The sequence below is a fragment of the Jaculus jaculus genome, chromosome 6, assembly GCF_020740685.1.
Source record: "Jaculus jaculus isolate mJacJac1 chromosome 6, mJacJac1.mat.Y.cur, whole genome shotgun sequence".
Taxonomy (NCBI): domain Eukaryota; kingdom Metazoa; phylum Chordata; class Mammalia; order Rodentia; family Dipodidae; genus Jaculus; species Jaculus jaculus.
In genome coordinates this window covers 66,708,314-66,852,492 of record NC_059107.1, presented here as the reverse complement: position 1 = coordinate 66,852,492, position 144,179 = coordinate 66,708,314, and the positions used below count along the sequence as shown (strand labels likewise).

General features: G+C 43.2%; 2 protein-coding genes across 16 annotated transcripts; one reads left to right on the top strand and one right to left on the bottom strand.

Annotated features, from left to right (window-relative positions):
- Positions 1-5,173: 5,173 nt before the first annotated feature.
- On the bottom strand, positions 5,174-6,757 carry LOC123461398 (calcineurin subunit B type 1-like). Its single transcript, XM_045151416.1, has one exon. The coding sequence runs from the start codon at positions 6,701-6,703 to the stop codon at positions 6,191-6,193; it is 513 nt and encodes a 170-aa protein (XP_045007351.1). The 5' UTR covers positions 6,704-6,757; the 3' UTR covers positions 5,174-6,190.
- A 49,542-nt stretch (positions 6,758-56,299) lies between these two features.
- Tnk2 (tyrosine kinase non receptor 2) lies at positions 56,300-107,732 on the top strand. Of its 15 annotated transcripts, none has more exons than XM_045151855.1 (18): positions 56,300-56,746; positions 56,875-56,925; positions 59,485-59,518; positions 85,440-85,620; positions 88,570-88,640; positions 90,404-90,625; positions 91,684-91,836; positions 92,278-92,555; positions 93,830-93,956; positions 94,311-94,457; positions 94,542-94,636; positions 100,240-100,434; positions 102,514-102,605; positions 103,142-103,186; positions 103,867-105,215; positions 105,307-105,402; positions 105,540-105,667; positions 106,909-107,732. In XM_045151855.1, exons 4-18 carry the CDS (start codon positions 85,458-85,460, stop codon positions 106,913-106,915), a joined length of 3,168 nt encoding a protein of 1,055 aa, XP_045007790.1. In that variant the 5' UTR covers positions 56,300-56,746; positions 56,875-56,925; positions 59,485-59,518; positions 85,440-85,457; the 3' UTR covers positions 106,916-107,732. The 15 variants fall into 15 exon arrangements, with proteins under 15 accessions (XP_045007790.1, XP_045007785.1, XP_045007789.1 ...); XM_045151850.1 differs by lacking the exon at positions 59,485-59,518 and adding an exon at positions 59,282-59,316; XM_045151854.1 differs by lacking the exon at positions 59,485-59,518.
- The last annotated feature ends 36,447 nt before the right edge of the window (positions 107,733-144,179 follow it).

The window sequence follows — 144,179 nt, the reverse complement described above, 5'->3', positions numbered from 1 at the left end:
CTAAAGAATTATAGGAACTAGGCCCAGGCAAAGTCAGTCAAAGTTGGATGTTCAAGCTAGGAAAAAAAAAAAAAAAGATATGCATCCTAGATGAGGAAAACTCTTCTCAGCATGTACCCTTCCTGCCCATAGCCCTATTGCACCTACTTCCTATCCCTATCAAAACTTTTGTGCATCCAAGTTCCTCAAAATGACTTTCTCCAGAGAGGGTAGGGGGACAAAAGCTTCTCTCATCTTCTCAGGGTGTTGGTCTTTGAGTAAACCCAATTATCCACCACATCAGTGCTTGTCTCTTGAGTATTTGTTCTCAAGTAGGGAGTAGGTGGACTTGAGTCTGATGAAAAGGGATGACTTTTCTGCCCTGACATTGCCCAGCATTGGGATCAAAGACAATGACCAAGGGATAGTAGGATAACCAGAAAGGAGATGAGTTCCAGATACGTAGACAGGACCTAATCTGGGTAAATTTGGGTCCTGGAGGCTTGCTCTGTGAAAAGAGTAAGTGGAGAGCTGGCTTAGTGGTAAATGCACTTGCCTACAAAGCAAAGGACCTGGGTTCAGTTCCCCAGGACCCATATAATCTAGATGCACAAAGTGACACATGCATCTGGAATTTGCATCAGCTCTCTCTCTCTCTCTCTCTCTCTCTCTCTCAAATAGATAAATACACATAAAAACTCAAAAATAAAAATAAAAAAAGTGTGGGGCTGGAGAGATAGCTTAGAGGTTAAGGCACTTGCCTGTGAAGGTTTGGTTCCTCAGGACCCATGTAAAGCCAGATGCACATGGTGACACTTGCATCTAAGTTTTGTTTTCAGTGGCTGAGGGCCCTGGCATGCCAATTCTTTCTCTATCTGCTTCTTTTTCTTTATCTCTCTCAAAGAAAAAAGTGAAAATAAAGTTTTGTTTTGTTTTTTTAAAGAAAAAGTAGGATCTGGGCATGGTGGTGCATGCCTTTAATCCCAGCACTTGGGAGGCAGAAGTAGGAGGATCATCATGGGTTCAAGGCCACCTTGAGAATACAGAGTGAAGTCCAGGTGAGCCTGAACTACAGTGAAACCCTACCTCAAAAAAAAAAAAAAAAAAAAAAGAGTAAGGAAGTGTCCAGAACTGAAACAATTCACACCCTCCAAGGCTCAGGGTCCACTGTGGAAGAGTGGCGGAAAGAATGTAAGAGCCAAAGGAAAGGTACCTCTCCTTACATAAAACTGTCCAGGCAGAAATTGGCCTCGATATCCAAGACCTCGCAGTGCCTGGAACTACCTACACAAGACCCTCATAATAGGAGAAAAAGATGATGACATAAAATTAAAAGACAGACTAATGGAGAGAAGGAGGGGATATGATGAACAGCAGAGTTATGAAGGGAAAAGTGGGGGAGGGGAGGGAAATACCATGGTTTGTTGTCTGTTGGTATAGAAGTTGTCAATAAAAAAATATATTTGGGGCTGGAGAGATGGCTTAGTGGTTAAGCGCATGCCTGTGAAGCCTATGGACCCCGGTTCGAGGCTCGGTTCCCCAGGCCCCACGTTAGCCAGATGCACAAGCGGGCGCACGCGTCTGGAGTTCGTTTGCAGAGGCTGGAAGCCCTGGCGCGCCCATTCTCTCTCTCTCCCTCTATCTGTCTTTCTCTCTGTGTCTGTTGCTCTCAAATAAATAAATAAATAAAAAATGAACAAAAATTTTAAAAAATGTTTAAAAAATATATTTGCTGAATCATTTGGTAATTGTAAAAAAAAAATAGCGAATCTTTCCCATGGAGCCATGCTAGTGGATACATTCTACCTCAACTAGGGTCTTTCTTCTTATTGCCTGGCCTCAGGAGTTCAGGTTTGGTGAAAGGAAATAGGGCAAATTTCTCCCCACCCTCCCTCATACAACATACATCAGTCATGACAATTGCTGAGATTCATAGAGCCTAATGATGGGCATAGCCTTGTACTTTGCTTTTATTCTCATGCAACCCCCAAGGCAATGACATATATATTATTGTGCAGTCAGGTTCACATTGCTGGCATTCACCTGACCAAGAGCAGCTTGTGGTAGAAAAGGTTTATTTTGGCTTACAGACTAGAGGGGAAGCTCTATGGTATCAGGGGAAAATGATGGCATGAGCAGAGGGTGGACTTTACCTTCTGGGCAACATCAGGTGGACAACAGCAACAGTAGGGTATGCCAAACACTGGAAGGAGGAAGCTGGCTATAATACCCATAAGCCCTCCCCCAACAATACACTGCCTCCAAGAGGCAAATGACTATCAACTGGAGACCTAGCATTTAGAACGCCTAAATTTATGAGGGACTCTTAAGCCATCCCAATTTTCATCCCAATTTTAAAATGATTCATGCCTTTTTTCAGGATCACACCACTGGCAGTAGTAAAGCCAATAATTAATCCAATTTTCTGCCTTTTATAGTCTGTTCTTCAAACCACTAAGGCACAATGATGCAATGTGAGCCCAGAAGCTCTGCTATAGGAAGCATCAGGACTTACTAGATTTTAGTGATCAACACATGTAAATCACTTATATGGGCAAATTTTCCTGCCTGTAAATCAAGCTCCAAATCAAAAAGAGCAAGAGGTCAGCATAGCTCCATCCTGCAAAGTCCTGCTGGGTGATTCTCCTAGGAATGCCCAGATTCCCATCCCCCATCTTTCCTCTAGTTTCCCCTCAAGAGCTAGATTCATGCCTCTTACAAATCCCTAGTGCATGGTTACCTAGAGGCTCAGACCTGAAGTTTTCCACTTCCTTCATCTATCTTGCCCTGTTCTGCAACAGCTCTTTGATTGTCCTCACTAGGGTATCTAGCACTGCACAGGGAGATGCCTCTGAGGTTGTCTATATCCACTTTGTCCTGTGACTCTAGTACTAGTGGCTGAGAGACACCAAGGAAGACTGCTCTGCCACTAGGAAGCTGATAGCATAATGGAGTAAATGGGCCCTAGTATAAAAGCAGAAGGCTCCAGAGATTCAGCATGTGTTTGATCCAATCTCATTCCAGATCTGTAACTTTTTTTTTTTTTTTTTTTTTGAGGTAGTGTCTCACTCTACCTCAGGCTGACCTGGAATGCACTACGTAGTCTCATGGTGGCCTTGAACTCACAGTGATCCTCCTACCTCTGCCTCCTGAGTGCTGGGATTAAAGGCATGTACCACCATGCCCAGCTCAAGCCTGTAGCTTTTTTAAAAAAACTAATTAATTTTAATTAATTTATTTGACAGAGAAAAAAGGAGAGAGAGAGAGAGAATGGGTGTGCCAGGGCCTCCAGCCACTGCAAATGAACTCCAGACGTGTGTGCTCCTTTGTGCATCTGGCTAATGTGGGTCCTGGGAAATCAAACCTGGATCCTTTGGCTTGTAACTTTATTTATTTATTTATTTATTTATTTATTTATTTGAGAGTGACAGACACAGGGAGAAAGACAGATAGAGGGAGAGAGAGAGAATGGGCGCGCCAGGGCTTCCAGCCACTGCAAATGAACTCCAGACGCGTGCGCCCCCTTGTGCATCTGGCTAACGTGGGACCTGGGGAACCGAGCCTCAAACCGGGGTCCTTAGGCTTCACAGGCAAGGGCTTAACCGCTAAGCCATCTCTCCAGCCCATCTCTCCAGCCCGGCTTGTAACTTTTAAGAGAGCTGCCCACAGCAGAGTGACTCTGCAGAGAGGCTTGTTAGGTCTAGCTCTGAATAGAGTGCTGACCTGCTCAGCAATGGTTTTGGTGGTTGAGACAGTTGCTTAGCAGGGTAAGCAAGAAGGCAAGGCAGAGGTGGTGGGCAGCCTGGCTCACACTTGCAAGCAGATGCCAGGCCAACAGTGGACAATGTTGTGGAATGATTACACTGAAGGCTTTTTTTTTTTCTTTACTAGCTTGCTTATTAAAATAGAGCAAAGTGGGCTGGAGAGAGGGCATAGCAGTTAAGCGCTTGCCTGTGATGCCTAAGGACCCCGGTTCGAGGCTTGGTTCCCCAGGTCCCACGTTAGCCAGACACACAAGGGGGCGCACACGTCTGGAGTTCGTTTGCAGAGGCTGGAAGCCCTGGCGCGCCCATTCTCTCTCTCCCCCTCTATCTGTCTTTCTCTCTGTGTCTGTCGCTCTCAAATAAATACATAAAAAAAAAAATTAAAAAAAAATAGAGCAAAGGTTTTTTTTTCAAGCAAGTTTCAAATATTTTATTTTCTTATTCATACAGTATGAAGTTTTCTAAAGATAACACATGATGTGTATCATGCAGAAGAAAATCTACACATTCAACATAAACAACCCTTCCCCTGAACCCCCCCCCAAACTAAAAAAAAAATCCTACTCCCCAGTAAGGATATAATTTTTGCACTACTTTCTATAACGCCAGCCAAGATATGCACAAGCAAGAGAAATAGAAAGCGTTTGCTATAACCTTTGTTACAAATAATTATGTACAAAAAATTCACAAAAGACTAGTTCCCTCTTGAAGCGAAGCACATGGCAGTTGACACTGGAGCAAATCAAATCGCTGGCCGGGGTTGTAAGCCACGTACTGATCCAGAGGAAGAAAGTTACATGTAGTGGAGATTTTCATTTTGAACATTAACATTTCCAAAGTTTGGCAACATCATCTTTTAAAATTATGCAAATTATGTAAACAAGAGGTACATTTTTAAATTGATCTACATGCAAAACTCCATGTCATGCAAGGACACCAAGCACCGGGATTTTTCTCTCACAGACAGAGCCCATGATGTGCAGCACTCAGCTGAAGGAACAGCAACGACAGACAGGTATGCTCATTTAATACTCATTCACCTTGATTTAACCTGCCTGTTACCACTCATGATTATGAAACCAGGTTTTATGGAAAAACTATGTAAGGAAGACTTCTATCATCATATAAAACTAACCAGAATCTTTCTTCCAGCCAACAGTACCTTTGCAGAAAGGGAAGGGATAACATCAAGTGGTATAACATGACATATTTTTATATCACACTAATTAAGTCATCATCCATTAACAATAATGTAGGCAAAAAATATGTACTCTATGCCTTGCGACAAAGAAATTGAAGTATAAATTGGATAAAATTTGCTTTTCCATGGCATATAGGTTAACAAGATTTTCCCCATTTAAATTACAAGCATAGGTGCTTAAATATCTGCACATTAAATATCACAAGGTTTTTTAGATTACCTACAGGTCTTTTAAAACACAGAGGGATTCATGTTCACAAACAGTTTAGTAGCAAAATATTTGCCCATGTATAATGAAACATATTTTTTTAAGCCATTACATGATTACTTTGGGTTCATTAATACATGAAAAAATTATCACTATCTCAGATAGCTTCTGGCCTTAATATATAAAATCACAAGTGGAGTATTACATGTGCTCAGGGACATCTAGTCAAGTAACGGCTCCTTGCTACAAAGTATGTGCGGACACCATCTACATTTGATCTCAGCCAAAAGGCCGAGAAGTGATGCAGATGCCGTCTGAACGCAAGAGCTTGCTTGCAGCGGCACCGAACTGGGCTCTCCAAGCAGACGGGGCGAGCAAGCTGCTCAGCAGTAAGACACTGTCCCTGCAAGTGATCCATGTATAAATAACGCTACAGACTCTGAGCACACAAATGTAGTTAAGGTAGGTAACAGAACATTAGTTTGCTTTGTCAATCCCTCAACGGAGAAAGCACGGGAAAAAGACAATAGCTGGCTAAATACCCAGTTCAAATTGTATAATCTTCTATCTACATAGAAACTGTGTGAAGTAAAAGGATGGTTTATGTTTCTGCTTGGCACTTTTGTACTCTAACATTTTGTTTGTTTCTGAATCAAGTATATTAAATTAAAGCCAACTTACTAACGATATAGAAAGCTACATATATCTATATATAAATATTTACATATGTATATATAGATACTTTGTTATAAAAGATGAAGAAAAATAAATTAAAAAGCCAACCCCTTCCCTTTCTCCACCAGTGATGGATGCTCTTGTCATGCTGCTATCCTTCAGACTGTAAAGTGCTACACAGAGTTATTGAGAGAGTAAGAGTTCAATAACACTTAGTTGGCTTCATGAGGCTCATGTTGGAAAATGTGGCTTCACAGAGAAAAATACTTCCATTAAATACACAGAGAGCATTGCTGGACGTCTTGAGCAGATCTTCAGAGATGGAGAAGAAAGCAAAAGTGTTGGGTAAAACTCTTCAAAGAGTCACACATCTACCACCATCTTTTTGTGGATATCTAGGCCACCTACAACAGCACAAAATTCTTCAAACGATATTCTTCCATCCCCATCTTTATCTGCATTTATTATGGTTTTGTCTACAATTTGCTGTAACTGTGTATCTTTCAGATTGTTCCCCACCATCATCTTCAACACCTGGAAGAGCTCCCCGTTGGAAATGTAGCCATCTTTATCCATGCCGTAGATGCGGAAAGCGAACCTCAGCTTCTGATCCTTATCGCCTTTGACACTGAACTGGGACACTCCCTCAATGAATTCTTTAAAGTCGACTTCTCCGTTCCCATCTGTGTCGAATATGTCTATCACTCGCTGAACTAAAGGATTCTGTTGTAACTCGGGCAGAGACATGAACTCTTCCACACTCAACGAACCAGAATTGTCCAAATCAAGCTTCTTAAATCTCTTCCCTAGCCTTTTAATTTCATCCGCATCAAAGTGCGAGCACATCTCCAAAGGGTAACTTGCCTCATTTCCCATTTTGCCGGGCGGTGCGTGCGGCGGCTCGCCTGCGCGGCCGAGGGTCGACCGTGTCGGGAGGCTCGGCGGTGGTCGCGGGGCGCCCTCCGAGGGCTGCGCGCGGGCGGCGCGGGCTGCGTGACCGGGCGCCGAGGCGGAGGCGGAGGCGTCCGGCAAGGGGAGCAGCAATTACGGCCGAGATTCAGGCAGCGAGCGCGGGAGGAGAGGAGAGGGATAGAGCAAAGTTTTTAAAAAAACTACTGGTACAACTTAGTTGGTAGGGGAAGGTGAATTGAATTCAGTGAATATTGATTGGCTTAAAAAAATGGAGGCTGAGCCAGATCTGGTGGTGCACACCTTTAAACCCAGTCCTTGGGAGGCAGAGGTAGGAGGATCATTGTGAGTTTGAGGCCACCCTGAGACTATGTAGTGAATTCCAGGTCAGCCTGGGCTAGAGAGACCCTACCTTGAAAGAAAAAAAAGGAAGGGGTCAGTTGTGGTGCAATAGTAGCATGTCTGCTATGGGGGAAACCAACCACCCTCTAATTTGACTGGAGGCCTGCTCCATAGGAGGGAATACATCCCTGATACTGAAAACCTACAGGGTAGTTATGAGCCCTAGGAGTGCCTGGTACTACCTACACAAGACCATCATGACAGGAGGAAAAGATCAGTACATCAAAATAAAAGGCTGAAGGGTAGGGCATATGATGTGGAGTGGAGTTTCAAAGGGGAAAGTGGGGGAAGGGAGGGAATTACCATTGGATATATTTTACAATTATGGAAGTTGTCAATAAAAAATGAATAATAAAAAAAATGGAGGCTGGAGTGATGGCTCAGTGGTTAAATGCACTTGCTTGCTTGCAAAGCCTGCTAACCCAGTTTTGATTTCCCAGTACTCACATAAAGTCAGACACAAAAAGTGACATATGTGTCAGGAGTTCTTTGCAGTGGCAAGAGACTCTAATGTGCCATTCTCTTCTCCTCCTTCAAATAAATATGTTTTGTTTGTTTTTTAAGGTAGGGTCTCACTCTAGTCCAAGCTTACCTGAAATTCACTCTGTAATCCCAGGCTGGCCTCCAACTCACATCAATCCTCCTCCCAAATATGCCACCACACACAGCTAAATAAATTTTTAAAAAACTTTTTTATTGAAAGCTTCTATAATTATAGAAATTACCCATGATAACTCCCTCACCACCCCACTTTCTTCCTCATAACTCTTTAATTTTGATGTCATCCTCTTTTCCCACTATGATGAAATCTTGTGTAGGTAGTGCCAGGCACTGTGAGGTCATGGATAACCAGGCCATTTTGTGTCTGGAAGAGTGCATTGTAAGGAGTCCTACCCTTCCTTTGGCTCCTACATTCTTTGCTCCACCTCTTCCACAAAGGACCCTGAGCCTTGGAAGGTGTGATAGAGATGTCATCCCAGTGGTTACCACCATCTAAAAACAGAAGCTTCTCTAACCAAAAGTGAGAGTAGCATTAACATATGGATATAAACATCAAGAAAAGTGCTTACAGAGCAGTTTGGCAGGCATAACATATTTATTTAGCTAGACAACACCAGGCATTACTCTCCTAGAGCTCATGATCTCCCCTGTCATAGGCTTTTTTTTTTTCTTCTTGGTTTTTTTTTTGGTTTGTTTGTTTTTTGTTTTTTCGAGGTAGGGTCTCACTCTGGCTCAGGCTGACCTGGAATTCACTATGTAGTCTCAGGGTGGCCTCGAACTCACGGCGATCCTCCTACCTCTGCCTCCCGAGTGCTGGGATTAAAGGCGTGTGCCACCACGCCCGGCTCTTCTTGGTTTTTTAAGGTAGGGTCTCACTCTATTCCAGGCTGACCTGGAATTCACTCTGTATTATCAGGATGGCCTTAAACTCATGGCAGTCCTCCTACCTCTGCCTCCCAAGTGCTGGTATTAAAGTTGTGCACCACCATGCCAGCTTTGCCATAGGCTTTGACTAGACTTGTACTACTAGGCATGTACTCCCTCCTGTGGAGTGAACCTCAATTAGAGTGGATTGTTTCCTTCATAACAGACATGTCACTATTGCATCTGTTGTCACATTTAGCTTGGCTGACTAGTCTTAAGGTTTGCAATATCCACTGCTGTTCACCACCATTGATGACTTCTTTCTCTCATAGGGCTGCATGCAACATAGCTTTTTCCAGCTGTCTGCTAATACACAGGGAGGAGGTTTTCAGCTCAACTCCAGCTTGATTTCTCAGTGACCTGCAGCTCAAAAATGTGGAGTCTTCAGCAATAGGGTTTACCATCTAGTTCTGGTGGGAAACCAAGAGACTTGGCAATGGCATGTAATGTTTTGGTGGCATCAAGGACCTCCCTGGCCAACAAGTCACTGGAAAGTATCCCATCTCTGGCACTGAAAGTTTTCTAGTACCCATGCCTGGTAACAATCTATGACTTCTGGATGTACCATTATCCAAAGAAGTAGGTTTCTATGTTGCTTATTCATACATCTTAAATTTTGATTAACCCTTCTCCCACCCTTCCTTCACTCAACCCCTTCCCCTGACCTCAATTAGGCCATTGCACTCCCAGTAATCTGTTCAATTACTTACATATATACAATACCCTTCCCCTAAATCCTCCCTTCTCTTCCCTCCCTTATAGCACCTTTCTAGCTGGCTAGTCTCTTCTACATACTTTTATTCCAACTGACAGACAAATCTAAACATTTGTAGTTATGAAGCACATATATGAGAGAACATGTGATGTTTGGCTTTCTGGGCCCAGGTTACCTCACTTAGTATAATCCTTTCCAGATCCATCCATTTCCCTGCAAATTTCATAATTTCCTTTTTCTTTACCAGTGAATAGAACTCCATTGTGTAAATGTACCACATTTGCATTACCCATGCATCAGATGAAGAACATGTAGGCTGGTTTCCTTTCCTAGTTTTGTGAATAGAGATGCAATAAGCATGGATGAGCAAGTGTCTCTAAAGTAGTGAGGAGAGTCCTTAGGTTATATGCCAATGAGTGGTACAGTTGTGTCATATGGTAAATCTATTTTCAGCTGTCTCAAGAACCTTCACAGTGATTTCCACAGTTTACATTCCCACCAATAGTGTGGAGGTGCTCCTCTTTTCTCACATTCTTGCTAACACTTATTGTCATTTGCTTTCTTCATTATAGACATTCTGACAGGAGTGAGGTGAAATTTCAAAGTAGTTTTAATTTTCATTTTCCTGATGGGTAAAGACGTGGAACATGTTTTTAGATGTTTTTAGTCCATTTGTATTTCTTCTTTTGAGAATTTTCTGTTTAGCTTCATAGTTCATCTTTTTTTTTAATTAGGTTGTTTGATTTCTTATCATTTAGGTTTTGGATGGTTTTTTGTTTTTGTTTTTGTTTTTTTGGGTTTTCAAGGTAGGGTCTCACTCTAGTCCAGGCTGACCTGGAATGGAATTCACTATGTAGTCTCAGGGTGGCCTTGAGCTTATGGTGATCCTCCTACCTCTGCCTCCCAAGTGCTGGGATTAAAGGCTTGTGCCACCACACCTGGCCTTTAAAAAAAAAAAAAAAAAAAAAAAAAATTTTTTTTAACTTTTTATTTTTATTTATTTATTTGAGAGAGAGAGAGAGAAAGAGGCAGAGAGAGAATGGGTGTGACAGGGCCTCCAGCCACTACAAATGAACTCTGGATGCATGCGCCTTGGCTTATATGGGCCCTGGGGAATCAAACCGAGGTCCTTTGGCTTTGCAGGGAAAAGCCTTAACCACTAAGCCATTCTCCACCCTGTTTTTGAGTTTTTTATATATCATGGATATTAGTCTTTCGTTATATGCATAGCTGGCCAAGATTTTCTCCCATTCTGTAGGTTGCCTCTTAGCTGTACTCACAGTGTCCTTTGCTGAACAAAACCTTCTTAATTTCATGAGGTCCCAGTGGTTGATTAGTTATTTGGGATTATATTCAGAAAGTCACTACCTAGATCTATATGATGAAGTGTTTTTCCTACTTTTTCTGCTAGCAGTTTCAGAGTTTCAGGTCTGATATCAAGGTCTTTGATATTTTTGGATTTGATTCTTGTGCATGGAGAGAGAGATTAAGATCTATTTTCATCCTTTTATATATAGATATGCAGTTTTCCAAGCACCATTTGTTAAAGAGGCTCTATTTTCTCCAATAAATATTATTTTTGTCAAAAACCAGATGGCTGTAGCTGCCTGGGTTTACATCTGGGTCCTCTAACCTGTTCCATTGATCTATATGTCTGTTTTTGTATAAGTACCATGCTGTTTTTGTTACTATGGCTCTGTTAATATATCATAAAATCAGGTATGGTGATACTGCCAGCCTTATTTTTGTTGCTCAGAATTGTTTTGACAATTTGAGGTAGTACTTCCAAATGAATTTTAGGATTTTTTTCCTATTTTGATGAAGAATGCCATTGCAATTTTGATGGGTATTTCATTAAATGTATAGATTAATTTTGGTAAGATTGACATTTTCACAGTATTGATTCTTCCAATACAAGAACATAGGATGCCTTTCTATTTTTTACTGTCTTCTGAAAATTCTCTCTTGAGTGTTTTAAAGTTTTCATCTTTTAAAGTAATCTTTTTTTTTATTTTTATTTATTTATTTGAGAGCGACAGACACAGAGAGAAAGACAGATAGAGGAAGAGAGAGAGAGAATGGGTGCGCCAGGGCTTCCAGCCTCTGCAAACGAACTCTAGACGCGTGCGCCCCCTTGTGCATCTGGCTAACGTGGGACCTAGGGAACCAAGCCTCGAACCGGGGTCCTTAGGCTTCACAGGCAAGTGCTTAACCGCTAAGCCATCTCTCCAGCCCTAAAGTTTTCATCTTTTACTTCCTTATTGAACCAGCTACCAGCACAAGGATGAAGGAGATCAACACAGAGAACAATCAACTTCTACCAAATCAGATATCCAGAGACACAGAGGCTTCCAAGACCTCATCACTGAAGCAGACCTAAATGAACCCAACATGGCTCAGGGAAATTTGTAGAAAAGGGGGTGGAAAGATTGTCAGAACCACATGTTGGGTCATGATACACAGAAACATTTCCTCCTACCCATAACTGATGGCTAACCCCACAATGCATGATCCATATACACCAATAAGGAGGGGCCAGGTGGAGGGGGGAGGACAGGGAGGAGGCCAACAATGGTACCAACTTGACTGTATTCACTGAGTATAAAACTAATTTTAAAAAAAAGCATATGGACTCTTTTAGTATGTACGAATTTGCAAAAATATACAAGTATATAATTCCTTCATTTATATGCCCAAGAGTGACACAACTAAATTTTAAGTAAGAATGAAATTATAAATCATGATATTTGTGTATAAGAAATAGAGATGTTATGTTATAGCCATGTCTACTATGCTTAAATAAACATTAAATCTATTGTTGAAAAAAAAAGTAAAAGAAAATATCCTTGATTAGTCAGATACCTGTGTGGGTACCAATTACTCTAGAACATTGGAAACAGAACCACAGAGCATGAAATTATTTCTCTCAGATGAGGATCATTGTTTGAGCATGAGGCTGTACCCTAAAGCAGGGAATATATCTTTTTTTTTTTTTTTTTTTTGGTTTTGGTTTTTCGAGGTAGGGTTTCACTCTGGCCCAGGCTAACCTGGAATTAACTATGTAGTCTCAGGGAAAGAGAAAACACTATTTGACAACCAATGACTTTACTTAAATTTGGATAGCAATTGATCTTATGTATAATAGATTGTTTTATTACCATAAAGCAATTTTAGGTTTTACCCATGACTTAAAACTGATAAAGCTTAGGCAAGCCATCTCAACATATCATAACAGGATGATAAAAATGGTAGTGACTGACATTAAATCACTTAAACCTAAGTGATTAAGCCTAGTGATGACCATTTGATAGAATTACTATAAATAAAACAAGAGCTACCATGAAAATCACATTGTCTTTAGATATGAGTAACTCATCTTTGGAAACTAAACACACATGAACCTTTATCTTAAGACTCACTTTCTCCAGTTAAAACTTGACAAACAGAGGAACCTAATGTATTTTACTGAGAGCCTTCAATTCAGATTAATAACCCTTAAACCATGAACAAATTGATGTCATGAACTATTGGACTCAGTTTCTCTATTGGTTAAAACCTTGGCAGTTTAGATTTTATTTATTTTAGATTTTATCCAATTAAATGTTTGAGAGAGTGATCACTTACTTGATGCCTTTCTATCATATGCTTTTACCCTGATGCTTGTCTTACATAAGACCAAATACCTTAACTCAGTTTACCCACTTGACCTGTTGTCTAATGAGAAATTTTATCTGACAGTAGTGATTTCAATTGTTCAAAAGAGAAGAACTCTAAATGAAACCAAAGTTAGTTATATGTTGTTTGGCATTCCCTTTTCCTTGTCAGATACAATTTGCCATTTTGTCTCTGGACAGGGTCTGTGAGACATATAGCTTAAACTTGCTTGGGATCTGAGATAAAGGAGGCAACATCCCTTTTTCCAGAGTCCACATTGCCATAAATTTAAATATGCACCTAACATGGGGGCGCCCAATTTCATCAAACAAGCACCATTGAAATTAAGGTCACAGATAACACCAAACACAGTTGTAGTGGGTGACTTCAACACCCCACTCTCATGAATTGCCAGGTCCTCCTGGCAAAACAAACAAACAAAAAAAAAAAAACCAGATGCATCTGGATTAAATGAGGTGATAAAAGAAATGGACCTAACAGATACATACAAGACATTTCATCCAAATGCTGCAGAATACACATTCTTTCCAGCAGCACGTGGAACATTTTCCAAAATAGCCCATATATTAGTATGCAAAACAAATCTTAACAAATACATGAAAACTGAAATAATTCCTTAGCCACATCAGTAAGGCTAGAGACACACATAAAAAGGATGCAGATTGGAAATTAAGAGATCAAGCTATCATTATTTGCAGATGACATGATTCTATACATAAAGGACCTTAAAGACTCTATCAGCAAACTGTTAGAGCTGATAAACAACCATAGCCATATAGCAGGATACAAAATAAACACACAGAAATTAGAAGCTTTCCTATATGCTAACAACAAACACACAGAGGATGAAATCAGAGAATCACTCCCATTTGCAATTGCATTAAAAAAAAAAAAAACCTTTGGCCAGGTGTGGTGGCGCACGCCTTTAATCCTAGCACTCAGGAGGCAGAGGTAAGAGGATAACCGTGAATTCAGGGTCACCCTGAGACTACATAGTGAGTTCCAGGTCAGCCTGGGCTAGAGTGAGACTCTACCTTGAAAAAACAAAAAACAAACAAACAAAAAGTACTTTGGAATAAACCTAACCAAAGATGGAAAGAATCTCTACAAAGAAAACTGTAAAACACTCAAGTGAGAAAATGCAGAAGACACTAGGAAATGGAAAGTTATCCCTTGTTCTTGTACTGGAAGAACCAATATTGTGAAAATGGCAATCTTATCAAAAGCATTCTACACATTTAATGCAATACCTGTCAAAATTCCAATGGCGGGCTGGAGAGATGGCTTAGCGGTTAAGTGCTTGCCTGTGAAGCCTAAGGACCCCGGTTCGAGGCTCGGTTCCCCAGGTCCCACGTTAGCCAGATGCACAAGGGGGCGCACGCATCTGGAGTTCGTTTGCAGAGGCTGGAAGCCCTGGCGCGCCCATTCCCTCTCTCTCCCTCTATCTGTCTTTCTCTCTATGTCTGTCGCTCTCAAATAAATAAATAAATAATGAACAAAAAAAAAATAAAAAAAAAAATTCCAATGGCATTCTTCATGAAAATAGAAAAATAAAACCACAATCCAAAAATTCATTTGGAAGCACAAAAAACCTCAAACATCTAAAACAATTTTGAGCAACAAAAATAAGGCTGCTGGTATCACCATCCACAATTTTAAGCTATACTACAGAGCCATAGCAATAAAAATAGCATGGTACTATCACAAAAACAGACATTAAGATTAGTGGAACAGAATGGAAGACCCAGATGTAAGTCCACATAGCTATAGCCACCTGATTTTCAGCAAACATGCCAAAAATACTCACTGGAGAAAAGACAGCCTCTTCAGCAAACGGTGCTGGAAAAACTAGATATGTATCTGTAGAATAAAAATAGATTCTTGAATGGAATTTCAAAGGGGAAAGTGTGGGGGGTGAGGAGGGATGGAATTACCATGGGATTTTTTTTTTTATAATCATGGAAAATGCAAATAAAAATTTAAAAAATTAAAAAAAAATAGATTCTCATCTCTCTCCATGGACAAGGTTAAGTCCAAATGGATCAAGGACCTTAGTATCAGACCTGAAACTCTGAAACTGCTAGAGGACAAAGTAGAGGAAACCCTTCAACATATTGGTATCAGCACAGACTTTCTGAATATAACCCCAATTGCTCAGAAAGTAAAACCACAGGTCAACCACTAGGACCTCAGGAAATTACACAGCTTTTGTAAGCCAAAGGACACTATGAATAGAGCAAAGAGGCAACCTACAGAATGGGAAAAAAATCTTTGCCAGCTATACATCTGATAGAGGATTAATATCTAGGATATACAAAGAACTCAAAAAATAAATTATAAGAAATCAAACAACTTAATTAAAAAATGGGCAATGGAACTAAATAGAGAGTTCTTAAAAGAAGAAATACAGATGGCATATAAAGATCTAAAAAAAAGTTCTACATTCATAGTCATCAGGGAAATGCAGATTAAAACTGTTGAGATTCCAACTCACTCCTCTTAGATTGGCTACCATCATGAAAACAAATGACCATAAATGTTGGCAAGGATGTGGAAAAAGAGGAAGCCTTCTACACTGTTGGTGGGAATGTAATCTGGTTCAGCCATTATGGAAATCAGTGTGGAAGTTCCTGAGACAGCTAAAAATAGATTTACCATATGGCCCAGCTATACTACTCCTAGGCATATATCCTAAGGACTCATCTCACTACCTTAAAGATACTTGCTCAACCATGTTGATTGCTCCTCAATTCACAATAGCTAGGAAATGGAACCAGCCTAGATGTCCCTCAGTTGATGATTGGATAATGAAGATATGGCACATTTATACAATGGAGTTCTACTTGGAGGTAAAGAAAAATGAAGTTATGAAATGAGCAGGAAAATTGATGGATCTGGAAAGTATTATATTTAGTGAGGTAACCAAGGCCCAGAAAGCCAAATGTCACATGTTCTCTCTCATATGTAGATCCTAGCTACAAGTGATTGGACTTCTATATGAGTAGGAATAAAACTCAATAGCAGAGTCCAGTAAACCAGAAAGGAGATATAAAGGGAATAGAAAGGGATGGAGGAGTATTTAATAGAATGTTACTCTATATATGTAAGTAGAAGAACAGATTAATGGGGTGAAAATGCCTAAGCGAGGTCAGGGGAAGAGATTGAGTAAAGGAAAGGTGGAGGGAGGACTAATCAAAATCTAAGATACCAGGTGGGATGGCACAGGCCTTTAATCCCAGCACTCAGGAGGCAGAGGTAGGAGGATTGCCATGAGTTCAAGGCCACCCTGAGACTCCATAATGAATTCCAGGTCATCCTTGGCTAGAGTGAGACCCTGCCCCGGCCAGCAGGGAGTTGAACAAGGACTCGAAGAGAAGTTAACCTGAATGGGGGGAGGCAAACAGGCACAAGAAGGAGACCAAGCTAGGTATTTGTCAAGGTCTCGAAGTTTATTTTTACACATAGGTTTTTATAGGGTTGTAGGGGGAAGGAGTCATAATCAGGCCAGAGATCACAGGGTTACTGGCTAAATGCAATTTCTTTGTTTCTTCATCAATTACTGGCAGCACCAGGAGAGGCTATCACCCAGGTGTAACAGCTCCTTCATTTCTGGTAATAGATCATTAGATGAGGAAATAGAAACTTAACTTGCTATACGGTGGTTTCTGTCAACATGGCCAAGGTTTGGTTCATAGCTCCCAACATCTCTTCCCTTCTTTTATACAAAAAGAGGGGGAGGCCTGCTTTGCAGCGGTGGGCATTAACCAACTGGGGGAGTAGGGACCCAACTCCTCCCATGGGATGTCTTTTTCCCACAATCTTTAGCCCTTGGTACCTTTTGGGGAAGGAAGGCAGGGCCTATGTGGCCAGAGAGTGAAGCACAGCCTTAGTGATAACAGTTATGGAACCAACCTCCATGTAAGTCAGGTTTTTCTCTCAGGAAATTCAGAAGCAGTCAGAAAGGGACCTTCCCTTGTGGTGCTTTGCCTCGCACCCATGTTGGTGCCCATATCACACTCACTTTATTGTGTGCTGATATGCATAGATCTGAATCCTATGCAGCTCCCGTAGGAGAGGTAGCTATTTGGCCATGATAGGTAGACCACAGCAATAGCAGAGGTGCAGAGGACAGCAGTATAGTAAATGAGTACAGTGTATATAGTATAGTAAATGAGTACAGAATGTAAGATCAAGGGAGAGTGACAGCTGCAGATGGTAGGTCTTCAGTGGCAACGCCTCGATCCGCCAGCTCCAGTCTGTGATAATGAATCTACAAAAGCTGCATCTTAGTAGCATTAATCTGTTGACATATAAAAGACATGATTTTATTTATAATAACAGGTCCGATTGTGAGTAGGAGGATTAAAATAAGTAGAGGTACTATTACTGATGGCAACCAGGAGAAGAAGAGGGAATTGGTCCAAAATTGAGAGGAAAGACCATATCGAGAATGCAACTCTCAACTAAGTTTTTGCAAATTTTTTATGTTTTCCTCAATGATTCTGGATTCATTGACATAAAAACAGCACTCCTCTTGGAGAGCCATACATGTTCCTCCTTTTTCTGCTGTAAGGAGGTCAAGAGCACGTCGATTCTGTAGGGTGACCTTGGCTAAGGAGGTATCTGTCTCTGGAGGGATTCAAGACTATTAGTGGTGGAATCAATCATCTGTTGTAGTTTTTCAGAAAATTCGCTGTCAGAATATAAGGAGTGGTCTTATAGTAAGACTGATTAAAGGAAAGGCTGAGGGTAGAGGAGGCATTTAGGGGAGTTGCAGCAAGAATTGGACGTGAAAGGGAGGCACAAAGCAAGCAAGGAGAGGCATATACCTGGGAGGCATTAAGTAGATTGACAGCATATTGAAGATATATTGGCCAAGAGTCCCATTTAACCTTGTCATGATTTTGGAGGACAGAGTGGAGATTTTGTTCATTTTCTAAAATTATTTGATTTACTTGATCCTTGGAGTCTGCAGGGACTAATTGTCTGGATATATATTTTTTTTCCATAGGGTAGGAGGACCAGCCATCATTATAGAGTTTGCCTGCGACTCCCTTTTCCCAGTGCTCATGCCAAGGGTCAGAGATAACAAGGATGAACTCTTTTCCTTGGGGGCAGAGAATACCCTTTTTACTATAGACTTTATGCATTCTGCAGCTCCAATATCTACAACCTCCATAGGTGGATCCATAATCTAAACAACTGCCCTTATTGTCATAAGAAAAGCAGGTGTAAGAACTATATGTAGCAGTAATTGTTTGGGGAGTGATTTTAAAGGTGAGGGCTTACCAGCATCCTGTAAGAGGGCAGTGCCCTGAACCAATAAGGGTGGTGGAATCCTGTTTGATGCGGCCTCCTTTACTTGAAATTCCCATTGAAAGATGGTAGCAGTAGTTAAGGGGACGATGGGCAACAAGGAGCAGAGGAGCAGTAGATGTCGGGGGTCGACTGTTTTCATCTTGAGTACTGGAAACCTGGAAGAGGAAGTTGCCTCAGGAACAGGGTGTTCGCGGGCTTGTTTTACTGAGAATTTATAGGTTCATTGACTTGTTTAACTAAACGCTCTGTAGCCATCTTGCGGCATCATTTTGAGTATCGAACACACAAACTGACCCACGGCCCCAAATGAGGACAGGGTCTGGGCAATTCCATTTTAAAGTTAAAGGATCTTTCCACATGGCTTTGGCGAAGGAATTTTTTGTGTTTGTGTGTCAAAAGCAATCAGGAGCTGACTTTCCTTGAGCATCAAGGGTTAAAGAGTTTAAGACAAGCCGGGCGTGGTGGTGCACGCCTTTAATCCCAGCACTCGGGAGGCAGAGGTAGGAGGATTGCCATGAGTTCAAGGCCACCCTGAGATGACAGAGTTAATTCCAGGTCAGCCTGGACCAGAGTGAGACCCTACCTGGAAAAACCAAAAAAAAAAAAAAAAAGAGTTTAAGACAAACAAAGCATAATGAAGATTTGGGGGGGGGAGCCTTTTATGGGATATAAATCCCCCATTTTTAACTTTTGGAGGGTATGTTTAATAGTTTGATGGGCTCGCTCAACAATTCCTTGACCCTGGGGATTGTATGGTATGCCTGTAATATGTTTAATTTGTAATTGATGACAGAAAATTTGGAATTTTTTCCCAGTATATCCAGGACCATTATCAGTTTTAATAATTTGGGGCTTTCCCATAACACCAAGGCAATTGAGCACATGAGCAATGACATTTTTTGAAGCTTCTCCAGCATGGAGGCTGGCAAAAATGAATCCACTAATGGTATCCACAGTAACATGGAGGTACTTAAGATTACCAAATAGGGAACATGTGTTACATCCATTTGCCAGATCTCATTGGGAATTAAACCTCTAGGATTTATCCCTAAGTGGGGAATGGGTAGGAGGGTGACACAGCTTGTGCATTGTTTGACTATCTGGCGAGCTTGTTCCCTAGTGATTTTAAAAAGAAGACACAAGGTTTGAGCGTCAAGGTGATGTACAGAGTGAGCTGCTTTGGCCTGGGCCACAGGAGAAAGTCCCCTCGTGCCAGGATGGCCTTTGCAAGCATTTTCCAATCATTCACTGAAAGCCAACTATCACTAAGGGCCTCTAGTAGGGTCATGGTAAAGGGAGCAGTAGGTCCATTAGAGGAAACAGTACTTTTTAATTCCTTGATATGTTTAAATTTTAAATGGTGATACTGCTGGGGCTTAATAACAATACTTTTGTTCCTGTCTGGCTCACTATCATCATCTTAATCAGTGGATTGTTTAGAGTGCTTATCTCCTTCAGCCTTCCTCCCTTGAATCTGTTTTTGCCCTGCTCGACTCAAGTGGTGAACCGGTTAAAGAATTTGCTCCTGGACATAAAGGGTGGAGAAAGGAAGGGAGGAGGATACTTAATAGGTTGATATTGTATATATGTAATTACAATGATTGTAATGGGGAGGTAATATGATAGAGAATGGAATTTCAAACGGGAAAGTGTGGGGGTGGAGAGGGAGGGGATTACCATGGGATATATTTTATAATCATGGAAAATGTTAATAAAAAAAAAAAAAAAAGAATTTGCTCCTGGGCTGGAGAGATGGCTTAGTGGTTAAGCGCTTGCCTGTGAAGCCTAAGGACCCCTCTTCGAGGCTCGGTTCCCCAGGTCCCACATTAGCCAGATGCACAAGGGGCGCACACATCTGGAGTTCGTTTGCAGAGGCTGGAGGCCCTGGCGCACCCATTCTCTCTCTCTCCCTCTATCTGTCTTTCTCTCTGTGTCTGTCGCTCTCAAATAAATAAATAAAAAATTTTTTAAAAATTTGCTCCTGCTTTCACTTGGGCGTGTGTTATTGGAAATGCATGAACAGTCTTAGGTTGTTTGATTTTAGCTTTGATGTGCTGTGCAGGAGAGGGAGAGCAGATTTCTAGGTCTAAATCATAGAGTTGTTTAAGTAAGGTGGCCTTTTCTTTTTTAACTGCAAGGAGAGTTTTTAGTGATTGGGCTTCCCGGGAAAGTTGGTGGGTTGCCTGTCGAGTCACTGCTTCTAAATCACAATCAAGAGTTGCAGAGGCACAGAAGTGACGTGACTTAGGCATGTGAAGATAAGGTGGAGGGTCTGCTATAGAGGCTGTGGGAGGTGGCCAGTCAGGGTTGTGATATCTGGTAGCCTCACCCCCTAGCTCTGATTCCTCACCTAGAGAAAGAGGGGTATTAGGGGGAGACGTAACTGCAGATTTGGAGAGAATAGGATAAATGGATTTAAGGGCAGGTGGGTCATCCTTGGGCATAGGAATAATGACAGAGGGGCACTGCGAAGGGGGATCATTTGTCTTGCCTAGTGCCTTTGCCTGGGAGCCACTGCTGTGGTGCCTGCCTGGAGGGCGGAGGGGAGGGGTACTGCTGCAGCAGCAGTAGCCATTCCGGGATCCTGATGGCTGGAAATTAGTTCATGAATGGGAGGGGTTTGGGTAGGTTTAAGGTTATTTTTAAGAAATAATTCTCCATCCCTAGCAACTTTTGAAACACTCGGTTGACACTGGTGAACTTGAAGTACGTCATTTATTAAATTCCAATATGAGAAGATTAGAACTGGGACTTTTTCAGGGCCAAAAGTCCTATAATAATCTTTTAAACAATCTCCCACTGTCCCCCATCTTTTTTCATCAGTGGTACCTTCCTGGGGAAACCATGGACATAAATCCTCTAAGAAGAGGAAAAAAACGAACACGATCTTTTTTTCTTAACTTTTGCTCCATGAGTCTTGAGGGAGTCTTTAAGTCCCGGGATAAGAAGTTTCTGCTTACTTAGGGTCTGTCCCATGATAGAAAAGGAAAGAGGAGAAATGGCAAGACCAAAGGGCAACGTTCCCAGTCAGAGAACCGGCACGGGGGATTCCCCAGTGAGCTTGGTGCAAGCATAACTGAAATTTTAAGAACTGGCAGCTGCTCTAAGAGCATTTACTGCTGTTGCATACCCAGTTTTGTTGATAGGAAGAGAGGCTAGCTAGGAGGTCTTCGCCAATGCCCGGATGGGCTGTCAAGACTCACACAGGGAGCTAGGGACCTTCAGCTAACGCCAGAGGGTAGCCCTGGCCAAGAGGCTTCAGTTGCCCTGTCGCTATGTTGCAATTCCACATGATGGCTCCAACTTATTTTGGCTACTACATGTGGTTATTAATGACTCAGAGAGACTATGTATCTGATGAGCAAAACAGATTAGTTAAAAGGGTGCAGAACATATCTGGTTAGCAAAGCAGATCTGGTTAGAGGATAACACAATAGTGTGAAATCATTTTGGTTAATATTTAAACTCAGTTGTCAGGTGACAGTATAAGCTATATTTGGAATATAGAAAGCATACACATTCTACCTTTTAAGTATCTGTCAGTTATAGTATAAGCAGAACATTTTAGTAGCCCTGAAAACAGGTTATCAATTATTTTATCAATAACTTTAAGGCAATTGATTTAATCTAGAAACGGTATACCAGCAAAAAGACATGACAGTATAAAAACTTGGCATCTGTGTTTGAAAACAACTTTGGCTAGTCTGTATACCATGCAAGTACCAATTGCCCTCCAAACTGGAAGCAGAACAGCAATTTAAGATTATTTTTCCAGGGCAGGAAACATGTCTTAAGTATCAATATCTTTATAAGCAATGAACTTAAGATACAAGAAATGAAACAATTAAGTGAACCCTTGACTGAGACTGATATATACACAGCTCAAGAATAAAATAAAGCCTGGTCATTGTTGAGTTAAGCAAGCCTGATTTTAACATACATTAGAGACAATTTGACAGGCACAAAGTAATTTTTTAAGTAAATATCTTTTACCATTGAACTATTTTAAAGCTTAACTAAAGAATTATTTATGACTGTTACATGAGGCTTAGACAAACTATATTAACTTTGGTTGTATGCAGTGGATTTTCCCAAGATATGGGGAGTTTTTTGGTTTTCCTAAGAACAAAACCATAAAAAGTCACTTTCTATAAGACTTAGATTATAATCTCAGTGTTAATCATCCAGCAAAATCAGCATGAACAGGACAAGAACCATCTTAAATGGCCTGGATATCCATGACCTCACAGTGCCTGACACTACCTACACAAGATCATCATAACAGAAGGAAAAGATCATGACATCAAAATGAAAGAGAGATTGATTGAGAGGAGGAAGGGATATGATGGAGAGTGGAGTTTCAAAGGGGAAAGTAGGGGGGAAAGAGGGAATTACCATGGGATATTGTTTATAATCATGGAAGTTGTTAATAAAAACATTGAAAAAATAAATAAAAATAAAAAATAAAAAACTAGAGGGTTTTAGTCAGGCATTGTGATGCATGCTGTTTGATAGCCAAACATCATGGACTTTGTACAAAGCAAATTACAATATTCTGATATCAGGAAAAGTCTGATGCTAACAAAAATGGGAGTTCACATATTTAAGGCATATGAGGCTACAGAGAAATAAACTATGAACAAAAGATCTGCTAACAGAATTCAAAGTAAACAAGAAATATATATTATGTAGTAATACTTTTGGCTTAAATATGAAGACAAAAATTTTTTAAATTTTTAAAGCTTAACAGAATTAGAATATTATATACATATATATGATTTAGCACTTTGTAAGTCAGTTTCTGAAATTAATTCAGCTATATCTAACATACCCAAAGAATACAGGAACTGGACTAAATTGCCATGATCTAATGAAAAAAAGGGGACAAATCTCATGGAACAGAGAGGGAATGGGCATGTTAGGGCCACTAGCACTGCAAACAACTTCCAAATGTATGTTCCACTATATGCCTCTGGCTTTGCAAATAAGCGCCTTTAATTGCTGAACCAAAAGAAATATTTTTTTAAAAAAATTTTATTTATTTATTTGAGAGCGACAGACACAGAGAGAAAGACAGATAGAGGGAGAGAGAGAGAATGGGTGTGCCAGGGCTTCCAGCCTCTGCAAACGAACTCCAGACGCGTGCGCCCCCTTGTGCATCTGGCTAACGTGGGACCTGGGGAACCAAGCCTCGAACCAGGGTCCTTAGGCTTCACAGGCAAGCGCTTAACTGCTAAGCCATCTCTCCAGCCCAAAAAGAAATATTTTTAATCTCCTCCAATTCAATTTTATAGAACTATGTTGAATTCCAAACATACACAAATTTTCATAACACAATCTATATTAACCAACTCTATAGTTCTGCCTGTGGTACTTTGGTAAACTTGTTCAGTAATGATGTAAGTTAAATTTAAAGTATTAAGACTCATTGTTGGAGGAATTGAGAAATTTCATCTTAAATCACCATATAACTTTGTTTAGAATTTCTTTTTGTTCACTATGAAGTAGTTTTTTTAAGTGTGTGACAGATAAATGCTGTTTAATGATTCCAAATGTGGTCTATTTACTTTATAAAATAGGAGAAAAAAGAGTAAATTTCTCTGTGAGTACTTTTTTTTATTTTTTTTTAAATTTTTATTAACATTTTCCAAGATTATAAAATATATCCCATGGTAATTCCCTCCCTCCCCACCCCCACACTTTCCCACTTGAAATTCCATTCTCCATCATATTACCTCCACATTACAATCATTGTAATTACATATATACAATATCAACCTATTAAGTATCCTCTTCCCTTCCTTTCTCTACCCTTTATGTCTCCTTTTTAACTTACTGGCCTCTGCTACTAAGTATTTTCATTCTCACGCAGAAGCCCAGTCATCTGTAGCTAGGATCCACATATGAGAGAGAACATGTGGCACTTGGCTTTCTGGGCCTGGGTTACCTCACTTAGTATAATTCTTTCCAGGTCCATCCATTTTTCTGCAAATTTCATAACTTCATTTTTCTTTACCGCTGAGTAGAACTCCATTGTATAAATGTGCCACATCTTCATTATCCACTCATCTGTTGAGGGACATCTAGGCTGGTTCCATTTCCCAGCTATTATAAATTGAGCAGCAATAAACATGGTTGAGCATGTACTTCTAAGGATATGAGATGAGTCCTTTGGATATATGCCTAGGAGTGCTATAGCTGGGTCATATGGTAGATCAATCTTTAGCTGTTTTAGGAACCTCCACACTGTTTTCCACAATGGCCGGACCAGATTGCATTCCCACCAGCAGTGTAGAAGGGTTCCTCTTTTTCCACATCCTCGCCAACATTTATGATCATTTGTTTTCATGATGGTGGCCAATCTGACAGGAGTGAGATGGAATCTCAATGTAGTTTTAATCTGCATTTCCCTGATGACTAGTGACGTAGAACATTTTTTTAGATGCTTATATGCCATTCGTATTTCTTCCTTTAAGAATGCTCTATTTAGCTCCACAGCCCATTTTTTGATTGGCTTGTTTGATTCCTTATTATTTAACTTTTTGAGTTCTTTGTATATCCTAGATATTAATCCTCTATCAGATATATAGCTGGCAAAGATTTTTTCCCAATCTGTAGGTTGCCTCTTTGCTTTTTTCACTGTGTCTTTTGCAGTGCAAAATCTTTGTAATTTCATGAGGTCCCAGTGATTAATCTGTGGTTTTATTGCCTGAGCAATGGGGGTTGTATTCAGAAAGTCTTTGCCAAGACCAATATGTTAAAGGGTTTCCCCTACTTTTTCCTCTAGCAGTTTCAGAGTTTCAGGTCTGATGTTAAGGTCTTTAATCCATTTGGACTTAATTCTTGTGCATGGCGAGAGAGAAGAATCTATTTTCATCCTTCTGCAGATATATATCCAGTTTTCCCAACAACATTTGCTGAAGAGGCTGTCTCTTCTCCAATGAGTATTTTTGGCATTTTTATCGAATATCAGGTGGCTATAGCTACTTGGGCTTACAGCTGGGTCCTCTATTCTGTTCCACTGATCTACATGTCTGTTTTTGTGCCAGTACCATGCTGTTTTTGTTACTATGGCTCTGTAGTACAGGTTAAAATCAGGTATGGTGATACCACCAGCTTAATTTTTGTTGCTCAGTATTATTTTAGATATTCGAGTTTTTTTGTGATTCCAAATGAATTTTTGGATTGTTTCTTCTATTTCCATGAAGAAAGCCTTTGGAATTTTGATAGGGATTGCATTAAATGTGTAGAGTGCTTTAGGTAAGATTGCCATTTTCACAATATTGATTCTTCCAATCCAGGAACAAGGGATGTTTCTCCACTTTCTAGTGTCTTCTGCAATTTCTCGCTTGAGTGTTTTAAAGTTCTCATTGTAGAGATTCTTTACTTCCTTGGTTAGGTTTATTCCAAGGTACTTTATTTATTTAATTTTTGGATGCAATTATAAATGGAGTGATTCTTTTTGTTTTTGTTGTTAGCATATATGAAGGCTACTGATTTCTGTGTATTCATTTTGTATCCTGCTACATGGCTGTAGGTTTTGATCAGCTCTAACAGTTTGCTAGTAGAGTCTTTAGGGTCCTTTATGTATAGAATCATGTCATCTGCATCTTTTATGTGTGTCTCTTGCCTTATTGCTATGGCTAAGACTCCCAAAACTATATTAAATAAAAGCGGGGACAGTGGACACCCTGTCTTGTTCCTGATTTTAGTGGAAAAGCTTCCAGTTTTTCCCCATTTATTAATATGTTGGCTGTAGGCTTGTCATAAATAGCCTTTATTATATTGAGATATGTTCCTTCTATTCCCAGTCTCTGTAGGACTTTTATCATGAAGGGATGTTGGATTTTGTCAAATGCTTTCTCTGCATCTAATGAGATGATCATGTGATTTTTGTCCTTCAACCCGTTTATGTAATGTATTACATTTATAGATTTGCGTATGTTGAACCATCCCTGCATCTCTGGGATAAAGCCTACTTGGTCAGGGTGAATGATCTTTTTGATATATTCTTGTATTCTGTTTGCCAATATTTTGTTGAGAATTTTTGCATATATGTTCATGAGTGAGATTGGTCTGTAATTTTTTTTTTTTTTTTTTGTTCTATCTTTGCCTGGTTTTGGTATCAGGGTGATGCTGGCCTCATAGAAGGAGTTTGGTAGAATTCCTTCTTTTGTGAGTTTTTTTTTTTAAGCAGGATTTTTGATATAATAACCTCAGGAGAGAATTAAATATTAATGGGTCAATTTTAACCTTAAGATTTAGTTAAAAGGTTGACAGATAGAGAAACTTAGCTAACTTGCTTGGGTACTCTAAATTCTGTCTTTCATAATGATTATCATGACCAGATTAACATCAATAAGTCTAAGTTTTAAGTTTGCAGCCTGAGTACCATAGTAACCTGCTACCAGCCAGGGCCTTCCTTTGTTAGTCTGATGTAAGTCCTAAGCTAATAGTCATTTTATATCTCAAGAAGTCTGCAATCTGATCATGTACTTTGTCTTTAACCTTCCATTTAAGCTTACTCATACTTTCAACTATATATTTTACTCCTACCTTCACCTACATACTTTTACTCTGCAATCTATATAACCATTCTGTAAAAATGTTTTTCAATTTACATTTAACATCCAACATTTAAAGTGTCCTCTCCAGTTCATCTTCTTTAGTCAGGTCATCTTATAACTACCAACAAAACCTTTTATTGTCCTTACCATAATACTCTTAATATGACCATTTGAGTTTTTTTTTTTTTCTCAAAAGGCCTTTGAAAATAACTTCTTTATAAAATAGTAGATCAGAATTGACTCATACTATTTACCCAGAATAAACATATAGACTTTATCATTTATTGATTTAGGAACTTTTTTTTTAATGTTATTTATTTATTTATTTATTTGAGAGAGACAGACACACAGAGAGAAAGACAGATAAAGGGAGAGAGAGAGAGAATGGGCGCGCCAGGGCTTCCAGCCTCTGCAAACGAACTCCAGACGCGTGCGCCCCCTTGTGCATCTGGCTAATGTGGGACCTGGGGAACCAAGCCTCGAACCGGGGTCCTTAGGCTTCACAGGCAAGCGCTTAACCGCTAAGCCATCTCTCCAGCCCTGGGAACTTTTTTTTATAGCTTTCTTGAAACATATTTTTACAAATATGAAAATAGATTTTAACATTATTAGAAATTACAGCTTTTTTTTTTACAAATACAGTATCGAGTACTTCTAAGTTTAAGCACAAATTTTGAGGCTGTTGTTTGTTAGTAGCTTCATAGAAGCATAGAAAGATAAAGTAAACAAAAATAGACATCCTTGGAGATGCCAAGGCTTTCCTCACTACTAACCATTAGGCATTTTATAATGATTTGTTAGATAAAAAAGAATATCAACAACAGTTTGAGGAAGGGAGGGAATGTCATCCCAATTACTCCAATGAACACCCCCAATTCTAAGAGCCACTGCACAGCACCCCCCCCACACACACACACTTAAAATGCAATGGAGACCAGGGGATACTATATGGGTTGAGAAGTGGTCTCTCCCTTCTTCCAAGTTACACCAACTCCACCTACTTATTGATCAACAGTTGGAGGCCAGACATATCCATCCCTCCTCTAGTCCCTGCAACTCTCCTGTCTTTGTCATAAAAAAAAAAAGAAGTCTAATGGGTCCTGGAGATTTTTACATGATTTAAGGAAGATCAATGAACGCATGATCCCCTTCGGAACCCCCCAGAGAGGACTCCCATGGATCCCAGCTATTCCCAATATATACCATATTACTATCATTGACATTAAAGATTACTTCTTCTCGGGCTGGAGAGATGGCTTGGCGGTTGGGCGCTTGCCTGTGAAGCCTAAGGACCCCGGTTCGAGGCTTGGTTCCCCAGGTCCCATGTTATCCAGATGCACAAGGGGGCGCACGCATCTGGAGTTCGTTTGCAGAGGCTGGAAGCCCTGGCGCACCCATTCTCTCTCTCTCCATCTGTCTTTCTCTCTGTGTCTGTAGGTCTCAAATAAATAAATAAATAAAAATTAAAAAAAAAAAAAAGATTACTTCTTCTCTATCCCTCTCCATCCAGGAGACATGGAAAAATTAGCATTTTCTGTACCCACTGTTAATTTTTGTGGCCCAGATAGGAGATTTGAGTGGACTGTCTTACCTCAGGGCATGGTTAATAGCCCACCCATTTGTCAATATTACATGTAATCCATTTTCTCTTCTCTTTTCAATCTCCCCAATACCCTGTTTTATATTAACATGGTTGATATTATTCTTGGGTGCCTAGATTCCTCCACACTCCAGGACCTTACCCACCAATGTCTAACTATCCTTCATACTCACAGCTTTAAAGTAGCTTCTGTGAGAGTTCAAATTGTGCCTCCCTTTAAGATCTTTGGCTCAATCCTTACCCTAGATACAGTTTAACCTGTTAAACCACAACTTTATATTCAGGATTCTTACACCTTGCCTCAACTCCAGAAGCTCTTGGGAGAAATTAATTGGATGAGGCCCTGGATACCCATAATTACTGAAGAGCTGTCCCCTTTGTTTGACCCCCTAAAGGATCTTAACTTTTCCTCTCAGGTAATTTTGTCCCCTTGTCATCAACAAATTTTTCATAAGGTACAACAGTCTATAAATGCTGTGGCCCTAAAGAGGTTCAATCCTGATTTTCCCATCTCCCTCTATATTTTCTTGGGGAAAACATTATGCACTGTTGGCCCAGGAAGGTTAGCCCATCCAATGGGTCCACCTCTCAGTTGTTGGGGTCCCTAGAGTTTATTCTATAACCAACCAGGTTGCTGATTGCATTATCAAGGGCAGAGACACCTCTGTCTGGTTGTTTGGCACAGAACCTCACCTTATTGTCACTCCTTTTAAGATAACTGATTTCACCTGGCTTCAGAGAAATAATAACAGTGTTGCTATGGTTCTTGAGGGGTTTCTAGGTAAAATTGATTGCCAGTATGGCCCCCACAAATGGATGAGTTCTTTCTCCAGGTTAGAATGGAAGCCACACAGGCTTTTTCTGTCTCAACCTAACCCTGACTTTCTTACCATGTTTACCGATGGAGGGTGCCTGGGGGTATCCCTAGTCATTTACCCTCCCTTAAAACAGAAAAAAAGAGCATATGCCCATAAAGTCAGTCTCCCATGAGGTTGAGGGGTCAACACAACTCAAAGAACTATTTGCTGTTGTTCTAACTTTGGACACTATTCAAGAGCCACTTAACTTGTTTTCTGACAGTGTTTATGTTGTTAACTTATTACCCAACCTGGTTGAGGCCCATATTAGACTGGACTCCAGCCATATAGCTCCTCTGATGATTCAAATTCATTTCCTACTCAAAGAATTAATCCCATTTTTCTTCAACATCTCAGGGGTCATCAAAACTTACTGGGATTTCTCTTGAGGAAACAATTTGGCTGATAAAATGGCTTTTATGCCTCAGTGTAATACTATTACAGAAGCTACATGCTTCCACTTATTGACCCATGTCAACTACAGAGGTCTCAAGCACAGGTTTCCACAGGTACAAGTCAAGGACCTTAAAAAAATTGTCCGGAGTTATAAGTCCCATCAGCCTTTCCTCCAAGTAATCCCCCTTCAAACTACAGGAATCAATCCTCAAGGGCTCTGCCCTAATCATCTTTGGAAAATTGATGTCACACACTATTCTCCATTTGGAAAGCTTAAATATATTTTTCTTTCAGTCGATACCTTTTCCCATGCCTGCTGGGCATTGGTACATGCCGGGGGAAAATCTAAACATACAATTAGCCATATGCTTCAGTGCTTTGCCACTCTTGGACTACCTAACCAAATTAAAACAGATAATGGCCCCTGCTTTATAAACAAGGCCTCTGTAGATTTTCTCCAGACCTGGAAAATCTCACATTCCATAGGCATCCCATACAACTTCTGGGGCCAGGCTATCATTGAAGGATATAATCAGACTCTCAAGTCTCAATTACAAAAACAAAAGAGGGAATCCTTACCTCCGCATGACCAACTAAAACAGGCATTATTTACCCTAAATATTTTTAATTTTTCTAAAGAAAATAAACAATTATCCCTTTTTCAAAAACATTGTTCCTCATCTGTTACCTACAGTTCTATCTGGGTAAGATGGAGGGACCTATTGACCAGGGCCTGGAGAGGACCAGACCCACTTCTCACAGCAGGGAGAGGGTTTAGATGTGTCTTCCCTCAAGATGTAAAAAGACCCATTTGGGTACCAGCAAGAGACCTAAAATATTTATCCCATCAAGGGGACACTGACAATCACTTCTCCAGGTAGTGTCCCACCCTGGAGTACTGTTCCTAAAATGGTCTTCACCCTGCTCTGGCTTTGCCTCTGAGCTGGGCCTCCCTGGCTGCTTGCAGTACAGTTGTCCATATGACCTTAAAAAATTGTTCAGCCACGTTCCCCATCCCCATCCAGCTTTTCCCAATATTTCCTCTCAAACTTGCATTTGGTCCCCGCCTTCTCCTAAAAATCCCAGTATAGATATGGGGTACATTCATCCTTCCTTATATACTTTTAACACAACTGAGCCCAGTGCTCAATGCTGCCCACCTTCTGGAATGGATTATGTTTGTGGAGGCGGGATGGCCTATAACTTTCTGCCCACCAATTGGATGGGCCTTTGTGCCCCAGCCACCTTAATCCCAGATGTAGATATCATTCCTGGAAGCTAGATTCCCTGGCTGAGGTAGTCCTACAAAACAGGAGGAGACTAAACCTACTTATGGCCAAAAAGGGAGGCATATGCTTGTTTTATAGGAAAAATACTGCTTTTATGACAATAAATCAGGAATCGTCCAGGACAAGATTAAGAGGCTCCAGGAAGACTTGGAGAGGAGGCAATGGGACCCCCAAGACAGCCCACTGTGGACGAGCTTACATGGCTTCTTACCCTACCTCCTCCCTTATCTTAGGTCCCTCCTTCCCCTCCTCCTTATCATCACTGTCAGGCCTTGTGTAATTAACAAAATTACACAATTCATTCACCATTGGCTAGAGGCAATAAAACTCCATCAGGTTGAGATACATTACCACAGGCTGGCAACTCAGGAATTAAGTTCCTCAGATGACCCACTGCCACTTCCTCTGTCCTCCTTGTGGTCAATGAGGGGTAAGATCTCAGACTGACTGAGACAACCTAAGACAGGCCATGGAGTGGGTTCTCAGGGAGCTAAACACATGGTACCCAGTGACAGGTAAGATCCCCAGAGAGGGACAATCTAAGACAGGGGCCATGGTAACTAATGCTCTTAAAAAAACAAAAGGGGGAGATGTTGGGCCCTGAATGGCCCAGGAGTGAGGCCTAGTGGAACTTCCTGAGCCTAGCTAAAGTTTGGCGGCCTGTCTCTGGCCAGCTGGGATTCAGCAAGACACCTAATGGCTTCTTGCTTGCTACTTCCACGCAAGAGTTGGAATTATCATTTCAATAGTCACAGTTTACTATTGGCCCTTACCTCTTCCCCATCCTAAAATCTCTGCCTTTGTCCCCAACATGATACAGGCAACTGTTTCTAACAATAAAGGACAATAAAGAGAGTTCCTGCTTCCACAAGACTCCCAACTCAGTGTGGTTTTTCTCCAGTGACTAGGAGAGGTTTTTGAGTCGTCCAACATCCACCCTTCTCTTCAATCCCTGGGGGAAACCAGCCGGCCTTGTCTGTCCTCAGCACTACTGCCCGCTGGGGAGGAGCCCGTCATGACCTGGGGGCATTGTTGGGCAAGGAAGAAATAATGGCTGGGGAGTTTCTTGAGGAATGTAGAAAATCCATTTCCTTATGTCTGTTGCCATCCTGCTGTCCTAGGTGACTCTACTTTGGAAGCCTGTCCTGACCTAACACCAGGTCCTTGCTATTTCCCCAGTGCTGGAAGATGATCGGAAAAAGTTGGGTGCTAGGGTGGGTCACAAGGTATTACTGGTTTCCTATGGACCCAAGGAGAACCTATTATACAAATTATGAAAGAATTTGCTTTACTGTTTCAGTTCCTTTTGTCTCCCTTGTCCTGTAGAAATGAACAATGGGGACACTGGGAGGAGACAGCACAGTGCAGGTCTCACTGGGGGGTTTATGCCATCTCAGTAGCTAAGGCTTGTGTGTGGGGGGGTATCATTGAAGTTTGTGGATTGCCACCCAGATGGGGGAGGATGGAGGTAAACATTAAAATTCTGGCTGTTTATTTTTCCTTGGGAATGGATAACAAAAAGATAAAGCTTTTTTTTTTTTTTTTTAACTGATTGCCTACTGAGAGGGGATTAATGTTGTTCCCCAGGTAGCCTGATAGTCCCAAGGTCAAGTCTGAGCTTGTAATTTTGTTGTTCAAAAGAATTTTTCCATGGAGGTCAGTGGTTCATAAATTCTTCAGTTATGTTGAAGTCTTATGATAAGGTGGTAAGGAGTATTCTAAGCCATTGCTCCTCCACAGAGACTGGCTGCTGCATTCATGACCCTACTGAGTAAATAAAGGGAGAAAGATCAGAAAAGTTAAATAAACAGAGATGGATCTTTAGAAAACTTGAGAGGAAAAAAAAAATGCTATTGAACATCAGCCACAGTAGGGTTGATTAGAAAAGGGAAATTGTTACAAAATTTACAACTGGGAAATATGTGCTTAAGATATTCTCATTCCCTTCAGTGTAGTTTCCTTTTGCCTTGATGGAATATAAAACTGTTTTAATTACACAGACACATGGACAAAAGGTCATCTTGGATCTGCCAAATATGGTACCTTCCTTTGTTTATTTGCTGTTAAACTCTTTAAAAGGGGCCAAAAGATCCTAAATGGTTTTGTGAATTTAAAATCTATGAGAATTATAACACAGAGCAACAGATGCCTCAGTTGGTCACAGAGATACCAGGTTATGTATAGAAAAACAGTAAATTGACTGTACTATGGGGCAAATACAACCCAAGATTATTCAGCTCTATACAGACAACAATTGATTCTCCTTAACTGCTGCAGATGAAGTTCTAATAATACAGATGTAGCCCTTAGGAACTTTAGTTTTAGCTCCCTTTTGTATGCTGGCCAGGCACAAGGACCACTCTTCAAAAAAAAAATTAATGCTTATCAGAGCCACCGAGGCATGTTAAATCTATTAGCCCCTATAACCTGGTTATTACATTATACAGCCTTTCTGTATGTGACATGACATTTACAGGTGACACAGACAAATATTATATCCAAGTGTTAGGTAGGACAAGAGTCCCAAGGTGGAGTCGACATGAGTGAAGAGAACAACAGCAGCCTGATAGATGCAACTTTAGATGTCTATATTGACTAACCCGGATATAACAATGCCCTTGGGCATAGTTTCATGTCTATCTTATCTTAGAGACAACCTGGCTGCTCTTCCGATGACAAGTTATTCTCTGATTGATTACCTCCTCTGTTTGGTTTCTGTCCCCCTGTGTGGTGGTTTAATTCAGGTGTCCCCCATAAATTTAGGTGTTCTAAATGGTAGGTTCCCAGCTGATGGAGATTTGAGAACTAATGCTTCCTGCAGGCAGTGTATTGTTGGGGGCATATTTATGGGTATTACAGCCAGCCTCCCCTTGCCAGTGTTTGGCACACTCTCCTGTTGTCCACCTAATGTTGGCCAGGAGGTGATGTCCACCCTCTGTTCATGCAATTGTTTTCCCCTGCCACCATGGAGCTTCCTCTCATGTCTGCAAGCCAAAATAAACCTTTATTTCTCCACAAGCTGCTCCTGGTCAGGTGATTTCTGCCAGCAATGTGAACCTGACTGCTTCTCCATTTGGTCCCTGCTCTTCCTTGATTTCTCTTTAGTCCTTTGTTCTTTGTACCCACCTCCCAAAAGGAAAAACTCTATAAAAACCCAAATTATCTAGATTTAAGCTGGCTGTTCTCTCTCTCTCCTCCTGTGATGTTGGGAGCTATGAACCAAACCTCGGCCATGTTGACAGAAACCACCATATAGCGAGTTAAGTTTTCCTCATCTAATGACCTATTAGCAGAAATGAAGAAGCCGTTACACTTGAGTGATAGCCTCTCCTGGTGCTGCCAGTAATTGATGAAGAAACAAAGAAATTGCATTTAGCCACTAACCCTGTTATCTCTGGCCTGATTATGACTCCTTCCCCCTACAGCCCTATATAAACCTATGTTTAAAAACAAAATCTTGAGGCCTTGACAAACACCTAGCATGGTATCCTTATTGTGTGTGTTTGCCTTCTCCCATTCAGGTCCTTCTTCGACTCCCCTCTGGTCGGGGCAAGTGGTGTCTGAACATGGGGCTCGAGGTATGAAGAAAAAACCTGAACGTTGCTCGAGTGGATGGCTGTCCCCGTCATTGGATTGCCACCCCACCCGGGGGGTGGGGGTGAGTGAAGATCCGCATAGAGGTCAGTGCAGGCAGTCCGCACCTGTAATACAGACCTGCACCGTGATCACCACATAAAGCCCGCCTATTGTACAGATCCACTAAGGTAAGACAAGTGACGAATTCTAAGGCAAACTATTTAAATAAAGACTATTTAGTCACATTTGCAAGACACAAGAATTGCAAGATTTCTTTGTTGCTTTTTGTAAACTTCTTTTCCTTCTCTTCCTTTCAGTTGGTGCCATCATGTGGAATTGCAACATAGTGACAGGGCAACTGAAGCTTCTTGGCCAGGGCTACCCTCTGGCATTGGCTGAAGGCCCCTAGCTCCCTGTGTGAATCCCCACAGCCTGTTCAGGAGTTGGCAAAGACCTCCTATCTAGCCTCTCTTCCTATCAACAAAACTGGCTATGCAACAGCCAGTAAATGCTCTTTGGGTGGCTGCCACATTCTTAAATTTGCCGATCAGCTTGCATCAAGCTCACTGGGGAATCCCCCGTGCCAGTTCTCTGACCGGGAACATTGCCCCTTGGTCTTGCCGTTTCTCCTCTTTCCTTTTCTGTCATGGGACAGACCCTAAGTAAGCAGGAACTTTTCATCCAGGGACGTAAAGACTCCCTCAAAACCCGTGGGGTAAAAGTTAAGAAAAAAGATCTTGTTTGCTTTTTCCTCTTCTTAGAAGATTTATGTCCATGGTTTCCCAGGGAAGGTACCATTGAGGAAAAAAGATGGGGGACAGTGGGAGATTGTTTAAAAGATTATTATAGGACTTTTTGTCCTGAAAAAGTCCCAGTTCAGATCTTCTCCTATTGTAACATAATAAACGATGTACTTCAGGTTCACCAGTGCCAACTGGACATTTCAAAAGTTATTAGGGATGGAGAATTATTTCTTAAAAATAACCTCAAACCTAGCCAAACCCCTCCCATTCATGAACTAACTTCCAGCCATCAATATCTCCACGCAGCTACTGCTGCTGCTGCAGCAGCTCCCTATCCCAAGCTGCCCCACCCTCCAGGCAGGCACCGTGGTGGTGGCTCCCAGGCAAAGGCGCTAGGCAAGACAAATGAACCCCTTTTGCAGTGCCCCTCTGTCATTATTCCTATGGCCAAGGATGACCCACCTGCCCTTAAATCCATTTATCCTATTCTCTCCAAATCTGCAGTTACCCTTCCCCCTAATACCCCTCTTTCCCTAGGTGAGGAATCAGAGCTAGAGGGTGAGGCTACCAGGTATCACAACCCTGACTGGCCACATCCCACCGCCCCCATAGCAGACCCTCCACCTTCTCTTCACATGCTTAAGTCATGACATTTATGTGCCCCTGTAACTCTCAATTGTGATTTAGAAACAGTCACTCGACAGGTGACCCACTAACTTTCCTGGGAAGCCCAATCACTAAAAACTCTCCTTGCAGTTAAAAAAAAAAAAAAAAGGCCACCTTGCTTAAAAAATTCCATGATTTAGACTTAGAAATCTGCTCTCCCTCTCCTGCCCCATACAACACATAAAAGCTAAAATCAAACAAACCAAGACTGTTCATGCGTTTCCAATAACAGGAGCCCAAGTGAAAGCAGGAGCAAATTCTTTTTTTTTTTTTAATTTTTTTTTTTAATATTTTATTCATTTATTTGAGAGAGGAAGAGGCAGAGAGAGAGAGAGAGAATGGGTGCACCAGAGCCTCCAGGTACTGCAAATGAATTCCAGATTCATATGCCACCTTGTGCATCTGGCTTATGTGGGTGCTGGGGAATTGAACCTGGGTCCTTAGGCTTTCCAGGTAAGCGCCTTAACTGCTTAAGCCATCTCTCCAGCCCCAGGAGCAAATTCTTTAACCTGTTCACCACCTCTCCTTGGAATACTCCTATCTTTGTTACAAAGAAAAAGTATGAAAAATGGAGATTGCTCCAGGACCTTAGAGAAATTAATAAGGCATGGTACCTATGGGAGCCCTACAACCAGGCCTCCCCACTCCAGTAGCAATTCCTGCAGGATATTGTAAAATCATTATTGCCTAAAGGATTGCTTTTTTACAATTCCCTTAAATCCTGAGGATCATCAGCATTTTGCATTTAGTTTACCTGTGGTAAATTTTAGAGTCCCTATGCAGAGATTCCAATGGAAAGTATTGCCCCAAGGGATGGCCAATAGCCCTATGCTGTGTCAAAAATTTGTGGCCCAAATTATAGATCCATTTAGACATAGATGGACTTCTTTGTATATCATTCATTATATTGATGACATCCTCTTGGCCGGTTCTGATTGCACTGAACTCCTTACTTGCTCTCAAGAACTTTCTAGGGCCCTTACTGGAGCTGGTCTTCAGATAACTCTTGATAAAATTTAATTAAAACCTCCTTACTTATTCTTAGGCTTTGAACTTTTTCAAAACAAAATTCTTTCACAAAAGAGTCAACTTAAAACTAATCATCTAAAAACTTTAAATGATTTTTCAAAAACTCATAGGAGATATCAATTGCCTCAGGCCACTCATTAACAGCCCCTGCCCTAGAGGTCCTGAAGATAAAAAGTAGATTTCCATATGACTTTTTAATATTCTCTTATATTCTTTTTTTTTTTTTTTTTTTTTTTTTTTACTTTTTTGAGGTAGGGTCTTGTTGGGAGCTATGAGCCAAACCTCGGCCATGTTGACAGAAACCACCATATAGTGAGTTAAGTTTCTATTTCCTCATCTAATGATCTATTACCAGAAATGAAGGAGCCATTATGCCTGGGTGATTGCCTCTCCTGGTGCTGCTGGTAATTGATGAAGAAACAAAGAAATTGCATTTAGCCACTAACCCTGTGATCTCTGGCCTGAACATCACTCCTTCCCCCTACAACCTTATATAAACCTATGTGTAAAAATAAAATCTCAAGGCCTTGACAAACACCTAGCATGGTCTCCTCCTTGTGTCTGTTTGCCTTCTCCCATTCAGGTTAACTTCCCCTCGGGTCCTTGTTCAACTCCCTGCCGGCCGGGGCACTGTGAAATCACCTGGCAGCTCAGATCCCAATAAACAGCATTTTTCCTGCCTAAGAGTGGTCACTCATGGTCTTTGTTCACAAACCTTGCATCTGGTTCCATGACTTGGATAGGAGGCTCCTGGTTGCCCTCTTGGGTGGCCAGACCTTCTTTCCCCCAACCAGGTCACTGAGCTTCTACTGACCCTCTGATGGCCTCAGACCCTCTGCCAGGTACAGGCTTCCTCACTCTCCACAATTTGGCTTCACATCTCCTCCTTCTCTCATTTTCTACTCCAGTAAACATCCATCACAGATTGTCTTGCTCTCAGAGGTGTTCTCTCTCTTTCTCTTTCTCTCTGTCCTCAAAACCTTCATTGTCCTCTCCCCCTCAGTAAGTGTCCCTCAATATGGATTGTCTCTCTCTCTCTCTCTCTCTCTCTCTCTCTCTCTCTCTCTCTCTCTCATTCTCTCTCGGAGGTATATTCCATCTCTCTTTGAAAGTGTGCTTGTATGTCAGGCCACACCCCTCTCCTGTTTCTGGGCTCCCCAGGTCTTGAGAAAGATGCACTCTCAACACCTCAAGACTCTCACTCTCTTTGCCCCACTGAGTCCTGAGGGGTGCCTTTCAGCTTGCTGGCTTCAGGACACTGTCTTCCTTACCTCTCCTCCTCCTTCTCCCTCCTGAACTTCCTCATCAACTTTCAAAGAGGGGCCAACTTGCCTCTACCCCTTTTCTTCTCTTCTGCTTCACTGAGCTCCCTCAGCTTTCAGCTGCTGGAGCACCTGTCACCTGCTGCAGCTTCACTATCTGCTGCCACAGGCATCAGCTCAGAGAGCCTGACTGCCTTAGGCATGAGTGGTGAGTTACATGCTCCCCACTTGGGGCTTGGTCTCCCTAGCCACTATGGTCTGCATGCCCCTATCCCAGCCACCGCCAATGTGGGCACTACAGAAAAGGGGAAAAAAACAAAAACAAAAACAAAAACAAAAACAAAAAACCTTGCCAACTTCTCTCTCTTCCCCCTTCTACTGAGATCTTATCCTTCACTGCTAATTACTCATTCCTTCAAGAGCACATCTTCCTTTTCTCCTCCTTACAAGAGCTTCCTCTCCTACACTCTTTCCTTCTCCCTCTCTCTGACATGGGAAATAAGACTTCCCAAAATGTCCCTATTACCCCCCTCTCCAGCTTGTGTCCTTCAAAGCTTAAATAAATTAAGGCTCCACAATGATCACAAATCACACTGTCTAATCTTTTATTGCAACATGTCCTGGCCTCACTATACATTACAGAATGGGTCCATATGGCATGAAAACAGTACTTTTAATTTCCAAATTCTTACTGATTTAGATAATTTATGCCACCATACAGGCAAATGGTCTGAGATTTCCCTATATTAAAACATTTTTCACTCTATGTGCTCATCTTTGTCTCTGCTCTGGTTGCCCTACTCACCAGATTCTTCTAGCCAAGACCTTGGGGTCAAAGTCAAATTCAATACCCCCTCCTCACTCTTCTCTACCTTCAACTCTCGATCTTGATGCCATCAATGACCTGCTTCTTACTGCTCCCCCTAGTCATCCTTCTCAACCCCCTAACATACTTTCATCTAATCCATCCTCACCACCTCCACTCCCTCCTTCCCTTCTTTTCTCTCCTACTCAACTCACACCCACTCATGCACAGATGGGAGTCTCCCCTATGAGAGGTGGTGGGGACTGAGGGAATTGTATGCAATCTATATCCCACTTTCTACTTCTGACCTGTCTCAAATTTAAGAGTGCCTAGGGATCCTTTACTTCTGACCCTGCATGCTATACTAAGGAATTCTGCTACCTTACTCATCACTCATTCAACCAACTTTTACTAACCTATCCCTTTTCTACTCATTACCAACTTTTAACCCCCTCAGACTTGACTCCCCATTTCCTGCTTCAACAGAACTTGCCAGCTGCTGAAACACTTGACCATGACTCCCACAGCAAGAAGCAGTAATGAGAGACAATCACTCCCCTTATCCATAGCAAAATGCTGGAATGTTAGGTAGGACATGAGCCCCAAGATGGAGTTGAGATGAATGAAGAGAACAACAGCAGACTGACTGATGCAACTTTAGATGTTTATATTGCATAACCCTTATTACCCTGACCTAACAATGCCCTCAGCCATAATTTTCTTGCTGATCTTATTTTAGAGACAACCTGGCTCCTTTTCCAATGGCAAGCTATCCTCTGATTGATTACCTACTTCGTATAGTCTCTGTCTCCCTGATTAATTAGCTTTTCCATTTGGTCCCTGCTCTCCTTTGATTTCCTCAGTCCTTTGTTCTCTGTACCCCCCTCCCAAAAGGAAGAGTTTATGAAAACCCAAACTATATATACATCATATTACATTAGCTGTTTCCTCTCCCTCTTCCCATGAGACATCCCATCAGCTCAGACCCCAATAAACAGCTTTCTTCCTGCCTCAGAGTGGTCATGCATGGACTTTGGTTGTTCACAAACCTTACATCAAGGTCAGAAATGACAATTATAGGTGAGAAATACAAGTTCTGTCTATAAACTTAGATAAAAGAAAGTTGCCAGGTGTAGTGGTACACACGTTTAATCCCAGCACTTGCAAGGCAGAGGTAGGAGGTTCGCCATGAGTTTGAGGTCACCCTGAGACTACATAGTGAGTTCCAGATCAGCCTGGGCTAGAGTGAGACCCTACTTTGAAAAACAAAGGAAAGAAAGAAAGAAAGTTAATTAAAATGTAGAGACTAAAAAGTAAATAAAAGTACTTTACTTAACTTGAAAAAGTTTTAGAGATATGAAATGATGTCAGACTAAAAAGGCTAGAGGTTTGATTATTCTTGATGAGTTTTGTAGAACCATAAAATTATGAGTTTTGTATCATTGGCCCTTATTAAGCAGGACAAGAGTCCCAAGATGGACTTGAGATGAAGGAAGAGAACAACAGCAGACTGACTGATGTAACTTTAGATGTTAACTTTGTATAGGCTTTACTCCCATAACTTAACAACATCTTAGACCACAGTTTTTGTTGTTGATGTTCTTTTTTGTCAACCTTATCTTAGAGACAACATGGCTCTTCTTTTGATGGCAACTCATTCTGATTGATTACCTCCTCTATTTTGTTTCTGTCTCCCTGGCAAATTAGTTTCTCCCTTTGGTCCCTGCTCTCTCTTGAATTTTTCAGTTTTTTATTCTCTGTACCCCAATCCCCATAAAAGACACTCTATAAAAACCTAAACTATCCAGACTTATGCTGGCTGTTCTCTCTTTCTCCTCCTGTGAGATAGCCCAGCAGCTTGTGCCCCAATAAACAGCTTTTCCTGCCTCAGAGTGGTCATGCATGGTTTTTGGTCATTCACAAACCTTACATCTGGTGCCATGACTTGGATAGGAGGCTCCTGGTTGCCCTTTCTTGGGTGGCCAGACCTCCTTTCTCATGACTAGTGCACCAAGCTGCCACTGACACTCTGAAGGCCTCAGCCTATCTGCCAGTTGCAGGCATCTTCACCATGATTCAGCTTCATTTTTCCTTCCTTCATTTTCTCCTCAGTAAGTATCTATCATGGATTGCCTGCTCTCAGAGGTATACTCTCTCTATTTCCTCTAAACCTTCCCCCATCTTCTCCTCCTCAGTGTTACTCATGGGATGGCCTTCTTTTAGAGAGGAGATATACTCCCTTCGTCACTCTTTCTCTCTCTCTCTCATCTAAACCATACTGGTATGTCAGGCCACAGTCCTCCCCATTTCTGGGCTCCCTAGGTCTTGAAAAGACATGCTCTCAACATCTCAGGACTCTTGCTCTCAGGCCCACTGAGCCCTAAGGGATACCTTTCAGCTTGGTTTGCTGGCTTTGGAACACTCTCTTCCTTTCCTCTCCTCGCTCTTCTCGCTGCTAAACTTCCTTGGCCACTTGGGAGAGGAGCTGATATGCCTTGCTTTTCTCCTCCTCCACTCTGGTGAGCTCTCTCAGCCACTCTCAGATGTTGGGGCACATGCCTGCCTATCACAGCTTCCCAGTCCCACAAGACTGCTGATGCTGCCATTGGCATCAGCTCTGAGTGCCAGACTGCCTTGGGCATGAAAAACACTGAGCCACTGTAATTAACATGCTCCTGACTTGGTCTCCCTAGCTGCTCTGATCTTTGCACCTTTGGTCCAACCGCTGATGCTGCCACTGTGACCAACACACACACACACACACACACACACACACACACACACACACAAAAAAAAAAAAAAAAAAAAACCCTTACCCTCTTTATCTCCCTGCTCCTCCTCAGATCTCCTCCTTCACGAGCACACCTTCCTTCTGTCCCCTTGCCTCCTGAAATCTCACCCTTCACTTCCAGTTGCTCAGCCCTTTGGGAGCACAGACACCTGCCTTGCCCACTAAGAGGTTAAATAACTGTCAGACCAACCTGGCCCCATTCACCTTCACAGGCGAGGGGAGTCCTATTGGTGTTTTTCCATGTAAACCCACCTTAACCTCTGTTTTTTTTTTTTTTTCTTATTCTCATTTCCCCCTTTCCTCCTTTTCCCCTTATGAGAGCCTCATTCTACATGCTTTCCTGCTTCCTCTCATTGAGATGGGAAATAAGACTTCCCAAAGTGCCTATTACTCCTCTAGCTTATCTCCTTCACAACTTAAAGCCTCCAGGATACTATAAAAGCTAAGTGCCTTCCTTTATTTCAACACAGCCTGGCCTCAGAATAAATTGGACAGTGGGTCCATATGGCCTGAAAATGGTACTTTTAATTTCACATTCTTACTGATTAACTTCTGCCACTGTGCAGACAAATGGTCTGAGATTCCCTATATTCAATCATTTTTTGTTCTACATGCCTGTCCTTCTCTCTGCTCTCCTTGCCCTACTCACCAGATTTCTAGCCCCAAGACCTGGGAACAAAATGAAATTCAACACCCCCTCCTTATTCTTCCCGATCTTCAGCCTCAGAGTGGTTGTGCGTGGTCTTTGGTTATTCATGAATCTTATATCACATTCATCTGGAGAAAGAGTGGTAGACAGGACAACTTAGAGATCATGCCAGGTAAAGTCATAGGCCTGAGCAAGGTAGAATTCTTTAGTATACTGGACAGGGTCAGAAGAAAAGGATCCTAGGCATGCTTCAATTTCAGACAGGCCAGACATAGAAAGTGGGACATGGATGCATACAATTCCCTCAGTCCTCTTCTTCTGATGGCAAGTCATCCTCTGATTAATTACCTCCTCCATTTGGTCTCTGTCCTCTGGTTAATTAGCTTCTCTGTTTGGTCCCTGCTCTCCCTTGAATTCTTTTGTCCTTTGTTCTCTGTACTCCCTCCCAAAGGAAAAAAAAAAAAAAAAAAAAAAAAAAACCTTTATAAAACCCAAACTATCTAGACTTACACTGGATGAGCTCTTCTCTCTCTATCTCTCTCTTTCCTCCTGTGAGACAGCCCAGTAGCTCAAGCCCCAATAAACAGCTCTTTTCCTGTCTGAGAGTGGTTGTGCATGGTCTTTGGTTATTCATGAACCTTACAGGCCTAATGTTGTCTGTTGAAATGAATTCCCTATTAAGTGGGGTTTTCTCTAACAGAGATAATATGAGATCAAAATTATACACACACACACATATATGTATATACACACACATCATACATACATACATACATACATACATATATACATACATACATACATACATACATACATATGGAGGGGGGATTTGCATGTTATATCAAAACAATCACTTTGGTCATTGGGAAAACATACAAGTTCAACATTCAGGCATTCCTCTACATGGGGATTATTTAAGGATTCCATTGAAAAATATAACGTTTAAAAGAAAGAAATCTTGTTATGAACAACATAACATATAATCAGAAACTAATTTTTAAAAAACCATAAGTCTAAAGTTCTGTTTGTAATCCACTTTTGTAAACATCAGTAAAAGTATAGCAGTATCTAAGAGTAAAGTTCGATTTGCTAAGGCTTGAATTTTGGTTATGGTAGTATAATATTCCCTAATAACAATACCCTCTAATAATTTAATTTTAATACATTCAATATTCTTTTTTTTTTTTCAAGGTAGGGTCTCACTCTAGCCCAGGCTGACCTGGAATTCACCATGTAGTCACCGGGTGGCCTCGAACTCACAGTGATCCTCCTACCTCTGCCTCCAGAGTGCTGGGATTAAAGGTGTGTACCACTACACCTAGCCCCCATTCAATATTCTTTAACTTAGAGATATCTGGGACGAGTCCTATGGTTAGAAGAAAATGTTTTTTTTTTCCTTTTCAAATTTTTGTTTGTTTGGTTGGTTGGTTTTTTTAAATTTTTATTAGCATTTTCCATGATTATAAAAAAATATCCCAGCCGAGCGTGGTGGCACATGCCTTTAATCCCAGCACTCGGGAGGCAGAGGTAGGAGGATCGCTGTGAGTTCGAGGCCACCCTGAGACTCCATAGTGAATTCCAGGTCAGCCTGGGCTAGAGTGAGACCCTACCTCGAAAAACCAAAAAAAAAAAAAAAAAAATCCCATGTAAATTCCCTCCCTCCCCCCACACTTTCCCCTTTGAAATTCCATTCACCATCATATTACCTCCCCATCACAACCATTGTACTTACATATATACAATATCAACCTATTAAGTACCCTCCTCCCTTCCTTTCTCTTCCTTTTATGTCTCCTTTTTAACTTACTGGCCTCTGCTATTAAGTATTTTCATTCTCACACAGAAGCCCAGTCATCTGTAGCTAGGATCCAAATATTAGAGAGAACATGTGGTGCTTGGCTTTCTGGGCCTGGGTTACCTCGCTGAGTATAATCCTTTCCAGGTCCATCCATTTTTCTGCAAATTTCATAACTTCATTTTTCTTTATCGCTGATTGGAACTCCATTGTATAAATGTGCCACATCATCATTATCCACTCATCAGTTGAGGGACATCTAGTTCCATTTTCCAGCTATTATAAACTGAGCAGCAATAAACATGGTTGAGCATATACTTCTAAGGAAATGAGATGATTCCTTCGGATATATGCCTAGGAGTGCTATAGCTGGGTCATATGGTAGATCAATCTTTAGCTGTTTTAGGAACCTCCACACTGATTTCCACAATGGGTGGACCAGATTGCATTCCCACCAGCAGTGTAGAAGGGTTCCTCTTTTTTTCACATCCCCACCAAAATTTATGATCATTTGTTTTCATGATGGTGGTCAATCTGACAGGAGTTAGATGGAATCTTAATGTAGTTTTAATCTGCATTTCCCTGATGACTAGTGACGTAGAACATTTTTTTAGATGCTTAAATGCCATTCCTCTTTCTTCCTTTGAGAACTCTCTATTTAGCTCCATAGCCCATTTTTTGATTGGCTTGTTTGATTCCTTATTATTTAACTTTTTGAGTTCTTTGTATATCCCAGATATTAATCCTCTACCAGATATATAGCTGGGGAAGATTTTTTTCCCATTCTGTAGGTTGCCTCTTTGCTTTTTTCACTGTGTCCTTCGCAGTGCAAAATCTTTGTAATTTCATGAGGTCCCAGTGATTAATCTGTGGTTTTATTGCCTGAGCAATGGGGGTTGTATTCAGAAAGTCTTTGCCAAGACCAATATGTTGAAGGGTTTCCCCTAGTTTTTCCTCTAGCAGTTTCAGAGTTTCAGGTCTGATGTTAAGGTCTTTAATCCATTTGGACTTAATTCTTGTGCATAGAGAGAGAGAAGAATCTATTTTCATCCTTCTGCAGATATACATCCAGTTTTCCCAACACCATTGCTGAAGAGGCTGTCTTTTCTCCAATGAGTATTTTGGGCATTTTTATCAAATATCAAGTGGCTATAGCTACTTGGGCTTACATCTGGGTCCTCTATTCTGTTCCACTGATCTACATGTCTGTTTTTGTGCCAGTACCATTCTGTTTTTGTTACTATGGCTCTGTAGTATAGGTTAAAATCAGGTATGTTGATACCACCAGCCTAATTTTTGTTGCTCAGTATTATTTTAGATATTTGAGGTGTTTTGTGATTCCAAATGAATTTTTGGATTGTTTTTTCTATTTCCATGAAGAAAGCCTTTGGAATTTTGATAGGGATTGCATTAAATGTGTAGATTGCTTTAGGTAAGATTGCCATTTTCACAATATTGATCTTCCAATCCAGGAACAAGGGATGTTTCTCCACTTTCTAGTGTCTTCTGCAATTTCTCGCTTGAGTGTTTTAAAGTTCTCATTGTAGAGATTCTTTACTTCCTTGGTTAGGTTTATGCCAAGGTACTTTATTTTTTTTTATGCAATTATAAATGGGTGTGATTCTCTGATTTCATCCTCTGTTTATTTGCTGTTAGCATATATGAAGGCTACTGATTTCTGTGTATTTACTTTGTATCCTGCTACATGGCTGTAGGTTTTGATCAGCTCTAACAGTTTGCTAGTAGAGTTTTTAGGGTCCTTTATGTATAGAATCATGTCATCTGCAAATAATGATAACTTGATCTCTTCCCTTTCAATTTGTATCCCTTTTATGTGTGTCTCTTGCATTATTGCTATGGCTAAGACTTACAAAACTATATTAAATAAAAGTGGGGACAGTGGACACCCTTGTCTTGTTCCTGATTTTAGTGGAAAAGCTTCCAGTTTTTCCCCATTTATTAATATGTTGGCTGTAGGCTTGTCATAAATAGCTTTTATTATATTGAGATATGTTCCTTCTATTCCCAGTCTCTGTAGGACTTTTATCATGAAGAGATGTTGGATTTTGTCAAATGTTTTCTCTACGTCTAATGAGATGATCATGTGATTTTTGTCCTTCAACCCGTTTATGTAATGTATTACATTTATAGATTTGTGTATATTGAACCATCCCTGCATCTCTGGGATAAAGCCTACTTGGTCAGGGTGAATAATCTTTTTGATATACTCTTGTATTCTGTTTGCCAAAATTTTGTTGAGAATTTTTTTTTTGTTTTGTTTTTTTGTTTTTCGAGGTAGGGTCTCACTCTGGCTCAGGCTGACCTGGAATTTACTATGTAGTCTCAGGGTGGCCTCGAACTCTTGGTGATCCTCCTACCTCTGCCTCCCGAGTGCTGGGATTAAAGGCGTGCGCCACCACACCCGGCTTGTTGAGAATTTTTGCATCTATGTTCATGAGGGGATTGGTCTGTAATTTTCTTTTTTTGTTCTCTCTTTGCCTGGTTTTGGTATCAGGGTGATGCTGGCCTCATAGAAGGAGTTTGGTAGAATTCCTTCTTTTTCTATTTCCTTGAAAAGCTTAAGAAGCTTAAAAGTCTGGTAAAATTCAGCTGTGAATCTATCTGGGCCTTGGCTTTTTTTAGTTGGGAGATTATTGATAACTGTTCAGATCTCCATGTTTGTTATAGGTCTATTTAAGTGATTAATCTCATTTTGATTTAATTTAGGTAGGTCATATAAATCAAGGAAAGCATCCATTTATGAGATTTTCATACTTTGTGGAGTATATGCTTTTATAGTATGTCCCTATGATTTTTTTGAATTTCTCTGGAATCTGTTGTGATGTTACCTTTTTCATCTCTGATTTTATTAATTTGTGTCTATTCTTTCTTTCTTTTGGTCAGATTTGCTAAGGGTTTATCAATCTTGTTTATCCTTTCAAAGAACCAACTCTTTGTTTCATTAATTCTTCGGATTTTTTTGGGGGGGGGGTCTATTTCATTAATTTCTGCCCTAATCTTTATTATTTCTTCCCATCTTGATTTTTGCTTTGTCTTGTTCTTCTTTTACCAAGGCTTTAAGGTGAAGCATTAGGTCACTTACTTGCGACCTTTCTAATTTCTTAATATAGGCACTAAAGGCTATAAATTTACCTCTTAGAACTGCCTTCATTGTGTCCCAGAGATTTTGATATGTTATGTTCTCATTATCATTTGACTCTATAAAATTTTTGATTTCCTTCTTGATTACTTTGTTGACCCATTCATCATTTAGTAGTGTATTGTTTAGTTTCCATGATTTTGTGTATGCTCTATAGCCTTTCTTGCTACTGATTTGTAGTTTAATTCCATTGTGGTCAGATAGAATGCAAGGAATTATTTCAATTTTCCTGAATTTGTGAAGATTTGCTTTGTGTCCTACATATATGGTCTATTTTAGAGAATGTTCCATGTGCTCCTGAAAAGAATGTATATTCTGCAGCCTTTGGATGAAATGTCCTGTATATATCTGTTAGGTCCATTCCTTCTATGACCTCATTTAGTCCAGATGCCTCTCTGCTTATTTTTTCCAGGGATGACCTGTCAATTGATGAGAGTGGGGTGTGAAAGTCCCCCACCACCACTGTGTTTGGTGTTTTCTGTGACCTTAGTTCTAATAGTGTTTGTTTGTTTAATTTGGGAGCCTCCATGTTAGGTGCATATATGTTTAGGATTGTAATGTCCTCCTGTTGGAGTGACCTTCCTTATCTTTCTTGGCTAATTTTGGAGTAAAGTCTACCTTGTCAGATATTAAGGTAGCAACCCCTGCTTGTTTTCTAGGCCCATTTGCTTGAAACACCATCTTTCAACCTTTCACCCTAAGGCCATGTCTATCCTTTGTAGAAAGATGAGTTTCTTGGAGACAATAAATTGTAGGATCCTGCTTTTTAACCCAGTCTGCAAACCTATGTCTCTTCATTGGGGCATTGAGGCTGTTGATTTTAAGAGATATTATCAAAAGGTGTGTATTTATGTTTGCCATTTTTTTGTGTGTGTGGTTCCAGTTCTACTTTTGCTCTCTTCTGTTAACTGGTATTTGAGTATAGCTTGTTTTTTCTAGGTTCCTTATATGTGTGCTTTTCCTTTTCTTCAGCATGGAGGATTCTATCAAGTATTTTCTGTAGAGCTGGTTTTGTCTTCAAATACTCCTTTAACCTGCTTTTGTCATGGAATGTCCTTATTTCTCCGTCTAGTTGAATGGATATCTTTGCAGGAAAAGGAACCTTGGTTGACCTCTGTTATCGTTAAGAACTTGGAATATATCACTCCAAGCACTTCTGGCTTTTAGTTTGTGTTGAATAATCTGCTGTAAACCTGACAGGCTTGCCTTTGCAGGTAGCTTGATTTTTCTCTCTAACTGCTTTCAATATTTTTTCTTTGGTGTGTGTGTTTGGAAGTTTGATTATAATATAGCGAGGAGAGGTTCTTTCCAGGTTTTGTCTGGCTGGGGTTCTAAAGGCTTCCTGTATCTGCATTGGCACCTCTTTCCCAATTTTGGGGGAAATTTTCTTCGATGATTTTGTTGAAGATGCATACTATGCCTTTGGAGTTGAATTATTCTCCTTCTACTCTGCCCTGAATTCTTATATTTGATTTTTTCATAGTGTCTCGGATATCTTGAAATTCCCACTCATACTTTTCTTATGTTTGTCTTTCTCTTTGTTGGACTGTATTAGATCTGCCACCTGGTCTTCTAGCTTCGATATTCTGTCCTCTCCTTCATCCATTCTACTGGTGCAATTTTCTACAGAGGTTTTATTTCATTAACTGTGTTCTTCATTGCTAGTAATTCTGACTGGTTTTCTTTATTATTTCTATTTCCTTATTTATGTGTTGTATTGCCTTCTTTATTTCATGAAATTGGTGCCCTGCGTCTTCTTTGAGTCCTTTGATTTCCTCTTTAAGTTCCTCTTTGACGCCTTTGATTTGTTCTCTGACTTCTTTGAACATATTTACAATCATTCTTTTGAAATCTTTCTGAGGCATTTTCTATAACTTGTTCTCCCTGGAGGTCATTTCTGATGCATTAATACTTTTAGGTGGATTTATATCATCTTGCTTTTTAGTGTTTCTTGTTTTATAATGTATATATTTTTGCATCTTGGATTAAGTTACTGCTTGGATTTTCTAGCTAGCTGGGTATTCTTAGCTGTATCAATTGATTTGATGTTATATATTTTCAGGGTAGGAGCTTAACGTGTTAGGTGTGGCTCTTAAGACTCTCAGAGTTTCTACAAAGGTGCTCCTAGGGGTTGAGTTTCCCTGCTATAGGAGTATTCAAGTAGGCTGAGTGGAATAAAATATAGGTAGATTCTAAAAGTTAACTAAACACTGTACCCATTCAATCAAAAACAGCCCCAAGTATGTATGCCAGAGTAGTAGTTATAACAACCAGATCCTCTATCCACAAAGAGAAGATTTCTGGTCTGTTGAGGGATCCACGTCAGCTTGTGACCAAGTGAGACCCTTCCCTGGTGCAATCCCAATTACCTTGGATGATTTTCGTCTCAGTCAAATTGCTGCCTGGTCGTTGGGCTGCTGTTCTGATTACTGGAGGTGGGCACTGGCTTTTCCTGCAGGGCAAACTGAGCCTGGCAACCATGGCCCTGCAGATCAGCACCCCTGCTGCTGGTACTGCTGCTGCTAAAGCTTCCTCTGCTTGGTCTGTCAGCAGCTGAAGCTGCTGCTGCTGGGCCCACACTGCTGCTGCCTCTGCTGCTGCTGCTGTAGCTGCCACTTCTGGAGCCACTGCTGCTGCTGAACCTGCTGCTTCTGGGTCCACTGGCGCTGCTGCCACTGAAGATGCAGCTGCTGCTGGGTCTGCCACTGCTGCTGCTTCTGGATCTGCTGATGTTGGGGCTGCTGTTATGGGTGCTGGAGCTGGTGATGTTGCTGCCGGACTCCCCTCCTGCTTGGATCCCGCTGTCGGCCCAAGTTGCCATAGCCGTGTCCGGTACCACTGCTCTGTTCGCTGGAGCTGGGCTCATGCAGTGGGGGAGGGGAGGGAGCCTCAGCTGCTCTGGTTCTCTCGCTGCTCCATGTGTTCTTCTACCTCGTGGTCTGCTCCTCTGTTGTTCACTGGCACTCTCCTTTCACGTTTCCTGAGTTGTGGAGAGCTCTGGTGTTAGGGGAAACTCCCTGCACCTGGCTTTTCCTGTGGCTGGAGCCGAGCCTGGCGGCCTCTGGTGCACTGCCGCCGCGGTTGGCAGAGCTGCCAGGGCCACTTTTGCTGGCCTGTGTGGGCTCTGGGTGCTCTGGATCTCTTCTACTTCTCTGCTGCTTCAATTTCCTATACACCTCACTTTTTAGTAAAAGTGTGTATTTTGCTGAGTTTTTTTGGTCTTTTTCCCCCCCAGGCTGCTTTGGCATGTTACCTATGCCATCTTAACCAGAAGTCCTCCTTTTGAAATTTTTTTTATTAGAAAATGGTTCTTTTTAAAATTTATTTGTTTTATTTTTACTTATTTATTTGATAGTAACAGAGAGAAAGAGGCAGATAGAGAAAGAGAAAGAATGGGTACTCTAGGGACTCTAGCCACTGCAAATGAACTCCAGACATGTGTGCCTCCTTGTGCATCTGGCTAACGTGGGTCCTGGGGAATCCAGCCTTGAATCGGGGTCCTTAGGCTTCACAGGCAACCGCTTAACCACTAAGCCATCTCTCCAGCCCACGAAGATGGTTCTTTTGAATATTAATAAAGTTGGGTCAGTCTTTGTTGGCCTTTGGCCTAACCAGTATCTCTATAAGATCCCTTTTAAGAGAGCCCATAATAATTTGGAAAATGGATGTTAATTCAGTCTGGTTTCTCTATACTGCTACACTGGAAATGCTTAGTAAGGGGTTATAAAATCTTTGCTATTCTGGGTTAGGCCTTGAGAAACAATAAGAAGAAACCAGGAAAGTAACTAAAAATAAATTTTACATTGGTGTGTGACAGCATTGGAATTTTAGCTTTGTACCATAAAAGATATAAATCTATAAGGTAATATGTAATGTGTTCTGTTAGCAAAAGTTATATATTGATCTGATCATAAGAAATGTTTCAAGAATGTCTTATAAATGTTAATATATAATGTATAATTATTATATTTCAGAGGTTATTATATGACAGAGCATAACAATAAAAATAATATGCTGATCTTGGAAAACTGGTGAAAATAAAGTATACAGAGTTCTGCTCCAAAAAATAACTTAAATAGAGCTTGATAAAAGACCAATATATTTAAATGTAGATTTTTGGAAACATGTATAATTAATCAATTTTAATAGAGGGATAATAGATATTGAAAAGGTTACTAATTAGATGATTAAAAGATAACATGTTGATGTTTTTGTCCAAAAATATGTATTTGTTTATCGGTTATGTTATAGTTTCCAGGCTATAAGTTGTGATTGCCATACATCAAGATGTCAGTGTTAAGACTTCAGCACACTAACATTAAACTGTGCTTGGTAATGTTTGTAAGTCAACCAATTTAGCTATGCTCCTCTATGTATCAACCTTTTAACTACTAAACAAATCCCTGAACCTTAACATCAAGGTTTACACATTAGTATTTAATGTTCTACTAGAAGATTATTATTTGTAAAGATACTGTAACTATGAGATGGTCCCTGTCTTGTTCATGCTGGTTTGGCTAGGTGGTCATTTCTGAGGTTATCTTATAAGTCTTATAAAAATGATTTAGTTGGTGTGAACCATTATAAATTGACTTACAAAGTTTCCCAATGGTTAGAAGTGCTTGCTTATAAGATTGCTTTATGTCTGTCAGAAGGTCTCTAATGTATGTAAAATTCAGACTGGTTTGGCTCAACAATGACCAGGTTTTATTCATAAGCTATGTGTAATCAAAGTCTCAGTAAAGGTTTTAGTTAGATAGCTGTCTCATTACTGGTATCTTAAGTTCATTACTTATAGATATATTGATGCTTAAGACATGCTCCCTGCTCTAGGACACACAACCTAATGACCAAATGATCATTATTGAAGAAAAATAATCTTAAACTCTGCTGTTCTGCTTTCAGTTTTGGGGGTATACAGGGTAGCCAAATTTTTTAAACATAGATGCCAAGTTTTTATACTGTCTTTTCTTTTCCTGACTTACAATTTCTAGATCAAATCAGTTGATTTAAAGTTATTGATAAAATATTGTTTTCAGGGATACTAACATGTTATGCCTGTACTTATAACTGACAGATACTTAAAAGATAAAATATGTATGCTTTCTATGTTCCAGATATGGTTTATGTTGTCACCTGACACTTGATTTAAACTTTTGTGTTATTTTCAAACCAGATCAACCTTATTAACCACATATGTTCTGTACTTTCTTAAGCAGATCTGTTTTGCTAAATATCTGTTTTGGTAAGTAGGTGGTGCCAAGATCCCTGACCAGGAGTCAAGTCCCCCCCCCCCCATCACCCAGGAGTCACCCAGAGAACCGCCACAGAAGCCCAGACACTCAAATGTAAAAGCAGCAGGTTTCTTTATTGCAAGCCTAGGCCTGGGCTCCGTCCCCACAGTCCGGCACAGCGGTAGTGAGGGAGAGAGCCCCTTTCTTTTGGGGGAAGGGGTTCATATAGGAATTCAAACAAATAAGTAGAGGATAGATACATGATTGGTTGATTTAAACAGTTCGATTGGCTTGGGGTTTCAGCGGGCAAAGTTGGGGGCAGGAGCTAGGGGCACTCCAGGCTGATGAAGTAATCTCCATTGTCCTTGAAGTGGAGATTCCTCAGTTTCTTATCTAAGCAGGTGGTCTGAGGCAGGAGGTCTCTAAGTACAGTCTCTCTAAGTGATTAATAACCATATGTAGAAGCCAAAATCAATTAGAAACTTTGGAGTTAAGAAGATAACCAATATTTTGGTTCCTACTCCCAGGTCAAAAGGCCACAGGAGACAATGTGACACTTCTGACCTCTAGCCTCTGGTAAGTTACCTGCCTTCTTCGTCAGAGACCAGGAAATGGACTCCAAGTCAGTGAGTCTGCAGGAGAGTCACTACAGATGCTTCTAAAGGAAGCCACATGGTCAGCATGGCCTTGACTTATCCTAGCAGATGACACAATGCTGAAAGTCATAGAGCTCTTCACAGGTTCCTAAGAGTCTCTCCTACTGAGACATACATAACTGATCTCTAAAGTATAATATATTGTTAATTATGGCTGTCTGTATGGTCTCGAACACTCAGTATGAGAATATAACGTCAAAATGTCAGTATATAAATGAATATTCAGACTAATAGTTTCCTTTGTCTGATGTAGGGTTACATTACTAAGCTTTTATGTTAAGTTATACTTCTTTTGCCTATGTCTGGCTCACATGAGTTAGCCACTGTTTGCCTTCCAATAAAAGATTCCGTTAAAAAAAAAAAAAAAAAATTAAGTCAGGTGTGGTGGTGCACACTTTTAATTTTAGCACTTGGGAGGCAGAGGTAGGAGGGTTGCTGTGAGTTCAAGGCTACCCTGAGACTACATAGTGAATTCCAGGGCAGCCTGGACTAGAGCAAGACCCTACTCAGAAAAAAAGAAAGAAAGAAAGAAAGAAAGAAAGAAAGAAAGAAAGAAAGAAAGAAAGAAAGAAAGAAAAGACTCGGATTTACAAAGGTTGGAAGTCTTTTATATAAAATAGACAAGACTTAAAAGGGGGGAAAACTATTGAAGAAATACCATATATCCAATATGTCTAGCTTAGTATAATCAATGTATCTATAAGAAATGTAAATGAGCTCCTGGGACTTTGAGTGAAGCAATAAATGTTGCATTTCCCTCCTCAGAAACTGCAGCGGGAGAAATTCCTGTGAGGGTAGTTTTCAAGAATCCTTTGACTCCAAGCCCTACCCCTTTGGACAATATATATCTACCTTACCTCAGGAGACAACAGCTCCTACTTAATCCTATTTGACAGAACCCTACACTCCTGGATGTAAATGTCTCCCCTCTCCAAGTGTGGGAGAATTCAGACAAAGGATTGTAAAAGGTATGTAACTCCAGCACAATCTGAGTTCAGGGCCGCTGTCTTTCTGGTGTTAGCTAACAGAGGTCTCTGCATGAGAATAAAGGCTTTCTCCCTCCCTCTGAAGTGGAATTTTGCCTGATTTCTCTCACTGACTCAATAGTTTTCTGTAAGAACAGGACTAGAATGAGAAGGGGCCTTATACATTCTGATGTTACCTGAGGTTTACTGTTTGGGTTTTTTTTTTAATTTTTTAAAATTATTTTTATTTATTTATTTTGAGAGCGACAGACAGAGAGAGAAAGAGGGAGAGAGATAGAATGAGCGCGCCAGGGCCTCCAGCCACTGCAAACGAACTCCAGACGCGTGCGCCCCCTTGTGCATCTGGCTAATGTGGGTCCTGGGAAGTTGAGCCTCGAACCAGGGTCCTCAAGCTTCACAGGCAAGAGTTTAACTGTTAAGCCATCTCTCCAGTCCCTGTTTGGGGTTTTTGTACAGGCAACATCTTAATTATTTAGGGGCAGCTTTTCTTAAAAATTTAGAATGCCAAAGGACAACTCATATGCAAAAGGGGCCGCCATTGTTATACCTACCCTAATGGCAGATCCTTCATCCTTGCTTTATTATTATGCTCATTTTCTAGATGAGTAGTCAATGACAGAGTTTAGTGGTTCTTTGTTTTCTAGGCTGCCTGCCTCCACTTGGGTTAAGATCAGTTCCTGCACATTGTATTGCCACTGGGGATCAGAGCTCCCTGTTTTGTCCTTTGGAGTATGTGTGCAAAGAGGTGAGTGCCCAAGAGAAAGCAGTGCAAAAAGGAACATGACCTTGTGTTTGGGGTAGTTTTTGCCTGAGGTTCCAGTGGGAAGTTCCACTGGCTGGAGACAAACTCCCTTGTCCTGGGAGTCCTCTCTAGGCCCCAGGGAAAAGAGTGAAGATAATGGCTCAGATCTGCTGCATATTAAAACAGACACGCAACTGAGACCAGGTGGAAGTGATATTTTTCTATTCCTAAATTAAACCAGCAGCAGTGGAATTGCTACTTAGAATTGCAGCAGCGGGAGCACCTTGAGATAGAGATAGAAGAGCACACTGTCTCATTCCTCTTCCCGTGCTACCTACCAAAAGAACTGCAAACTCTCATTCTAGTGCTCTTCCACCGAACCCCGCATAGTAAGCGGGACTATCCAATTTTTACTTTACTTTCAGTACCACAGAAAGATGGAGCCAAGTTGGGACGCGGAAGCAGGAAGGCGTCCTACCCTTTAAGAAGGCGGGGCAATCCCGCCTGGCCCCGCCCCCCGGGGCGGCGCAGGCGCGCGCGGGCCCGGGAACCACAGCGGTAGGGCGGCCGCTCGCGGGGCCGCGGCACCTGCGGCAGGGCGCCGGGGTGGCCGGAGTCGGGGCGCGGTGGCGGGGGCAGACGCGGGACTCGGGCTCAGCGGCCGAGCTGGGGGCTGGGACTCCGCAGCCCCCTCCCCTGGGGTCGAGGTGGAAGCCGCGGGGCGGGGGACGGCGTGAGCCAGCGCGAAGGGCAGCACCATCTGGAGGGGCGGGAGCGCGCGGCCTGTGGGGGGCCAGCGCGTGCGCTGGGCCGTGGGGGCGGGGGGGCCGCGGGCGGGGGCCGCAGGAGGAGCGCGGCGGGCTCAGTCCCGCGCTCCCGGAGCAACAGCCGCCGCGCGTCGGGCTTCTCAGCTGGGGCCCGCAGCAGCTCCGCGGGCTGAAGCTCGGCGTGCAGGAGCAGGGCGGGGTGGGTCCGGCTGTGCAGGAGGAGGGCGGGGTGGGCCTAGGGGTGCAGGAGCGGGGCGGCCGGGGCCACGAGCCCAGCCTGGGGGTGGCGCGGGGGCTGCCGGACCGTGTGGAAGGGAGGCGCCCGCCTTGGAGGACAGGCTCGGCCCGCTGGCCTGTGGCGCAGGAGGAGGGGTTGGGGACGCCCAGGCCGCATCAGGAGAAGGGGGGAGGCAGCCCCGCGGTGCAGGAGCGGGGTGAGGCCCGCGCGGGGGTGCAGGAGCGCGGGGAGGGGAGCCCACGCAGGCTGCTGCGGCAGCCCGTGGAGCTGCCCGAGTTCGCGGACACCTCCTGCCTGCAGCGGGAGGCTCTAGAAAGTTCTGGTGAGCGTAATTGGGAGAGCTGCAGTCACCTGAGACGTGAGGCAGGGGTCCTGGGAGTGTCCCCTGTGCGCCTAGACAGACTAGAATTGGCGGGGAGGGCTCGGCTCGTGGGGCCCCAGGGGCCTGAGGGAAACGGTCGCCTGGGAGTGCAAGAAGCAAATTGGCTGCCCGGAGTGCAGGAGGGACAGGTGGTGCGGGCCGTCCAGGAAACTTACCTGAACGCAAAGGAGTGCCAAGGGGTAGAGGGACCCCCAGGAGGTCACCGGACCCGCCGGCGTAGGCGGAGAAGGAGGTGGTAGACCACTGTCCAGTTTCCTGGAATCAGGATCCCTCCAGGCCTTAAGGTAATGCAAGATGTAGGGGCTTGGGACCAGGCTTTGGGGCATGGGGAGCAGAAGCATACGGTGAACCTGAGCTTTGGAAACCTGAAGGCAGGCATAGCCTGCAGGATCTTCTGCTACCTCAAGTCTAGGCATCATCGAAACTGTGTCTGCCTGGAAGCAGCTGAGAGCACCAGCACCAGGTAAGGAAGCATAGGCTTTTGTTTGTTTTTTGTTTTTGATGTAGGGTCTCAGTCTAGCCCAGGCTGAGCTGGAATTCACAATGTAGTCTCAGAGTGGCTTCAAGCTCATGGCACTCCACCTACCTCTGCCTCCTAAATGCTGGGATTAAAAGCGTGTGCCACCACACCCAGCTTTTTTTTTTTTTTTTTTTTTTTTTTTTTAATTTGAAAGAGGCAGAATGGCTACTTAAAACGAACTCCAGACGCATGTGTCACCTTGTGCATCTGGCTTATGTGGGGACTGGGCAATCAAACCTGGGTCCTTAGGCTTCGCAGGGAAGCACCTTAGCTACTAAGCTCTCCAGCCCAAAGCTCAGTTTTGTTTTATATAGTTGATGTGATCAGAAGCATGGTAAAGGGTAGGCCCCAGTCAGCCCTTGTGCTCTTAGGTTGACCCAGTTCTGGGCAGAGCCCTCTCCCCCTCCTTTCCCATTCCCCTCCTCCAGCTCCCCTCCGTGTAATGTATGTGGCACTTGCAGTGGTGGAGTTGTCTTTTTCAAGTCTGGACTGGATGTGAGATAGTTGCCGGTCTGTGTAAAGCAGTTGAAGGGAAGAAGTCACCCCCTCCACCTGTCTGCTGGTAGAGGTAGGTGTTCATCCACACAAAAACTGGCTTTGTGCAATCATCACACGTTGCCTGAAGACCTCCAGAGAGGGAAGTGGGCACTGTTGCAGTATCAGAGCTGTATCCTGTTGGTCCTGTGAGCTGAGATGTGAGTGTGACAGCCAGTGGCTTGGGCAGAAGTCTGACTTGTTCCTGCCAACGGGATTTGTCATGGTTGATTTGTACTGTGGGCCCAAAGCCAAGGGTGGGCAGAGAAACAGAGCAATCGGTGAGATCTTGGTTTCTGAATGGAATAGAAGAGGAAGGTATACCTGTAGCTACTGTACTGTAGACCACCTCTGGCTCAGGCTTTGGCCCCATCCTTTATAGCTGGTAGATGGGCAGCTGTGGTATTAGGTGCTTTGTATCCTCACATCTCCCAGGGCCTAATCCTGGCCCAGTGTAGAAATGAGACGTTCAGGGCCCAGGGTCTAGGTTTGGCTTCTTGTTGGCTCATGGTCTGGCTGTGAGACCTGTTCCCTGTTCATTCCTGGCCTAGGGGGACTTGGTTGACAAATCTTCTGGCCTGCTATTTTCCTAGGGCTGTTTTATCTCTTCCCTGTCACTGTCAGAGTTCTTCTGTAGCTCTCAGGTGGGCATGGATGCAGAGTTGTTGTCTGTCTTAAGGCCATGTCAGATGGTATGTGTTTCTGTTTTATACCAGCCTGAGTAGAGATGGAGTTCTGTGGGGGCAGAGGGAGTGGTGGTGATAGTGGTTGGGACTGCCAGAGAAGCCGGTTAACCAGCTCTGGCAAATCCAAACCTGTCTGCCAACTTTATCCGGTGCCTGTCACATTGCCTTCCAAACACACAGGCACCTGAAGATCAGCTGCTGTGTCCATGGTACCAATCTCTTCTGGAATGACCAGAGTGAATTGTCTCTTCTCAGCACAAGCATACATCTTCACCTACTTTGGACTTTTTTGATTGCTTTTCTGCTCATGCTTGACTTTGGGCTTTGTGACATTAGACAGATCTGTTTGGCTCTGGTAATGCTTTTTACAAGGTGTGACCTTGGACAAGATAATGTCTCTGGGCTTCAGGTTGTCTTTGCTGGAGGCCACAGCTTTCCCTACAGTATCTTCAGTGGAGAGGCTCTGACCTTTCCTGCAACCTCTCCAGGAGCCCCCGGCCCACATGTGGAGGTGGGACAGTACTCCCAGACCTTTGTTCTGGCCCCTAATCTCAAGATTATTATCCTGTCCTGTGCTATTTACAAGGTGAAATATTTTTAATTTTAATAAGTTTTATGGGCTATAATAACTTGATAGACTGAACACGATTATGACATATAATGTCATAACATATAACATGTATATAACTGTAACACTACTTGAATTGAGGTAGTGAGCATAACAAACCTTCCAGTGTTTACTTAGGCTTCTTTATGAATCTCTTCCACCTCCTCTTTGCTGTCCTCTTTCCCAAGTAACACACTGGCCTGCTTCCTCTCACTTTTTGCAGTACCTAGCATTTTGTGTAAATGGAAGTCAAAAAAATGTCCTCTTTGGGCCTGGATTCTTTAACATCATTGTTTTGAAATTCATCTATGTTGCATGCATCATTCCCTTTTATTGTTGAGTAGTCTCTTGCATGCATATGTCATAGTCTTTATACCATTTACCTGTTGATGGGTTTGTTTTAGGTTTTGGTAAAGCTGCTGCAAATGTTTGTGTCAGGCTTTGTATAGATACATGCTTTTATTTCTCCCAGGTAAATCCTTAGAACTGGAATGGCTGGATTACATGGTAGGTGAACATTTAACTTCAAAGAAACTTCACACTTATCATGTTACCCCATTAATATTTACCTTTAAAAAATCTCTCTCTCTCTCTTTTTTGTATCCCCCCCCCCCCCTTTAGGGCAGGTCTCACTCTAGCTGGACAGCTGACCTAGAACTCATTCTGTATCCTCAGGCTGGCCTCAAACTCATGAGTACCTGTATTAAAGGCATGTATCACCATGCCCAGCTTTGTTTTGTTTTTGTTTTAAAAAATTAAAAGGATGTTTTGTGTATGGGTGTACATATGCATACATATGGTTGTCTTTCTCAGTTGTTCATCACCATGTGCTTCTGAGACAGGCTCTCACACTGAGCTCAATGATTTGGCCAGACAAGCTAGCCAGCAAGCCCTAGAAAAACCAGCACTAGGGTTACAAGCACATGCCATTTTGCTTGACATTTGTACAAGAGTGCTGGTGATCTGAACTCAGGTCCACTTGTTTGCATGGCAAGCACTTAACCCACTGAGCTCTCTTCCCAGCCCCAGTATCTGCTACTACTGTGTTTTCATAAACTAGTTAAAATAAAATTTAAAATAAGTTTTAGGGCTAGAGATGGCTCAGCAGTTAAGGTGTTTGCTTGCAAATCCTAAAGGCCCCAGGTTTGACTCCCTAGTACCCACTTAAAGCCAGTGCACAGAATAGTGCATGCATCTGGAGTTTCTTTACAGTGGTAGGAGGCCCTTCTGTCTCTCTGCTTGCAAATAAATTCATTGAATATTTTAAAAATAAAATAATTTTTAAAAACAAAATACTTGTAGTAGTTTGATTCAGGTATCCCCCATAAGCTTAGGTGTTCTGACTGCTAGGTTTCCAGCTGATGGAGATTTGGGAATTAATGCCTTCTGGAGGCAGTATATTGTTGGGAGTGGGCTTATCGGTATTATAGCCAGTTTCCCCTAGCCATTGTTTGGCACCCTCTTCTGTTGCTGTGTCTATCAGATGTCACCCAGGAGGTGATGTTCACCCTCTGCTCATGCCATCGTTTTCCCCTGCCATCATGGGGCATTCTTCCCCTTGAGTCTGTAAGCCAAAATAATTTTTTTTTCCCCCACAGCTGCTGTTCATTGGGTGATTTCTGCCAGCAATGTTAACCTGACTGCAACAATACTTAATGTTTAAAATTAGCTGTATTCACATTTCAGATACTTGGGAGGATCACTTCAGCTTAAGAGCTAGAAGAAGCTAGCTGAAAAACATATAGCAAGACCTCAGCTCAAAAAAAGCACACCTTAAAAACCCAAACCAAACAAAATCCCTAAACTTGTCAGATTTTCCAAAGTGGATGAACAGTTTTATATATCTACCAACCCTCTGGTTGATATCATTAACTTTAGGCATTCTAATAGTACCACAGTGATGGTTTTAATTTGTATGGCCTCAGTGATCATGTTCAGCTTCTTTTCAGTTGTCATAAGTACTGTGTTGGTTGCATATCTGCTCACGTTCTTTACTCATTTCATGTTGTTTTGAGTTCTTTTGCCATTCTGCATGTAAGCTGTTTATCAAATACGTGATTTACAGCTTTCTCCCAGACTGTGATTTGCATTTTAGTTCTCTTGATGGTTTCTTTTTAAAATATTTATTTTTGTGAGAGAGAAAGGCAAATAGAGAACGTTAGAGCTTCTGGCCACTTGCAAATGAATTCCAGATGCATCCGCTACCTTGTGCATCTGGCTTTACATGAGTACTGGAGAATTGAACCTGGGTCCTTTGGCTTTGCTGGCAAGCACTTAACCTCTAAGCCATCTTTCCAGCCCAGTGATGTTGTTTTTTTAAAAAAGTATTTATATATTTACAAGAGAAGGGGCAGGGAGAGGGAGGGAGGGAGGGAAAGAGGAATAAATAGAGTGAGGAAGAGAAAGAATGAGGTTGAGCACACCAAGTCCTCTTGCCACTGCAAAGGAATTCCAGCCATATGTGCCATTTTGTGTGTCTGGCTTTATGTGGGTACTAAGGAATTAAACCTGTACTGACAGGCTTTACAAGCAAGCACCTTTACCAGTGAGCTATTTCCTGAGGCCCATCTCTTAATGATGTTTATTGAAGAGAACTTCAAATTAATTAGTTGATTTATATATTTTGAGACAGGGTCTTGCTATGTAGCCCTGGCTTGCCTGAAACTTGCTTTATAGGTCACACTGGGCTAGAATTTATAGCAATATTCCTGCCTCTGCAAGTGTTGGAATTACAGGCACATGCAACTACATCTAGCAGGAGTTTTTAAAATTTTGACAAATCCAATTTACCAGTTTTTTTTAAATTTTATTGACAATTATCGTACATATACCTAATATATTTTGATTTGTCTGCTCTTCCCCCTGAACCCCTTTTTCTTTGTCCAACCAGTCCCTCTTCTATTTTGGGTAGTCAAACCTGGGGAGTCATGCTTTGCAAGCAAGTGTCTTTACTGAGCAATCTCTCCAGCCACCTTTTCTATTTTGATGTCATCTCCTCCATCATGCATGACAATGTGTTGACAAGTCCAGTAGTAAGTCTTGTGCAGGTAATAAAAGCCAGTGTGAAGTCATGAATATCAAGGCCACTGTGTATCTGGAAGGCAGCATTTCAAAGCAGTCCTTACCATCCTTTGGTTCTTAATTCTTTCTGCTACCTCTTCTACAGTGACCCCTGAACTTTGGGGAGTGTGATAGAAATGTCTCATGTAGTACTGAATATTCCACTCTCACTTCTCAGTACACTGATGGGTTTTGAGTCTCTCTAGTAGCTGTACCATCTGTAGAGAGAAGTCTTTCTAGCCAAAAACAAGAGCAACCCTAATATATGAGCATAAACACAAATATTTAGAGGCAACTTGATAGACATAATATATTCATATATCCCTTCTGTGGAGTAGCCCTCAGTCCAGAAAGTAGTTGCTTATCTCCATAACAGAATGCCATTATGGCACTTGTTGGTACATTTTGTGTACCAACATGAATTGTGCTTTTAGTGTTTCATATCTGAGAAATCTTTATATAATGCTGTCAAATTTTTCTCATATGTTTTCAGTAGCAGATTTTGTTTTTCATATAGGTGTCTAATTCATTTTGGGTTAATTTATTTATTTGAGAGTGACAGGCATGGAGAGGAAGAGTCAGAGAGAGAGGGAGAAGATGGGTGCACCAGGGCCTCCAGCCACTGCAAGCAAACTCTAGATGCATGCACTACCATGTGCATCTGGCTTACGTGGGTCCTGGGGAATAGATCCTTGAACCAGGGTCCTTGGGTTTCACAAGCAAGCGCTTAACTGCTAAGCTGTCTCTCTGGCCCCAATTTTGGGTTAATTTCTATATGTGACATAAGATACGCTCATACCTTATATCCAAATTTAGCTTTTTTACATGTAGCACTCTCATTATTTTAGCACTATTTATTGAAAAGGTTTGTCTTGATCAACTAACTGTTCTTGAACCTGTCAAAACTCAGTTGTGTATGTATGGTCCTCATTCCAGACTCTTGTTCTGTTAGTCTGTTTGTTAATGTAGGTTATAAAGTGATTCTTGAAATCAGAATAAGCTGTCAAGCTTTCTCTTTCCAAATTTGCTTTAGCTATTCTAAGTTCTTTGCTTTTCCATATGCATTTTAGAATTCATGTATTAAAAAAAAAAAAGCTTGTTGGTATTTTGTTTAGGATTTTGACATATTGGGGAGAGTTGATAGCTTACTGTACCTTCTAGCCCATGAACATCCTGTATCTTTATGTTTATTTAGGTCTTTAATTTCTCTCAGCATGCCCCCCACCCCAAAGTAGGGTCCCACTCTAGTTCAGGCTGACCTGGAATTTACTATGTAGTCTTAGGTTAGACTTGAACTCAACAGCGATCCTTCTGCCTTCTCTAGAGTGCTGGGATTAAAGGAGTCCCTCCCCATGCCCGGCCTGAGCAGTTTTTTTGTCTTTTCCATTCTTTAACAGACATACTCATTTTTAAAAATAATTTTAATTTTTTTCCTTTTTATTGACAGCTCCACAAATATTCACTCCATCATATCCTTCTCTCCACTAGTCTCTTATTTTATTTATTTGGTTCTTGAGATAGGGTCTCACTCTGGCCCAGGCTGACCTGGAATTCACTATGTAGTCTCAGGGTGGTCTCGAACTCATGGTAATCCTCCTACCTCTGCCTTCTGAATGCTGGGATTAAAGGTGTGCACCACCATGTCTCTTTTGTATTTTGTTGTCTTTTTCTCCTATTATGAGGGTCTGGTGAAGATAGTGCTAAGTACTGTAAGGTCATGGATATCACAGACAATTTCTGTCTGGTCGACTGCATTGTAAGCAGTCCTGCCCTTTGTTTGGTTCTTACATTCAACGCCACCTCTTTCACAGTGGATCCTGAGCCTTGGAAGGTGTGATAGAGAGATTTCAGTGCTGAACATTCCTCCATCATGTCTTCTCAGCACCATGGTGCCTTGTGGGTCTTTCCAGTGGATACCACCATCTGAAATGAGAAGCTTCTGTAATCAAAAGGGAGAGTAGCATTCCTACATGGGTATGAACATTAAATAAAGTGTTTGTAAGGCTGTTTGGTGAGCATAATATATGCATTTAGCCAGACAAGAGCAGGCATTACACTGCTAATGCTCATGACCTCCTCTACCATAGGGTTTTGATTAGGTTTTCAGTACTGGGCAAATATTATCTCCCATAGAGTGGGTCTCCAGTCCAATTAGAGAGCAGTTGGTTTCCTCCATAACAGGCATGTCACTGTTGCACCCATTGGCTCATTTGGCCTGGTTGGCCATACTTGAGGCTTGCAGTGTTCACTGTTTTCACCACTGATGGCTCTGTCTCCCATGAGGCTACATGCAGTGCAGCTTTTTCCAGCTTTCTGTCAGCTGGTCTACTGGGAGAAGGTTTTTAGCTCATCCCCAGTTTGATTTCTCAGTGATCTTATAGCCTAGGTGTGTGGAGTCTTCAGCAATAGGGTCTTACATATTCCTGGTGGGAAACCAAGAGCCTTGGCAATAGCCTGTAATGTTTTTGGGGCAACAGGGCAACACTGGAAGGTATCCCATCACTGGCTCTGAAATTTTTCTAGTAACAAGTCTATGACTTCTGGGTGTGCCATTATCCAAAAAGTGGCTTATATCCCGAATTTTGATTACCCCTCTCCCCACATGCGTTTTACTCAATCTCTTCCCCTGACCTCGCTTAGGCCATTCCACCTGCAGTAATCTGTTCATCTACTTACATATATACAGTACCATCCACCTGTCTTCTCCCTTCTTGATAGCCCTTTTCTAGCTTTCTGGCCTCTCCTACGAATTTTTTACTCCAGTGCTCACACAAGTCTGAACATTTGTAACTAGGATCCACATATATGAGAAAACATGCAATGTTTGTCTTTCTGGGCCTGGGTTACCTCACTTAGTATAATTTTTTCCAAATCCATCCATTTCCCTGCAAATTTCATAATTTCATTTTTTCTTTACCATTGACTAGAACTCCATTGTGTAAATGTGCCACATCGTTATTACCCATTCATCTGTTGAAGGACATCTAGGCTGGTTCCATTTCCTAGCTATTGTGAATAGAACAGCAAAAAACATTGCTGTGCAAGTATCTCTAAGGTAGTGAAAAGAGTCCTTAGGATATATGCCTAGGAGTGCTATAGCTGGGTCATATGGTGTTGCAGTCAGGTTTACATTGCTGGCAGAAATTACCTGACCAAGAGCAGCTTTTGGGAGAAAAGGGGGTTTATTTTGGCTGACAGGCTCTAGGGGAAGCTACATGATGGCAGGGGAAAGCAATGGCATGAGCAGCGGGTGGATATCACCCCTTAGCCACATTAGAAGATGGACAATAGTAACAGGAGAGTGTGCCAGACACTGGCAAGGGGAAATTGGCTATAACACCCATAAGCCCACCCCCAACAATACACTGCCTCCAGGAGACATTAGTTCCCAAATCTCCATCAGTTGGGAACCTAGCATTCAGAACACCTAAGTCTATGGGTGATACCTGAATCAAACCATCACACGGTAAATCTATTTTTAGTTGTCTCAGGAAACTCCATACTGATTTCCGCAATGGCTGTACCAGCTACATTCCAACCAACAGTATAGAAGGGTTCCCCTTCTTCTGCATCATCTCCAACATTTATTGTCATTTGTTTTCTTGATTGTAGCCATTCTGACAGGAGTGAAATGGAATCTGAAAGTAGTTTTAATTTGTATTTCCCTGATGGCTAAGGAGTAGAACACATTTTGAGATGCTTATATAATATCTGTATTTCTTCTTTTGAGAACTCTATTTAGTTCCATAGCCCATTTTTTTTTGTTTTTTAATTTTTTGTTGACAACTTCTATACTTATATACAATAAACCATATTTCCCTCCCCTCCCCCACTTTCCCCTTCACAACTCTACTCTCCATCAGATCCCTGCCTCTCTCCATTAATCTCTCTTTTATTTTTTTAAATTGAGGTTGGGTCTCCCTCTATCTAGCCTAGGCTGACCTGGAATTCACTCTGTTGTGTCAAGCTGGCCTTGAACTACAGCCTTTCTCCTACCTGTGCTGGGATTAAAGGCATACCCCACCACACCCAGCACCCCCTTTTCGCTTAGTTTTCAGTTTTCTCTTGTAGTGCTTGGGATTAAATCTAAAAAATCACAGCCTTAGCTCTGCTGAAATCGTATTCTCATTTCTGTTTTCTTGTTTCTGTCTTTGATACAGTGTTTCGTGCAGTCTAGGTTGGTCTTGAATTCAGCATGAAGCTGAGAATGACTTTGAAATGCTGATGCTTCTGCCTCTGCTTTCCAAGTGCTGGGATTCCCACCATGCCCAGCATTTAATTTTCCTTATACATTTTGATTAGCCTGACTCTCCAGTAACTAAATTTCCCAAGGTATCTTTAGGTATCTGTTACCGAAATACATCTTCCCAGCTGGTGTGGGTGTGCACACCTTTAATCCCAGCACTCAGGAGGCAGAGGTAGGAAAATCATTGTGAGTTCAAGGCCACCCTGACTCTACATAGTGCATTTCAGGTCAGCCTGCACTAGAGCGAGACCCTTACCTTGAAAGGAAAAAAAAATACATCTTCCTGTAGAAATCAGAGCCTTCTGTCCTGCAGAGAATGTTTGTCCACTGGGGCTTTTCTGTCCTCACGGGGTGTCCCGTCAGGACCCTGGCTATTTCCATCACTGTGGGGCCCCTTTATTTCCTGTATCCCCAGTTGTGTTAGTTACCTTTCTTTTTGCAGTGACAGAACACTTGACAGAAACAATGGGGGATAGTCTATCATGGTGGGGCAGTCATGGTGGTAGACAGCTCATTTGGTGGGGTGGGAGCTTGTGGCATGGGGTCAATCAGGAAGAAAAGAACACTTGGCCTGGAATCAGAGCTGGACTGTTATCTGATTATTAGACTCCCACTTCTTTGAGGTGGACCACATCTTCTAAAGGTTACGCAGCCTACCAAAACTGAAGCACCACCACCTGAGCCTGTGGAGGACATTTCCCATTCAAACAGTAATGCCAGTCTTCTCCTCGGTGTGCTTATTCTCAAGTTTTGGCATGGCACATCTGGAGTATCCTGGAGAGGAGTGTACGTGGGTGGTAGGTTTTAAGACTGTGCCAGCCTAACCATTGATTACTTGATGTTGATTAAGTAAGTGTCAAAATTGCTTTCCTTCATCATCTTAAGGCATATTAAGGTTACCTTTTAGGTTTCAGAGTTCACTCTGTGTTAGTTAATTTTCATCGCTGTGATAACCTGAGAAAAGTCAACTTAAGGGAGGAACTACTTTGAGGGATGGTTTTAGTCCATGACTGGCTGGCTCCATTGCTTGGGGCCCGTAGTGAGGCTGTGTGTTATGGCTGAAGAGCATGGCAGAACAATGTTGCTTCTTATGGAGACAGGAAAACTGAGCTGGAGGGAGGGACAGACAGACAGACACTCTCTCTCTCTCTCTCTCTCACACACACACACACACACACGCACACACACACACACACACACTCAGAGAGAGACACAGACAGGAAGGGCCCAAGGACAAGAAATACCTTTTAGAGGCACAATTCTAGTGACCTACTTTGTCTAGGTAGGCTCTCTTCTTAGTTTCTACCATCTATAAATATTTCCCTCAAAGTATGACTCTATTAAAGGATTAATCCACTGACTAGGTCAGGCACTGCATGTAGCTGGGGAACAAGCCTCAAATGTGAGCCTTTCTGGGGCAGCACTTCATATCAACACCATAACAGTGTTGAACTCTAAAGTCATTCCAAATCATTTGTGTGGAGTAAAGAGCTGTTGATACTATATTATCCCATTAAACAATTACATCTCACTGAAAAAATAAGGAAGACTTGACTACCTAAAAATTAAAGATATACACTTAAAAGAAAAAGGTTAAGATAAATAGAGAATCATATAAGAGAAAAATACTCAGAATAAAGTTCTTTAGGGCTGGGAAGATGGCTCAGTGGTTAAAGGCACTTGCTTGCAAAGCCTGATGGCTCAAGTTCATTTCCCCAGTACTCACATAAAGCCAGGTACACAGTGTGGTGCATGTGTCTGGAGTTGGTTTGCAGTGGCAAGGCCCTGGTTTACCCATATTCACCCACGTACTCATTTTCATTCATTCTCTTTCTCTCAAGAAAATATAGTAAAAAATGGATTTCTTTGCATATTGATATAATGATTTCCTTGTCATCTGATGTTACTGAGACTTATCATTGCAGTTATCTGAATAATAAGTAGCCCATAAGCTGATGTTCATTTTCATGATATGAAGGGCATTCTATAAATATGGTCAATGGATACAGTAGCCGAAAAGGGATTGGTCTGGTAGGACACATAATTGGTCCAATTACTGCTTTTCTTAAGAGCTGTGGTTCTCATCCCCAGTACAGATTTATTTGAAGAAGCTTCAAGACACAATGCCTGAATATCATTTGGACCAATTTAATAAGAATTTTAGGAGCTGAGGCTCAAATACTGACTTGTCAAGCTCCCAGGTGATTTTCATACACAGCTGGACCTCCATTCCAGAGCTTAAAGAAAACTTTTTTCTTTCTCTCTTTTTTTTAAGATAGGGTCTCACTCTAGCCCAGGCTGATCTGGAATTCACTCTGTCATCTCAGGGTGACCTTAGACTCACAGTGATCCTCCTACCTATGCCTCCAGAGTGCTGAAATTAAAGGCATGTGCCACCACGCCCGGCTCTTAGTAGTTTTTAAATAGTTTATTTAAATATACTTCACTACTCCCTTGCATTGTAGCATTTTGGCTATTCCCTTCCACATATCTCCTGTTCTTCCAGAGGTTTTAGGGCTTCTTGCCACTGCAAATGAACTCCAGATACCTGTGACACTTTGTGCATATGGCTTTTCATGGGCACTGGGGAATTGAACCTGGGCTTTCAGGCAGTAATTAATGTGAAGCATTAAGTTGTTTACTTGAAATCTTTCTAATTCCTTAATATAGGCACTTAAAGCTATAAATTTCCCTTTCAGGACTGCCTTCATTGTGTCCCAAAAATTTTGGTATGTGTGTTCTCATTATTTGATTCTATCTATGTTTTTTTAGATTTTCTGAGTGATTTCTTCAATGACCCAATCATCATTCGGTAGTGTACTGTTTAGTCTCCATGATTTTATATATGCTCTGAGGTTTTTCTTGTTGCTGGTTTGTAGTTTAATCTTATTGTGATCAGATAGAGTATAAGGAATTATTTCAGTTTTCCTGTATTTGTTAAGATTTGCTTTGTGTCCTAATATATGGTCTATTTTAGAGAATGTTTCATGTGCTGCTGAGAAAAATGTGTATTCTGCAACATTTGGATGGAATGTTCTGTAGATATCTGTTAGGTTCATGTGTTCTATGACATCATTTAATCCAGATGTCTCTGTTTATTTTTTGCTGGGATGACCTGTCCATTGCTGAGAGTGGGGTATTGAAGCCGCCCACTACAGTTGTGCTTGGTATTATCTGTGACCTTAAGTCTAATCAGTGTGTGATAAAATCTGGCCATCCATCAGACTTAACATATAACTTACCCTGCCAAGAAAGGTGCAATTAGCATTTCCAAAGCAAGTTTATATACCAGACTGTGTGGCAGGTACTGACCTGGTACATATATGTTTAGAATTTTAATGTCTTCCTGTTGAATTTTTCCTTTACTCAATATACAGTGAGCTCCTTTGTCTTTCCTTACTAATGTTTGTTTGAAGTCTATCCTTCAGGTATTAGGATAGCAACCTCTGCTTTTTTCCTATTCCCATTTGCTTGGAATACTGTTTTCCATCCTTTCACTCTAAGGTATTATCTGTCTTATGGAAAGGTGAGTTTCTTGGAGGCAACAAACAGCACAATCCTGCCTTTTAATCCAATCTGCAAGCCTGTGTCTTTTAGTTGGGCCACTGATGCCATTGATACTAAGAGTTATTATTGAAAGGTATATGTAGTTAACATTCTTCTTGTTTTATAGTGCTTCCTTTTTTTCCCCTTTACTCTCATATTGTTTTTCAAGTATGATTTATTTTTCCATTTCCTCATATGTACGCTTTCCTTTCTCTTCACTGTGGAGGATCCCTTTGAGCATTTTCTGTAGAGCTGGCTTCATTGACATGTTCTTTAAGCCTGTTTTTATTGTGGAATATCCATATTTTATTTTATTGTGGAATATCCATAGTTCTCCATCTGTCGCTTTGGTGGGTAAAGTGTTCTTCGTTGACAGTTGTTGTCTTTTGGAACTTGGAATACATCATTCCAAGCCCTTCTGCTTTTATAAGTGACTTGCTTTTTCTCTAATATCTTCAATATATTTTCTTTGATTTTTGTGTTTGGTAGTTTAATTATAATATGGTGAGGAGAGGTTCTTTCTAGGTTTTGTCTTTTTGGTGTCCTAAAGGCTTCCTGTATCTGCATTGGCATCTCTTTTCCAATTTGGAGGAAGTTTTCTTCTATGATTTTGTTGAAAACACCTACAATGCCTTTGGAAGGAAATTCTTCTCCTTCTACTATGCCCGGAATTCTTATGTTTGATCTTTTCATTTTGCCCCTAACATCTTGAAATTCCCATTTATACTTTCTTATCATTTTGTCTTTCTCTTTGTTGAACTGTATTAAATCTACTACCTGGTCTCTAGTTTAGATATTCTGTCCTCTCCTTCATCCATACTGGTGAGACTCTACAGAGTTTTTTTTACTTACTGTGTTTAAATTGCTAGTATTTCTGACTGGTTTTGCTTTATTATTTCTATTTCCTTTTTCATGTCTTGTATTGACCTCCTTATTTCATTAAATTGGTTTCCTGTGTCTTCTTTGATATCTTTGAGCATAGTTATAATCCTTTGAAACCTTTCTCAGGCTTTTCCTCTAAATCAATCTCACTAGAAGTCATTTTCTAATGGATTTATAATTTTTGGTGGAATTATATTGCCTGATTTTGTGTGCTTCTTGTATTATAATGTAGAGATTTTTGCATCTTGGATTAGTTTGATGGTTGGGTTTTCTAGTTATCTGCAGTATTCTTAAATGTATAAGTCTATCTGATGTTATATGTCTTCAAGGTAGCATCTTAACTTTCTAGGTGTGGCTCTTAAAAGAATCTTAGAATAACTGCAAAAGTGACCCTATGTGTTGAGTTTGCCTGCTACATGAGTATTCTAGTGGAACAAAATACAGGCACATTCTAAAATTTTACTGAACAATATACACGTTCAGTGAAAAGTAGCAGAGAGTATTTATGCCTCATGAGTAGGTATTAAAACAAACAGATTCTCTGACAAAGTCACAGTCCCTAAGGATGTGTATTGCCCCACACCCTTAATCCTGTCAGCTGGGAAGCTGAGATTTCTGGTCTGTGGTGGGTTTTAAAGTCAGCTTGTGACCAAATGAGACCCTGTCCCAATGAGTAACAGAAGAAGAAGAAAAGGCACTATAAATCAGGAAGCAACAAATGACAAGCTCAAAATATAGCTTATTTAAGAATGGCAAATCTGCCAGGCATGGTGGTCCACACTTTTAATTCTAGCACTCAGGAGATATAGGTAGAAGGATTGCCATGAGTTTGAGGCAACCCTGAGACTAGATAGTTCCAGGTCAGCCTGGACTACAGTGAGATCCTACCCCAGAGGGTGGGGGAAGAATGGCAAATCTGGCCATCCATCAGACTTAACATATAATTTACCCTGCCAAGAAAGGTGCAATTAGCATTTCCAAAGCAAGCTTATATACCAGACTGTGTGGCAGGTACTGACCTGGTGTAAGCCCAGTTACCTTTGGTCTCAGCTATGTTGCACACCCACTTGGGTCCCTCTTTGCTGTGCTGTGGGCTTAGGTAGACTGGCTGAGTGAGTGGGTTGCTGTTCTGTGCTGGGTGCTGTGTAGGTGAATTCCCTTCCCCAGGTCTCTGGTGCTTGCTGGTGTTTCTGCTGGTGGTGGGGGGAGGGAAGACTGGATGGTAGCTAAAGTTGTCCTGCTGGTCCCCACGATCCTCTTCCTTACTTGCTGCTCTGCTGTCCTTCCCTTCAGGTTTCTTGAGTTTTCAAGGATGTTGGTGTGCATGGAAAATCCCCTTATCTGACTTTTCCTGCAGCTCAGACAGAGCCTGGTGACCCACACAGATCTGGTGTTGCCACTGCTGGAGCTGCTTCTGTGGTCTCTAGATGCTCTGGGTCTTTCCTAGCTCTGTGCTGTGGTTGATAATTTCTTATATACCTTCACTTTTAAGTAGAAGAGTATATTTTGTTGATGTTGTTTTTTTTCTTTTTCTTCCCTAGGCTGCTTTGATGTGGTTCCTACACTGCCATCTTAACCGGAAATCTGCAATTTTTTGTTTTTTAGATTTAGAAAATTGATTTGTTTATTTATTTATTTGTGAGACAGAGAAATAAGGGAGAGAGAGAGAAAGAGCAAGAGAATATGAATGAATAAATGAATATGGGTATGCCAGGACCTTCTGCCACTTCAGATGAACTCCCGATACATACCCCACTTTGTGCATCTGGCTTTATGTGGGTACTGGAGCATTGAACTCAGGTCACCAAGCTTTGTAAGCAAGTGCCTTTAAGCACTGAGCCATCTCTCCAGTCCTCTGTCCCCTCTTTAAATTGTTACAGAATCCATTAATTCATTCAATATAGATGAATGATAGAGCTTTTAAACAAGTCTCATGCTGGTATCTAAGGTTTCAGCTCTTCCCTCCATGGCTCTGTATCTGGGACCCAGGCAGTTTGGTATACTGTTGTTTATGGTTCCAATCTTGGCTTACCTTTTACTGTCTGGATGACTGGCCATTTCAAAACCCCAGTTTCCTCATTTATAAAATGGGGTGGAGTAAGGAGAGTTTAAAACCAGAAAACAAAGATGAAGCTTTTAGTTTGCACATAATATCTTCTTGATGCGGGTTATGATTTGTGTCCTCCCAGTTCCCTCAGAGCTCCTTAGCCCAGGGTGAACATATAAATACATAGGAGTGACTGATGATTGGTGAAAGGTGGAGGCTTGGCGTGGTCCTTTCCTTTAGCAGGAGTACCTCCTTTAACAGCTCTAGATATATGTAGCAACATTAGCTTCATGGGTGCTGTATTACTTATGAATGGCAGTCCCCTTTCTAGGGCCCTGAACTTACTTGCTTCCTGATCTTGGCAGGGCTGCCCCTCTATGGTAAATACCTCTCCAGCACTCTGAGCATTTGCTCTCCCTCACCTCCTGGGTATGTGTAGGTGGGGGGTCCTATTCCTCATGACCCTTTATTAATGCTTTGGACCAGCATGTCCTTAACCCCTTTCACGGTCTGTTTCTTCAAGATCAGATAGCAGGCAGGATGCAGTGGGATTTGAAGTCGGCATTTCAAAAAACCCAGACACTTCTCCTCATTCCCAGACTGTCCTGGACTCTAATCATCATTGTGTCCTGGAGCTTTGGTGTCAACTTGGTCCGAAGGGGTGAGCAATGTATGCTGCACAGTATATGTTCTATGGAGCACAGCACTGGTGTCTCGTTTTTGCCACTATTCCTTTGCTCACCCCACTGCCAGGGCTCAACAATAGACCTCTTCAGCTTTGGGTTCTTGCTGAGGGAGTGGGGGAGGGTGAGGCTTGAGCCAGCATTGGACAGGGTGACCAGCTAGGTGGCCTCTGCCTAGCCCTGAAAGAGATCTGCCAATGGTTGGCTGCTGAGAGTTGGATTTCATCCTTCTACCCACCTACCATCCTCTTCCCTGGAGCTGGTGCTGAGCCTGGTTCCATGACAGTGCTTGTACAAAACGATGAGTGAGAAGTCTACAAGTCAGCATCTTAGTTCTGGTGTAACATGGGAATTTGTCTCCCTCACATACTGCTGGAGTTTTGTAGGGTGAGGAAGGGATCCAGAGACATGTTAGGATTTTAGGTGACCTGTCTCTGGATGGCAGGCTTGGTACACCATTCTTTAGCTGGTATGATCTGTGTAGTCATTATCTTCCCCTCCCCTACTGGAGTTGGAGGGGATTTGCCTTGTTTGGGGCACCTATCCCTGCTTCTGTGCCCTGCCTTCCCAACCTGGCCCTCTGTTCTGTTGTTCTCTCTGCCCCACAGTGAGGCCGAATATCTGATAGACCTAGGCTTCCTTCTGTTCCACCTGTGTGGCATCCTGTCCTCTGCAGTTTGATATGAAGGCTCCTTTATGAAGGCTGGTTTGGGTTTGCCTCTCCTTGAAAGATTAGCTGAATTGTCCTAGGGTTTGAAACGGCTTGGTAGCAGCAAAGCAGCTTATTGGGTCTTGGAAAGGACTATTGTCATTAGGTTGATCTTTCCAGAAGTTGTTGCCTTCTCTAGATAAGAAATAATAGGGATGGCAAAGCTGGGTTGGGGAGAGAGTTGTTAGGCTTCTTCCTGGGCAGTTGGATGGTTTCAGTTTATGGGAAAAGAGATAGATGTGTTGGAGCTACCTTTGCCTACTGTTTGTTACAAAGACTGAAATTTTCAACAAACTCTTGCTGGGTTCTGGCTACTTTACAGTACAAAAACCACATTAGAGGTATATGCAAACAGTTCTCTCAGTAGTTAGTACTAATCCAAAGGATTATAGGAATGGAGATTCTTTAAGGATTGGAATAGTTTTTGGAATGCTATGGTTCTTTCCATATGTGTTTATACTAGTTGTGTTCATAAACATTCCTTTTTAAAAAGAAATTACTTGAGAGAGTGGGTGAGTGGGTGGGTGTACAAGGGCCTCTTGCCACTGCAAATGAACTCTGATGCACATACCATTTTGTGACCTGGTTTTAGTGGATACTGGGAAATTGAACTCAGATTGGCAGGTTGTACAAACAAGCACCTTTAACCACTGAGCCATCTCTTCAGCTCCATAAGCATTCCTCTAACAAAACACCATGAAAGTTGGGTATACATAGTGATTGGGAGAGAGAAGTGATGGCATTTGATTTGGGCATAGAAGTTCGTCTCATAGGCAAAAGAGAGTGTCACAAAGAATAGCTCAGGAACATTAAAATAAAAGAACAGGTTGTATGTAACCAAGCGTTTGACTTAACCAGGACATAGGGGCATTTGTAAGAATAGATTTTGTCTGCCAGCAGTGGTTCTGACTCAGTGATAAGGGATACAGGCAGGGGAAGGACCTCAGGTCTGTGTTCAGATGACAGCAGTGATAGGCAACCATGTGCCAGGTGCTGTGCTGAGTGTGCTAGTTATGATCTCATTAACGTTGATATTAACTCTGTGACAGAGATTCTCTTTATCCCCACTTTACAGAAGACGACACTGAGATTTAGAGGGTGATTTGCCAATGTTACTCAATTAGAAAGTAATGAACCCCAGATTTCAGCCCCAACTTTTTTTTTTTTTTTTTGGTTTTTCGAAGTACGGTCTCACTCTGGTCCAGGCTGACCTGGAATTAACTCTGTCATCTCAGGGTGGCCTTGAACTCATGGTAATCCTCCTACCTCTGCCTCCTGAGTGCTGGGATTAAAGGCGTGCACCACCACGCCCGGTTCAGCCCCAACTTTTGGTTCCTGATCCCTGTGGTGTTGGTGGGGGGAGCTGAAGAGGTTGAAACAATGATTGGTTGGTAGCCTGGGAGGTAGGGAAATCATGGTGGTGAGGATCTGGTTAGTGGCCTGTGGTGGCTTGTGTTACTTGCATTTGGGATACAGGGACAGAGGTTCACAGGGTTTAGAAGGCAGTGATGATCTCTGTTTGGACATTAAGATCATGGCACTTAGGCAGCCTCCTTGCTGGAAGTGTCCTGTAAATGTCTGAAATGTTACTTGAGAGCTGCTGGAGCTGAAGAATGGAGACAGACCACGAAAGCAGCAGAAGGAGCCATGGGAGGGTGGAGGTAGCCCCCAAGGAATGCAGCTCTTTGAGAATTAAAGGAAGGGTGAGGTCTAGAGTCTGAAAGTAGCAACAGCTAAGAAGGAGGATGACGAAGCCTCAGGCTGGTATTGGCCTATGGGCCCAGAACCCTTGACAAACACAGCCTAGCCTTGCCTGCCCACAGGACCTAAAAACAAGTAGGCTCTGTGTCTGGAAATGAAGAGGGTGTGGACAGCCATGATGTGTGAGTCTGAATCACTCCCTTCTCTTCCTTGGCCTCTGGCCAGCTGCCTCCTCAAACTAGTGTGATGTCAGATGAGGCTGACCTGAAGCCTCAGGGTTTCCTGGTACAGTGCTCCCTGAGATGTAACCAAACTGGCTTTGATCTGAGCTTGAGCCTTTCGCAGATAGGTGAGTTGGGCTGACATGAGGAGGCAAAATAATCCTATTTCTGGGGTTGGAATTTAGCCCCCTCCTATTTCCTAATGTTATTCCTTCTGTGCTTGGAGAAGAGAGAGGAAGCAGAAGGAGAGGGTCCGGTCAGCTTGATTGTTGGATTAGCATATATTCTCAAGAATATGGTAGGGGGCTGGAGAGATTGCTTAGTGGATAAGGCATTTGCCTGCAAAGCCTAACAACCCAAGTTGAATTCTCCAGTACCCACGTAAAACCATATGCATGTGTCGAGTTTGTTTCCAGAGATTGAGGCCCTGGCGCACCCCTTTTCTTTCTCTTTTCTTTCTCTCTCCCTGCTTGAAAGTAAATAAATAAAATTTAAAAGAAAAATATGGTAGATTGTTTTGGAAAAAATTCTCTTGGCCAGAAGTTGTATGTCATGTCTGTTTCTCAGTGTGGATTTGTCACATCACTGATTGGTTCAGGAGATGGGTTGTCCCTAACCACTCCTGACTCCTTTAGTTTCATGGTATGGTGAGATAAAAGGACAAGTGAATCCCAGTGGTTTGTCCATGTCTGGCAGATTCCCCACATCCCAGAGGTACTTTGGCTTCTGTGGATGTCACAACAATGTACTGTTAGAAGATGCAATTTTTAGTTATCTCCCTAGAGGTAAGGAGAAAGCAGGATGGAGGAATGGTTTTGAATCATTTTATCCAACCAGGGCAAGAAAGGGCAAGCCTGGCATTTTCAACTTGCTTTATCTTTTCTGTTTCTTTTTTGGTTTTTCAAGGTAGGGTCTCACTCTAGCCCAGGCTGACCTGGAATTAGTCTCTGGGTAGCCCTAAATTCTCACTAATCCTCCTACCTCTGCCTCCCGAGTGCTGGGATTAAGGGTGTGCGCCACCACCCCTGGCTTTTTAGCTTGCTTTTCACAGCCTTCAGACTTTAGATTCTTACAGCTCTTCCTAAGACTAATTTCTGATATTACTGTTATAAGATGCCAATGAGAAGTATAGACTAGAACCAGGTGTCTTGGACTCCCTCCCCAAGATGCTCCAAAGTGAGGGAGGGGCAATATGAGAAAGAAGCCTGCTGGGAACTCACCTAGTATCTTCCTAGGATCTGTTTCCTCAACCTTGAGGCCAAGTGTGGAGGGGTTATCTCAGCATCTTTCCTTCCTCTGCCCCATCCCAGGGAGTGGGAGGGTACCCTGAACTCAGCTCTAAATACCTGGTAGGAAGGAGTCAGAGGGTGCTTCAGATGCCATTTGAATGAGTCTGTGTCTGTATGGCACCTTGGGGCTGTGAAGGCTGTTGGGAGAGGAGGAACCTCTGCAGTAGAACTTCCTGTTCTAATTGGCTGTAGCCTCATCCCAGGGTGTGGGAAGATAATTCCGTGGGCACTTGGAACAACTCCCCTAGCAATCTGGGCTTTCTTCGCTCTTGAAGTCACAGGTCAGACCTAGTGCACTGGTCTGCTCAACATTCCCAGGCACAGGTTGGGTCTTGAGGGGAAGGATAAGTTGAGGCCCCTGAAAGATGCGGGTGGGCCAACTTGCAGGGGCAGTGGGATGAGGTCTTGTCAGCCTGTTCACTGAGACCATAGTCTCCCTCTAGGTGCAAGAGTTGTAGCTTCTATGGTGTATGAAGAGTGGGTTAGGGAAGCTGCCTTCCAGGGGAAGCAGTAGTGTTCCCAGCAAGTGAGGGGCCTGTCATTCTTGAGCAAAGTAGGAGTTGATGCAGGTGGAGGAAAGTGTTTCAGTGTTTGAGACTTCTAGGAGGGTCCTCAGGTCAAGTGGGGACAGGCTTGTGTGTTTTCTTAAGGTGACCCCCATATTGTGGAATATGGGTGTGTTTGCATCTTTTCTGATATTACTGCGGTAAGATGCCAATGAGAAGTATAGACTAGAACCAGGGGTTCTGGAGCTTCAGTCTTGGAGGCAGCCCAGGGCTCAGAGGAGCTGGGAAGGTAAGGCCTCTGCTCTGTGTCTTGACAGCCGGCCGGGCTGGCACCATTCCCTCCTTAGCTGGCTCCAGATGGCTTTATGTCTCTAGGTGGTCAGGCTGGCACCGCTCGCTCCCTCATTAGCTGGTTCCAGATAGCTCTATATTTCTGTATGGAAGCTGGAGGTGAGGTTGGGGGAGGGGACGCCTGCAGACACCACAGGAACAGAAGCTGTGGTGGTTAGCCTTTGTGGACCTGTGTTGTGTGTGGTGCTGCTGCAGGTGCTGGGGACTGGAGCCTCCCCAGCAGAGGCGAATCAGCAGACTCTCCCATCCTGGAAGATGCCTCCCCAACCCCGCAGGGCAATGACGCTGCCACCAGTGCCACAGGAGGGTCGGGGGCTGTCACCACAGTCACTGCTTCCCTCTCTCCTTCCTTCCTTGTCCCAGCCCTAAGAATTTGGACTCCATGGGGGAGAGATCTGCTTACCAGCGCTTGGCTGGGGGTGAGGAGCGACTGCAGGTAATGGGAATAGCTGTGGGATAGATAGTTACCCTGGGCTCAAGCCTCTCATCTGCTGGTGAGCCCCATCACTCCTAGGAGTGAGGGGAGCCTGTGCTCCTTTGGGACCACCACAGATGCCAGGGGCAAGGAGGCTGAGGAGAGACAGAGAATGGATACATGAGAATGAAAAAAAAAAAATATATATATATATATATATATATGTATGTGTGTATATATATATATATATAAACATGAACATGTGAAAGAATGTGAGAGAGTTGTGGCAGAGGGTGTTGGTGGTGGCGAGTTATAGTTATAGATGCTAGTATCTGCCTCAATAGGTCCTCTGGGGCCCAAATAAGCTGCTCTTTTTGGCTTTCTGCAATGCCTCCTAGGAGCCTAGAAATGTGACTGGTATTTAATGGGTTCACTCTTTAATGAGAAGTAAGTCTATGTGTCTTGGGCATTCCCATTTACTGGACTGTTGAATTATGCATATCAAGCCAAATGGCCCTCTGCGCCTTGGAAAAGAAGGTCATTATATTTATAGAGCCATTTTCTTAGAGATCAAGCACTTTGCATCCTAGCCAGCAGAGGGCAGTAGCTGACAGGAAAAGGGGACTGAGCTGGCGATTTTTGAGGCTTAAAGGTCAGGGCTGTTTTCCAGGACGGTGAGAAAGGGGTTCAATATATGTTGCTTCTCTTTAGCCCTCCCAATAGTTGGATTTCTGGGTAAGCTGTGAGGCCTTTATTCTTACTATATTTCCAAGGAAAGGGTCAGGCATGTGTTTCTGGTAGCTTGAGGTTTTTTTTTTTTTTTAGGTAAGGTCTCGCTTGAGCTCAGGCTGATCTGGAATTCACTATGTAGTCTCAAGGTGGCTTCATGGTGATCCTCCTACCTCAGCCTTCTAAGTGTTGGGATTAAAAGTATGTGCCACCATGCCAAACTAGTTTGTTTTTTAAATTTTTAATTTTTTTAATTTATTTGAGAGTGAGAGAGAGAAAGAGGCAGAGAGTGAAAATGGGCACATCAGGCCTCCAAGCCACTGCAGACAAACTCCAGATGAATGCACCACCTTGTGCATCTGGCTTATGTGGGTACTGGGGAATCGAACCAGGGTCCTTAGGCTTCACAGGCAAGTGCTTAACCACTAAGCCATCTCTCCAGCCCTAGTCATTTTTAAAAATATTTTTATTTTATTTACAAACAGAGAGAGGCAGAGAGAATGGGCATGACAGGGCCTCCAGCCACTGCAGATGAACTCCAGTTGTGTGTGCCACTTTGTACATCTGGCTTTACGTGGGTACTGGAGAATTGAACTCTGGTTATTAAGGCTTTTCAGGCAAGTGCCTTACTGCTGAGCCATCTCTCCAGCCCATAGCTTGAGTTCCTAATCTGACCATTCTGTACAGCCTTGTACAGTGGAGTGAATCACCTTGCTTAAGTGACCCCCTAATCCTAGATTCCTGGGTCTGCCTCAAGCAGTGCCTGATGAGGAATAGGCTATATCCTGTATCCTGAGACATAAGGGTTGGTCAGCCAGTCTATGGACAAAAGACAGCATCCATGTAACTTCGACCTGACCTTCCCTTGACTATTAGCTTTGACCTCAGCCTTTATAGGGGTTATTTGCTGAGACTGAAAGGAATCTGCACCTGGCTGCCTCTACAAGCTTTTTGTGATAAATGATGGCAGTGGGACTGATGCTAGACTTGCTCCACCCCCCAATGCCATCAAAATATAAAATAACTGACCTTTTTGACTAGGAGTTCAAACACTGGAAAAGAACTTGGTTAGATAATCTGGAATGCTGATTCCCCCAAATTCTGAGCCTCAGCTGCTTCTCCCCCATGAGCCAGCTAGGGTTTCCTGAGAGGATGGCCAGCAGGATAGAAACAAGGGAACGGTGTACAAGCCATAAGGGCTTCTTAGGCATGGCCAGGGGAGCTGGGAAGCAAAGAAGGACTTCTGCAGCTATCAGGTGTGACTCGGGACTGTAGTGAGGGGGTGTAAGAGCAGCTGGCACCCTTGAAGAGGAGCAGAGGTACCATTTGTCAGCTCTAGGAACATGAGGGGGCTACTGGGACTTGATGGAGTGTTTCTTGTCTGTGTAGAGTGCTATATATGAGACAAATTGCAGTCCAAGATCCTACAGCTTTGGGGTAGGGACATCCTAGCAGAGGTCTTGGGGCACATTTGTTTATTTTGAGTAAGTTTTGGACCTTTACCAGCTAATCTGGGAAGGAGGTACCTTAGATGTGATGGGCAGTACACAGGCAATCCCACGGGAGGGGTGGAGCCTCCCCCCAGATCTTGGCTGGACTACTCCATTCTGGCAGGCCAGATGCCTCCCATTTCCTTTGGGCACAAAGTCACAGGGCCACTTTAGGGTCTGAGCCAGAAGACACCCAGCCAAGACTGACTTAGTATGGGGGAAGGCCTCTGAAGGGTCCATCTGTAAAATCCAGATCCATGCCCCCAGTTCATGTTATAGTCTACTTTCCAAAGCCCTAGACAAGCCCTTATGGGAGCCTTTAGCCCTGTTTCGTGTGTGCTGTTTGATTCACAGCTTCCACACTGAAATCCTGGGATTGTCTGCAAGCTGCAATGGAAGCCAGAGACAGAGACCTTGTGTATGAGGGTGGGGGTGGGTGCGCAGAGCTGGTGGTTAGGAGGAAGAGTTCCCTCCATTCCTGCTGTACTCTTGGCAGTGATTCAGAAAGGTCCTTTTTCAGCCAGTGTCAGAGCTGCTCAGCTGGGGAGGGAGGGAGGGAAGGAGGGAGGGAGGGAGGGAGGAAGGAAGGAGGGCAGGCAGGCAGGCAGGCAGGCAGGCAGGCAGGCAGGCAGGCAAGCAGTCTGGTGGGGGAGCCCAGGAGTAGAATTGAAGCTGTGATCACTACACTGAAGAGAAGACAGAAAGGACCCAGGCTGCAGCCAGCTGTGGAAATTCAGTGGGTCTAGTAGTAGAGCAAAGGCCCCATTTCATTCTTCTACACATTTTCTACTCCTGTGTGGAATTTGGGAGATTTCTGGGACAGCCACTCTGGCAAACTTCGCTTATGGGCTCGGCATAAAACTTAGAAGCTGAGGTCTTGCCTGCCCACTTTCTTCTAGGCTTTATCCCAGTTGAATTGCTCAGGGTTTGGTTCCATGGCCATACCAGCAGCTCATCAGTTCCCTGGCCTTGAACTCTCCTTCCCTCTCTTGGCCAGACTGCGGCGACATCTGTACACAGTGAGTGGAGGGCTGGGGGCGGGAATTGGACTGGCTGGGGACATGGCCAGTTCCTTAGGCTAAGCACCAGCTCTTTACTAAGGGTCAGAGATCAGGCTGGGGATTGCTGAAGGATTTTTCTCAGGAGGATTTGACTGGGGCGGGGATCTGATGGGAGGTGCTCTTCCTTTCCAGCTGTCACAATTATTCTTGTTCATATATGTGTTTGAAGAGTGTGCTGGGAGTCAGGCCTAGTGGGTGCATGTGTCAGATACAGGTATGCAGACTCTGCATCTTGCTGGGGGCCTGGCACATGCAAATTGGAGACTTGAGCTAGGGGATGATGGCAGCAGTGTTGGTGTTTCACAAAGAACCTGAGGCTGGAGGGGTCTGAAGGGAGGTCATCCTGGACTTAGCAGTGGAGATAGGACTGCAGTCTGACACTTTTCTCTGTACCTGGATCCTAGTATTTCCCCCCACCACAACCCCGCACTCCCCCAGCTTCCCTGTTCCTAGGTTGGGGAGCAAGGAGGGGAGTGTCCAGCTGAGCAAAGAGATTTTGTTACCTGGAGTTTCAGGAACGAGGACCAAGCCAGGTTGTGCTTTCTAAGCAGCTTCAGGGGAGGGGCCTCTTGCTTCCCCTCCCCCCCAAGTCCTGATCATCCAGCACATTGCTTTGAGCTTTATTTTGGAGTCTAGAGGAGTGTAGGGAATGGTGAGCCTGCAATTCTGGGATTTGTACAGGTGGGAAGAGAGGAAGTACCTACAGGCTACTTGTCCTGGTATGGGCAAGGAGCAGTCCAGCCACCTAGCTAGTGGAGTGGGACTACTTTGCTCTAGGGACAAGGCAATGATGGTAGAAGTGCTGGCTGGTTCTGCCACGCCAAGTTGGAGTGAAACACCTTTGGGCTTTATCTGCAAAGCACTGGGATGCATTTAATCCCCATACTCTCTGTTTTCAAACAAATGATTTTAAGGATAAATCTTTAGAACTGGCCAAAACTAAGTATAGTTTTGAAATGTTAGATAGTACTTTTATTGTTACCCTTCACAAATAAATTAATATAAATATAATACATTAACTATATGTAGGGAATCAACATAATGCCAACTATAATACAGTGGATAAATCAAAGTAGTTTGCAACACTAGTCTCTCAGAACATTGGATGACATAAGGAAGCTGGAAGACCACTGTGAAGGCACCATTTGCAAGTACTGCCTGGAGAGGGAAGTTTTGAAATCATAAGAGTATATGCTATTTTCACTGATGTTTTCCCAAATACTGGATTTTTGTTACGTTTTTATAAAAGTATTTGTGAGAAGTGAGAGAGAGATTGAGAGACAACAGACAAAAAGAATGGCATGCTAGGGCCTCTTGTTGCTGCAAATGAATCCCAGATGCATGTGCACTTTTTGCATCTGGCTGGAGAATCAAACCTAGGTGGGTTGGCTTCGCAAGCATGTGCCTATAACTACTGACCCATCTTCCCGGCCCATTTGCTATGTTTTAAATAAAGCAAAGTCTAGCTTCTCAATTTACACGGTACTTTTGTTCCAGAAATATTCAGTTCACTTGCAAACTACAAGTCTTTTCTTTCTTATTCATATGTAAAAAGGAATTTGAGTTTAGGCTTCGGTGTTTGTAAAGGTTTTTGCCTGTGTGATCTAAGTTGTGTGGGTTTGAGGCAGTGGTTGAGACTGTCTTATATGTTGAAGAAGAGCTCATTCTCATCCCCCTACCACCTGCTAAATGTCACTAGTCCCATCTTCCCCAACCCCATTCACAATCATTATGACAACCTAAAGGTTATGCAGCCCTTAGGAGAACCATCCAAATAAAGAGCTACAGCTTAAAGTTTGGAAAGTGCCTGCTGGCCCAGCTGCCTGGTTGTCTTCTTGGTAGAAAGTTAGAGTTTGAACCAAGGGCTGCTTCCCATTTGTATGAGCAGCCTGGGAAAGTCTGAGCTCTAGCGCTGTTGGCAGGACCCCTGGGAACTGTGAGGCTGGTGGATCATGCTGGGCCTGGGCTGTGCGTGCTTATTTCTCTTAGTGCATTTTTTTTTGTGATGAGAGCTGAGGAAGAGGCCTCCCTAGGTTGGGGAAGGGGTTACCTGGCCTCTAGCCAGAGAGCTTTGACTGTGCCTCTGGCCTCTTTCTCTGGACCCAGGAGAATACAGGCCAGAGAGATCATTCATTGGCTGATTGTGGCCTGAAGATGTATTTTGTCTTGCCTGTACTCTGTGCACACACTTAGGCTAGTAGACATTTAGAAGTTAACAAGATACAACGCTAAGTGAAAATGAGAAGCAGAGTAGGATGGGTAATAATGTGTGAACATTTGTATAGGGGCTAAACAGTCTTAAAGGGCACATGGGCTGTAAAATAGAAAAGGGCGTGTGTCTTTTAGATATTTACTCGTGTGCATATGCTGCCTTTTCAAAAACATTTTGAGGACAAGATTCCACATGAATTCAGATACCCAATACTGAAAAATGACAAGTTTTAATAGTACTAGACCACATGACCACCGTTAATGAGAGGTGAGTACCCTATTGACTGAGATGTTGGAAAACCCATTTAGGTACACATCTCTCTCCCTTGTCTTATACTTGTGGCACTATATATAGGCACTTGGATTAGTGGCCTGTGTGGTGGTAGGAAAGGCCTGGTGATTGGGAAAAACTTTAATTAGCTCTTTCTGTGAGGTTTGTCTGATCTAAGGAATCAGTTAATGGCTGTCAAGGGACATTGCATCCCTCTTTTAATTAAAATTTTGGGGGTAAGAGCATGTATTTTTTTTGTTTGTTTTTGTTTTTGTTTTTCAAGGTAGGGTTTCTCTGTAAGCCAGGCTAACCTGGAATTCACTATGTAGTTTCAGGCTGGCCTCAAACTCACAGCGATCCTCCTACCTCTGCATCCCCAGTACTGGAATTGAAAGCTTGTGCCACCACGCCTGGCTACCGGCTAAGAGCATGTATACTTTCTTACTAAGATAATAATTTTTTAATCCACATTTCAGAGGGCTTATCATCCCTGCAAACTTCTTTTTTTTATTTTTTATTTTATTTGCAAGCACAGGGGGCCGGGAAGACAGGGAGAATGGGTGCATCAGGGCCTCTAGCCACTGCAAACAAACTCCAGATGCATACGCCTCCTTGTGTGTCTGGCTTACCCACGTACTAGGCAATCGAACCTGGGTCCGTTGGCTTCATAAGCTATCTCTCCAGCCCTGAAAACTTCTTTTTAAATTAAATTTTTTTTTGAAAGAATAAGAGACAGAGACTGAGAATGGGCGCACCAGGGCCTCCACCCACTGCAAACAAACTCCAGATACATGCGCCACCTTGTGCACGTGGCTTATATGGGTCCTGGGGAATCGAACCTAGGTTCTTTGGGCTTTGTGGGTAAGTGCTAAGCCATCCCTCTAGCTCCCCGACCCCCCCCCCCCTCGCCACAGAAACTGTTAAAGCAGGGAGGTTCAGAGGTTGATCTCAGCTCATATGGATCATAGACCGGAGTAAGATCCTGATTCATGATTGCTCTGGGGTCAAAGCTGTCCTAATTCTAATTCTCCCCCTCTTGTTGGCATAAATGGAGAGAAGTAGGTACAACTGTTTGGGGATCAAGACCTTTTTGAGTACTTCTTGGCAACTGTAGGATGTGGGTGAACTCAGGGCACTGAAGGGCAGAACTCCTGCCACCTGCCTACCTGCCTTCATCTTTTGATCCATAAAGCCATTCTTCCCTTCCTGCAGAGGCTGGGGAACAGCAGCATGCAGCCAGAGGAAGGTACAGGATGGCTGCTGGAATTGCTATCTGAGGTGCAGCTACAACAGTACTTCCTGAGGCTTCGTGATGACCTCAATGTTACTCGCTTGTCCCACTTTGAGTATGTCAAGAACGAGGATCTGGAAAAGATTGGCATGGGCCGACCTGGTAGGTGGGCCATGGCCTCACTTATCTTTCAGTTCCTCCTTGTCTGTCTTTGGCTTTATCTTTGTAGCTGAGAACTCTGCCTGCCCCTGTCCCAGAGTCCTGGAGATGGGATGGAAGGGATAGAAATACGCATTGCCCACAGGGTACACTGGGAATAGTTTGTAATTGTAAAAGTTGTAAATGTGCATAGTGTGCAGTTGTAAAAGAATTTGAGATCTTTTTTTTAATGTATGGGTGTGCAAGTGTTCATGTGTGTTGTGTATATGTGTGTGAACTCGTGTGTGTGCTGGCCAGAGGATAATAGAGGTGTCATCTTCAGGATCTTTTTTTTCTCCTCCCCTCCCCTCTCTCTTTTTTTTTTTTTTTTTTTTTTTTAGGTAGGGGTCTCGCTGTAGCTTAGGCTGACCTGAAGTTTACTATGGAGTCTCAAGGTGGCCTCAAACTCATAGCAATCCTCCTACCTCTGCCTCCCTTGTGCTGGGATTAAAGATGTGTGTCACCATGCCCAGCTAATTTTACTTTTACTTTTTAAAATTATTTATTGATTTATTTGAGAGAGAGGCTGGGGTGAGGGGAGAATGAGTGAGTGTGCCAGGGCCTCTAGCCACTTCACTTGAACTTAGATACATGCGCCACCTTGTGCATCTAGCTTATGTGGGTTCTAGTTAATCTAACCTGGGTCCTTTGAAGGAAAGTGCCTTAATTGCTAAGCCATCTTTCCAGACCTTTTGAAAAATTATTGGTTTGTTTTTCAATTTTCATACATACATACATGTTATGTTTTGATCATATGTACCACATATTACCCTCCCTTATTCCTCTCAGTCTCACTGTACTCTTTGTCTATCACTAGTGGCTAAGTCTCAGAGGAAAATGATTCCCCTCTTCCCAACAACCTTTAACTGTCATTAGCTCATTAGGGAGAGGTGTGGTCTCTCAAGCGCCTCCCCTGTCTATAACAATCATGACTGACCCCATCATGTGCAGGTCTGTGAGCTGCTGTGAGTTCATGAATGCACAGTGGCCTTGTCATGTCCAGACATCAAGTTCCACAGTGCCCTGGCCTATCCTATAGCTCTTATATTTCCTGAGTCCTGGAGAAGATAATGTTTATGTCTCATTTAAGGCCAAGCATTCATCAGTCACTTTTTTTTTTTTGGTTTTTGGTTTTTGAAGGTAGTATTTCAAGGTAGTCCAGGCTGACCTGGAATTCACTATGTGGTCTCAGGGTGGCCTTGAACTCATGGTGATCCTCCCACCTCTGCCTCTCTAGTGCTGGGATTAAAGGCGTGCACCACCATGCCCCGGCATCAGTCACTTTTTTTAGACAGGTTTCCCACTGGCCTGGAGCTTGCCATTTAGGTCATACTGGCTGTGCAGTAGTCCTCTAGTCTTTGCCTCCCCAGTGGTAGGGTTACATGTGCATCCACCACTTTTACATGGTTCTGGGGATTGGACTCAGGTATTTCTGCTTGCAAGACAAGCACTTTACAGACTAAGTGATCTCCCCTAGCCCCTATACTTTTTGTTTTTGTGACAGGATCTCAGTAAGATACCTATGTTGGCCTTGATTTTGTTCTGTTGTCAAAGAAGGCCATGATCCACCAGCCTTTGTCTTCTGAGTAACTGGGATTACAGGCCTGTGCTGCCGGGCCTAGCCCTTTGAAGCCCTTTTTGTTTGATCTGATAGTCTCTCTTTTTAAAATTTTATTTATTTTTGTGTGTGTGCACACGCACACATACACACACATGCACGCGCACCATGTTCTCTTACTACTGCAGACAAATGCCCATACAGCTCTACGTGAGTCCTGGAGAATTGAACACAGGCCAGCAGACTTTGAAAAACAGTACCTTTAACTGCTGACCTATCTCCTCAGGCCACGTGTCTTTCTTTTTTCCTTTAAAAAAAAAATTGTTTGGGGGAGGGGAGGAGAGAGGGACAGAGAGAATGGGTATGCCAGGGCCTGGTGCTGCTGCATACAAACTCCAAATGTATGTACTGCTTTGTGCATCTAGCTATTTGCGGGTACTGGAGTATCGAACCCAGGTCATCAGGCCTTGCAAGAAAGGACCTTTAGCTGCTGATCCATCTCTCTAGCCCCCTAAGTATCTAAGTATAGATGCAAGTCTCTTCTGTTCCATTCTGAACACTAGTGGGGTCAATGCCAAGAGATACAGGAAGAAGGGAAGATTAAAAACCTTTTAGATGATTTGCTAGCACATATCTACTTTATCTCTTAATTCTCTCTTAACCAAAACTACTGATTATTATGTAGAAATAATTTTCTGTAGAACATTAGAAGCTCATCAGTGCATTCAAGTTAAAACAGTGGAATGGTATAATGTAGCAAGTGACACATAACTTCTGCTACTTAAAAGTTTTGTTTATATGCAAGCAGAGGGAGAGAAAAGAATGGAATAGGCACACCAGGGCCTCCTGTCACTGCAGACAGACTCCAGACACATGGACCACTTTGTGCATCTGGCTTACATGGGTACTGAAGAACCAAACCCAGGCTGTCAGACTTTGCAAGCAAACACCTTTAACCACTGAGCCATCTCTGTAGCCCAACTTATGCTATTTGGAACCTGAATACTTGATGTCTGATGATAGTAGAATGAGAAAAATTATGGGAAAACACCTTAAAATTGAGAAAATTCTGAACATTACCTTATCTTGATTTTTCTGGAAAGCTACAGGTAACTGACCACTACTTTTCAATTTTGATGATTAAACCTCCATGTAGTTTGAAAACCATCACCTAAAAGTAGACTGCAAAAGTATCTGGTCAAATGAAGCTCCTTATTGGTTAGAATTTAGTTGGTGTCCTTGTGCTGGGCAGTATCCCGTGGTTGGGCCCACTTTAAGTGGAACTGAAGAAGCCTACCAGGTGGGCAGCAGCCTCTTTGGGGAATGTGAGTCATCTGACAATCCCTTCCTTGCAGGCCAGCGGCGGCTGTGGGATGCTGTGAAGAGGAGGAAGGCCATGTGCAAACGCAAGTCATGGATGAGCAAGGTGAGTGAGTGAGCCTTTGGAGTGGGGTGGGGAAGAGGGTCCCACACTGCTGGCAGGGGTCTAATGAATCTTCTGATGTCAGTGTACTCTAGCCACTGGTTCCTGCGCACTTCACACAGACCTCCCTCCTCCAGTGTCTTATCTAGCACGGCACTTGTGGAACTGCCTAGCCAAGTGTGTCTGTCTGCCAGAGACAGACATGTGAACAGCGAGGGCTTCACAGGCCCTCTTGGTGTGGAGGGAACAGACTTGTTAACAAGTTTGTCAAGTGTGAGGTGGTGAGGCCTGTCTGGACATCTTAGCTTTGTTTTCCCCACTCCTCTACCCTCCTGTCTGTAGTTTTCTCTAATCATCTGGCCCTAGTAACAGCTTCCTTCCCACCCCACTCCCGCACACCAAGTCCTAATTTGGGTCTGTGGTGTAGTGCATCTGTGATGTGACTCAGTGGAAATTTGCCCATTGTCTAGAAAACAATGAGAGAGGAAGTGAGCCACCTCGGGCCTCTCTCCACTTTTGGCCTCAGGGCTGGGGTGGGAGGATGAGCAGGGCAGAACAGCTGCACTATAATTGGGCAGCAGAAAATTTCTGGCTGCAATATGGTAAAAGAGCTGTCTCTTGGGATCCTGTGGCCTTTTCTGGGGACACAGTCTTCGTCTCTTACCCAGTTTTTGAGGAAGGATGCATGTGTTTGGGGCTGGCAGGAGAGAGGAGCAACATGAGAGGTTTCTGGGTGGTCAGTGCCCCTCACCAGACTTTAGTAATGCTTGGTCCATAATGGTCCCTCTTGGACACATTGGCTGTAAATGGCCTTATAAAGCTGAACATTGCTTGCAAATGTAAGAAATTCCAGTTACTGGCAGGGAGGAAAGAAGGGGAGGCCAAAACAGACCCTCAGATTTGCAATGCTCTCTTGCTAATACAGATATAGATAAACCTTTGTCAGCTTTTAGAGAGGTGAGAAGAGTCTGTAGCCTAAAGCTAGAGTTTAGGATGCCCCAGTAGAGGCGCCCAAGTAGACTATCATTGCCAACTCTGCTGCTCAGTCCTCTCTTCCTGTCCCTTGACCTTTTCCCCTCTCCCTCTCTAACATAGACCTCAGAGCTCCTCCAGTCTTTCTTCTTTCTCAGCACTCTGCTCTAGGCACCCCTCCAAAAACCCAGCTGTCTTCCCAGGCCCTTCTTCAACAAGGAATCACTTCATCTGCTACACACACACACACACACACACATTCTCTCTCTCTCTCTCTCTCCCCTTCCCCTCCCTCTCTTACTCTCTTTCTCACTCATTGGTCAACCTCAGACTAAAATTATCCTTTCACCCAGGCAGGATGAAGGGCAGCCGACTCCCTGGGGAGGGTGGAGACAGACAGCGCCAAATGGTTAACCAGAGAAGGGGCCAGGGCTAAAAATGGCTAGGGAGGTGTTTGTGGAGGGCCCCTCAGGCTCCTGCCCTCCCTTTTTGGGGTAAGGGCAGGAGTTTGTGCTGGGCAAAGGAGTCAAGAAGGGAAGGGTGTTGGCTAGGAAGATGGGAGGATACTCAGATCCAGAAAGTGGGAAGATGGGTAATACCTGGAGGGCTTTGTCCTGTCCCTGTCCCCATAGTCCATTGTAGGACCGTTGGGAATGTGCTCTAGAGAGTGTGAGCCTCTAACAGACCGGCTACTCCCAGGCAGTTTCATAAAGCTCGGAGCTCTCTGAGGCCAACCAGTGGGGTAGGACTGAGTGGCTGTAAGCCCTGGGTTTTATCTGGCTGCCTTTCAACAGGTGTTCAGTGGAAAGCGGCTGGAGACCGAGCTTCCCCCCCATCACTCTCAAAGCACCTTCCGGAAACCCTCACCCACCCCAGGGGGCCCAGCAGGGGAGGGGACCCTGCAGAGCCTCACCTGCCTCATCGGGGAGAAGGACCTGCGCCTCCTGGAGAAGCTAGGAGATGGCTCTTTTGGGGTGGTGCGCAGGGGCGAGTGGGATTCCCCTGCAGGAAAGACGGTGAGCTCTGTGGCTTGAGGATGGCTGTAGAGGGTGGAGCCCTGAGTGTGGTAATGGCCTATTCCCCCCTCTGCCCAGATACAAATTCTACCAGGAACAGGTTGCAGAGTTACTCACTCTGGAGTCCATGTTCAGGTTTAACTAAGCACATTGTTTTTTGCTTAGTATAAAAGTTTGGAAAATGAAAAAAAAAAAAAAAAAGACTAGAATCCCATTGTTCAGATACAGATTTACACTTGTACCTTTACTTCCCCCTCAGGTATTTTGTTGGATTTAGTTGAAATATAAATTATTGTTTGTTTGTTTTAAGATGAGGTCTTGCTAGTAGCTCTTGACTGGCTTGGAACTTGATATGTAGACCAGGCAATGGCAAAGTATTTCTTTCCCTCCTTTCCTATCTCCCTCCTTCCCTTCTTCAATCCTGGTGGTTGAGCCACTCTTATATATGCTAGGCAAGTGCACCACACAAAGCTATATACTTTATCCTAAGATACATATTTTGGATATACCTTTTCAGTCATATCTTATTTCCTTGGCATTATATTCAATTTTTTTCCTTATGAAATACGCACACACACACGTACACACAAGAGATACAGTTAAGTGATTTGTTGCCATAAGCACTGCCTAGAAGATATGTGGGTATTGCCATCATCCTCAAGTTCTTTTAGGCCCTTGCCATGCATCATTCCCTCCTCCAGGAAAGGCTGCTATTGCAACTTACAGCACTGTAGATTAGTGTTTAGCATTATAGTTAAACCAGTGTCCTTCTACACATGTCTTCCGTTGTTACTGCAGCATGATAGTGTTGTCATCATACTGTTCATCTCTTACCATAAGATCACTGTTCCAGCTAATGGCCCACAGGGTACAACTAGCTGCCTTCCCCCCTGCAAGGGACACAGTGTATAATTCTAGGCACTGGTGACATGCTTACCTATCCAACTGAGCAGACCCTGAGGCAAGTATCTTTGAGCTGAGTTGGAAGAAGGTACAGGTGAGGTCAGTGTTAGGGGACGAGGCATATTCCGAATCCCTACTAATCCTGCTCTGGGCAGGTGAGTGTGGCTGTGAAGTGCCTGAAGCCTGATGTATTGAGCCAGCCAGAGGCCATGGACGACTTCATCCGGGAGGTCAATGCCATGCATTCACTTGACCACCGAAACCTCATTCGCCTCTATGGTGTGGTGCTCACCCCACCCATGAAGATGGTGAGTGCAGAGGGCAGGTAGGAGTGAGGGAACAGACAGTAGCCTACAGTTCTGGTCCACTGGATGACGTAGATGTGCCTCTCCTGCCTGGCTTTGGTCTCAATTTGATGTGACAAAAGGGATTTACAGGGGTCCTCACAGCACTGACCATGTCATCTCTGGATTTTCTAATGCTTATTGGCAAGGAGTTGTACCCATGGGCTAGTCATTGAATTAATTTTGTGATTTCTGCCTTAAACAACTTTGGGTCGCTTCAGTCTAGGTTTCAGGTTTCCAAGGTGGCTGGATGGACAGGCCTGGGAGGCTGTAGGGCTCCTCCTGGTGGTCCCTGTAGACAGGTTATGAGAAGCCTTCAGAAAGGGGTTGGAAACCCTGCATAAAGGTCTCAGAAGAAGCAGGGATCTTATAAACTTACTCCTCTTGCCTTCTATATGGCCTCAGGTGACAGAGCTGGCACCTCTGGGATCATTGTTGGACCGCCTACGTAAGCACCAAGGTCATTTCCTCCTGGGGACTCTGAGCCGCTATGCTGTACAGGTAGCTGAGGGTATGGGCTACTTGGAATCCAAACGCTTTATTCACCGTGACCTGGCTGCTCGAAATCTACTGTTGGCTACTCGTGACCTGGTCAAGATTGGGGACTTTGGACTGATGCGAGCTCTACCCCAGAATGATGACCACTATGTCATGCAGGAACATCGCAAGGTGCCCTTTGCCTGGTGAGGTGCAGGCACTGCTGGCTCACAAAGCCTTCCCATTCCCATTCCCATTCCCAGCAGACATAGGCCTCAAGCTCCTGGTGCCTTCTGTACCCACCAAAACACTTGGGACTCTCAGGACCCCCCTTACTTATCTGTGTTTGGGACACCTTTCTTTTATATCTGTATGTACCCATATCCATTTAGGGATCTTGGGGGGGGGGTTATGAGAAAGCTCAAGGGTAAATGTTTTAGGGACCCAAAAGGGTGTGCTATGCAGGGTGGATTAAAAGGCTTCCCGGAGGACTCTGTTTAGCTTGTAAGGTATCAGGAGGATAGCCAGGCAAGACTAGTTTATGGTAGACATGTTCTAGGTAGAGCTAGTGGCAGGCAGAACCAGATTTCACTGGACCTTGTAGACTGACCAGTGCTACTTGCCTGCATACTATGGTGATGCATGGTCCTCCTGTGTGGGCTTATCCTATGCTGAAGTCATCATGGTCTCCTGGTGCCAGTGGTAGCTAAAGGGATGTGGTCTTTGGCTTAGGAATTGATCCAATTTTTGCTAGAGTTCTGGCCATGAACATCCCTTATAAACCTGGATATATGCTCACCCTTATTAATAATTGACTCTGCATTGGGAATCCATATATCCTGGATTTTGCCCATTTTCCTTGATACTTAGAAGCTTGCATGATGGCACAAGAAATCCTTTGGTTCCAACCAAGGCACATACTTGTTACTGTGCTCCTGATCCTATCCTTTCTAATGTCACCCTGGTAGTTCTTCCCTCACCCAAATGGAAGGCCCAGAGCAAGTGGGTCTATTTGGGTAAAAGTAGTCTGTTTCTACCCATTTCCCCAGGCCCTTGTCCATTCACTCTTTCCTGCTGGAATGACCAAATCTCAGAATCTGCCCAAATCTAGAAATTGTCATTCTCTAGAAATTGTGTATCCATCCAGATAAAAACAGTTTGACACATCTTATCCTCTATTCCTTTTCTGCAGCCTTCTGGTCTTCTCCCTGCCTTCCTGACTGGGAAACTTCTCCTTCCTATTCTGACCCCAGGTGCATATGCTCTTAAGGGTGCACCTGAGCATAGATAATTTCTCCAAGGCTATGTATTCTATGGTAAAGAGGTCTTACCTCTCCCTGTGCACTTCATACCAGTGGCTCTGGGACCCACTGTTGAGCCTAGTTCATGGGCAAAAATAAATGAATATTTTTATGTCCTTTGGGCTGTTGCAGGTGGGAGTCCTCAGGAGGCTTTCTCTTTGACTCTTACCTCTTCCCAGGTGTGCCCCTGAGAGCCTGAAGACACGGACCTTCTCCCATGCTAGTGACACCTGGATGTTTGGGGTAACATTGTGGGAGATGTTCACCTATGGCCAGGAGCCCTGGATTGGCCTTAATGGCAGCCAGGTGAGAGGGCTATGAATGTGATCCCCATAGGTGGGTGGGAAGAATTCCATACTTGACTCCCAACTTGGCCTTCTTGGAACTGGCTCTCATCTAATGAACTCCCATATCCCCAGTATCCCATGTTGACATGGCTGTCCTCTCCAAGACTGAGCAAAGAGAAGGGTTGCTCTAGTAGGTCAGGGCAAGGACAAGCTTCCTTAGCCCTGGCCATGACTTAAGTTCCATCTTCCCCCAAAGTAAATCTTTCCCATGGCAGGGGCAGCCACTGCATGTGTAGGGTGGGCTGGATGGAAGGTAGGAATTACAGAGCTGGATGTTCTGCCTGGCCTACAACTCTGACCAACCTGCTGGCAGATCCTACATAAAATTGACAAGGAGGGGGAGCGCCTGCCTCGGCCAGAGGACTGCCCCCAGGACATCTACAATGTTATGGTCCAGTGCTGGGCTCACAAGCCAGAGGACAGACCTACATTTGTGGCCCTGCGGGACTTCCTGCTGGAGGTGAGGGGCAGGTCTATTTATAGCATCTGGGGGGCACATGCAGGGGGCTTCCTGGGGTGGGTAATGACCTGTCTTTGTGCCCAGGCTCAACCCACCGACATGCGGGCCCTCCAGGACTTTGAAGAACCAGATAAGCTGCATATCCAGATGAATGATGTCATCACTGTCATCGAAGGAAGGTAGGCTGAGGCCTACACTGAGATCCCTAAAAGGGCACTGGCTGGAGAGATGTGTGAACAGAGATCTCTTCTGCCTCCAAGAGTCCCATGGCAAGACATAGGCAGGAGTGTGTAGCATCAAGGTGACAGGCTTCACTCATGAGAGCCTGAGGTTAGCACATGCATGTTGCTACTCAGAAAGGATTTTCCCTGCACAACTCCACTCCTGCTATCCCAGTGGGAAACACGGCTCCAGCTCGGGCTGTATGAATCAAGTCCAAGCTGCTGAGAACTAGGCCGTGGCCCATCCTGGCCTCAGTACTGGAGGCCAGCATTGGCTCTTCAGCATTCCCCCTTGCATTCTTTCCCTCTGCCCCTCTTCCTGCCTCCTCCAGCTCAGGAATTTTTTAAGGGAGCCAGGATCTTATGTAGTCCGATGGATTTTGAACTGATCCTTATGCCTCTACCTCCCAAATGCTGGAAATTACAAGTGTGCACCAATATGCCTGGCATTAGGACTCTTGTGTACCCACCAGGGTGCCTTTCACAATCCAAAAGTATCCTGCCCTTGCCCAGACTTACCCTCTTAGCAGTTTCTACTCTTCCCATTGAGCCTGCCAGGGCTTCCAAATTATGGCTCTTCCTCCATCCTCTACCTAGACCTCCCACCCTTACTTACCCCTTCCCATTCTCTGCTGGCAAAGACAGCTCTATTCCTGACCCTCCCCTCCTCGGCACATGAGACTTATGTCTTAGCCTACAAGCAGTATCTCTTGAGTCAGGTCTCCTAACTGTAGCTTCCACAGTTCTAGTCCTAGTACTACTTGCCTTAGAGGGCCTACCCTCTGCTGGTCCCATCCCTGTTATCTGATCCTCAGGGATTTTGAAGAACTGGTTGGGGCAGGACAGCTGAGATTACTTTGGGACTGGGGGCGAGTGTTTAGTACTAGGAACAAAAGTCCATGTGCTTCCCTCCTCTGTCTCAGAATCAGGCCAGGACACCTGCAGGGGTATCACCTGGCCTGGTGAGTGGTATAAGCCTCAGCCAGTCAGTGGTGAAGTAAGCCCTGGGGCCCTGATACGTAGAGCTCACATTTACCTTCTGTGGCTTCTACCCTACTTCCACAGGTGAGGGCTCCCTCAGTGTCATAACTGGGTCCTGTTTCTTGGAATGACTAACATTCCACCAGTTTATAGAGGGTGGTGTTAATTTTGATAAGCAAAAAACTGCTAGGGGAGGTAGGAAGGAAACAGTTTGTGGAATTGGACCTGAGGGCCAAGTAAGGGTCAGAAGACATGGTACTGTAGCGAATAGTCTGGAGATACTGATTAAGAGTGAGAGGATTCTCTGGAGGCCCCTGGCAGCCTTATGGCAGAAGTTGGCCTGCAATCATTCCTACCTGCAGGAACCAGAAAGCCTTGGACCCAACCATTCCTCATGTGCTTCTGTAGACGACCCAGGTCTTTACCAGCCCCGTCTTCTAACCAGAGGAAAGCCTGGTGCCCTGAAGGTTACTTAGGAGCTTCCTGTGTGTCTCTAGGGTTGGTGTCCTTGGTCATGGAGGGCAAAACAGAGGGCAGCAGCTCTTCTTGGGATCCTGCCCTGGGTGTACCCTGTCCCACCCTCCTGCCACAGGCTCCAGTTGGTTCCAACAGCTAGTGCTGTCACAGCCAATGGTTTAGGTCACAGAGCTCTTCCCTGGGCTACCAACCCTAACTTGGATCATAGTGGCTGCCCTTGCTCCCTGGAACTGCTCAGGAGGTGGGAGGTGAGGAGCAGAAGGCTGTAACAGCCGGTGAAGCTTTGAGAGTGGGCCTGTCTGTTGTGGTACCAGAGCTTTCCTCTGCCTTCTCAAACCCTGAATATCTATTTGTTTGGTTAAGTTGTCTCCATGTCTCTGGGCACATGAGCTTTATTTGTTTTTTGTCTTGGAGCTGAGTTTGTCCATATGGGTCTCTGTTCTCTGGCTGCAGACTCTTTCCTTATCTCTTTTGCTCTTGGCTTTGTCTTTCTCCTTGCTGAAGCCACTTTCACTATGTTTCTTCGTCTAGACCCTGGGACACACTTGTCCGTAGTTCTGACTGACTTATAGGTTCAGTGCTTTTCGGGGTACCAGGTCGTGGTAGAAGACACCTAAGATGTTTCGTGAGTTCAGTTTAGGGGTTCCTATCTAGATTTGGAGGCACAAATGACGATTGGTCTTTTCCAAGAAAGAGAGTCTTATTTGAAGGATAGGATGGCTGGCAGCCCGTTTGTGTTCTGTTTTTACAGAAGTGGTATTGGGGTGGGGGCAGAGATCTATTTGTAGGTTCTTTGTTTAGCCTAATCCTGTAGCCTGTACTTGCTATGGTAGGAGGGGAGAAAAGCATCAAGTCTCTGCACTTAAGAGAAGGGGCAGAGTAGGGTTGTGTGTGTTTGGACAATGTTTGTGCAACCATTTCTACCTAGGACAAGGACAGGGTGCCAAAATTTTGAGCTCGGGCAGCCTTAGATGCAACAGCTCTCAGCTCAGGGTGTTTTCTGTTTGTTTTGTTTTGTTTTGTTTTTTATTTGTCTGTCATAATGATTTCCCTGGTTTGGGCAGAGGCCTGATGGCAGGCTGATAGAAGGGCATCTGGCACCTTTTCCCTGCTGAGCTTCAGAACATGTTAATATGTACTGAAATGTAGCATTGGGTGCAGCACTGACCATTTAAGCCTTGCCATGGGAGATGCTATTTCTGTGTGCCTGCATAGTCCTCTTTTCCATTAGAAAACGGTGGGGTTTTTTTCTCCTGTTTGGTGGAATACAGGGGTTTTTAATTATTTACTTATTTTTCTGGTTTATTTTTATTTATTTATTTATTTGAGACAGAGAGAGGGAGAGGGAAGGAGAGAAGGGGAGAGAGAGAGAATGGATGCACCCGGGCCTCTAGCCACTGCAAATGAACTCCAGATGTGCCACTATGTGCATCTGGCTTATGTGGGACCTGGGGTATCGAACCTGGGTCCTTAGGCTTTGGGAGGCAAGCACCTTAACTGCTAAGCCATCTCTCCAGCCTTTGATTGTGTTTTTGTTTTTTGAGACAGAGTCTTACTACAAGCCTCAAGCTTGAGATCTTCCTGCTTCATCCTCTCTAGTGCTGGGATTGCAAGTGTGTTCCATCACACCTGGCCAGCAATATGTTGGAAGGTATGGGAACTCCCAGTGGCTATAACAGTATCTCACTCAGAAGAAGGCCCAACTGTGTTGGTAACAGGAAAGGGAAGGCTAAGGAGATAGCTCAGCAGTGAGAGATGCTTGCTTGCAAAGCCTGCCAGCTCAGATTCAATTCTCAGGACACAAGTAAAGCCAGATGCACAAAGTGACACACACATCTGGAGTGTGTTTGTAGCAGCAAGAAGCCATAGTGCTTGTTTCCCTCCTTCTTTCCTTCCTTCTCCCCCACCCCGGAAATGAAAATTTTTACAAATATTTTATTATTTGGGAGAGAGTGAGTATGGGCATGCCAGGGCCTCTTGTCACTGCAAGTGTACTCCAGATGCATGCACCACGTTGTGCATCTGGCTTTATGTGGGTACTGGGGAATTGAACCCTGGGCTGCCAGTCTCTAACCACTGAGCAACCTCCTCAGCTCCAAAGAAAAATATTTTTTAAAAAATAAAGGATAGGAGTAGAGGGCATGATGTGAGTCCATTCTACCCTGAGTGGCATCTTCACCTCAGGAGGATGCAGAGTAGAGTTCAGCAGCAAGCCCTAAGGTGGTGAGAAGCTACCTGAGGGAGGGAGCTGCAGATGTTGAAGAACAGCAGTAGGGCCTGGGGTGCCAGGTAGGTGTTGCCCATGGCTTTGGCTCTGTGTGTGGTGAGGACCCTTTCTTTCAGGGAACAGCCTTGCTACTTTTGGATGGGGTTATCCCTTCTCTGGGTGTTGTCCTCTCTTCTTCCTTCCTACCCTGAAGGCATGGAGTAATCACAGGGTTGCTGTATGTGTTTGGTGGTGGGCCAGCAGGCAGCCTTGTTTACCAGAAGCAGCCATGGGAGTGCAGCTCTCCCCTGCCCTGCTTCTCACCTCCCAGAAGACTGCTGCTGTCCTTGGCTTTGACTATTGGCCCCCTACTACTGTAGGCCGTATCATTTTATAAATGGGTAGCTTCCACTCCCTTTACTCTGGTTTGACTACATTTTGGAGGAGGCACCTCTGGTTCTGGGACAGGTGATATGAAGGCAAGGAAGTGACGGGGCAGGCAGCTTGATGCCACATGTGTCACAGCAGCATAAGATCCCACTTGTGCTTTAGCCTATACTCTCTACCCACATCTTCAGGTAAGAGCAGTTCCTGCAGCAGGTGCTGGAGCGTCAGCCAGCTTTGGGGTATTTGGAGTGTTGGGAGGGAGGCTCTGTTCTTTCCTGTGTATCTGCCTGCTGCTCCAGCCTGGGCCTCTACTTAGAATGGGTTTTTTTTTTTTTGGTCTGGGCTTAGACGCAAAGGACTAAGGTCTTCACAGTCCAGCCCCAGTGGGAGTTCTGAATTCCTTCAGGAGCTTTTATTGTAAGGCAAGAATAGAACTCATCCTGAGGAAATGTGTAGGGTAGGAAGGGCCAGGTCCACACAGCCCTGTTGTGAGGTGGTAGAACACCTTCGGAAAAGAAGAATTGTGTTCTCCCTAGTGTTTCCAAACCTTTGAAGTCTTTGTCCAGGGGGTAGAATGTAATTTGACAGTCTTGGCCCCAAGCCTAGTGCTAGGGCCTGTGAGGCCCCCTTGGGCCCTTATGTCTCTCTCTCTCTGTCGCTTTTTTTTTTTTTTTGGTTTTTCGAGGTAGGGTCTCACTCCAGCCCAGGCTGACCTGGAATTCACTATGGAGTCCCAGGGTGGCTTCGAACTCACAGCGATCCTCTTACCTCTGCCTCCTGAGTGCTGGGATTAAAGGCATGCACCACCACACCCGGCTTCTTTTTTAAAAAATATATTTTTATTTATTTGAGAGAGAGAGAAAGAATATGGGTGCACCAGGGCTTCTAGCCACTGCAAACAAACTCCAAATGGATTGTGCCAACTATGGGCATCTGGCTTATGTGGGTACTGGGGACTTGAACCTTAGTCCTTAGGCTTCATAGGCAAGCACCCTAGCCACTAAGCCATCTCTCCAGCCTGCCCTTATGTCTCTTAAAACTATTGGACTCTTGACTAGAATTTCAGCCAGAAGAGGGCTAGGGTGCCAGGCCTGCCAGGAGAGGAAGGCAACAAGATAGTATTGTGAGAGTGCACTGGTTTCACAGACTTAGCTGGTTTGAATCCTCAGTCTGATGTGATTATTCTGGTAACCATAGGCAAGTCATGTCACTTGTTGGGACCTGTTTCCTTATTTGTGAACGATAGGGAGAGCTATTTGACCTATCTTGAGAACTTAGGGTAAGGCTTTGGGTAAATAGCTGTGCCCTATTCAAGGAGTGGCAGGTCGTATTGTGCTGGGGGAGGTTGGCCCCATGCAAGTGGCCTGGTCTTATGGTCTTATTCCCCATGCTTCCCTTCCGCCAACGTAACCAGGTCCCATGGGTGAGGATCTTGGTATGAGAAAGGTCCTATTGCCTAAGGTGACCCATCCTATATCTGGTGCTTATTTTGTCATCTCTTATTGTGCAGAGCTGAAAACTATTGGTGGCGTGGTCAGAACACCCGGACACTGTGTGTGGGGCCCTTCCCTCGCAATGTAGTAACCTCTGTGGCTGGTCTGTCAGCCCAAGACATCAGCCAGCCCCTGCAGAATAGCTTCATCCACACTGGGCATGGTGACAGTGACCCTCGCCACTGCTGGGGTTTTCCTGACAGGATTGACGAGTAAGTACCTGGACAGAGCTACTGACCCTGACCTGGGGCCTCTGTCCTCAACGCTCCTTCACTGTGCCACACATGAGCTCCTTACCTCTCATGTCTTTCTTTCCACAGGCTCTACACTCTTTCCCCCATCTCTGCCTCACTCTGGTGAAGTTGGGTTCCAACTTAGAAAATAAAGGGAGGGCAGGATGCTGCTAAAGGGCAGCCCCCAATTTCATATCCCAAAGCGAGGGTATCAGCAGTGATTGAGACCTTACTATCTATAAAATGTGGTCTACTGTGGAAGCACTTAGCTCCTGATCCCAATTTTGCCTAGAGTAGAATGTTATTGGACATTGAAATACCACCTGCCACTCAGCTGTGGGGAACCTTTAGTCACCTGCAGAAGGTATACCCATTAAAGCTCACATATGCTCTGGCTTCCGTACTCAAGTTAATGATGCTGCTCCTTCAGCCATGCACATGCACGTGATTCTCAGTGTGGTTAATCACTTTTCCCTCTTCTGTCAGTTAAGTTACATTGGCACAGATGCAGTCTATTCCCATGCCATGGGGCTTAGTTTGTTCTTGTCCTCTGGGGCCCTTACTCCCACATGGCACTTTATCCACATGCAGAGGGAGCTTCAGTTTTTCTATACTATTGCATACTTTGCTCTGTTTGCTTATAACTGCCTCTCTACTCCTTGACTTAACACTGCATGGTGGCTATATAGAGGGGAATAGCATTCTGTAAGCCTCACAGCCTGGCAGAATGTCTTTAGGTGTCTGAGAGGCACAAATAAACAGAAGCACCTTCTGTGTTCACTCAGTTTTGCCCTGAGTAGCATTTTTCTTTCTCCTGTTGGTGGGTCCATGATTCTGGCACTCACACCTGTGCTCAGGCCCAGACAGGAGTGAGCTTACTTTGCAGAACTTGAGAGCAGGTCTAGAACATAATGAGGACAGACCTCCCCTATCAGTATTCCTCCACAGAGTTTACTTTGCTGGAAAGGGCTTGAAGTCTCCTTTAAGTAAAGGGTGAAGTCACTGGGGAAGACATAGAAGAATTAGGCACTTCCAGGTAGCCCCTGTCAGCTCTCTTGCCAAGCCTCTGTGTCCATTTCTTTTGCTGGCTCCTGAGAACATAATAAAACAGGCCTTCACCTTCCATGCCCCACATAATATAAGAACATCAGTCTCTTGAAGGGCTCTACCTGGGGTGCCCTGCCTCATAGGAACCACAAAGGGGTCTATCAGAGGACAGGGAAGAGAGTGTAGGCCCTTTTAGCTTAAAGGGAGGTACCCTTTGCCCCATTCCTAGTGTGCTGTGATGAACCCAGCCCCATTCTTACAGGCTTTAATATCCTTAGTGACTAAGTCCCAAGGTACTGACAGTTGGCACTGGATCTGAGATGAGTAGGGAGCAGGACAGGCCACCCAGTCACTTCCTTGCCTCCAGTAGTTCAGTACAAGGCTGCCCAAATGCCTGTGTCCCAGCACACAGAGGACAGAGGAGAGTATGCCAGCAGGTGGATGCATGGCATGGGTCCAGATCCTGCTGGGATTTTTAAGGACTGGCTCTGCCCTTTTAGAGTATGGTCGGAGACCCTAAGGTCCTAGGATTTTAGCGTGGAGTCAGGTGGCATTTCTTCAAGGCTCCCTCCTCTAGTTGAAGGGATCAGGATCTATAGGCTGAAAGTTGATGGACCTGTACTGTTGATTCAGGCCTGCCCCTTCAGCTTCCTCTAAGATGAGTCTTGAGCATTGATACATTGTCCCCTGGACACACTTTAAAAAAAATTTGAGAGGGAATGGGGCGGAGGGCCAATGGGAAGGAAAAGGCAAGTAGAGAAAATGGACACAATAGGACCTCCAGCCACTACAAACACACTCCAGATGCATGGGTCACCTTGTGCACCTGGCTTACTTACGTACTCATGATTTGAACCTGGGTCTTTAGGCTTAGCAGGCAAGCACTTTAACTGCTAAGCCATCTTTCCAGCCCATGGACACTTTTTTTTCTTTTTTTTAACCTGATCCAAAAGCATGTCTGCCATAAGCATCTCCTCTGCTATATGCTCTGACCTAGTTCTTTCCACATAGACTATATCTGGGAAACCCTATGGATCCTCCTGACTTGCTGAGTGTGGAACTGAGCACTTCCCGGCTCACCCAGCATCTAGGAAGAGTGAAAAGTAAGAACTTTTGTACTCTGTGGTGTCTCTAGTTCATTAGCTACCCAGGAGGGACTACTGTCATCTTGGACCACCTTGAGTCTTCTGTACTGCTCTGGGGACAGCTGTGGCCCTGGCATGGGGAGATAGCTGTATCTGTAGAGGTGTGCACTTGGGTTGGTCCTGCATTGACTGCAACCTCAGCTTCTATTCCTTCCTTCCTCACTGGCCTGCTCAGATCCTGGTTTTCTTTTCTTCTCCTAATCCTGCTCTCTACCCAGTTCACACCACTCCCTATCCCCAGGCTCTGTCTTAGCCAGGAGCCTCATCCACCTTCCAGATCCTGTGCCTGTCATATCCTGGAACACCCTTCGCTGTTCCTATCCCACTACCCCACTGCCTCCCATTTGTAGTTGGGTTTGTACATTCTCTCACTCCTATTCACCTCTCTTTTTTTTCTCCCTCCCTGTCCTTCTATCTGGGTCTGTTCTCCCCTCTGTTTCTGTCTTGTTGGTCATTCTTTTCCCCTTCCCCTGTCCGCATGGCCTTTCTTGCAGGGGAGCCTCCACCTCGCCCACCTCAGCCTGCCATCTTCAGTCAGAGTAAGTGGGGCTGCTCAGGATGCCTTGGCCCCTGCCCCCGTCCCCTCTCTTCTCTCACTTCTCCTCTCTTGGAAGGTACAGAGAACCCTAGCAGCTGGCTAGGCAGGAGGGGAAATGGGTGTGTGCTGTGAGCTTTTGCTGCTAACCTGGCCCAGCATGCCTGCCTCCCCCTTCTGCATCTCACTACCTGGGCTTCTGGAGCAGTTGTGTGATCTAGGTGTCCACTTTGATCTTGCTCTGCTGTGGTCTGCCTTGCTCCTTTTCAGACTCTAGAGGCTGTGTCTGAGCTTTTGTGATGGCTTGTTGGGAGCTCTGGCCTCTCTAAGAATAGCTCCTTTTGTCCTGTGTCTGCACTAAGGGTGTGCCATAATGGAAGAGGGGTGAGGGAGCAAGAGTGTTGGGGCTCTTGTGCCAGGTAGAAGTGAGGCGTTGGCTGCTCTAGCGTACATAGAGGCATAGGTCTCCAGCCTGTATTGAGGGCTGATGGAAAACAGTATGTTCTGCCCTGTTTGAATGTGTTGGGTATGTGCTGAGAATGTTGGCATCAGAGGACTGCCTCTGGGCTCAGCAGTGGCAGGTTGGTGGAGGGTATTTTGCTCTCTTTCCCATAGCCTGCCTGTCCTTGTTCCCCACTCATGTCTGACACTGCCTCTCTGTTGGGATCTCCCTTTCCATCACAGAGCCAACCTATGACCCTGTGAGTGAGGACCAAGACCTCCTGTCCAGCGACTTCAAAAGGCTGGGCCTTCGGAAGCCAGTACTGCCCCGAGGGCTATGGCTAGCGAAACCCTCAGCCCGAGTGCCAAGCACCAAGGCAGGCCGTAGCAGTGGGGGAGAGGTCACACTCATTGACTTCGGTGAAGAGCCTGTGGTTCCAATCCCACGGCCCTGTGCACCCTCATTGGCACAGCTGGCCATGGATGCCTGCTCTTTGCTGGACAAGACACCACCACAGAGCCCCACACGGGCACTGCCACGACCCCTTCATCCCACACCTGTAGTAGATTGGGATGCACGCCCCCTGCCCCCACCCCCCGCTTATGATGATGTGGCCCAAGATGAGGATGACTTTGAGATCTGTTCCATAAATAGCACTCTAGTGGGTGAGGGGTTCCCTGCTAGACCCAGCCAGGGTGAGACCAATTATGCTTTTGTGCCTGAGCAGGCACGGCTGCCCCCCGTCCTGGAGGACAACTTGTTTCTCCCACCCCAGGGTAGTGGCAAGCCACCTAGCTCAGCCCACACCGCAGAAATTTTCCAGGCATTGCAGCAGGAATGCATGCGGCAGCTGCAGGTCCCTACTGGCTCACTGGTCTCCTCAACTGTTCTGGGGAGTGATGACAAACCCCAGGTGCCTCCCAGGGTACCCATTCCCCCTCGACCCACACGCCCATGTGTTGGGCTATCTCCAGTCCCCTCAGGAGAGGAAGAGGCAGTTGGGTGGCCTGGACCAACCTCTCCTCCCCGGGTACCTCCTCGGGAACCCCTTTCCCCTCAGGGTTCAAGGACCCCAAGCCCTCTGGTGCCACCTGGCAGCTCTCCTCTACCATCTCGGCTTTCCAGCTCACCTGGAAAAACCATGCCCACTACCCAGAGCTTTGCCTCAGACCCTAAGTATGCCACGCCCCAAGTTATCCAGGCTCCAGGCCCACGAGCTGGTCCCTGCATCTTGCCCATTGTCCGTGATGGCAAGAAGGTCAGCAACACCCACTACTACCTGCTACCTGAGCGCCCTCCCTACCTGGAACGCTACCAGCGCTTCCTGCGTGAGGCCCAGAGCCCTGAAGATCCAGCCGCCCTGCCAGTGCCCCTGCTATTTCCCCCACCCAGCATCCCAGCTCCTGCTGCTCCCACTGCCACAGTTCGGCCAATGCCCCAGGCTGCCCCTGACCCAAAGGCCAACTTCTCCACCAACAATAGCAACCCAGGGATCCGACCACCAGTCCTGAGGGCCACTGCTCAGCTGCCACAGAGGGGCTGCCCTGGGGATGGGCAAGAGGCTGCACGACCAGCAGACAAAATCCAGATGGTAAGTGTCAGGCCCACTTTGATGCAAGGGACAGGGCCTGAGGGACCCAGAGGAATGGGCCCAAGTGGTACTGATGGGTGGGTGTGCCCAGCTGCAGGCCATGGTGCATGGGGTGACCACAGAGGAGTGCCAGGCGGCCCTGCAGAGCCACGGCTGGAGCATGCAGAGGGCTGCCCAATATCTAAAGGTACCATCATCTCCTGCCTGCTCTGGTATTTAGGGGCTTTGAAAGCTGCTCCTGATTCCTGCCCTCTAGTTCTGAGTCTTGTACCCCTGTCCGGGTCTGGTACTTCAGCTCCAGTAGTGTGTCCCTCTGCCTCTCAGGTGGAACAGCTCTTTGGGTTGGGGCTGCAGCCACGGGTGGAGTGCCACAAAGTGCTGGAGATGTTTGACTGGAACCTGGAGCAAGCTGGCTGCCACCTTCTGGGTTCCTGTGGCCCTGCCCACCACAAGTGAGTAAGCCTCATAGTGCCCCACCTCCCTGCCCCAGAAGGGGTGTCCCTGGAATATACCATAGTAGAAAAAGCCCAATACCTTGAGGGCTTTGAGTGGCCAGGGAGACAGGGTTCCCCAGCTTGGCAAGGTGGATGGTCCCAGGTCCTGGGAAGCAGACTGCTTGGGTGAAAACAGTTCCTACTAAATGAATTCACCTAAACTTTTTAGACACTTGGTTTTCTCATGAGCTGATGGATGAGGAAACTGGGTAAAGGAGCCTGGATTCCCTAGCTCTTCCACAGCTGCCCAAGTACTCCAGAGAGCAACATTTTAGGCCTGGAGAGCTAACTAAATATTTCTTATATCTTTTTTTCCTATTTCTATTTTAATTAGTATCAGTTTAAATGTCAATGCTTTTTTAAGGAATATTCATAAAAAAATCTCATACTTTCCTATAAAAGTATGTGTTTGTGTGTATATATTATAAAATAAAGCAAGTAAACCTACCCTGGTGGCACACTCCTTTAATCACAACACACATGGGAGCCAGAGGTAGGAGGATCACTGTGAATTTAAGGCCAGCCTGTGACTACAGAGTGAGTTCCCGATCAGCCTGGGCTAGAGTGAGACCCTACCTCAAAAAATAAAATAAAATAAAGTACATCAATATATAAAATACATAGTGATACAGTAAATACATGTGAAACCTTTATGAAGTTCAAAATTAGTGAAACACAGGCAAAGCATGAAGCTAGTATCATCCCAGGAAGCAAAAGCTGACTGGATATTTGGCATGTTGAGTTTAGGAGGCAGATACCTAGGTGAACCAGTCTCTGCTGCCCACTCTCCATTAGACCTTGTATACATTGGTTTAGCTTACTCATATGTCCTGTCCAATCAGAAGCAGTAAGAGGGTCTGACCTTCAGTAGACATCAGACAATCACTCGGTGTTATACACATCTTATAATTATTCTTCCTAATTTGCATCTAGATGAGTTTGGGTGGGTTCCTTCTATACCGTAGTACACAGTAGTGCTGTTTTCTTTATTCATTCATTGTTTATTGAAGAAAAAGACATTGAAGGATAAATTCTAAAATGATTACCTAAAACCACCAGCCTTCAATCCATGTGTATAGCATCCAGAGGCAGTGTTCCCTATGGCTCTCTGGAACTCACCCACTCTGAATTTTCCTTAAGTTATTTACCTAGCATGTCAATGGAGGAATTTTTTTGTTTGTTTGTTTCTCTTTTTTTAGACGCTGAAATGTGTCTGAAGAGCTTAAGTCTGTCCTGAAGAAATCACTTGAGCCTGTTCATGGGACAAGAGCGGGAAGATGACCCCACTCAGGTGTGGAGGACCTGCTACTACCTGTTGCTCTCAGTGGACAGAGTGAGGCCAAAGCCATAGGAGTCTGGGAGCCCTACCTTGCTCATCTCACTTGCACAGCTCTGCCCCTGCATACCTTGGTTCAGCCCTCAGTGACCCTGCCAAGAGGCGGGAAAGAGCTCTGTGGAAGTAGGCAGGGGAGTTAGTTGCCTGAGCAGGCTGTGTGTGACCTGTCTCTGGCTCCAGACTGAGGCTGGATCTGTGGCTGAAGTGTGCCCCTGAGCTCTGTCCAAGTGTACCAGACTAAGAGGAAGCCAGACTTCAGTTGAGCGGGGAGTATGTATTAGCCACCACAGAAAGGTGGGCCAGTACCCTGAGGGCCTCCTTCAGGACTGGGCTTTTTCCAAGGAGCTCAGACAGGCATTTGGCATGTTAGACTTGTGGCCCCACTATGCACAGGTTACGGGGTTTGTCTGGTCTTAAGGATCTCATGCCTGGAAATAGCCCGAGGTGGTTGAAGAAGCAAAAAAAGGGTGCTAGACTATTTTCTGGCAAGGACACAGGGTTCAAGTCCCCAGAATTGGAAGGAGACCCGAGGGATTGCTGCCCTGGAGGGACACTAGTGCTTCCTGTTTGATCTCAACTCTTCTGTGCTGTTACCTGTTTTCCCACTAGCCTGCCGCCAAAGTTCCTGTCCCAGCCATGGGTATCTGCTTCTTCCAGAGAAATAAAGTTATTTTCTATTTTATGTTACTCACTTGTGCGTGCCTGTTTCTTTGCCTGTTGGTCAGCAGCTTGAGACCCCCAAGCCTCCCCAGGCTACCGCTGTGTGTTAGGGCAGCAGTGTTACCCCACCACCTGAAGGCAGATAGAGGAAGTGCAAGCTTAGAGGATCCTGAGTTCTTCAGGACAGACTTAAGCTCTTCAGGATCCTGATAGTCACAGTCCTGGTGCCTTTGTTCCATGGATCTCTGTAAGGCAGGACATGTAAACTTAACAATATTTTGAAGAGTTCTGCAATACTAAAAGAACATCCCATTTTTGTTTTGGATTACATAGATGTCTGATTACCGTACCATATCCAAGCTCTTCCTGATGAAGAAATAGTTAAGGCTGTTTCTGGTCCTTTGCAATTACAGCCACTATTATAGCAAGTCATGTTTTCTACTGACAGGTCAGTGGAAGATACGTTACCAACAGTGGAGCTCTTGGGGTCAAAGGTGGATGATACAGAATTGCTCTCAGTAGACGAGGGTCCATCAGTTGTTGCACCAGCAGTGTGTGAGACTTAGGAAGCTTTGAGTATTTCTTAGCAGACTGGCTGGTGGAAAATGGTTAATCACATTTTTCTCTTAGGATAATTTGAAGCGAGGCATGGTGGTTCACATCTGTAATCTCAGCACTTGATAGGCTAAGGCAGGAGAATAGTTGTGAGTTCAGGGCCAGCTTGGGGCTCATAGTGAGCTTTGGTTGGATTGCCCTCGTGAGATCTTACAGCAAACAAAACAAGGACAAGTTGTATTTCATTTTCTGTGAGTTGCCTATTAATATCCTTGGCTCACTTTCAAAAAGTGAAATTTTTTTTTCTTAATTTTTATTAACATTTTCCATGATCATAAAATGTATCCCATGGTAATATCCTCCTTCCCCCACTTTCCCCTTTGAAATTCCATTCTCCATCACATCCCCTCCCCATCTCAATCAGTCTCTCTTTTATTTTGATGTCATGGTCTTTTCCTCCTCATATGATGGTCTTGTGTAGGCAGTGTCAGGCACTATGAGGTCAGGCACTATGAGGTCATGGATATCCAGGCCATTTTATGTCTGGAGGGAGCATGTTGTAAGGAGTCCTACCCTTCCTTTGGTTCTTACATTCTTTCCACCACCTCTTCCACATTAGATCCTGAGCCTTGGAAGGTGTGATCGAGATGTTACTCCGTACTCCGGTCACTTCTTTCCAGCACTGTGGTACCTTCTGAGTCATCCCAAAGTCACTGCCATCTGAAAAGAGAAGATTCTTGGCTTTTGCTACTGAGTTTTTTCCTTCTCACGCAGAAGCCCAATCATCTGTACTTAGGATCCACATATGAGGGAGAACATGCAGCACGTGGCTTTCTGGGCCTGGGTTACCTCACTTAGTATAATCCAAAAAAAGTGAGATTATTTTTCAACTTTTAAATTTATTTTTATTTATGTGAGAGAAAGCGGCAGTTAGAGAATGGGCACACCAGGACCTCTCACCACTGCAAACAAACTCCAGAAGCATGTGCGTCTGGCTTACAATGGGTCCTAGGGAATAGAACCTGGGTCCTTTTGCTTTGCAGGCAAAAAGCCTTAACCACTAAGCCATCTCTCCAGTCCCTAAAACTGAAATTATTAATCAGCTTCTAGCTTATTTTTAGGAAATATTAGATCAAGAAATCTCTTGGAATTGCACATATTATATGAACCAATTTTAGGAAAAAAGGTAAATCATAGAGAGCTAGCAGACAGCTTGGATTGGTTAAAAATAAGCCAGAAGCTGGGCATGATGGCACATGCCTTTAATCCCAGCACTTGGGAGGCAGAGGTAGGAGGATCGCCGTGAATTTGAGGCCACCCTGAGGCTACATGGTGAATTCCAGGTTAGCCTGGGCTAGAGTGAGACCCTACTTCGGAGGGGGAAAAAAAAAAGCCAGAAGCCAGACAATGGTATTCACCTATAAACCTGTCAGTTCAGAAGATGGTAGGATTGTGAGATTTCGAGGCCTACCTGAGCTATATAGCAAGACCCTGTCTCAAGAAAGCAGTGAAATAAAAAGGGGCATTCAGGGTAGGCTGGGTGGGTCTGCTGCATGGGCCTGTAGATTGGCCTGTGTATGCAGTATGCTCTGGTTACAGAAGCTCTGAGATACCTTGCTTCGTGTCCAAGCACACTGTGGACCCTACTAAGGCAGGAGTTAAAAATGTTTTTAGCTGCAACTACGAAAAATAATAACCAGGTTTGGTGGCCCAAGCCTTTAGACCCAGCACTTAGGAGGCAGAGGTAAGAGGATTGCTGTGAGTTTAAGGCCATGCTGGAAGTGGAGTTACAGGTCAGCCTGAGCTAGAGTGAGATCCTACATTGGGGGAAAAAAAAATCACAACAAAAAATAGTGGTGGCCTCTGCCCTGCTGGTTGCATCCTGCAGAGCTCTGGGCAGGTGTGGAAAAGCCAGTTGCAGATGAGGAAGATGTCATCACAGGATCACATGAAAATAGAGTGTTCACCTTTTGAAGAGTTTTCAGGCATGAATGAGAAACCTGTCTCCACCGGTACCTCAGATCCCAGGCAGCCCTGTGTTACGCTAAGCAGTATATACAGTTCTTTTGTCATAAGGTCCTAGTTATTATTCTATTAGTTAAAATTCTGTTTTACTTTTTTTTTTTTTCCAAGCAGACAGAGTGAGTGCACCAGGCTCTATTGCTGCTGCAAACCAACTCCAGATGCATGCAGCACTTTGTGCATCTGGCTCTATGTGGATCCTAGGGAATAGAACCAAGGCTGTTAGGTATTGCAAGCAAGTTCTTTTAACCATTAAGCCATCTCTCCAGCCCTTTATGTTTTAAAAATCAGGAAGAATGTCAGAATTCTGGAGAATTCTCAGGGTCCAAAGTTCAGCTGTCATTTTCTAGAGTTCTGCCAGTGATAGTTGACTGTTGTATGATTTACCATCATGTAAGAATCTGATTCAGTGAACGTATTTAGTAAGGTTTTTATTTCTGGGACAGGGATACCAGAGCAGCTCTTAGAATCAGGAAATGCAATTTACTTTTCTTTCTGGCTTTCCTAAACCCTTACTAAGAAGAGTTCCCTTCTTATCAGCTGGCTAGCTCTTAAAAGCATTGCCTGGTGTTTCTAAAAACATCTAAAGGCAAGTGTTGCAAAAGCTGACCCAGGATTTGTTAAGCACGTTGTGTCATGCCATGATGGCAGGACCCAAGCTGACTAGGCAGTCTGTGACCTTAAGGAAGACTTCACAGTCTGTCAGGAATTGGGAATTGACGTCATAGCAAGGTGACTGGTATATGGGGAGGTGGCTCTCTAGAAGGTGACATTGTGCTGATGTGGTAGGTAAGGAAAGGCAAGCACAAAGAAGGTGAGGGGAATAGCAGTGTTGTAATGGTCAGCTGCAATGTAGGTGGCATTAACTGGCTTGTTTCAGAGTAGTCTCCTTGTTTGGGGCAAGGGTGGGGGGAGGCTCTCACATCCTGGCGAGTGACACAGGCCTGGATTATGAAGACACTGGGCTCTCTTGACTTTGTAGATGGAGACAAGATGTGGTTGAAATCTCTTAAGCAAAATAGGTTTGCTTAACAATAGCTGATCACTGCAGCTGATGGGAAGAGCTTGCATAAGTGGTGGCACACACCTTTAATCCCAGTTCTCAGGAGGCAGAGTTGGTAGGATTGTCATGAGTTCAAGGCCACCCTAAGAGTACATAGTGAACTCCAGGTCAGCCTGAGCTAGAGTGAAACCCTACCTCAAAAAAAAAAAAAAAAAAAATCTAGCATAGTCTTACTGCACCCTGGAAACCAAAATGTTCTTCATTAGAAGTGGAGAATGGTTCCTCTGCCTCCTGGAATCCTTGATGAGTGTAGCAGTTCTCAAAGGCCATTCCAGGACCACTGCTGGGGTACGGTTAAGTCGTCATGAGTCTGAGTCTTATTAAAAATAAACCACATGGAATGGAATGGCATTCCATTCCAAAAACTTGTTCTGAGACTTGTCTTCCTGTGGTTTTGGTGTTGAATATGGCTATTCTTGAGTGGTAATAGTAAAGGCAGCATTAGATAGACTTTGTTCCCAGTGTGCTTATGTCTTTATGCTATATCGGCACACTCCTCCAGCAATTATTATTACTTGAGTATCTCTGAAATCCATTTTGAGAACCTCTGGGCAATTGTATTTTTGTGATAGTAGCACCACCTCTCGGTGAAAGGTGTCTAGGGCCACATTTAAGAGTGTGGGAGGGTTAAGATTGTATTGAAGTCATTGCCCAGGAAATCAGTTAAGTCCTTAATGCATGGGCCTTAATGCATGCTTTAAGGACTTAGCTCAGGGAAGCTTGAAAGGGAGGGAACAGGGTTGTCCACCATCTGGAGCCAAAAGGGAACAACTAGGGTGTAATGTCAGGAAAGGGGTCTGGGTGGTGAAAGGAGTACACTTTTTTGAAATTTGTTTATTTTTATTTATTTATTTGAAAGCAACAGACAGGGAGAGAGAGAGACAGACAGAGGAGAGAATGGGTGCCCTAGGGCCTCCAGCCACTGTGAACAACTCCAGACACATGTGCCCCCTTATGCATCTGGCTAACGTGGGTCCTGGGGAAATGAGCCTCAAACCAGGGTCCTTAGGCTTCACAGGCAAGCGCTTAACTGCTAAGCCATTTCTCCAGCCCAAGGAGTACACTTTTTTTTTTTTTTTTTTGGTTTTTCGAGGTAGGGTCTCACTCTAGCCTAGGCTGACCTGGAATTCACTATGGAGTCTCAGGGTGGCCTCGAACTCACGGCAAGCCTCCTGGGTGCTGGGATTAAAGGCATGCGCCATGACGCCCGGCCTAGGAGTCTACTTTTAAATCTGGGAAGGAAGTCAGTGTTTCTGGTGGGCCACCTGAAAGGATGCTGAGGTTCACAAGAGCATAGTCTGTCCCCAGGGAAATCTTGCCACATGTCACTCCATTTGAGATGCCTTTGACTTTATCTTATTTTTCTTTATGCATATGTGCTGTGGGGGGGGGGGTTGTGCACATGGATGTGCAGAGGCCAGAGGAGAATGTCAGGTGTTCTTCTTCTATCATGTGTTTCCTTGAGGCAGAGTCTCCCTGAGTGTGGATCTGTGGGGTCTTTTGCAATGCCTAGTGATTGTCTGGTCTCACTTCTCAACAGAGCTGGAATTACAGATGTGCGTGACCATGCCCTGCTGTTTACATGGGTTCTGGGAAATTGAATTCAGGAGGTCTCAGGCCCTTGTACTTTTGGCAAGTGCTCTACATCGCCACAGTCCTACTGTTTATGTGGCTATCATAATGCCCAACACTGAACCAAAATATCCAGGAAAGCACAGTGGGAACATTTAGATTAGTCAGAAACACATTTGAAATTTTGATTTCAATGCACGTATTTTATTAAAGTAAGGTTATCTGATGTACTACTTGTAATTTGCTTCATGCTACAGTTTTCCATCTTAAAAGTCATCTTCTCAAAAGATGTTTAAACACTACATTACTTTTCACTGTACGAATAAACCTTTGTTTAACTTTTTTTTTTTTCGAGATAGGGTCTCACTCTAGCCCAGGATGACCTGGAATTCACTATGTAGTCTCAGGGTGGCGTCGAACTCACAGTGATCCTCCTACCTCTGCCTCCTTAGTAAAGGCATGTGCCACCACACCCAGCTTGTTTAACTTTTTTATTGTTGACAACTTCCATAATTATAGATATAAACCATGATAATTTCCTTCCCTCTTCCTTTCCCCTTTACAACTTCGCTCTCCATCATATCCCCCCTCTCTCAATCAGTCTTTTATTTTTGTGTCATCATCTTTTCCTCTTATAATGGTCTTGTGTAGATAGTGCCATGCACTGCAAGGTCATGGATATCTGGGCCATTGTGTGTCTGGAATAGTGCATTGTAAGGAGTCTTACTTTGGCTTACATTTTTTAATTGGGTTGTTTGATTTCTTATTTACTTTTCTGAGTTTTTTGTATATCTTAAAAATTAATCCTCTGTAAGATGTATAGCTGGCAAAATTTTTTCCCATTTTGTATGAGGCCTCTTTGCTCTATTCACACTGTCCTTTGCTGTACAAAAGCTTTGTAATTTCATGAAGTCCCAGTGATTGATTAGTGGTTTTATTTCCTGAGCAACTGGGGTTCTATTCAGAAAGCCATTGCCTATGCCAATATGTTGAAGGGTTTCCCCTACTTTTCCTTTAGCAGTTTCAGACTTTCAGGTCTGATATTTAGGTATTTGACCCATTTGGACTTGATTCTTGTGCATGCAGACAGATAAGGATCTATTTTCATCTTTATACATATAGATATCTAGTTTTCCCAGCACCATTTATTAATGAGGCTATGTTTTCTCCAATGAATATTTTTGGCATTTTGTTGAAAATCAGATGGCTGTAGCTGCTGGGATTTACATCTGGGTCCTCTATTCTGTTTCATTGATCTACATGACTATTTTTGTGCCAGTACCATGCTGTTTTTGTTACTATGGCTTTGTAATATAGCTTAAAATCAGGTATCGTGATACTTCCAGCCTTATTTTTGTTGCTCAAAATTGTTTTGGCTATTTGAGGGTTTTTTTTTTTTTTTTTTTCGTGCTGCCAAATGAATTTGAGGGTTGTTTTTTCTATTTCCATGAAGAATGCCATTGAAATTTTAATGGGAATTGCATTAAATGTGCAGATTGCTTTTAATAAGATTGCCATTTTCACAATATTGATTCTTCCAATCCAAGAACATGGGATATCTTTCCATTTCCTAGTGTTTTCTGCAATTTCTGTCTTGTATGTTTTAAAGTTTTTATTGTAGAGCTCTTTCATTTCCTTGGTTAGGTTTATTCCAAGGTGTGTGTGTATGTATATATATATATATTTGAGGCAATTGTGAATGGGATTGATTGCCCGATTTCATCCTTAGCATGTTTGTTGTTAGTATATAGGAAGTCTACTGATTTCTGTGTTTATTTTGTATCATGCTACGTTGCTAAAAATGTTTACATCTCTAACAGTTTGCTGGTAGAGTCTTGAGGATCCTTTATGTATAGAATCATATCATCTGCAAATAATGATAATTTGATCTCTTTCTTTCCAATTTGTATCACGTTTTGTGAGCATCTCTTGTCTTATTGCTATAGCTAAGACTTCCAGTACTATATTAAATAAAAGAGGGGACAGTGGACACCCTTGTCTTGATTTTGGTGGAAAAGTTTCGTTTTTCTCCATTTACTATTATGTTGGCTGTAAGTTTGTCATAAGCAGCCTTTATTATGTTGAGATATGTTCCTTCTGTTCTCAGTTTCTGTAGGGCATGAAGGGATGTTGGATTTTGTCAAATGCCTTTTCTGCATTTATTGAGATGACCATGTGATTTTTGTCCTTTGGACCATTTATATAGTGTATTAAATTTATAGATTTGTGTATGTTGAACCATTCCTGCATCTCTGGGATAAAGCCTACTTGGTCAGGGTGAATGATCTTTTTGATATATTATTTATTTATTTATTTTGTTTTTCAAGATAGGGTCTTGCTCTAGCCCAGGTTGACCTGGAATTCACCATGTAGTCTCAGGGTGACCTGGAACTCATAGTGATCCTTTTAGACCTCTGCCTCCTGAGTGTGAGTGCTGGGATTAAAGGTGTGCACCACCACACCCAGCACCTGGATACATTCTTGTATTTTATTTGCCAACATTTTGTTGAGAATTTTTGCATCTATGATTATGAGGGAGATTGGGCTGTAATTTTCTTTATTTTTTTTCTGTCTTTGGTTTTGATATCAGGGTGATGCTGGCTTTGTAGAAGGAGTTCAGTAGTATTCCTTCCTCTTTTATAGAAAAGTTTGAGAAGCATTGGTGTGTGTTCTTCCATGAAGGACTGGTAAAATTCACCAGTTAATTCATCTGGGTCTGGGCCTTTTTTTTACTTGGGTGATTTTTTTTTTTTTTTAATAACTGCTTGGAGCTCCCTGGTCATTATAGTTCTATTTAAATGGTTTATCTCATCTTGATTAATTTTTGTAGGTCACATAAATGTAAGAAATCATGTGTTTCTTTCAGATTTTCAAACTTAGAGTATATGTTCTTAAAGTATGTCTTTATGATTTTCTGAATTTCTTTGTTTGTGTTGTAATGGTGCCTTTTTCATCTCTACTTTTATTAATTTGTGTCTGTTCTCTATTCTGGTCAGATTTGCTAAGTGTTTATCCTTTCAAAGAACCAACTCTTATGCTTTGTATTGTTTTTTGTTTCTATTTCATTAATTTCTACACTAATCTTTATTCTTCCCATCTACTGATTTTTGGTTTGCCTTGTTCTTCTTTTTCCAAAGCCTTAAAGTGAAACATTAAGTTGTTTACTTGTGACCTTTCCAATTTCTTAATGTAGGCACTTAAAGCTATAAATTTCCCTATTAGGACTGCCTTCATTGTGTCCCAAAGGTTTTGGTATATTGTGTTCTCATTATCATTTGATTCTGTGAATTTTTTATTTCCTTTTTGATTTCTTCAATGACTCATTCATCAATTAGTAGGGTACTGTTCAGTCTCCATGAGTTTGTGTATGCTCTGTAGTTTCTTTTGTGGCTGATTTGCAGTTTAATCCCATTGTGATCAGATAGAGCTCAAGGAATTATTTCACTTTCCCTGTATTTGTTAAGGTTTCCTTTGTGTCCTAATATATGGTCTACTTTAGAGTATGTTCCATGTGCTGCTGAGAAAAATGTGTATTCTGCAACATTTGGATAGAATGTTCTGTACACATCTTTTAGGTCCATTTCTACTATGACATCATTTAATCCAGATGTCTCTCTGTTTAATTTTTGCTGGGATGACCTGTGAGTTGAGAGTGGGATGTTGAGGTCACCCACTACAGTTGTGCTTGGTGTTATCTGTGACCTTAAATCTAATAGTGTTTGATGAAGTTGGAACCCCCCATGTTAAGTGCATATATGTTTAGAATTTTAATGTCTTCCTGTTGAATTTTTCCTTTATGAAATATACAGTGACTGTCTTTATCTTTCCTCACTAATGTTTGTTTGAAGTCTATCCTGTCAGATATTAGGATAGCAACACCTGCTTGTTTCCTAGGCCCATTTCCTTGAAATACCATTTTCCCTCCTTCCACCCTATGATAGTATCTGTCTTTTATGGAGAGGTGAGCTTCTTGGAAGCAACAAACAGAAGGATCCTGCCTTTTAATCCAGTCTGCAAGATTGTGTCTTTTAGTTGGGGCATTAAGGCCATTGATATTAAGAGTTATTACTGAAAGGTATAAATTTATTCTTGCCATTCTTTTTGTTTTGTAGTGCTTCCAGTTTTTCCTTTACTCTTGTATTAATTGTTATTTGATTATGGTTATTTTTTTTCCTGTTTCTTCTGTGTGCTTTTCTTTTTCTTCATCATGGAGGATGAAGCCTACTTGATCAAGGTGGATAATGCGTTTGATGTGTTGTTGAATTCGGATTGTGAGGATTTTGTTCAGGATCTTTGCCTATAAGTACCTTAGAGAAATAGGCCTATAGTTTTCTTGTGGGATCTCTGCCTTGTTTTGGTACTAGGGTGATACTAGCTTCATAGAAGGAGTTGGGGGTCTTTCCCTGTTCTTTGGTTGTGTGGCAGTTTGAGAAATTTGGTTTCAGTTCTCCCATGAAGGTTTGCTGGACTCTTCTTTTGGGGGAGGTTTGGGATTACCTTTTAAATCTCAGTGGGCATGATGGGTTTGTTTAGGAGATTAATCTGCTCTGAGTTTAGCTCTGGTATGAGGTATGCATCCAGGACTTCGTCTATTTCCTCCACATTATCCAGTTTTGTGGAGTAGAGGTTTTTGAAATAAGTCCTGATGATTCTCCCAATTTCACTTATGTCTATTGTGATCTCTTCTTTTTCATTTCTAATTTTGTTAATTTGAAGTGTCTCTTGTTTCCACTTGATCAAATTGACCAGGAGTTTAGTAATCTTGTTTCAAAAAACTAGCTCTTTACTTAATCATTTTTCTTAATTATTTCTTAGTTTCCAGTTCACTAATTTCTGCTCTGGTCTTAATTATTTCTTTCTGTCTGGAGGTTTTTGGGTTGGATTCTTCTTGCTTTTCCAGTGCCTTTAGGTGGGTGGTTAGGTTATTGATTTGGAATCTCTCTGTCTTTGTTATGAAAGCTTTTAATGCTATGAATTTTCCCCTAAGAGATGCCTTCATTGTGTCCCATATGTTTTGGTATGATGTGTTCTCATTGTCATTAATTTCTAGAAATTTTGCAATTTTTTTTTCTTTTTTGGTTTTTTCGAGGTAGGGTCTCACTCTGATCCAGGCTGACCTGGAATTAACTCTGTCATCTCAGGGTGGCCTTGAACTCATGGCAATCCTTCTACCTCTGCCTCCTGAGTGCTGGGATTAAAGGCGTGCACCACCATGCCAGGCTAATTTCATTTTTTATTTTATCCACTACCCATTTACTGTTTAAGAGTGTTCTGTTCAGTTTCCATAAGCTAATGGGATTCCTGGCACATCTTTTGTTGTTAATTTCTAGCAATATAGCACTGTGATCTGCAATAAATTATGCAATAAATTATGTCAATCTTCCTAAATGTATGGAGGCAGGCTTTATGACCCAGTATATAATCTATTTTAGAGATGGTTCCATGGGCTTCTGAGAAGAATGTGTAGTCTGGATTTTTAGTAGAATATTGTGTAGATGCCCATTAGGTCTAATTGATCTTTGGTTTGTTGAGCTCTCTAACTTGCCTGTTAATTTTCTGTTTGGATAATTATTAATTGCTGATAATGGAGTACTGAAGTCCCCAACTATGATGGTGTTTGTGGTTATTTCTGTTTTGTTGTCAAGTAGGTTTTGTTTTATGAATTATAGTGCACTTGTGTTTGGTGCATAAAGATTTATGATTGTGATATCCTCTTGATGGATCATTCCCTTAATAAGTAAGAAGTGGCCTTCTTTGTCTTTTTTTTTTATTACTTTTGGTTTGAAGTCTATTTTATAGCTATGCCTGCTTATTTCTTATTCCCATTTTCTTGGAATATCATTTTCTACCCTTTCTCCCTGAGGAGGTGTCTGCCTTTAGTGGTGAGGTAAATTTCTTGAAGACAGTAGATTGAGGGGTCTAATTTTCTGATCCACCCTGTTCGCTTATGTCTCTTGATGGGTGATTTTAGGCCATTAATATTTAGAGTAACAACTGTGAGGTTTGATTTCATCCTTGCCATATTGTGGTGGTTTTTGTGTTTTCTTGGGCTTTGTAGTTTTATGTGCCTTCTCTGATTTTGGTTATTGTGATATGCCTCTTGTAGGCCCTTGGGGTTGGTTATTTGATTCTTCTATGTGGAGAATTCCCTGAAGTACTCTCTGCAGGTTTGGCCTTGTGGTTATATAGTTGTAAAGCTGAGTTTTATCGTGGAAAGTCTTTCTTTCCTAATCTATTATGGGGGATACTTTTGCTGGGTAGAGTAGTTTGGGTTGGTTCTTAAACTTTGCAGTGTTCCATTGCAGGCCCTTCTGGCTTTCAGTGTTTCTATTGAGAAGTCTGAAGTAATTCTTATGGGGTTGCCTTTATATGTAGTGTTTTGTTTCTCACTAGCTGCTTTTAGGACTTTCTCTTTGGTATTGATGTTTAGAGTCTTAATGATAATATGTCTTGGAGAATTTTTCCTTTGATCCAGTCTTTTTGTAGTTCTTTTAGCTTCTTGTAACTTGATGGGAATTTCTTTTGAGAGAGTGGGAAAGGTTTCTTTGATTTTTTTTTTTCAGGTAGGGTTTATTTTAGCTCAGGCTGACCTGGAATTCGCTATGCAGACTCAGGTGGCATCAAGCTCATGGTGATCCACCTACCTCTGTCTTCCAAGTGCTGGGATTAAAGGCGTGTGCCACCATACCCAGCTCTTATTAGATAATTTTGTTGAATAAGTTCTATATGCCTTTGTTCTGAAGTTCTTCCCCTTCTGGTATTCCCATGATCCGAATGTTGGGACGTTTAAGGGTATCCCACAATTCCCTTATGTACTGCTCACAGAAATTTTTGAACTTATTGAAACTTTTGGGCTCCCCAACTGTTTCTTCCATTTTGTCTTTCAATTCTGAGTTTCTATTGTTCACATGGCTGACTCTATTCTTGAGAGCTTTTATAGAGTTTTGGGCTTGTTCAGTTTAGTTTGTATTTTCTACTTATTTTTTTATGTGTAGATTCTATCCCTCTGTTGAATTTCTTTTACATGTCATTTTCTGATTTTCTTAATGCATCTTGGAATTCATTCTTGGATTTCTTTATGTCTTCATTGAGCTTAGCCAGCTGGTTATTGAGGTCCTCTTTTTTTTTTTTTCCTGCTGTCCTTGGGTTATTTAACTGTCTTTGGAATCCTTCCTGGTTCTTTTCTATTAGGCATAATCTAGTGAAAACAGCATTCATATGATTATCAGCCCTTGTACTACAGACTTAAAAATAGTATATGTATTATTTATTTCTAATGAAAGAGAGAGAGAGAGAACATGATTGACACCTCAGAAGCCCCATGCAGTGCTTCCTTTGCTGTTCCCATCCAGTGTCTGAGCACAGGGTGTTAGCAATGCAGGAACTTTCCCCAAAATGTTCAATATCTTCAGCAGATATACATGGGTGAGGACATCCTATTGCTCTAATAGATGCTTCTATGGAATTGAGCTTCAACCTAGACCCTAGGTGCCCCCACATCATTCTCTCCCCCTTCCCACAAAGAAATCAGACCTGGATCATGAATTGAATGTCTTTCCACCCTCTAACTCCAGCCTATGGTAGCCAGTTTTCCAGGTAGTCTCTGATGAGCCCACCTCCTGGCCCTCATGCCCAATCTACACTGAACCAGGCTGGTTTATGTGACCAGCAGAAGGTCCTATGCTACTTCTGGGGTTAAAGTATAAAAGACAGTATCGTTTATGGATTGATTGTACTCTCTCTCTTTTTCCCTTCCTCCCTTACCCTCTCTCTCTCTTCCCCCAAGTACCATGCTGTCAAGAAGCTCTAGCACATACAATAAGATTCCTCGAGCCAAGTACACACAAGTGATAGATGAGCATGGGAGCTTTGAGCTGAATGCAGTTCCCACTGATAATCTCACTCCAAGCTCATGAAAGACCCTGGGCTACAACTATCCATGTCCCAGATCCCTGACCCTCAGTGGATAGTTACTTTTCTCATTAATGTGACAAAATTCCTGACCATGGCAACTTAAATCAGGGAGTTTTTATTTTGCTCACAGTTTGAGGGTACAGTCCATCATGGCAGAAAGGACATGGTGACAGGAGTATGAAGCAGCTGGTTACATTGTGTCTGCAGTCAGGAAGCAGAGAGAGATGAATGCTGCTGCTCACTTCACTTCTTCCTTTTTATTTAGTCTTGGACCCCAGCACATTTGAAGGGTATCCTCACAGGTGGGTTGGGTCTTCCTACCTCAGTGGGAAATTCCCTTACACACATGTTCAGAGGTTTGTTTCCATGCTGATCCTGTCAAGTTGATAATATTAACCATCACACTCAAGAACTATTGAAATGATAAATGTGTGTAATTTGGGTGTGGTGGTGCACACCTTTAATCCTAGCACATAGGAGGCAGAGGTAGGAGGATCACCTTGAGTTCAAGGCCACCCTGAAACTGCATAGTGAAGTCCAGGTCAACCTGGGCCGAGTGAGACCCTACCTCGAAACCAAGAAAAAAAAAATCCAAAATGTGCGTAGTATATCACTCCATTTTGTAGTCTTGTGAGGCAGCCACAGCCACTAAGCACTTTTCTTACTGCTTCCAGAGCCATTTCTTTGTATATCTAATCTTGACCTGGTGTCAACTTCCTTTCAACTACATAACAGGTATAAATAAGTAAAGGTGAGCTGGGTAGATGACTCATAGGTGAAAGACACTTGCTTGCAAAGCCTTCTGCCTCAGGTACAATTCCCCAGTACTTATGTAAAGCCAGATGCAAAAAGTGGCTCATGTGTCTGGAATTAATTTATAGTGGAAAAAGGCCGTGGAATGCCTATTCTCTCTCTTCCAAATATATAAATAAATAAAATATCTAAAGAAGCACCCTGCTGTGGTAGACGCTTCATTTTTTATTAGTTAGTTAATTCTGGACATACTTAGTATGGGTACATCATGGAATTGGTACTATCCTTTCCCTTCTCCCTGCCCTCCTTCTGCTGGGGGCCCTCCTCAGTGGGGTTATATTCCTCTTAGGGTTGTGGGCAATGAGTTGTGGGAGCAGCAGTCAGTTGTTGGAGGAAGGCAATGCCTTTGGGCATGATGTCCCAATCTTTCCACTCCCTCTTCCGCAAAATTCCTTGAGCCATGTTGGGTATGTTTTAAGTCTGTTTCAGTGATAAGCTCTTAGAAGATTCTGGATCTCTGCTTTGGTAGGTGTTCAGAATCTTCAGTTCAGTCTCTTTCACCCTGGCACTGATTGTCAGGTTCACCATGGAAGCTGCATTCTTACTCATCTCACTCATTCCTCTGTGGTTTCAGCTGGGGCTTGGCTGAAATGTGAAGGGCTGCTTTATCTCCTTGGGTCTTGCTACCTTTTGAAAAAGAAAAACAGATTCTCCAACAGAGGGTGAAGTCAGCACAGGTTAAATGGGATAAATCTTACTAATTTAGGGAGAATTTGGTGAGTGTAGCCCCTCTTTTAGCCAAAGACTAATGGGAGCTTGACATTGGAGAGCATAATCTTTTTTTTTTCTTTTTTTTTAAAATTTATATATTTGAGAGTGACAGACACAGAGAGAAAGACAGATAGAGGAAAGAGAGAATGGGTGCGCCAGGGCTTCCAGCCTCTGTAAACGAACTCCAGACACGTGCGCCCCCTTGTGCATCTGGCTAACGTGGGACCTGGGGAACCGAGCCTCGAACCTGGGTCCTTAGGCTTCACAGGCAAGCGCTTAACCACTAAGCCATCTCTCCAGCCCGAGAGCATAATCTTTATCTCCATAGGATCCTGACCTGGTTCCCACTTCCAGGTATGGATTTCTTTCCGCTAAGCAGATTTAACCAAGGCTGTGTACCACTATTGCACTTGTGTGTACATCTTGTCAGGGTGTTTGCTTCTGAGTAGCTTAGACCCCTGGTTGCTCAGACTGTTGTTGGCCATTTTCCCCCACTAGCTCATGTCTTTGCAACAATCCTGTGACATGCATTTTGTAGATGGGAAGCTGCCACAAAGAGATGTTAAGTTTTGGATATGGGGGAAGAATTTAAAATACAAGAGCTGAGGTTACTACAGACAGTTATAAATGTGGCTCTGCATGTAACTTTGGATTAGTCATTTCAATCCTGTGGACTTCAGTTTCCCCATGACCACAACAAGGGTATAAATAACAACTCTGAGGTTCTTTTTATGCTGGTAAAGAAGAAATGACAAAGTGCCACTGAGAGGATAGTAAAACCAACATGTAATAGATAGGATCCCACAAAAACCTATGTCTGTGTGCATGTGGCTACAAATGTGGTACAAATGTCACCCAAATCCATCCTTTCCTTGAGGTATAGAGATGAGATTAATCAGACTCCACTTCCCCCATCCCAACATACACTGAGACCCTCATAAGATGGGGCATTGTTCGAATGCTCTACCTTAAGGCTTCTGGGCTCCATGGGGCATAAGACCCTTCTGCTTTGTCCTTTGTCCCTGTGTCAATTTAAATGTGAGGCATGGTCTTTGTCTTCATGACCAAGGTCACCACACCCTACCTCCAGGAGGCACTGTCCCATGGTGTAACATTGGGTATAGGCTCCAGGTCATCAGTCACGGCAGCAGATCCTTCTGTCAACTGCCCCAAGACTCCCTCACTCACCCCCTGTCTCCACTGTAGATCCAACTGCCCTACCTGCTCCTGCTGCTGCATAGGATTATCGAATTAAAGAACAAGAGAGTTCTGTTGTGTCTGAATGTCACATCAACAAAATAATCCTTAGTATGCATGTCTAAAATTTTTTGTGAAACATTGTACTGAGACATGTATTATTTGTTGTTCATATTTGTTGTTCATGTGAAGCTGATGTGTAACTAGCTGGTCTATGTTTTTACTTGTTTGATCTGGCTTCCTTCTTTCCCTTTGCAAGATTTCTTGTCCCTGACCCTTCCAGATCACTTGAAGAGCCATTATTGACCTCCAAAAGTATATATATGATTAAATTTTGGCTACCTGCTTGGTCTTAAACACTCAGAGCATAACCAAAAGTAAAGGAATACCTCAAATATTACATAAATGGCCTATTAAGTGTACCAAAAATGAACAGGGACACAAGAGCTTTCCAAAAGGGGAAACAGACAGGCTTTAAAGTATATTGGCTGCCTCTCTAATAGTTCTAGTTTTACAATAAGGAAAAACAACCATAGATATTGGGATGCTCATTTTCTTATTTATTTATTTTTTAATTGACAACTACCATGATTATAAACAATATCCCATGGTAATTCCCTTCTCTCCCCCACTTACACTTTTGAAACTCCATTCTCCATCATATCTCCTCCTCCTCTCAATCAATCTCTCTTTTATTTTGATGTCATTATCTTTTTCTCCTATTATGATGGTCTTATGATGGTCGATGTGTAGGTAGTGTCAGGCACTGTGAGGTCATGGATATCCAGGACATTTTATGTCTGGAGGAGTACATTGTAAGGAGTCCTATCCTTCCTTTGGCTCTTATATTCTTTCCGCCACCTCTTCTGTAATGGACCCTGAGCCTTGGAAGGTGTGATAGAGATTTTGCAGTGCTGAGCACTGCATATCTGTCATATCTTCTCAGCACCAAGGTGCCTTCTGAGTCATCCCAAGGTCACTGCCATGTGAGAAGAGAAGGTTCTCTAACCTCAGAGAGTAGCATTAGTATATGGGTGTGAACATTAAGAGAAGTACTTACTGGGCAGTTTGGTGAACATAGCATATACACGTAGCCAGACAGCAGCAGATGTTACACCCCTAGGGCTCATGACTACTTCTGTTGTAGGTTTTCAGTATCAGGGATGTATTCCCTCCCATGGAGTGGGCCTCTAGTCATATTAGAGGGTGGTTGGTCTGAGCTGGTTATTTTCAAATCTAAAATGCATGCATGCATACATACATACACGCACATACATATATATGCATACAGATGACTCTGACCAAAGGTCACTTAAGTCATAAAGCTTCCTTATGCTGGGAACAATGATGAATATCCCTTCTGACTTATGCCAGATTATTATTATCCTCCAATCGTAAGAATAGTTTACTACTAAATGGGTTCTGAGGCGAAAAGTACATTAGGCCGCACTTAATGACACACAGTGGCTCTGTGGTAGTAACCTTTGGCCAGGGCTATCCCCAAAATAGATTGGAAAATACACTGTTGGGCTTACTTAGATGCAAGGATGATAAATTTAAAGAAAAAAAAAAACACCTTTTAAAGTGCCCAGTTAATTTCCTTTTTTTGGGGGGGGGGGTTTGAGGTAGGGTTTCATCCTAGCCAAGGCTTACCTGACCTGGAATTCACTATGTAGTCTCAGGGTGGCCTTGAACTCATGGCAGTCCTCCTACCTCTGCCTCCTGAGTGCTGGGATTAAAGGCATTAGTCTCTGTTTTTATTCTATATATTGGCTTAGAATATGTCATATGTCACAGAAAAATTCATATCCAAAAAGCCTTAAGTGGCACATTTGAGGGAATATCCCCTTTTAGTTCTGAGGTTCAAATGATGAAAAGACAATTATAAAAAGTCACATGGCTTTGGACAGCCTTACAGCAGTCCAGGATGACATATTTGCCATTATCAAGGCTAAATGTTTATATATATATTCTTGATAACTCTGCTAATGTCTCAGCTGCTCTAAAAGACCTACAGGAATAGGTTCATACCATGTAAGACACTACTGTGCCATTTGGTAAACAGTTCTGGGAGTATATTTCAGAGTTTTTTAATGGTGAAAAAAATTATACCTATCATAACTCTTATAGCTATTAATTTTTAGACCCTGTATACTCAATTGCTGTTTTAACTTTATCTGTGCTTGTTTACAGCCAGCTCACATTCAGATAGTCTGGAAACATCAAACTCCATCTACCTGTGTTCCCTTAAATGTTCTCCAACGCTTAGAAGTCTACAAAAATGGAAACCCTAAACTGTTATTTGCTATGTGCCCACTTCCACTTAATTCCTTGCTTTTATTCTTCCTCCCCAACATTTTCTTTCAGGACTGTCTTCCTCAACTCCAACAATACACATTTGGGGTGCCTTGATAGTCCCACTAGAGAAGTTTCCCAACTGCCACACCCAATGACTTCAAGAAGCCAAATCAGTCTCCACCCTAATGGAAGTTAGAGTTACTTCTTCAGAGGAGGAACTGAGGCAGTTAGGGTAACTGAGCCTGAAGTAAAGGCAGGAATGTCCTTGAGCCTGCCCTGTAGTCTCCACTTTGCTAGAGATTAAAGAATGATCTTCTTATCTGTTGCCTAAAGGAGTTCCCTAGACCTGTTTTTCCATAAACAACCCGAGCACCTCCCTGGAAGGGAGTTCCCTTTTCCTAGAATTTAAATCTGTTCTTGACATTGTGGTTGGTTAAGCTCAGCCCCAAAACTTGGCATCATGGCTGGCCTCTTCTTGAGCCAGCCCTTAGCCCAAACCAGTCATCTCTCTGAAGCTCACCTGAGACTGAAGGTGATGTCAACCACAATAAGATTATAGATAGATGCTTACCAAGGGGGGCCAAGCTTTTTTTCTACTGCCCATTCACCTCTCCTGAACTTCCAGGTCCTGGTAAGTATTCTCTCATCTCAGTGAGACCGATAAAAACTGGCTTCTACCATTGGTCAGGTCAGATGTACTTCTGATGCAGGATTTGGGGGTTAAGTAGGGGTCTCTCAATTTATGAGCCCCAAGTTTGGGTTCTGTCCTATCTTTAACAAATAAGTAATAAAAAATAGACTCAAGAAGGATAGATTATGAGCCATTAAGTTTATTTAGGGAGAAATCACAAATTGTGGGTTTTATTTAAGGAGATTGGAAACTAGGAAGGCTAAAACAGACCATAACCACATGGGAAGTAGGAAACATACACTTAGATGGAAGACATTGTATAGTTCATAAGGTTCATTTAAGAGAAATTGAGTCTTTCAAAGAAAGACTAGAGTAGAGCCACAAAAATGTAGAAGATAGAATTCATGAGCTTGTGTAGGGAGATTTAGAAGGAACACCCATGGCATGTGCATATGCTTTCCCCATGGAAGAAAGTTAAAAGAGCAAATGGTGGTGACTTAAGGAAGACTAGCAGAGAGAAAATATCAAAGCAGAGACCAAGAAATACAGAGGAGAAATGAGTAATGAAGACATCACACAGGTAGCAGGCCTGGAGTTAGTCAGAGCATACATGTGGTAGATCTAGCATAAGAGAAATACACATGTGGTAGATTAAGAGACCAGAGGAAAGTCATACATGTAATCAAAATGAGAAGTTAACCCAAACTATAAAGCAGAGGCAAGCAGAAAAATTCTCCCAGACCAAGAAACAGTATTATACTCTTCCCCTTACCCCTGCCAGCCACACTGGATGAGAAAGCCAGACTCATGTGTATTCCTGTGGCCCAAATGAAGAAAGGCAGGCAGAGCCAGAAAAGCAGAGTGGAACAGGGTGGAGCTAGCAACAGGAAGATGGCAGCAGCCTTTGTAGGCAAGGGAAAGACCCAGTTGGTTTGTAGATTTGGAGGGCAGATCCCAGAGCCAGCCCACCTGGGCCAGTCCACCATTTGGGCCATCTATCCAGGTAGCATGCTAGACCATGGACAGCATAGTATTTTTTTTATTATTGACAACTTCCATAATTATAGATAATAAACCATAATAATCCTTCCTACTTTCCCCTTCACAACTCCACATTCCATCATATCCCCCATCCCCTTAATCAGTCTCTTATTTTGATGTCATCATCTTTTCCTCCTATTGTCATGGTCTTGTGTAGGTAGTGCCAGGCACTGCGAGGTCATGGATATCCAGGCCATTTTGTGTCTGGAAGAGTGCATTGTAAGGAGTCCTACCCTTCCTTTGGCTCTTATATTCTTTCTACCACCTCTTGAGCCTTGGAAGGTGTGATAGAGATATTCCAGGGCTGACCTTCTTCTCAGGACTATGGTGCCTTTTGAATAATCCCAGAGGTTACTGACATCTGAAAAGAGAAGATTCTCTAACCAAAAGTGAAAGTAGCACTAATATATGGTATGAACATTAAAAAAAGTGCTTACTGGATAGTTTGGTGAGCATAACACATGCATTTAGCCAGACACCAGCAGCTGTTACACCCCTAGGGCTCATGACTTGCCCCATCATAGGTTTTCATTATCAGGCATGTATTCCCTCCTATGGAGCAGGCCTCCAGTCCAATTGCAGAGCAGTTGGTTTCTCCCTTAACAGACATGCCACTATCACACCCATTGGCTCATTTGGCCTGGCTGGCTAAACTTAAGGCTTGCAGTGTCCACTGTTATTTATCTCCACTGATGACTTCTCTTGTTCCCTTGGAACTGCATGCAGTATAGCTTTTTCCAGCTTCCTATCAACTGGTCTACACAGAGGAGGTTTTCAGCTCAGCTCCAGCAGGATTTTTCAGTGATCTTGCAGCCCAAGCATGTGGAGTCTTCAGCAATAGGGTCTTACCAAGATGTAGATCAGTTTTGATCATACATGAGCTCCATTTCTGCCAAGACTTTTGTTTTGGTGTCTTGGAGAGGTGTCATGTGGGATGGCATCTCCTAGTTCCCTCTAGGCCTCAATATCTAACCAAAACTACTTAAAAGGAGCTAGCTTTCTCCTATCCCCCTTCACTCCCTATAAGACAGAGTTCACCACCTATGGAATTATGTTTTGGAGACTGCCTCATCTGCTACCCAGGTTAAGGGACCCTGTTCTAAAAAAAATTTACCAATCAGTCTCTGTTAAAGTATCTCCATTCTGTCCAGCATGTCCAGACTGAAGTTCATTCTAATTTTTTTCTCTACCACACACCATCATCCTCACCACCCTTACTGCTATCAGGTTGATGGGATCCGTGCTGGACCTGTGCCCAGTTTCCCTCAACCCTCTGCCTCCTGAGGATGAGTCAATGCTTTGACTCTGCCCTAAGGCCAGAGGGGAAAGAACTGCCCCAAGTAACTCCATTTTGTTCCAATTGACTTCATTTTTGTGCTACTCTCCCCACTCCTAACACCACATCCCACATCTCAGTTAACAGACCATTCGTTTTTTTTGTTTTTGTTTTTGAGGTAGGGTGTCACTCTAGCTGAAGTTGACCTATAATTCACTATGTAGTCTCACAGTGGCCTCAAACTCACAGCGATCCTCTTGCCTTGGCTGGTGTTAAAGGCATGTGCCACCATGCCTGGATGACAAACCATTCTTATCCAGTTATACCTGCTAGACCAGGACATTTATTTATTTATTTTTTTCTGTGGTTCCCTGGTGTTCATTGTTTTGGCTTAACTGTAACTTCTGGTAACTGACCCTGGCCCCTAGTTTGATGTTATTGATTAACTGTAACTTCTATTATCTGGCTTGAACCTGGTATGATGTCATTGTGGTTTGGGCTTTAGGACCTCTATCCCACTTTTCTTCGGGGCCCCTAACATACTTTCATTTGGTCATCAGTTTGTGACAGGGGGACAGATTGTCTGCTCAATCACAGGGCCTGGAGGTGGAGATGAGTACCTCTCTGCCTGCAAAATGGGGCTATTTTCCAAAGAAGAAAGCACCGCTACTCTGGGAAGAACAGCAGTTAGTGGTGATTTGTAAAGGGATGGCTGATCATCACTGTCATGAAAGATGGATACTGGCTCATCCTTCCAGAAAAAAAGCTTGAACTGACAAAAAAGACAATAAAGAAAAAGAGCAAAAGATATTTGCATTGGACAGCCTCCAAATCCAGGTGTGAAAAAGAGCTTTATGTCTAGTAAGCCTATCTTTGCACTCTTTAATACAGAGAAAAGGAATGTGTATACAAAGACTGTCATTTACTCAGCTGGTATGTGAAGGAAGGTTTATATCCTAAGAGCTGGAGGTCATCCAAACATGCACAGAGCACTCTACTTAGATGAGGCTTCAAACTTGTAGCAATTCTCCTACCTCTGCCTCCCAAGTGCTGGGATTATAAGCATACACCACCATGCCCAACTCATTACCTATGGTTTTTATTCCCATTATTCTGCATAACATTTTGATTTTTAGAAACACATACATGGTATTCTAACCAGGACTACCTGCATCATGTATGAAGTCCCCTCACAAAGTGACATATTTCAAGTTGGTGACAGTGGGGCACTCGACCAAGTATAGTGAGCTAAGCTCCTGAAGTCATGGATTAATTAAGCCAGCAGAACTAACTGAACTGACATGTTTTTTTTTTTTAATTGGGGTTTTGATTATATTTCAGCTGTTTCCATGCTATTAAAATTATGGTTTATTTTGAATGTAAGATGACTTCCAAACTCTATGTTACAGACTTGGTGGCCAGCTGATGGAGCTTTCTGGAAGTGAGTGTTTCACAAGGAATCTGACTTCATCAATGCATTTACTCATTGATAGAGTCATGGAATTTTTAAAACATTTTATGGGCAACTTCCATAAATATAGACAATATACTATGATCATAATATCCCCTTATACCATTTTCCCTTCCCATCTGCCAAATTCTACCTCCACTGGATTTCTTTTTCTTTCTAACTAGTCCTGATAGAGTCATAACTTGATAGCATAAGTGGAAGGTAGTGGAGACTTGGTAGTGTAGCCTAGTTTTAGGAAGTGGTTTACTGGTCATGTGCCTTCAGGGACATATCTAATCTCCTGCCTCTCTGCTTCCTATTCTCCAAGAGATGAGCAGCCTTCACCATATGCCCTTCCTGTATGGTATTTCTGCCTTGCTAAATAGCAGTGAAGACTAAAATCAATGGAACCAGCTAATCTGAACTGAAACCTCTGGAAATGTAAGCCAAAATACAAATCTTTCTTTCCTTAAATTATTTTTCTCGAGTATCTATCATGATGATGAAAGTATGACTAACACAAAGCAAAAATGCTATACACTGTTCATTCATTCATTCATTCACCCATCCATTTGACAAACATTTATTGAGATTCTTTCAGGGGTTGGGCACTATTCTTGGCATGGAGGACCAAGAGAAGGGAATCTGTGGCCCCTGAATGATCCACCCAAGGAAACCGAAGATAGAGGAAAGAGCCAACAACCATGCCATCTTGGCCTGGGTTTCCCCTGGGTCCTGGGTATTGGGAGGTAATTTTCCATGGTCACTCATATTTCTGCAAGTCTTAGAATTGTTTTATTCTGGGCTCTTTCAGAATGCTTATACAATGGAAGCCTTGGAAGACAAGGCAGTGTCTCCCTCTGGGGCAGAAGGCAGATCTGTTTGCTGTTCAATATCATAAAGACAATGTTTATCTCTGAGGAAAGGGCTAGACAGGATTGTTTTCAGCCCCAGATAATATCAATATTTCCTAAGCTGGAGTTTCTCAGCTGTGATGCAAATCTACTGTTGGTCACAGACTCCATTTGTGCTTGCCTTTGTATTGTCTCATGGGGCGTGAGAAAGGAATCAATGAGACCACGAAGTTCCTCCTACTTGCCATAACTTGAGTAACAAAATCCTTTGACCCTGACCCAGGGTCTGATGTTCTTTGACAGCCTAAACTAAGGTCTCAGGTGTCACAATTCTTGACATCCAGTTTTAGCCCAGCCAGTAGTTGATGATGTTAGTCTAACAAGAACTACAAGAGGTCCACCCTGGGCACTAGGCACCTACTGAGCTATATCTGGAAGAACCAAGATAGGAGAGCTAAAGGCTGCCTGAAGGGAGAAAGGACTTTAGCTGCTCCCTATTGGCTAAGCTTCAGTCAAGCCCCAAGCACTGTGGAAACCAGCTGGGAAGAGCGGGGAACATAAGAGGCTCTTGCGAACCTCTTCCTCCTTGCAGGAAGAAAGAAGGCCCAGGGGAATCTCTGGGGGTTCCATGAGTCAGGTCCTTCTCCCCAGAAGCAGTTGTAAGCCTGGGGATACCTGGCCAGTGTTTCCTAAGGTGAGTGGGAGGTGGTGAAAGGCTAGTGAGGAAAGCCTCAGAGGCCTGAAGACTGCAGAAAGTACCTCTTCCTAGATGGAAATCTTCACATGGTGCTTCCCACCTTCTCTGTCTTACTTTCCACTGTGAACTCAAAGGTCTCTATCCTAGGGAGAAAATAGAGAACTCACAAACATGGGCACCCTTTGTAGAGAGCCCCTTCATCACTTCCCAGCATCCAGTGTTCCTGCAAGGCAGCCCCATGCTCTATTCAGGCCTTGGTTCTCCTTTCTGAGGCTACCTAGCAGCATCTGGGTTGTCTACAGAGGACATTCAAGGAAATTGGTTGTGTGTGAGGGGGAGGGGGAGAGTAGAGCACTCTGTACTTCTCATGCTTCTCAGTGTCACACAGGTTGAAAGTATCACACCACACACACACTGCCAAAGGGGCACTGGTCTCTGGACATATAGACAATAAACTATGATCATAATCTGCCCCCCAACCCTCTCATTTTTTCTCTAAAGAATTATCCCTCCAGTGAATCCTTTATTCTTTTAAACTAGTGTCTCTTCTATTTTTATGTCATCATTTTTTCTCCTACTATTATGCAGGTCATGTACAGACAGCATCAGTCATGAATGTGACAGCCCCTTTGTGTCTGGAAGACAGTATTGCAAAGAACTCCTCCCCTTCTTTTGGCCCTTGCATTCTTTGCATCGTCTCTTTCTCAATGGTCCCTGAGACTTGGAATATGTGATAGAAATGTCTTAGTATGTTGTCTCACACAACTGTCATTTCTTTTTAGCACTTTGGTGAGTATTGAGTCTCCCCAGTGTTCACTGTCATGTGAAAAGAAGTTTCTGTAACCAGAAGTGAGAATAACATTAATATGTGAACATAAACATAAGTATTTAGAGGGTGGTTTGGTGGGAATAATATATTCATTTGTCCAGACAACAGTAGTAGTTTCCCACCTGGATTAATAGGCCTTTGGTTTTCAGCACCAGGCATGAATTCCCTCCTATGGAGTGGGCCTCAAGTCCAATCACAGCATAGTTGGTTTGCCCATAACAGACATGCCATCACTGTACCAGTACTTATATTTGACTTGGCTGTCCAGCCATAAAGTATGTAAGGTCCACGGGTGATTAAAACCATGGGTGATTTTTCTCCCCACACAGGCTGCATGTATCTTCCTAGCATCCTGACAGCTAGTGAACAGGGAGGAGGCTTCCAGCTCAGCTTCAGCTTGATTTCTCAGTGACCTGCAGCCCAAGCATGTCAGATCTTCAGCAATAGGGTCTTAACATCTAGTTCTGGTGGGAAACCAAGAGCCTTGGCAATAGCCTGTAATGTTTTGGGAGTATCAGGGTCCTTCCTGAGCAACAGCTTTCTAAAAGGTATCCCAACCCTAGCCCTGAAATTTTCTTGTAGCAATCTATGGCTTTTGGGTATGGCATTATTCACTCCTACATGGTACTTCTCCCCAAACTATTTTAACATATATGTTAGTTAGCTAGTGAAGAAGTAGGCTTTTATATGGCTATTCATAGCATCTTTAATTTTGATTAGTGTTGACTTCGCTGTAGCCTCTGTATTTCTGCTATGATGTCTTTCGGTTCACTACAGTGTTCATTGCTATTTTCCTGGATGTTGGGCTAGCTTTGGGAGCAATACTCATGTCACTGCTTCATCCACAATTTATTCTGGATCCCAGTAAATGTAGTTGAGGTGGTACATCTCATTGTGAGCATTTGGCTGTCTTTCCTTGTGTTGAGAGATTTCCCCAGTATTTTCTGCCATCTCTAAAATATAAAGTATCTCTGACCAAGAGTGAGAGCAGTTTTGACTAAAGGGGATATGCCTAGGAGCTTGAGAGACATTTTGATGAGGCTACCCACTGAACTTATACGAGGAATACTGGAGGTTTCTCTGTGGGTATTGTGATTTTTCTGACCATGGAGTGCTGACTTGGTTCCCTGTATCATTGAGTGGGCCTCATGTCCAATCAGAAGGCAGTTGGTTACCCACAAAGACTGTGTGCCACTATTGCGTAAGCATGTACTTCTTGTCCAGCTGGTGGTCTGCATGGCTTGCAGTCACCTGTTTATTCATTCTGTTGGTGACCAATATCACCCAGTAGCTGCCATAGCACTTTCCAGCACCATGAGTGTTTGCCAGGTAAGGAATGACTTTCCTCTCACTTCCCATGTTGTCTCTCAGTGTTCTGAGATGGCAGCCTTATGTAATAGGGTCTTACTTTTTAGCTCTGTCAGGTAACCAAGTGGTGGCAAAGGCATGCATTGTTTTGGGGGATCATATGGATCACCCAAGACAACTGTTCACTGTAGGGGTTAACCCAGATCTGTACCAGTGATCCACAATCCAGAGCCCATGGTTTAAGGATTAAGCTTTCTCCATAGACATTTTGGTCTGGTCCACCCACCACCCTTAGTTAAGGATTCTATCTCATATACAGGTTTCTAGGAGGAAGGTTCCTTTTGCAGTGACTGCTTTAGCCTTTGCTTTTGTGTAGTCTTCCTTCCCATCCACCCTTTCTCTGCCCCCTCATTGTCCCTCCCCAATATTCTTTCCCTCTACCAGTTTGTCCAGTGTCCCCTCTTCTCCTCTTTCCCTTGTTCCTCCTTTCCCTTGACTCATCCTAGTTACAAACCCATAGTCTTAATGCACACTACCTTTTATACTCCTGTTCTGCTGGTCTACATATGAGAGAAAACATGCAACATTTGACTTTCTTAGTCTGTGTGACCTCACTTAGAATGATATTTTCCAAGACTATCCATTTCATTTTCCCTTAATGTTGAGTAGAATTTCATTGTGTAAATGTACCATATCTTCATTACCCATTCATCAGTTGATGGGCATGTGAGTTGATTCCAAGTAAACAAAGTTGAGCAAGTATCTCTGTAATAGAGAGTGGAATCTTTAGGGTAGATAAATCCTTGGGGTGAGGAGTAGAATAGCTGTGTCAGATGGTAAATCAATTTTCATTTTTCAGAAATTGCCATACTGCTTTCCATAGTGGTTTTTCCAGTTTTCAATCTTTCCTCACAGCTTCGCCAACATTTGTTGTCATTTGATTTTTTGATGATTGCCATCTTGACTGGAGTAAGATAGAATCTCAAAGTCATTATAATTTGCATTTCTTTGATTAGTAGGGATGTTGAACATCTTTAAATGAGTATTGGCCATTTGTATTTCCTTCTTTGAGAATTCTCTGTTCAGTTTTCTACCCCATTTTTTGAGTGGGTTTTCTGATACTTTTTAAAGTTTTTTTTTAGTTTATTTATTTATTTGCAAAGAGAGAGAGAGAGAGAAGTTGGTATTCTAGGGCCTCCAGCCATTATAAACAAACTACAGATGAATGTGCTACTTTGTGCATCTAGCTTTATGTGGGTACAGGGGAATTGAACTAGAGTCATTAAGCTTTGCAGGCAAGTGCTTTTAACCACTTAGTCATTTCTCCAGCTCTGTTTTTTTTAAAAAACAGCAACCCATTTTTCAAATTATTCATGTTAACTATTTTTTGGCCATTAACTTCTCTGTGCTATCCTTACAATAACCAGGGGTGACTGGAATTTTGCCATCCAGCAGGTTGTTGATCCACCATGGCAAGGGCAAAGGAATCCTGATAAGTTGTATGTTTATTCTCAGAAGTTGTTCCAGGAGTGTATACAATGTCTCTTCAATTGCAATCACTGGCTCAGACAAGTCCAACCAGAAAATTGTAATCAAATGATAGATCTGTGGTCTGGAATGATATTCCAAAATGAGACAGAATTGCTTGGTTGTTTGATGGTTAATTGATTGCAGTTTACCATAAGGTCTGTGAATACATTAATTTGAGCTTAAATATTTCACCTTAAATATGTTATTCTGGCCTGTGAGCTCCTTTCAGGTGAATATTGTCAGCCTTAGTAAAGATAGTCTCCAGTGGCCAGCAATATCTGGAACTTAGTTTTCAAGTAACAGCGAGAGAACAACTGAATGAATATCAATAATAAAGTTGTTCACAGACACAACAGAACATTGTCTCCATGTTTAATCCTATGCTGATGGTCTCCCCCTCTTACTTATTTCTTCCTCCGTACTTTGTGGCAGACTGCAATCTCTTTTTTTTTTTTTAATATTTTATTTATTTATTTATTTATTTATTTATGTGAGAGCGACAGACACAGAGAGAAAGACAGATAGAGGGAGAGAGAGAGAGAATGGGCACGCCAGGGCTTCCAGCCTCTGCAAACGAACTCCAGATGCGTGCACCCCCTTGTGCATCTGGCTAACATGGGACCTGGGGAACCGAGCCTTGAACCGGGGTCCTTAGGCTTCACAGGCAAGCGCTTAACCGCTAAGCCATCTCTCCAGCCCCAGACTGCAATCTCCTGGGGAAGCAATGAGGTATCTCCATTTTACACCTGCTGGATGAAGATGTTGACCTCCACTTTCACCACCTTCTTCCATCCCTAGAAAGAATTATTCCTGTTAAAGAGGAAATACAACCATCAGTGCCTTCTGCTTTATTTGTACAGAGGCTGGATCTGTGTTGGAAGGTTCGCCCACTCTGTGGCTCTCAAACTTTAGCGGGTGTCAGAATCATTCAGAAGGCCTATTAAAACCATCTGGGCCAGTAGGTGGAAATGGTCTATGGGTTTGCATTTCTGACAAGCTCACTGGCTATACCTATGTTTTTAGTCTCAGGACATCCTTTAAGTAAAATAACTGTCTGAACTCTCTGATCATTCAAGACTTCCTGAGGTTAGTTTCCTTCCAGGTACTGGTTTCCTTTACCTCTGCTTGTTTCTACTTGAAGTCATGCACCCAATCGTGTGCCAGATAATGTTTTTTTCATTCAGTAATGCACTGGTCCCATATGACAATGTCCCTGCAGCATTATGATGGACATGGAAACTTCTATTGACTGGCCCTATATGTCCCAGTATAACAAATTATTCTTGTGGTCATGGTGATGTTGGTGTACATAAATCTAATGCACTACCAGTCATATAAAATCGATACAGTTATATGCAGCATATCATGGTTGATATTGAAATAAATGACTATGTTACTAGTGCATGTATCTATCATACTTTTGTCATTTTAGGGGTTGAGATTCCCTGCTATAGGAGTATTCAAGCAGGCTGAGTGGGATAAAATACAGGTAGATTCTAAAATTTAACTAAACACTGTACACATTCAATCAAAAACAGCCCCCAGTATGTATGCAAGAGTAGTTATTATAATGACCAGATCCTCTATCAACAAAGAGGTTTAGATTTCTGGTCTGTTGAGGGATCCAAGTCAGCTTGTGACCAAGTGAGACCCTTCCCTGGTGCAATCCCAGTTACCTTGGGTGATTTTGGTCTCAGTCAAGTTGCTGCCTGGGTCGTCGGGCTGCTGTTCTGATTTCTGGAGCTGGGCACTTGCTTTTCCTACGGGGCAAACCGAGCCGCTGCTGCTGCCTCTGCTGCTCCTATAGCTGCCACCACCGGAGCCACCACCGCTGCTGAAGCTGCCGCTGCCGTGACCACCGCCGCTGCTCCCCCCGAAGCCGCTGCTGCGGGATCTGCCGCCACTGCCGCTCCTGGGTCCGCTGCTGCTGGGGCCGCTGGTACCGGTGCTGGAGCTGCTGAAGTTGCTGCCGAACTCTGCTCCTGCTTGGGTCCCGCTGTCAGCCCAAGTTGGCGTGGCCGGGTCCCGGGCCGCTGCTGTGTTCGCTGGAGTTGGGCTCAGGCGGTGGGGGAGGCGAGGGAGCCGCAGCTGCTCTGGTTGTCTCACTGCTCCACGTGTTCTACCTCGAGGTCTTCTCCTCCCCTGCTCGCTGCCGCTCTCCCCTCACGTTTCCCGAGTTGCAGAGAGTGCGGTGTGAGGGGAAAATCCCGCACCTGGCTTTTCCTGCGGCTCGAGCTGGTCTGGCGGTTTTCTGCTGCGCCGCGGCTGCGGCGTTTGGCCGAGCTGCCTGAGCCGCTGGAGCCGCTTATCCCGCCTGTGCGGGCTTTGGATGCTCTATAACTCTTCTACTTCTCCGCTGCCGCCTCAATTTCCTATACACCTCACTTTTTAGTAAAAGCGTGTATTTTGCTGAGTTTTTTTGGTCTTTTTCCCCCCTAGGCTGCTTTGGCGTGGTACCTACGCCGCCATCTTAACCGGAAGTCCACTTTTGTCATTTTAGTTATTGTTTGATTGATTGATTTTTTGAGGTAGGGTCTTGCTCTAGACCAAGCTGACCTGGTGTTTACTATGTAATCTCAGGGTGGTCTTGAACTCATAGCAATCTTCCTACCTTTTCCTCCCAAGTGCTGGGATTAAAGGTGTGTGCCACCACACCCAGCTCTTTTTGTCATTTTAAAAGGGTATTCCATCTACTCATAAATGAAACAAGCTGATTATGTGTTGTGGTCTGCCATCAGCAGCCTCACATGACTGTTTACCAAGTCTCTCAAGTGCATCACTTACTCATATTTGTATGTTTTCATTTCATGTTGTTTTTCCTTATGATGTCCCCAGAAGCAATAGGATCTGATAACACATAGTGCATATACCATATATGCATACCATATATATGACCTATATAGACCTATGTATATCAGGTATGTATCATATTGCCTGGCTGTGTAGTAGGCTATAGCATCTAGGTTTGTATAAGTATGTACTATGATATCAGCTCACACAATGAGAAAGCCATTTGTAAATGCATTATTATAATTAAACAAAATATTCACATAAGCATAATGCATTATACACACACAGTAAATTGATTATTACAGTAAAGATAATTTGTATTCCATCTCTTCACATAGCAACACTTTTTATGTGTGGTAAGAACCTTTAACAACCATCTTCTTAGAAAACTCCAAGTACCAAATAAAGTATTGCTAACTTTAGTTCCCATTAGTTTAACTGTGTATTTGATCTGTAGAATTCATTCATTCTGCATATCTGGAAATTTATCCTTTTTGATCAGAACCTCTAATTCCCTACCCCCACCATCATTCTACTGTCAGCTATAATTTTTCCTACTTTCGATTGTACATGTAGTAAGATTATGTAGTGTTTTCTTCCTGTGTCTAATGTATTTCACCTACTATAATGTCCTCCAGGTTCTTCCATGTTGTTACCAATGGCAAGCCTTCTTTCTGTAATACAATGCATGTGTATATATAACATATTGCATTTTCTTCATTCATTCATGGGTCAGTAAGCATTTAAGTTGACTCCATATCGTATACAGTCTGAATAATGATGTAGGAAACATGGGAGTATGGGGACTTCTTTGACTTATGATTGCATTTTCTTGAAATATTCCCAGAAGAGGTATTGCTAGATAACTTAGTTCTATTTTTTGAGGATTTTCTATACTCTGTCCACAGTGACTATACTAATTTACATATTTAGTGTGCAAGAGTTTTCCATACTATGGAAACTTGCCAATGCTTGTCTTTTATTTTTTCATAATAGCCACCTTAGGAGTTGTGAAGTGACATTTTATTGTAGTGTTCATGTTGCTTTTGAGCTGTTGGAATGACCTGATTATTTCTCCTCACATTGCATTGATAGTGGTTGACTTGACTATGAAGGATTATAAATTCCTTAACATGGGAACTGCCTCATACCAGAAGAACCTGTAAAGAATGATGAGGGGGTTGCCTAACCACCTTTTAAAATTATTTTTTAAAATTACATTTTTAAAATATTATAGTTATTGAACCAGGCATGGTGGCACATGCCTTTAATCCCAGCACTTGGGAGGCAGAGATAGGAGGATAGCCATGAATTCAAGGTCACTCTGAAACTACATAGTTAATTCCAGGTCAGCCTGGGCCAGAGTGAGACCCTACCTTGAAAAACCAATATATATATACATACATATATATACATACACACACATACATACATACATATATACAAATAAATACTATATATAATTTATTTATGGGAAAGAGGGAGGGAGGAGAGAATGGGCATGCCAGGGCTTCTAACCACTGTAAACAGACTCCAGATGCATGCACCACCTGTACATCGGGCTTATGTGGGTACGGGGGAATTGAACCTGAGTCCTTAGGCTTCACAGGCAAATACCTTAACTGCTAAGCCATCTCCTCAGCTCTAAAGATTACATCCTGTGAGAATGTGGTAGTGAGCCTGTAAACTTATGATGCTTTATATATGTATCTTGACACATTCTGAAAATTACAGTTAGCAGACATACTATCAGACTCCAAACATGTAACCAGTTTATCCTACACTGGGAAAGAACAGGTTATATGACAGCAATATAACAAATTGTCTCATTTCTCATAAAAGAGGGGTTAGGAATGAAGATGTATGAGATGCTGAACTCTCACATTAAGCTCACTTTTACCTAACCTTCTTACAGGTCTAATTAAGCGCAGAGTGAAGAGCTTAGGTGGAACATTATCAGGATATGGAAGGCAACATTGGAGAGTTCATGCTGGACACAACTAGAACTTTCAGAACCAGAAAGATGAAAACTGTATTTTTTATAAATTTTATTTTTCTTTTAAAATTATTATTAACAACATATTTTGTATGGATACATCATGTGCTGGTACCCTCTTTTTCCTTGTTCTTGTCCCCATTCCATTGGGGACTCCCCTCATTGAGGCTTCAGGTATTCCATATGGGGTTGTAGGCTATGCCTTGTGGGAGAATCAGGCAGTTGTTTTGGGGCAGGGGGAGAAATGCCTTAGCATGGTGTCTCAACCTGTGGCTGTTAAAATCTTTCCGCCCTTACTTCTGCAAAATTCCCTGAGATGTGGTGGGTGAGTTTTAAGCCTACTTCAGCAACCTGGAGCAGGTCCAGGTTAGGAACTGCAGATCGGTGAGACCATGTCTTTCTGTGATAGTAAGTTCACTCAGTATGATCTGCTCCAAATCTGTCCATTTTTCTACAAGTTTTATTATATTGTTTTTCTTTCTTACTGCTGAGTAGAATTCCATTGTGTAAATGCACACAACTTAATTATCGATTCCTCCAATGATGGGCACCTTGCTTGATTCTAGTTCTTGGCTATAATGAACTGAGCAGCTATAAATATGGTTAAGCAAATATCTCTGTAGTGAAGTATGGAGCACTTAGGATAAATGCCCAGTGTTGTAGTCAGGTTCACATTGCTGGCAAAAATCACCCAACCAAGAGCAACTTGTGGGAAAAAAGAGGTTTATTTTGGCTTATAGGCTCTAGGGGAAGCTCCATGATAGCATGAGCAGAGGGTAGACATCACCTCCTGGCCAACATAAGGTGGACAATAGAAATAAGAGAGTGTACCCAAACACTGGCAAGGGGACACTTGCCTTAACACCCATAAGCCTGCCCCCAGTACACTCCCTCCAGGAGGTGGTAAATCCCAAATCTCCATTACCTAGGAACCTAGCATTCAGAACACCTAAGTTTATGGGGACATCTGAATCAAACCACCACACCCAGTAAGGGTATAACGGTCTGTTAGTAACCCTGAATTCATCCTTTTCATGGATCTCCATATTAATTTTCATCCAAGAACATGGAATATCTTTCCATCTGCTCAAGTCCTCCTCAATTTCTTTTATGACGGTTTTTATTATAGAGGTCTATCACATCCTTGGTTAGTGTTATTCCAAGGTATTTTTTCTGGCTATTGAAAATGGGACAGCTTTACTGATTTCTTTCTCTGTATATATGCCCTTTTCACACAGAAAGGTACTGATTTTTGTGTGTTGGTTTTGTATCCTTCCACTTTAATCACCTTTAGAAGTTTTGAGATGGAGACTCTTGGGTCACTTATGTGTAGGATCATCTCATCTGCAAATAGGGCTAACTTGACTTCTTCCTTTCCAATTTGTATTCCTTTTATCTCTTATTGCTTGAGCTAGGACTTCTAGTACTATGTTGAGGTACAGGGGTAAGAGTGGGCACCCCTGTCTTGTTGCCAGTCTCAATGGGAACTCCTTGAGTATGTCCCCATTAAGTATTATTTGGACCTTAGGTGCTTTATATATAGTCTTAATTGTGTTGAGATATAAACCTTCCATGCCTGTTCTCCTCAGAATTTTGATCATGAAGTGGTGTTGTATTTTGTCAAAGGCCTTATCTGCATCGATTGAGATGATCATATGGTTCTTGTGATTAAGTTTATTTATGTGGTGCATTCTGTTGGCTGATTTATCTATGTTGAACCATTCCTGCATCCCTGGGATGAAGCCTACTTGATCAAGGTGGATAATGCTTTTGATGTGTTGTTGAATTTGATTTCTAAGGATTTTATTCAGGATCTTTGTATGTAAACTCATCAGAGATATAGGCCTATAGTTTCTTTGTTGTTTCTATGTCTGATTTTGGTCTTATGGTGAGGCTAGCTTCATAAAAGGAGTTGGGGAGAATTCCATGGTCTCTAATTCTGCAAAACAGTTTGAGAAAATTTGGGTTCAGTTCTTCAATAAAGGTTTGATATAATTCAACTGAGAAGTCACCTGGTCCTGGACTTCTCTTTTTGGGAAAGTTTTTGAGTACCTTTTCAATCTCAATGTATGTGATAGGTTTGTTTAGGAGATTAATCTGCTCTGAGTTTAGTTCTGGTGGCCAATTTTGTGGAGTAGCAGTTTTGGAAGTAAGTTCTGATGATTGTTCCAATTTCATTGATGTCTGTTGTTGCCTCTCCTTTTTAGTTTCTGATTTTGTTAATTTGAGATCTCTCTCTCTCTCTCTTTCTCTCTCTCTCCTTGACCAAATTGGTCAGGGGTTTACCATCTTGTTTATTAAGAACCAGCTCTTCATTTTATAATTTTTTTTTAATTTAATTTATTAGTTTTCTTTTCAGTAAATACAGGCAGTTTGGTACCATTATTTAGGCTCATCTGTGATCTACTCCTTCCCATTAGACCCTCCTTGTTAATGAAAACGGGTCGTGCATTGTGGAGTTAGCCCCCAGTTATTGGTATGATAAATGACTCTGCAAATCATGACCCAACATGTGACTCTGACATTCTTTCCGCCCCCTCTTCCGCAAAATTTCCCTGAGCCATGTTGGGTTCATTTTTGGTCTGCTTCAGTGCTGAGGTGTTGGGGGCCTCTGAGGCTCTGGCTTTCTGATTTGGTAGGAGTTGATTTTTCTCTGCGTTGATCTCCTTCCGCTTTGTGCTGGTATCCGGTTCACAGGAAAACATTACCCTTGCTTATTTCGCCAGTTGTCCTTAGTTTCAGTTGGGCCCCTTTTGAGGTGTGTTGGGGCAGCTCTCTTCTTAGGATCTGCATCTATCTGGAAAAGAGAAGCAGATTCTCCAACGGAGAGTAAGTTAGCACCCAGAAAATTGAGATAAGACTTACTTTTTTGATAGACAGTATGGTAGATTTAGGCCCTCTTATACCCCGTGATTGATGGTAGCTTGATATTGAAGAGTGGGCTTGTGTTTGGGTATGGTTCTGACTTGTTTCCCAGCTCCAGCTATGGGTCTAGTACCAGCTCCAGCTATGGGTCTAGTACCACTGAGTGGATCAGTTAGCCAAATCAAGAGCAATTGATTCCTCACCATGGCTGTGTACCACTATTGTACTTGTGTGGGTATCACATCTGGTTATTTGTTGCTAATTAGGTTAAATAATGTGTTGTTTGGACAGTTCTTGGTCATTTCCCCCAGTCGCCTATGTAGCGCCTTCTGGCACCAGACACGCTGACTGTCTGGGGACTGACTCTCTCCTGGCTTCCAGTCATGTCATTCCATTTTACACGTCAGCTGTGTATGGAGTCTTCAGCAATAGGGTCTTACCACTGTCCTTTGGTGGGTCATCAAGTACTCTGACAGAAGTCGGTCATTGTTTTGGGAAACCTTGTAGGTTTCTCTGATCAAAAGCTCATTGTGGATGGTAGGCCCAAGCTGGAAGTGGGGGTTACAGGTCAGTGTCCACTAAGAAATTGAGGAAAAAGATAACTAATATACAAGAGTTAGAGAGGCTAGAGATAGAGGAGAGAGGGGGAGAGGGAGGGAGGGAAGATGTAGAAGATTTAGGTCAGTTTTGATCCTACCCACTCCAGTGTCTTGTAGTTCAGGTGTTTCCTGTAAGGGTCTAGTGAAGGTTCAGCCATTTGGTCTGTCTTTTAGGAAGTAGAATTTTATGGTACCATTGCCGTTTGTGTCCGGATTACTGTTTTCCACCCTTTGATTCCCTCCCCGCCCTCCCATTCATCTTATTGTCTAGTCCATGAGGTGCTTACTGGGTATGTAAGGCATCTTGGGCAGATTCAGGTTAGGTGTTGCAGATGAATGAGACTATGTGTCGATTTTTTTTCTGTGATTGGGTAAGTTCGCTGAGAATGATCTGTTTCAGGTTCAACCATTTTTCCTCAAATTTCTTTATGTCGTTTTTTCTTACTGCTGTATAGAATTCCAT

What these genes read in the sequence shown, in the direction of transcription:
- LOC123461398 (XM_045151416.1), bottom strand. Translation starts at nt 6,703, where the DNA reads ATGGGAAATGAGGCAAGTTACCCTTTGGAGATGTGCTCGCACTTTGAT.
- Tnk2 (XM_045151847.1), top strand. Translation starts at nt 81,620, where the DNA reads ATGGCCATACCAGCAGCTCATCAGTTCCCTGGCCTTGAACTCTCCTTC. An exon ending in ATCACTGTCATCGAAGGAAG is followed by an intron (nt 94,637 to 100,239) that starts GTAGGCTGAGGC and finishes CTTATTGTGCAG; the next exon opens with AGCTGAAAACTATTGGTGGC. An exon ending in GGGCTGCCCAATATCTAAAG is followed by an intron (nt 105,403 to 105,539) that starts GTACCATCATCT and finishes TCTGCCTCTCAG; the next exon opens with GTGGAACAGCTCTTTGGGTT.